General features: G+C 38.9%; 2 protein-coding genes across 2 annotated transcripts; both read right to left on the bottom strand.

Moving 5' to 3' along the window:
- Nucleotides 1–23,809: 23,809 nt before the first annotated feature.
- Nucleotides 23,810–91,256, bottom strand: LOC121506051 (transmembrane protein FAM155A-like). The gene is made up of 3 exons (XM_041781549.1): nucleotides 90,117–91,256; nucleotides 37,627–37,798; nucleotides 23,810–28,720 (listed from the first exon to the last, which is right to left on the bottom strand). The coding sequence occupies exons 1-3, from the start codon at nucleotides 90,786–90,788 to the stop codon at nucleotides 28,422–28,424; spliced, it is 1,143 nt and encodes a 380-aa protein (XP_041637483.1). The 5' UTR covers nucleotides 90,789–91,256; the 3' UTR covers nucleotides 23,810–28,421.
- Nucleotides 91,257–96,751: 5,495 nt separating this feature from the next.
- lig4 (ligase IV, DNA, ATP-dependent) lies at nucleotides 96,752–105,694 on the bottom strand. The gene is made up of 3 exons (XM_041782279.1): nucleotides 105,604–105,694; nucleotides 101,314–103,384; nucleotides 96,752–98,717 (listed from the first exon to the last, which is right to left on the bottom strand). Exons 2-3 carry the CDS (start codon nucleotides 103,374–103,376, stop codon nucleotides 98,048–98,050), a joined length of 2,733 nt encoding a protein of 910 aa, XP_041638213.1. The 5' UTR covers nucleotides 103,377–103,384; nucleotides 105,604–105,694; the 3' UTR covers nucleotides 96,752–98,047.
- Nucleotides 105,695–144,179: the final 38,485 nt, after the last annotated feature.

The following is a 144,179-nucleotide window of genomic DNA, read 5'->3' as shown; positions in this document are numbered from 1 at the left end:
TGCTTTTTACCACTTTCTTGTTGTTTTTTTGCCACTTTTGGACAGTTTTTGCCTTTGTTAACCCATTTGTGCAACCCCACTAACTTTTTAAACATTATGTCTGCCTTTTTGCCACTTTTAACCCATTTTTGCCACCTATACCTTTTTTCTTGCCCATTAACCCCTTTTTCCACTTGTAACCAGTAGCTAATTTGTCCCCATTTTTACCTTTTTTATTCACATTTCACTCATTCTGCCACATTTCAGCCACATTGCCACTTTTTTTTTTTTTTAACCCTTTACACCTTTATTTGTGTGATGTATGACACCTACATTAATTTTATTCTGTGTCTTTCCCATCTTAAGATCCCCACTAGAGCTTTTAATATGTTGGTTTAGTATTAAAGATAAAAACACTTCTCTAAGAAAATAAAAGACTGTCGCATTAGAAAATAATTTAAAGCAAACCTTTGTGTCTTTCTTTGGTTTAACCTAACATCCACCCTTGATGAAAATGAAATTAAATGCAACCCTTTAAAATCACCAGAACAAAAGAAGTACGTGTTATTAACTCCATCACCCAAACAATCTCTTTCCTGACCTTTCTGATGCACGTCTTACTGAGCGTCTTGATTGTGATTATGCTCTTCCTCTTCTTCTTAATGCACAAGTAGATATTAGATGATGATAATATCAGCCCTAATTAAATAAAATGGCAAAGAGCTTAATTATTCATCTGCAGTAATGTTACGGTGTCCTATAGATCAGACTGATTCAAAGCAATAGATTTGTGTTGGTAACTTCAGCTGTTGTCTGTATAAGTAGAGTAGATAAAGAATGGCTGTCTTTGTGTCTCTGGTAAACCATGTTGACCTTAGGTAGGTAAATAGGCGGGAAAATCTTGTTGACCATTGTTGGTGTTCTGCTGTAATCTTATTAATGTTCATGTAATGGAAAATAGACAAATTGCATGTATTCAAATAAGTGGGAAAACAGAAAAGAGCGAGCTACAGTATGATAAAAGGTCAGTGAGATCAACTGTACATTTGTGCCAAATTTAACAAAAAATTCTCAATGTGTTCTTGAACTGTTAGATTCAAAAGAATCAGAGGTCACGATGACTATAACCTTATACTACTCAATTGTGATAAAGTCATCCTTGAATCAGAGTGGACATTTGGGCAATGTTTGAAGAACTTTGACCTCAGGGTTAGGGTAAGAGGGTTAGGGTGTTAGAGGGTTGAAGGGCTGGGCTTAGAGGATTAGGGTTAGGGTAGGGTTAGGGCTAAGTTAGCTGTAATCTCCGATACAAAGCATTTGGGAAGGGCAGGACTTCTCAGAAGGTGACTGGACAAATGTTGCCTCTGTCACATTCATCACCATCCAATCAGCAACAAGACAAATGAAGTAATCGACATGCATAGCTGTAGCAATAACTTCAGTTATACAAGCTGGTGCTGCTGTAGTGTTCAGCAGAGCCAATCAGTGACGTAAAATTCATACCCAAGCCCATTTAGATACACGCAAAAACATCTGCTAAGATAAGCTTTCAGTGTGGCTTTTTGCTCTTGCTTTGATAAATAAGTGTGGTCCAGTTCTGATTAAACTGTCGCTATACTAAAGCTATGTCTGAGCTAATGGCTACCAGCTTACAGTGCAACTCAACCTGCCCTGCAATGATTGCAAACTCATGCCAAAGCAGGATGGCAAAAGAGCGAACACTTTCTGTGTAGCTCTTTGGTCTTTTGTTCAAACAGAAATGTGGCCCAGTTCTGATAAAATTGCCGCTATACTAAAACTAAATCTGAGCTAATCACTCCAACCTGGGTCTTTAAACCTGCAACGGCAATTTATTTTGCATCAGAAAAGAATATCTGTTTGGTTTTTGAACATTTTAGAGCCAGTTTAATATTTGCAGTAGGCTTTGAAGGCTGCTAAATGCTAACTGAAGTTTTAGGGTGAAAAAGTACGAAGGACAGTATCGTCAGCATAGAGGTGGAAGTTGCAGTTGTGTAATGAGGCTGTAATGTCATTGATATGTTTGGTAAATAGCAGTGGCCCAAGAACTGATCCCTGGGGGACACCCTTTGAGAAGTGATCTGGACATTTCCCTATCAGAAAGATCATTTTTAAACCACTCACAGCTGTTACTATTCAAGCATATCTTGTGAAGTTGTTTTACAAGTAGAGTGGTCCACTGTCTCAAAGGCTTTTAATAAATCAGCAAAAAGTGCTGCAGTTTATTGTATTATCATGACCAAGACAACTGAAGAGGCAGATATTGTGCTGTGATTTGGCCAGAATCCAGACTGAAATTGATTTGATATGGAATGAGTGCAGGGGGATGATTTAAGTTGCTTTGATGGCGATGGACTCAAGTTTTTTTGTAAGACATGATCATTACTCAGGGTTAAATTGCATCCACCCTTGTGACATGAGATAATGCAGGCAGTCTTCCAAACTAACAAAATGATGTCAGAGATGATGCCTGGGTTGAAAATACGGGTTATGCATTTATTTATGAGGTGTGCTGAGAGTTTCAGAGCAAGTGATTCCAGTTTGTCAATACCAGAGGCTTGTCTTATGTCATTATGGCATAAAAGACATAAAAGACTGGTGGTCTTCAGCACTTATCCTAGAGGAGCATGAACTATCATCTAGATGAATAGGAGCACCTCAGCTAAGGCTATCAAACTGATGACCATCTGACGTCATTATTTTCAAAGAGGTGGATTTGACTGTTTTCTAGAATTTGCTGTGATTGTAAGAGGGGCGGATGAAGGATCTAAGATAATAGTCTGACTTTGCCTTCTGACAGCACTTATTTCTGAATTGTTTAAAGGAACGCCAGTAATGGGGGTCTTTAGTGTGCCTCGCCATGGTAAATGCTTTGTTTCTTGCATAAGAAAGTTCTGCTAAAAACCAGGGAGGTACGACTATAATAAAAAGCCCTTTGATATTACTGGGTGCTGAGGTGATTCAGCCTAACATCTCCATTAAAGATAATTACTTCATGGGCACATTAATAGTTCAGCCAGTTTTTCAAGGGTTTTTCATGGAGCAGAAGGAGGTCTAAAGACCCCAATTACAACAACTAAAGAATTAGGTCCTTCAACATTTTTTAGGAAATAAACTTAACATTTGACCTCCAAAATCTCAGCAGTTCATTCCTGAGTTAGAGTGAACATTTGAGCGAAGTTTGAGTAAAATCACTCGAGGCATTCTTGAGATATCTCAATCAAAAGTAAGGGATGAGCATGAGTCCCATAGGCATTGACCTTTTACATTTGACCCCCAAATGTTGGTAGTTAATTGATGAGTCAAAGTGGAAATTTGAACAAAGATCAAGTAAAACCCATCTAAAAAATTCTTGGGATTCTGCATTTAAAAGCAAGAGATGAACATGAGTCCACTGGACCGTGGCCTTGAACATTTCACCTCCAAAATCCAATTAAAAAACTCTGGCATCAGAGTGGACATTTGTGCTAAGACTTTGAAAATCCATTGAAGAATTCTTGAGATACTGAAAAGATAGGGATTAACTTGAGTCCCTCTGACCATGCCCTTAAGCATTTTACCTCCAAATTCTTTTTAAATTATTCTTACATCAGAATGGACATTTGAGCAAAGTTTGAGCAAAATCACCCAAGTCATTCTTGAGTTATCCCAATCAAAACAAAGGGATCGACATGGGCAAAATCTCATCAGTTTACAGTGGACATTTGAGCAACGTTTCATCAAAATCAATCAAGACATTCTAGAGACATCCCAGTCAAAATTAAGGGATGAACATGAGTCCAACTTCACTTTGAGCTTTTACGTGTTAGTCCAAATCTACGTAGTTAATTCATGATTCAGAGTGGACATTTGAATAAAGTTCAAGGAGATCTCAGACATGGTCTGCTCAGATTGAAAGAATATTGTGAGTCCTGCCCTGACCATGAATGCATAAAGAGAGGGAATTAAACAATATGGTAAGTGTGCATTAAAGTGAAACTTTCCTGTGACATTTCATTGCCATCAGCTATTAAAAGCGGAAGTATAAAGGCACAGTGGTATGAATGATTCATGCGGCGATCCACTTCAGAATTGCAGCGGTAAGAAGTGTCAAGAAGCTAGAGGAGAAGATTTGCAAAGACTGATATCTGCTAAATGTCTGTTGCTGCCGAGAGCGTCTCACAAGCCATCTGGCTATTGCAGATTCTTGGAAACTATGAAAAAGAGATGACTTTATGTCCCCTCTGCATTGCTCATATCACATAGAGTCAATTTATTGGAGATTCAGCAAGGCCGGCTCGCCAGATTTCATTACCATCAGTTCTTTTATAACTGCCATGAAATGAAAAATATCCAGACAATCATACTGAACAAAAACCAGAATGAAAATCCTTCTGTGCCCTTTCAATCTAAGCCTGTATTTCCTGTTATTCCTGCCTTGAAGTCCCTAGAACTTTTGACACTCATTGCATTCAAAAGTTTAAAAAGACAGACAAGGAAGCACTACTCTGACTAGAAAATGTTTGTAATATGATACCCTGCAATGTATGGTATTGAGGAAAACATCCAGCTACATCAATCTGACACCTGTGTGAACATGCACAGAAAAATAGCACATCATCTTCAGCATTTTTCTCGACATGACCTCTACCTACCAAGAGACTGCCTATAACTGCATTATATCTAACAGGAACAGTGATAGCTCAAGGCTACTGCATCATATACTATATTGGATGTGAACAGTATGCCAACACATGTGAGTATGTGTTTATCTTACCAGAGTTAATGGCGTCATTGTTTTCAAAAATGCCAATACAATTTTCTCAATTCTACACAAGTACATAGCCGAGATTTACACGTTAGCAAAGAAAACCTTGGTTAATCTAAACAGATGCATGCTCTCCTGCATCCATACATCTCTGTGAATTGTTATAGGTTCTGCAGTCATACAGATCACAATGCACTTTTCAGTTGATGTCTTTCTTGCGGGCACAGAATATGCCAAATCACAGTATCATCTGTATTCAACTTAACATTTTATCTAAGCTGATCCTCGGCATATTAGCATTAGCTTTACAGTCATAAGCTCATCACTCTGCACAGTGCTGCTCAAACACTCTGCACTGTTTGATGAGCTAATTGTATAGCTAACACACATTGCTTGATATCAACATGATAGCTTGTTGACTTTGGCTTTAGCTCAAAGAATTGCTTTACTACTATACAGCCATGCATGCACTAGCATGGCTCTGTTTTCTGAGCTAATTTGAGCTCTTATGAAACATATGAAGAAACTCCTGAGGATGGCCTGATCAAGGCAGATTTACACATGTGCCATATTCCTTCCATTTCTTGATGATGGATTCAACTGAACTCTAGGGGATGTTAAGTACCTACTGATTCCCTGACTTATACTTCCCAAAAACCTTTTCTCAGAGTTGCTTGGCATCTTCTCTTGTCTTCATGGTGTAATGGTAGCAATGAATACTGATGAACCAGTGACTGGACCTTTCAGACCCAGGTGTCTTCATGTTACAACCACTTGAGACACTTAGTCTCAAGCTCAGTCAAACACAATCTAACTTTTCTCTTCATTACTTCAAGTGTTCTTTTGTCTTCGCGGTGCAATGGTAGCCATAAATAATGATACAGGTGTCTTTATGCTACAATCACTTGAGACACTTAGTCTCCAGCTTAGTCATACAAAATTTCCCTTTTCTTTGAGTTACTTGGAGTGTTGTTTTATCTTCATGGTGTAATGGTAGCCATGAATACTAGTTAACCAGGAACTGAACCTTGCAATCACAGGTGTCTTAATGCTACAATCACTTAAGACACCAAGTCAACTGAACACTAGGGGATTTTCAGTACCTACTGATAGGGGTGGGCAATATGGAAAAAAAATCATATCACGTTTTTTTATGGCCAGATAACGATCTCGATTTTATCACGATTTTTTTCATCAAATTTCTAAGACAAATTTGCAAGTTAGTGACCAGAAAAAAAACCTTTTCTCTGATTTTTATCTTCTTCTTCTGCACCATCCTGTTGGCCAATACATTATATGTATGTGTGTGTGTGTGTGTGTGTGTGTGTTTGTGTTTAGAGGTGTTATCTCACAATATATTAAATGTACAAACATTTATTTTCCTGCATTCTGATCTCATCTGTCTTCTGGAACCAATTTCTAAATTTTCTGCACCACTTTAGAATTATTATGTGTGTCTTCGTCTATGTTTTAAAATCTACTTTGTTGTTTATTAAGCACATTTTGACACTTTGATTTGCATTTTAAAGTATATGGTCTTTAAAAAGAATTCCAGCAGCTGAAGCTTTAAACAAGTAGCCTGTTCATACAGTATGCAATTTAACATCACATTTACTTCAGCCTTGTTTACAGACTGCCAAATACAGGAAATATAAATATGACACAAATTTGAAGAATTTTTGAGACATGTTTATGCAGTTAAGTAGTGACTGTATGTTGTTTTAATGCAAGTTTGATTTAAAAAAGGTCGTGTATACGTTGGTTTACTGCTCTGAATAAGGCGGTGATGAGCAGTGACAATGAAGGAGAGAAGAGGAGGAAAGGCAGGATTACGTGCTGCAGCAGTATGAATGTAGGCCAAAGAAATGTGTGTAAATCAATGATTTTACTGTTTAAAACACTTTCTAATAATGATCCATGTCTGGACCTCGCGGACGTCACTGCCTCCCTCCGTAAAAAGACACTGATGTTATGACGTTTCACCCGTGACTACGTTATCCTGACCTTTACTTGCCAGGTGGAGAGGCTTGTAAATAACTCAAAAAATAATACGGTAATTGAAAGCAAAACAATTTCAGCTGTAACAGTTACATAGGCTTCCTGCCTCAGACACACTTTACCCCGCTGAACCACGGTGTTTCATCTCTCTCACCTGTTTGAACCTTGGCAGACCGGATGACGCTGTCTTTAGAGCTCATCAAAAAATTATGATAAGCTTTGTTCAGATTGTGCAAAGAAATTTTTTTTTTTTTTTTGCACACTGATGGTTCAGAAAACCAAGACAAAGCTTCATATAAGAGTTAGAAATCATCATGAGAACTAAATCTTAAGTTTCACATTCACTTTTTGCATCAGGCTTCGCTGCATTGGGGAGCAGAAGGGGAGTGGGGAGGGAGCAAAGAGCGAGAAGTAGTAGAGCTGATCCTACAAAAAAACAGATTAAGCAGATCGCCAGTACATTTTATTTCTTCATGATCTGAGATCGTCTTATCGTGCACCCCTACCTACCCATTCTCTGGCTTAACCTTTTCAATAACCTTTTGTGAGAGTTGCTTGAAGTGTTCTTTTGTCTTCATGGTGAAATGGTAGCCATGAATACTGATCAACCAGAGACTGGACCTTCCAGACACAGGTGTCTTTATGCTACAATCACTTGGGACACTTAGTATTAAACTTAGTCAAACAAAATTTCCCTTTTCTCTGAGTTTCTTTGAGTGTTCTTTGTCTTCATGGTGTAATGGTAGCCATGAATACTGATTAACCAATGATTGGACCTTTCAGACCCAGGTGTCTTTATGCTACAATCACTTTAGACACTTAGTCTCAAGCTTTGTCAAACAAAATTTACAATTTCTCTGAGTTTCTTGGAGTGTTCTTTTGTCTTCATGGTGTAATGATAGCCATGAATACTGATTAACTAGTGATTGGACCTTCCAGACACAGGTTTCTTTATGCTACAATCACTTGAGACACTAAATCACAAGCTCAGTCATACAAAATGTACCTTTTCTCTGAGTTGCCTGGAGTGTTCTTTTGTCTGCATGGTGTAATGGTAGCCAGGAATACTGGATATCCTTCCAGACACACTGCACTCAGGTTCCCATTTCAGTAATTGTGAGACTACTAGCACCAGTTGGCTGGACTTCTGTTGAATTAGATTGGTCACTTTGAAGGGTTTTTAACTCACATTTTACACAGCGTCCCAACTTTTTTGGAATTGGGGTTTGTATGTTTATCCAAGCATGAAAACAAGCCAAATCTCGTATGTGCTTCAAACACAGTGGCACACATGAGAAAACCCATATAGCAGCATGAAAATTTAATGTGTTTCTCTGCCTCTATATCGAAACCGGCACAGCTCCAGGAGCTCGTTCGACAGAGCACACAAGACTGATGGGAAGTGACGTGTGTCCAGAGGGCACAATGTGAGACTGTGGAGTCACCGGACTGCGGTATGGTGCACGTTTGTGTGGGTTAAAGTTTGTGTAGCACCTTCCTCCTGCTGCACCTCCCTTTAGACAAAAAGAATCATGTAAACACATTCTTCTTCTTCACCCTCATGTCAAACTGACTAACTCCTCTGTGCGCCGTGTACAGTAGTAACCCCAGCTGTTCTGCCTCAAGCTGCAGCAGCAACAAATGCACCCTGTCATGTCGGGAGTTTCCCGTCACCCTTCCAGCTCGCTGCTGCTGCCTCGGGGCCTTTGATGCGGACGAGCCAGGCTTCGCTTGGATGGTAAGCCGGGCGATTTAAGCTGAGGTGTCAACTCAGGCAAGATGCCAGTTTGTTCAATAAATAAACCGACTAGAGAGGGAAGTGGGCAGCAAGACGACAAGATGTGGGAAGGATGCTGGCAACACCAATTAATTTAGAGCTTGTGACAGCTAGAGCTCAGGCTGGCCTTTTTGATGTTGTTTGGTGGCAGATTGTTTCATTTAAAGACAAATGCTGTTTGCATGCATGTGCATCCTTTGTATGTTACTGAGGACAAAGACAAAGAAGGAAGAATAATGGCATGTTTTTGCCTGTTCTCTTTTTCAGCCTCATGTTTTTCTGCCTGAATACAGAGGCCATCAGCATTGTTGTATTCAGAACTGAAGATGAAAGCTACAAGTGTTCATTCGGCATTTTAGACTTGTGTAAGTAACGGGCTGGTACAGACCCCTTTTCTGATGTGCTTTCTCCATTTTTGAAGTACTCTGCAGCATTTCCTCTAAATGGCAGGTGAAGTTCAAAGATTCTGTGTTTATACCTCCTAGCTTGTGATAGCTGAGGCTGGAGGCGTTACGTTTTCCTGTTGTCCGTCTATTCATCTTGGCTGTTCCTCTGAACACAATGATTTAAGACTGCTGGGTAACTGGTTAACATCATTGGGCCTCATGCTCATAACTACATTATGAAAGCAGGATCCCAAAAACATACAGAGAAATTTTGTAAGACTAAGCTTGAGACTAAATGTCTCAAGTGATTGTAGCATAAAGACACCTGTGTCCGGTAGATCCATTTGCTGGCTAATCAGTATTCCTGGCTACCATTTCACCATGCAGACAAGAGAACACTCCAGGAAATTGAGAAAAGGTCAACTTTGTTTGACAAAGCTTGAGACTAAATGTCTCAAGTGATTGTAGCATAAAGCCATCTGTGCCTGGTAGGTCCAGTCACAAGCTAATTAGTATTCCTGGCTACCATTTCAACATGAAGACAAAAAGAACACTCCAAGCAACTCAGAGAAAAGGTCAACTTTGTTTGACTAAGCTTAATACTAAGTGTCCCAAGTGATTGTAGCATAAAGACACCTGTGTCTGGAGGGTCCAGTCTCTGGCAAATCAGTATTCATGGCTACCATTTCACCATGAAGACAAGAGAACACCCAAAGAAACTCAGATAAAAGGTTGTTGAAAAGTATCAAAAAAGGAGGGATCATAGCACATGGATAAATCTGAAGGAGTTACAAGTTCCAACATCTTTCCACATCCCACACCTTAGACCAACTAAATCTGGACTGGAGTTCACCAAAAGGCATGCGGGAGACTCCATAGTCAAGTGGAAGAAAGTTTTTGCTGTGTTGTAACGGTGCTTTTGGGCCATCAGACAAGATGCTGTGTTTGGTGGACATATCCCCACTGTGAAGCACAGTGATGGCAGCATCATGCTTTGGAGGTGCTCCTCAGGAGCGCGCCCTAGAAGGCTTGTGAACGTAGATGGTAAAATGAATGAAAGGAAATTCCTGGAGGACAATCTTATTTCAATAAGGAGAGACTAGTGGTGGTGGTGTTGGCTGATGAAATCATCTGAGGCTGATGAAATCAGCGTTGATGGACTTGTGGACTTGGAGGTGAGGGGTCGCTCAGAACCACACCATGATAGAACTGGTGGAGGAGAAAGCCACACTTAAATTGGACAGCAGTGATCTGATATTCTAATAGTAAGGGAGTGGAGCATGATTATTAGATAGATGTGATATGAACATCTAACTATGCTGTGATGCTGCACAGATATCTATCCTGAACTGAGGGTGGACTGATTAGGTATTGGAGGTGAAAGGTCATTGCTGTTGGGCCTCCTTCTAATCCCTTGCTTGGGATTTTTTCAAATCTCTATGTTCTTGACCCATCACTATACTTTCCCTCACACAGGCATACTAGGCAGTAGTCCCCCTAAACGTTATACATTTTGCACAAATGTAATAGTGGTTGCCTACCGTATAAATCCCTGCAAATGTCACTTTGTTTACAGTAGGTAACTCCTTTTACATTTGTGGGATCATTACATTTAAAGCTGCAGATTTGTATTACATTTGTAGGTGTAATTGCAAGCAGGCGCTACATGTACTGACAGTACAGTCCTTGTTGTACTGGATGGGGTCAGTACCTTTGGAGAAACTGGTAAGGGAATCCAGATTTCATAGTATACAATGGAAAAAAGAAGCTCCCACGTACTTCCTGAGAGCTTATGCGGTACTTAAGCTAATAAAGAAAGACAAAATAGATGTGGGCGGCTGTAGAAATCTGCAGCTTGGATCCATTACAGTACATTTAAAGGTGGTTAGCTTTCCAATTGTTAAAAGAAAACAGTGAAAGTAATCAACATGAGTCCAATCATTATTACAACAGGAAATAATTTGTGAAGAATTAGCGGTGATAATCATGTTTAAATGGAATAAAGACTCTAATGTTAGCATTAGCCTCTCATTGATTCACTTGACATTGGTAGCACTGACAGACATAAGGCTGATCAGTCAAGCAGTTGGAGGCTGGAGCTCAGGAACTCCTAGGAGGATAAATGGTTAGTAACCTAACTGGTACATTAAGATTCCCAGTTAGTTGCATGCAGTAATATGATATGAATGCATTAAAACAGACAGAGACCCTTAACTAGGGGCTGTTCCAGGCCTCACCCAGCCAGGACTATAATCTCTATCAAAAGGCTAAGACTTAAGCCTACTCCTAAAAGTTTAAACAGTGTCTGCTTTCAGACTAAATCCACAGACTCAACTGTTTGATGATATCTTTCAAATCACCATGCTAATATTTATGTTTAACTTTAACTAAGCTTGTTTTGAAACAGGCAGTGGTGAGACATGTGAGCTGCTCGTGTTTACCTTGTATAAACCATACAAAGTTCGCAACAAGCTAACAACTGTCAATGGGTTCAAGACAGCTTAAGATCAAGTTATATCTAAAAATGTAGTCATAGCAATTTTTTGTTCGCCATGAAACGGGAAGTAGAGGCATGTGAGCTGCTTGTGTTCACCTTATATGTACCTAAAGTACAAATAAGGTATACACAAGCACCTCACATGCCTCTACTTCCTGTTTCATGGGAAACAAAAAATGTACCTTAAAGTACAATTCCATGTTAGCAACCAGCTAACAGCTTTTAGACGGTAAAAATCCGCAGACTTTAAAAAAAAGTTAATTATTCCCCACAAATGAAATGTGAACATGAGAACTAAATGTCTGGGTTGATTTTTGTTGTAGCCTTTTTAACAACTGTCAATAGCGTTTTAGTCACAGCCTACATAGCTACGTAGCTATGTAATTCATGTTACTACATAAGCCAATCTAGCTTAGTCAACTTTAGCAACATAGTATTTACAGACATGGCTAAAGCTAATGTAACTACATAATTAACATTACTACGCTAGCCAATGTAGCTAAGTTAGCTTAAGCAACATAGTCTTTACAGACATGGCTAAAGCTAATGTAACTACATAATAACATTCGACACAAGCCAATGTAGCCAAGTTAGTTTTAGCAACATAGTATTTACAGACATGGCTAAAGCTAACGTAACTACATAATTAACATTACTATGCTAGCCAATGTAGCCAAGTTAGCTTTAGCAATATAGTCTTTACAGACATGGCTAAAGCTAACACAACTACATAATTAACATTACTACACTAGCCAATGTAGCAAAGTTAGCTTAGCTAACTATGGCTAAAGCTAGCATAGCTCTTTAGCTTTGTAATAACGTTACTAAGATAGTTTTAGCAATATAAGCTTTACAGATGTAGATAAAACTAACAAAGCTATGTAAAGAGCTTTATCTATGTAACTTACACAGACATGGCTAAAGCTAGCATAGCTATTTAGCTATGCTAAATAGCTACATGACTCTACATGTAGTCATGTTACTACATGACTCAATGTAGCTAAGCTAGCTTTAACAACATACTATTTACAGACATTGCTAAAACCAACATAGCTAGGTAATTAACATTACTACGTAAGCCAATGTAACTAAGTAAGCTTTAGCAACATAATTTTTACAGACATGGCTAAAGCTACCTTAGCTATGTAGCTACATAATTAACGTTACTACATAAGTCAATGTAACTAAGTAAGCTTTAGCAACATAATTTTTATGGACATTGCTAAAGCTAATGTACCTAAGTATCTATGTGATTAACGTTACTGCATAAGCCAGTGTAGCTAAGTTAGATTTAGAAACATAATCTTTAAAGGCATGGCTAAAGCTAGCATAGCTATTAAGCTTTGTAATAACGTTGCTATGTTAGCTTTAGAAATATAAGCTTTACAGATGTAGATAAAGCTAACATAGCTTTGTAAAGAGCACTGATTTGTAGATTACGTTGCCACTTTTTGAGCTTGGCTTTAGCTACATAACTATGTTTGCCACTTTAACGAAATTATCTATGTGGCTTTCACAGCTGTGTTAGCATGTCTTCCTCAAGCGTTTTTCCTGTAAGCAGACTGTTTACTCTGCTTTATTGAATGTTTTGTAATCAGGTTTTAAAGGTCAGGTTTTTTAACTTCTGGTATCCTGATACCTTATCCCTTACCCTCACCTTAAACAGAAATTTTATTCAATTTAATTCTAAAGCCTTAGCATTTATTTCTATTCTGAAAGAGATGATCTCATATAACAGTCTGAGAGTGGCTGTCAGAGATGTGCAGCTAAAGCTAACAAAGCTATGTAGGTGCATATTGCTAGGCTATATTAAGCTAACGTAGCTAATGTAGTGACATATCCATGTTAGCTATAGTAGCTTTAACTAGGTTTGCTAAAGCTATGCTGGCAAGCACTAGCTATGCCAGCTTTAGCTAAAGCTGGCATAGCTACATTAGGGTTTCTATTTTAGCTTTAGCTAAGTTGCCTAAGCTAATGTGACTTAATCGAGCGACTGTTTGCAAACTTCTGTTGAATTTTTTTAGATGTTTTTCTTACTTTGTGGTGGTGAAAGCGTGTACATTAATTGTATTTTTTGTCAATTAACTTGTCTTAGCAAATATATAGCATTATTATAGTGGCTGTATTAGGTGAATGGTGTGTTTCTGTGGTTTAATAATTTATGTGATTGGTTTGCTATTTTTTTTGATGAGCCTTTTCAAACATTTTAACTGTGAAGGTTGTCACTTTGTTTCTAAATGTACTTCTAATATATAAAGGCTGCTTCTTTGCTCAGGACACTGAGGAAGACGATGTGTGGCAGAGCGTGTGACATGATTTGAATGCTGCAAGCTCAAGAAAAACCTCCTAAAGGAGACAGTATCTGAGAGATATCAGTTTGTGGGTGCCAAAGTTTTCAGTGACAGCAGGAAGTCACACCCAGAATTCCCACAAGTTATCACTGGAATAAAGACGAGAACATAGATGTTTTAAAAATTGGTGGTCAGAAATAGTGAGGTGAGCCTTATCTATGCTAATAGATTCATGAGGTGTTCTTTAAACTGTATTTCCATTTGGGTATCAAATCTGAAAATTGAGATGAAATGAGGGGATGTTGTGCATTTAGATTGCTGTAAATGAGCAGTCCCATTTGGCCAGGCTTGGTTAAGATTCAGCAGATGACTTTAGATTAATTTCTTACCATCTGCAAGATTATAAACGCCTTAATTTGCTGTTTCAGTTTCCGCTGAGATTCTTAAAAAATACAGAAAATTACTGGCTGTCTGCAAACCTTCCAAGTCTGAATACTCTTCACATAAATCAGGTCTCTTTTTTAGCATGTGGAATTGAAGGAATTTTAATACCAATCACTCACATCGCCACTGATCCTGTGATTGTCTGATCGTTCAAATCTCTGACAACCTCACTAAGGACTGTAATTCCTGGTTCATTTCCACCCTCCGGCCAATTTAACTGAATATACCAAGACATTCTAATGGCATCAATGGACATCAGTACCCAGGAGGGAGCTAAGGACATGGTTTTGATTTTCTTGATTTCTGACTATAACAGGATCTCAGATTTTTTTTTTTTTAAATCTCCCTTCTCCTCAGCCCTCTGGTATAAACGTCTGACAGCCTGTACAGTAAAAAAGAGCCCATGAGATGTTGAAATGTCAGGTCAGTTGACACGTGGTTCAGAGGATAAAAAGAAGGGGAGAATGAGTGGGAGATGTTTGAGCTCTGCTGCAGGAGAGGCTGAATGAAATGGCAATGGCAGAGAGGGAAGAATGCACTCAAATCACTCCGAAAGGACTATTTCACAAACGTGAAAATACCTTTAAAGATGAATGAAGAGGTTTTGCTGTAAAAATGCAAACGGGTGCATGAGAGGGGACTGAAAAGGGGGGTATAACTCTCCAGCAGGGGTTGTCAAAGTGTGAGAGTGAGCCTCCCCTTAAAGAGAAAAACCATGCTGTGCCCCCTCTATGTGGCAGATGAAGGGTGCACTTTAGAAAGTAATCACTGCAGATCATCCTCCACTGTCAGCCTTACCACTTTCTTTTGATTTTTGTCTCATCGCTGGAAGATTTCCCCAAAAGTCTTGGGGATCAGCAGGATGTTTTTGGTAAATGTGAGACGAGCCTTTGTGTTCTTTTTGGTCAGCACTGGTTGGCGCCTTGGATCTCTCCATGGAAGCCATTTTTGCCCAGTCTCTTCCTTATTGTTGAATCATTAAACACTAGCCTTAAGGTTCTTTTGGGACCTCCTGGATGAGTCATTGACGCACTCTTGGAGTTACCTTGCTAGGCTGGACACTCCTGGTAAGGTCCACCACTGTTCAAAGTTTTCCCCATTTGTGGATAATGGCTCCAACCATGGTTTGCTTGATTCTCAAATCCTTAGAAATGGCTTTGTAGCCTTGTCCAGACTCATAGGTTTCAATGACTTTGTTTCTCATGTGTTCTCTTTAGATGGCGCCATGTTTGAGATCTTTTAGCCTCAGGTTCTATTTAAGTGATTTCCTGATTCAACAGGTCTGGCAGTAATGAGGCCTGGGTTTGGCTTGTGAGATTTCACATAGGGACAGGTAGGCTACCAAACTTAGCTGCTTAGTCTTTATCAGGCCTGACCACAGATTTGGCTGGGACCCTCACAAACCCAAACAATGCTCCCTTCCCAGTCATGTTTGATAGACAATCAATGCATGTGCGCTTTATCACTAGCATACTAGCATTGGTGCATCCTGCCATACAGTTACCTCGTTTAGGAACTAAAACGTGTCAGGCTGTTTTTGGATTCCAATATTGAGAATGTTTCTTTGGGACACTTTTCAACCATTTTTCCCCACCCAAGTTTGCCCCCATGGTTTGCCTCTTTCTTTCACTTTCAGTTTTACCCATCAGTTTCTCCACTTTAATTGGAATTTTGCCACATTTTAGTCCAAATGCACATTTTCTGCCCATTTCGTCCACTCTTCAGCTATTTTGCCACCTCTGAATCCTTTCCATCTTTTTTTTTCAGCCTTTTTTGCCACTTCCCACCTATGTTGCCTCTGCTGACTCATTATTGCCACCCCTTTCCACCATTTTTACTCCCATTTTTGCCCTTTAAACTGCATTTCACCATTTGATATGCCAATTTTTGTCAGTTTAACCCATCTCTGCCACTTTCCACCTGTCTTTCGGCCTCTGTTAAACCAAATTTTCCCACTTTTTAATCCAATTTCACTACCTTTTCCACCTATTTCTGCCACTTTTAAACCATCATTGCCACTGTTACCCCTATCTACCACTTTTTCCCTATCGTTTGCCACTTTTGTCTAATTTTTTTGTCTAAAAATCCCATTTTACCACCTTTTCTGCCTATTTTGGCCATTTTTAACCAATAGTAGCCACGTTTGACCCATTTTAATTCTGTTTTTAGGAAAAAAGGATTTACATTTTTAACATGCTGTGCACTACAGCACAAATGAATAGAAATAATATTTGTTGCTTTGATTAGAGTGGGTATTTTTCAACTAAAATAAATGCATATCACAGCTTAACTTTACAATGGACCATGATTTTGCTGACGTCCATTTTGTCTGGTTCCAGAAAGCTCTCCCCCTTTATCCCCCTTGAGGGTGGCCTTGACTTCATTATGACACCTGAGTTTATAGGTGCCTCCTTGCAAATGAGCCAAGTAGCATCATCAGGACCAATCCTGAAAAATCTCAGCTTTAAATATTAGTGGTCATATTTCCTCTTTTTCTGCTCTGTCTAGAATCTGTCCCCTCTCTCTATTAGTTCCCAAAAATCGACCCATTTCACCCCACACATCACAGCAGTGAGCCACGTAATTACTTTTTGCCGATCTATATATGTGCTCTCAAGTCCTCTGGCGCCCCCAACTGGGGGGCTCAGTACATAAACCTGCATGCCCTGTACTACACCACTGCTCTCCATCGCAAAAAAATATTTAAGTCAAGAAAAGTGTCAATGAGTGTAGCTCCCGCCTCTTTCTCCTCCAGTGATGCTGATTAGTCCTTTTAATCTCTGACTGGAGACAAGCGTACAAGCTTAAGGCTTTGTAAGATTGATCTGCCCGATTGCAGACATGGAATCTGACCAATCCATCAGCTCAGCAAGGTTGTTTGGTGCCTTCTTACTTCTTACCCATGCAAGTGCCTATGAAAAATAGGCAAAGTAATTCAAATTAAACAAAATACGTAAAATAAAATAATATAATATGAAGTGTTGAATAAAGCGTTCTTTGTCTTCATGGTGTTATAGTAGCCATGAATACTGATTAACCAGTGACTGGACATTCCAGACACTGGTGTCTTTATACTACAGTCACTTGAGACACATACACTGAACTCGGGTGATCCAGTTTCACTAATTGTGAGACTACTAGCACAACTGGCTGGACCAAAAAAAAAAGCCAAATTATATTTACAATGATTGAGTTATAAAATCCAAAAAAGGGTAAAATATGCAAGGGTTTTATAGGCTATATACATAGTTGTCCAAAACAAACAAACAACAACAAAAAAAAGACAAAAAAAATTAATATCCCAACAGAAAAGGCCTACTTAGTCCACCATACTACTCAAATTCCTACTGTCATCTCTATAGTGAAATTTATGACACCCGTAATAAATGACATTCATTTTTTTTTATCTTGTTTGTATCCAAAGAAGGGGAATAAAGCCTGCAAAAGCAAAGCTGGCCCATGAGTGGGTCCCATTTAGAATCCTGCATTCATTTTACCCTCTACCTTTACTAGTCATACAGAGCCGGCTGCTGAGAGGCGTCCCCACTGCATGATGCTGCCACCACTGTGCTTCACAGTGGGGATGGTGTGTTTGTGGTGAAGTGCAGAGTTTCTGGTCAACCAAACATCTTGTCTCATCATTAAACATTACCAGTGGTCTCTTATTTAACATTATTGACATTACTTTGTTAAAATCTCCCTTCACTCTGACATTAAGAGGTTTTTTTTTAATACATATATTTTGTAAAAAAAAAAAAAAAAAAAAAAAAAAAAATATATATATATATATATATATATATATATATATATATATATATATATTGACCATGATTGATTTATAAAATAAATAAAAGGATAAAACATCCAGGGGGGAATATTTTTTATAGGCACTGTAAATGCTGCAAAAACTGATCAGACCAGGACGTGGAGTTAAATGTAAGCCAGGGAGCTAGAGCTAATGCTACTGACCAAACGTACATGTTCATCATTAACATAAAATGACTTCTAAGGAAGGCCCTTTTACAGTCTGAACAGAAGTGCTCATTCTTTGATCAGACTTGGTTATATGGTGCCACCTTGTGGCTAAAGCAGGGCATTGCAGCCATCTGAGATGATGGAAATGGACACTAGCATTATTTATGCTGCACTTTTTAAATGAAGGTGCTGCAGTGATGTGTGTGGGGGTAGGGGGGCAGTTGCCCCCCCTTGTGGCCAAATTGTTAGGGTTAGGGTAGGGGAGGCGAAATGCGTGCTGAAGTGCTTTCTTTGGATCCAAAACGCGTGCTAAAGTGCCCTCCTTGGAGCCAAAATGTGTGCTAAAGTGCCCTCCTTGGAGCCAAAACGTGTGCTAAAGTGCCCTCCTGGTTGGCAAAACACACTAAACTGCCCCCTTGGCTGGTTAAAACATGATAAACTGCGCACTACGGTGGCAAAAGGGCAATTTTGAATATCTTCATTAGCAAAACACACTAAACTGCCCTCTTGGGTGAAAAAAAAACACTTCATTGCACTCTTGTCTGGTTAAAACATGATAAACTGCCCTCTTGGGTGGTAAAAACACATGCTTAAGTGCTCTCCCGGTTGGCAAAACACAACTGCTGTCATGAATGAAGAGAACACACTCAACTCCAGAAGACCAGTAGGACTAAGAAATACTATGAAACATTGCTGTTGCAATGACTTTTATGTTGGGCCCTTTTGTGATCTATATCGAGCCAGAACTATATCTCACAGAACCACTTCGGATTATCTGGTGCAAATATGGTGTTAAAATGCACTAGAATACAGAAAATGGCATCTACTTAATTGAAAATGTTCTGGGTGAAGACCCCCAGACCCCCTAAGGATTTATTTATTTATTTCTGTGTGTTCTTCACAGTCCAACGTTGAATCTACAGTTTGTGGATGCTGATCCTAACTACAAACTAACTTGAGTAGTCTGTCTAGTTAGTCTGTTTTAAGGCTATATAATGTGCCATTTGTATAACATATAAACATGTCTAAAGTGCCCTCGAAAACATGCAAAACTTAGTGCCCTCTTCAGTGGCGAGAACGCGCTGTATGTGCCCTTTTTTGTCTTTTCGCCCCTGCCCTTGAGAAAGTTTGTGCACGCCACTGCGGTGCTGTTAGAGTAACTCTTATGACCTGCCAAGGTTCTACAGATGTTGATAAATTAGGTTTGAAATGTCATCGGTTTGATGCACCAAATGGCAACATTTCTGTTCAATATAGTAGGAATCAATGGCCATTAATATGATATCAAACTGTCCAAAAGGTCCTTGAAATTGGCCTGATAGGTGTCTTCCAAATTTATCAAATTGTGAATTTCATTTAAATGCTGCCTATCTTTCAAGTCAGTTTTTCTGTAATAAGGTTCAACACTGATGATACGGTTATTTATTTGTCAGTTTCTAAAGACACAAAGTCAATATCTCTAGAATACTTTCATGTCATATTGGTATAACGACGCATTAGGAGGAAATTTTAGGTCACTACCACACACTTTCAACAGAAAACCTCCCTGAAAATCATTAATCTAAAATAATCGTGGCAAATGTAAAACAGCAAAACACGACTTGAAGACTTGGGCATATTTATCATTGGATTACAACATAAAAAAAATACAAGTTGTATTAGTGTCCAAGTACTCTGCCTACCTGGAGAGTAATTACAGTATTTACAGGCTGATGATAAAGGAGAAATGACTTCTAGGGCTCTGAAGGACTGAATTTGGTTTCACACTTACCATTCAGTGAGAAACTGAGCTGACTTGATGGAAAGCAAACAGTAAATGGGAGATTAGCTGAGTGGATAAAGTGTGATATACAGTAGCTGTGGTTCATCACTGTGGCCTAAATCCTGGAATATAGTCCTCTGCTGCCCTCTGCTGGTTCAAAATAAGAAAATGAAATACACAAGCTCACCTTGAAGTTACTTTTTCATTTCTTAAGACCAATAAAGTGATCAGTATGAAGAAAACTAAGTGAACATAAATATATTTTAACATATGAATTAATGTCAGTGAAACTGAAATTTTGTTTTTATTCTCATTTATCTGTGCTCAGTATCCCATAATGACAGAATAAAACAGATTTTTATATTTTTCTGTAGTTATAAAAAATGTTATACAGTATCATATTGACATAAATATTCAGATCATTTTCAGCAACACTTTAAATTTAGCTCAGCTCCCTCCTTTGTCTCTGGATCTTTGCTGAGATGTTTCTACACCTTGATTGGAGTCCACCTGTGTTATATGAAACTGATTGGAAATCATCAGAAAAGGCCTGAGGACGCAGCATATTCACACCCAATTACATGGCAGTCCCAGAAATATGTGGCTTATAATCAATCGCCCTCTTGTGGCTCGCTGCAGTATAGGCATTTAGCTGTGTAAATAGGGACTGAGTTCACTGCTAAAGGCTAAGGAGTTTCCAAAAGTTCTATTCTGTAAACCCCAAAATCATGATGTCAGAGATCACTGGCCCCCACTTATCCTTGAGGGGGAAAAAGCACATGATGTTGCACAAAGCATCATGTATAAAACTTGAATTATAGGTAGTTTGTTTAACCTTTACTTAAATTTTAGCATTAATATCACTTGTTAACCACGTTTTCAATTTCCATGTGTCAAAATGTGTGTTAGTGTGTGTAAGTACATGTTAGTACATGTGTTAATACATGTGTTGGTACCTGTGTTAGTACGTGTGTTTATATATGTGTTAGTACATGTGTTGGTACATGTGTTGGTACATGTGTTAGTATGTGTGTTAGCACATGTGTTAGTATGTGTGTTGGTACATGTAATGGTACATGTGTTAGTATGTGTTTTACTACATGTGTTAGTATGTGTTAGTATGTGTGTTAGTCCATGTGTTAGTACATGTGTTAGTATGTGTGTTGGTACATGTGTTTGTACATGTGTTAGTATGTGTGTTAGTACATGTGTTAGTATGTGTGCTAGTATGTAAGTTAGTACATGTGTTGGTATGTGTGTTAGTATATTTGTTAATATGTGTGTTTGTACATGTGTTGGTATGTGTGTTAGTATATTTGTTAATATGTGTGTTTGTACATGTGTTAGTACCTGTGTTAGTACCTGTGTTAGTATGTGTGTTAGTACGTGTGTTAGTATGTGTGTTGGTACCTATGTTGATACATGTGTTAGTATGTGTGGTAGTACATGTGTTAGTATGTGTGTTGGTACATGTGTTGGTACATGTGTTAGTATGTGTGTTGGTACCTGTGCTGATACATGTGTTAGTATGTGTGTTAGTACATGTGTTCAATGTGTGTTAGTACATGTGTTGGTACATGAGTTAGTATGTGTATTGGTACCTGTGTTAGTATGTGTGTTGGTATCTGTGTTAGTGCATGTGTTAGTATGTGTGTTAGTACATGTGTTGATACATGTGTTAGTATGTGTGTTAGTACATGTGTTAGTATGTGTGTTGGTACATGTGTTAGTATGTGTGTTGGTACCTGTGTTGATACATGTGTTAGTATGTGTGTTAGTACATGTGTTAGTATGTGTGTTAGTACATGTGTTGGTACATGAGTTAGTATGTGTGTTGGTACCTGTGTTAGTATGTGTGTTGGTACCTGTGTTGATACATGTGTTGTTATGTGTGTTAGTACATGTGTTAGTATGTGTGTGAATACATGTGCTGGTACATGAGTTAATATGTGTGTTAGTATGTGTGGTGGTAAATGTGTGTTAGTATGTGTGTTGGTACCTGTGTTAGTATGTGTGTTGGTACCTGTGTTGGTACATGTGTTAGTATGTGTGTTGTACTTGTGTTGATACATGTGTTAGTATGTGTGTTGGTACCTATGTTAGTACATGTGTTAGTATGTGTGTTGGTACATGTGTTAGTATGTTTGTTATTACATGTGTTAGTATATGTGTTGGTACATGTGTTAGTATGTGTGTTGATACATGTGTTAGTATGTTTTTTATTACATGTGTTAGTATATGTGTTGGTACATGTGATAGTATGTGTGTTGGTACCTATGTTAGTACATGTGTTAGTATGTGTGTTGGTACCTATGTTAGTACATGTGTTAGTATGTGTGTTGATACATGTGTTAGTATGTTTGTTATTACATGTGTTAGTATATGTGTTGGTACATGTGTTAGTATGTGTGTTGGTACCTATGTTAGTACATGTGTTAGTATGTGTGTTGGTACATGTGTTAGTATGTGTGTTGGGACCTGTGTTAGTACATGTGTTAGTATATGTGGTGGTAAATATGTTAGTATGTGTGTTAGTACCTATGTTAGTACAAGTATTAGTATGTGTGTTGGTACATGTGTTAGTATGTGTGTTAGTACATGTGTTAGTATGTTTGTTAGTACATGTGTTAGTATGTGTAATGGTTCATGTGTTGGTATATGTGTTGGTTCATGTGTTAGTATGTGTGTAAACAGATGTGTTAGAATGTGTGTTTGTACATGTCTTCATATATATGTTAGTACATGTGTTTGTATGTGTGTTAGTACGCGTTAGTATGTGTCTTAGTACATGTGTTAGAATGTTTGTTAGTACATGTTTTGGTAGGTGTGTTGGTTCATGTGTTAGTATGTGTTTTATAATGTGTGTTGGTTTATATGTTGGTTTTATGTGTTAGTCTGTGTGTTATTATGTGTGTTGGTACATGTGTTGGTACACGTGTTAGCATATGTATTAGTACATGTGTTGGTAAATGTGTCAGTATGTTTTTTGGTACATGAGTAATATATGTATTGGTACATGTGTTAGTATGTGTGTTACCATGTAATAGTACATTTTTTGTTTGTTAATAGATGTTTGTACATGTGTTAGTACATGTTTTAGCATGTGTGTTTTCAGATGTTTTAGCATGTGTCAGTATGCGTATTTGTACACGTTATTTGTTTGCTAGTACATGTGTTAGTAAACATGTTTGTCTTTGTGAACATGGGATGCTACATGTGTAAGTAAATGTTACATCATATGTATATAGTTCATGTGTTGGTATGTGAGTGAACACGTATTTTTGTCCGTGTAGCACCTACATTAGTGTGTGTGTGATTGTGTGTGAATGTGTATGTATGGACACATGTATGTTTGTGTCATGATAATGTATGGATGGACAAATACGGGTATTTCTTTATCTGTGGACATCATCTGTCATGATTTTTGGGTTTAGTATTAATCCCATATGACACACAGAGAAATGACCACAAACACCAGTAATGTTTAACATAATTTATATTTATTTTCTTTTGAACAAAATGTTAATAAATGTATTTGTTTTACGTCCAAAAAAGATCATGACTCGTGGGACGCATTTTATAAATAATTTCATCCAAGTCTTTTGTAGAAAAAAAAGAAAGTAAATTAGCAAACTAAAGCATCTCTAGTATGACAATATGACAACTTTATCATAATTTTTTCTCTATATTTGAACCCTTTTCTCAATTCAAGCATCATTTTTTTGTATATTTTTCTCAAAGACCTCTTCATCTCATCTTTTTAACATCCAACTTAGTCCTACTCATCAACTCACACCACTGCTTTAGACAACAGAAAATGCGGCAAAAATCTCAAAAAACAGACAAAAACCAAGGTGGCCAACAGAAAACACAGTGAGATTCCAAACAGTGGGGGGGGGGGGGGGGGGGGGTGGGCCCGGGAAAATAGGGGGAAAGGGGGAAGGCGTGGGTGGTGGGCGGCCATTTTGGGATTCCACATCCTCAGGACATATTTACAACAGAAAGGACAAGGGGGCATTGTTGGCGGTGGTGACGGTGGTCGGGGAAGGGAAGGCGGAAGTTTGTTTGTGGTGGGGTTCATCTGCATAGATCCACAGGACTCAGATCGTGAACAGCTAGAGATCGAAGGGGACGGAGCACAAAGTGTGAGCCTGTTACATCCGCTGCTGTCTTCAAGGGAATGTAGTTTTTGTCATCACAGTTTGCCAAGGAAAACAAAGCAACAAAACGACACGGCACGAGAATATCAAGCAAAAGGGATCAGGGTGTAAACTGAGAGGAGAGATTTTGGGCTAAAGTCTGAGGCAAATGTTGACTTGACTTTCCACGGGACATCCCATTCCTGTAATGAGTGTGTAAAGAGCAAACTGATGGTTGCTATGCCATGTGAAGCGAGGTAAGGTCAAGATTTGGGAGTGCACTGAAACAAAGAGGTGAATTTAGAACTCCTCTATGTCTTTAACTGATAATTAAATCAGCACGTAAGACAAAATTGTTCCATTAAAGAGGTTTAACTAAAATTGCTGGCATGTCATTGTTGCTAAAAATCTATTCATGTCCAATATTAGCTAAAAAGGGGAGTCTGAAATCTTCCTACTTCCTATATGACTGTTTCTTGTTTCAACGTGCACTTTCCTTGCAGCAGCCATGCAAAAAATACGAATAAAAAAAGAACAAAACTGGATGGATCAGCCCTTGAAAACTCCTCACACTCCTCGCACGCTGACGCTAACACAGCCCTTTGCTAGTCTGTGAAAGATAGCAGTTGATCAGCTCGCCTAAGGGTATTTAAGAGTCGACAGATTGATTGATTGATTGGTCTGCTGGTCACTCGCTCCAATTCCAAGATGCAGAAAAAGGCCAGTGCAGATGCCACAAAGTGGGACACTCACGCTGGCTTTCCTTTTTTTTTTTCTATATTGCTCCATTGCCTGAATCTGCCTCATTGGGTGTACACAGCAGAGAGGCACTCAAAGATCTGGGACCTCATTTATCAAACAAGTGTAGAACAAGTTGTCAATGTGTGGGAATGAACTCTTGGTAAAAGAACGAAAAGTCGTCCACCCATCCGTCACCCATTGAGAGCTAATTTACAAAGGATCACAACAGAAAAAGTGGGACTAAATCTGGTTTATTTCCTGCATTAGCAATATTTACGGTTGCCCTTTTCCTCTGTTGTTTTGTAAACCTTGAGTTTCTAAACACAGGGTATTTGGGTATCCAGATACCTGATTTTTTAAGTCCTTTATCATTTCATCTTGTTTGATCAATAACTTAAAAGATAATTAAGAACATCCAAACAACTGCTAATGTTTTAGCCATCTGCTTGATCATGTTTCCATTACCTCGAGAGGGGCTAAAGGCTAATTAGTTATCAGCTAAAGCTTATTATTAATTCTCTCATACTTTCACTGAACTCACTAACTAGCTTTGAATTATGCTTGCTTATGTAATGTTAGCTAAAAGGTGGGCAAGTAGAAGCATGAACTATTGTCACATTAGCTTCAAAGTGACCAAAGGCTAATGCAAAAGTTGGCGCTGTTATCACATTAGCTTTGGAATTAGCTGTCATCTAGTAAAGACAGAAGACAAGTTGTTTAACAGATATTTTTGATGCCATATCCATCCAGACAAACGCTAGAGTGGCTAAAGGCTAACAGAACCGTTAGCTCTGTTACATAAATAGGTATTAAAGAGCCTAAGTCATAGCTTACTCGTAACCTAGGAATTAACTTTCTAGCTTATGAAATGTTTTGCTAAAAAGCTATTATATAGTTTTAGCCAAATGGTCAGAAAATAAGTGGTTTAACAGAAACATTTTGACACGGTATCCATACAACCACTATTGCCCCTGCTCAGTAATAATAGCATCAGCTTGAAAGTGACTAAAGGCTAACAAAACAGTTAACTCTGTTACTTAATTTGGTATGAAAAAACTTCAGTCATAGCTTACCAGCTAGTAAGGAGGTTAACTTCCTAGCTGGTGAATGTTAGCTAAAAATGATAGTGTAATATCATTAGCTGTCTAGTTTTAGCTAACTGGTAAGCAAATCAACAAAATAATATGAACATCAGCCTGAAAGTGGCTAAAGGCTAACACAACAGTAGGCTCTGATACCTAGTCATGAATTAAGAGGCTTAGTTATAGCTAACTAGGAATCAGCTAACATTCCATAAGCTAGGAAGTTAAGAAAATGGTCAAGGGATAGGATTAGTTGTTGTCCATTTTTGGCTGACTGGTTAGCAAAAAAGTTGTTTTACAAAGGACTTTGATGCCATAGTCATCTAGACAACTGCTAAAGTGGCTTAAGGCTAACACAACAGTTAGTTCTGCTCATAATTATGTTTTAAAGAGTCAAAGTCATCGGTTACTGTCAAGCTAGAAATTAACTTCCTAAATTATAGAATGTTAGCTTAAAACGGGGTGATTAGTAGTATTAGCTGTTGTCTAGTTTTAGCCAAATGGTTTTAGCCAAGTTGTTTAACAGAACAATTTTGGATGCAGTATCTGTCCATACAATCAGGATTGTTAGCATTTAGCCCCCTACGCAATAATATTACCATCAGCTTGAAAGATGCTAAAGGCCAACACAACAGTTAGCTCTTCTGCTAAATTAGGTATGAAAATGTGTGATGAATAGCATTAGCTGTTGTCTAGTTTTAGCTAACTGTTAGCAATTAAGTTGTTAAACAGAGATTTTGACGCCATATCCATCCAGACAACCACTAATGTTAGCATTTAGCCACCTGTTTTCTGTCACATTAGCTTAAAAGTTTAATAAGGATGATAAAGAAGTTAGCTCTGCTACTTAATTAGGTATGAAAAAGTTAAAGCCATAGCTTGCAAGTTAACAAGCTTATGTAATACACGTTAGTTAGAAAGTGGTAGACTAATAACATTAGTTGTTGCTGGATCAAGCTAATTGACTAGCTTAGCTTAGTTAAATTTTTCCACAGAGAATCTGAACTTTCCCCTCCAGATTTGCAATATCAACAGTCTTGTTAACTGCTTGCCTTTGAATGTCTGTGGCATGCATGTTGGTGGCTAGCTAGAAGCATTGGCTAGCCAGCTAACACTACATTGAAATTTCTCCTTTTGTGCCTAAAGCCCCACGTTTTATCAGAGTTTCTGCTGATGCCCACAAAAGGATGCCAATAGCCAATGCAAGAGAAATGATCAAAGCCTGAAGAAATGTTTGGAAATGTTGAAGTGTCGTCCTACTTACACGGATAGGCTACCAAGGACATACAGGCTAACAGATGCTAACTTTGTGTACTGCTTCCACTAAGCCACCAACAGATCCAATCATATCACTGCGATTTGATAAGAATCTATCTTGCTACCTAGTTGCAGATAACACTAAAGATAGCCCTCAGGAGGTTTAGTTTAGCTCTTATGCTAGCTTGGTTCACAGTATAGTTAATTTAAGTCCAAATTCCTGCGGGTGAGGCTTAGCTTCTACTGTTGAGAGATTCTCAAGCACCGATATCAAGTTCACACATGGCTGATAAGTGAGGTCCCTGGTGTTTTGGCATCATGCATTTGTTCTCTAATGTCCCTGGGTTGTCCCTGCAGTCTCGCATACGACTACTCTAAATACTTCAACGTTCAGACGAGCCACCGGGCTGCCTATCTGCAACACCGACACTACCGTATGAGGTAAACTGAACGATTTAGAAACTAGAGAACACCACTTCCCATCTAGGAGCTCACCGGCTCCTGTAACACCTCGCAGTCATGAGCCGAACCTTCACGACGTTCGCCACTTCGTCGCTCCTAACTTGCTCAATGGCCCAACAAGTTAGAAGAGAAAGCGAGCCAGTCTCAGAGCACTTAAGGTCCTAAAATGTGTAGGCATGTACCATCGAAAAGGGGTTGAAAATAAGTCCTAGTGGGACAAAATACAAGCATAACATTAGAATATTGAAGAACCACATACATTTTGTTTTCAGAGAAACAAGACCCACATGAATGATGATGGATCAGCTGGTCCTGGCAGGCCCTCAAGCAACACATACAAGGTAGAAAGAAGATGCCTCAAAGGTGATGGAGAGCAGGAAGTGGAACACATTTGATATGTCAAAACATTCTGGCACCTGAAATAAATGCAGCAAAAATCTAAAGGTAATGATGAGTGAGAGTGCACACTTCATCAATGTCCGTTTTTTTTCCTCTGCCATCCATACACACCAAAAAACGTCAGGGGAGGGTAGGAAAGGAGGGAAGGAAAGGAGGGACGGAAGAGAAGGGGAGGAGGGACAATATGCTTGAAAAACATTTGGATGGAATAGAAACAATGAGCAGGTTTCAAGTGGCAAGAGGTCAGTTCTTTAGGGGGGTGGTTCTCAAACATCTCGGTTTGGCTGATGTCCAATCCCAGCACCCTTAGCTCCAGTTAAAACCCTCCCACTTCCTGTGGTTGTTGGTTCAAAGAGGCATTTCCTGCATGTCTCGCCAGATGTGTCCCTGGCAGCCATGACATTGTAAAAGCCATAATCCTCCGGAGCGACATCACTCTTTACAAGCACCAGATTCGACCCCAAGGTTCACTCCTCGTTAGAAGCGCTCTCCTCAGGCGAGAAAATGGCAGCCACGCCCACCAACGTGGAATTATGGGAGGCTGAAATGATGATGACAGTGTGTAGGAGGACAAGGGCCAGCAGGCAGATCTTCAGTCGCCCACTGCACAGTCTCGGGGTGGCAGCTGAGGTGACTGAGGCCCCCTCGGGCTGGCAGGAAGATGCAGTCCTTTTTAGTGTCTCGCCTGAAGGGTTGTCCATTTTGGAGTCCCATCGGACGTCGCAGCACTTCGCCTCACTGTCTGATGGATGTTCTCCCAGGAGTCCTGAGGAAGACATGACAAAGGGGAAAAATTCAGTGCCTTCCCAGTTAGACAGAACACATCTTTTTTTTTTAGATCCTTAGCAAAAGATTAGAAAGTCACAAACCAAAACACCACAAAACTGGAAATGATTTACCCATTTTCAAAAGATATAGAAACAAACCTATAGCTAAACCCCTTCAGAGATATCTTCCTACTATAATTGAAGAGCTGTCTGTCTTGATTTGCAAACCTCCCTGTTGCTCCATTCGTCATTCATACCTCTCAGAAAACTTCTTGGGTATACTGGTGCAAAACTGGAACGATGACAAAATCATAAATATGTATACATTTTCTATAAAATCCACAATTACAGTGCTGTTTTTTTGCTTTTTAGCTCTGCTGCCAGGTTCATGTTACTGGTACAGGAGTAGACAAATAGTGAGTTCGCAGCTTTGTTAGCCTTTGTTTGATAGCTAATCTGAATGAAAACAGGCTTTGTAACCTGCTTGGTTTATTTTGGTGCACTTTGTGTCATATTTCAGTGCTTTAGAGATTGTAAACGCTAGCCGTTAGCCCGTGATGCTACGAAAGCCAGAAATGCTAACGGCTAGCAGCAGAGACAGCAGTGCCAGAAAACCTTAAAGTTAGCCACCGACTTTTTTTACATAAATTATAGTGTAAGTAAGCCATCTTAAGTCAAATAACGATGTGGATAAGATGATTTGTTTTGATAAAATGTAATACATAAGCAAATTATTTAACTTACTGTCATATCCATGATGCAATATCGTTAGCCTCATAGCATAATTGACAAGTACTGTTACAGAATATAAAAAAAAAAAATCTGTTATTTTCTTTCTTTTTCCTGAAATCCTTAGAATATGACTTAGGCAATTATGCTATGAGGCTAACCATATGTTAAGTGTATATTAAAGCAGTGGTTTTCAAACTTTTTTTGCACAAGGCACACCTAGGGTTAAGCCAAAATCTCAAAGCACACCTTGTTTAAATCGATACAAAATAGACTTTTTAAATAATGTTACTGTCAATCTGTCTATTACGGGAGATGATAAAGGGTAAAAATTGGTTAAAGTGATAAAAAAAAAACATGGTAAATTGAGGCAAAAGTGGGCAAAAATTGGCAAAAAGGTGGCATAAATGGGTTGAAATGTCAGAAAGGTGGCAAAATAAATCACACATGGCAGAAAAGTGGCCAAAAAAAAGTTTCTAAACGGTGTTAAATGTTAAATGTGATTGAAAAAAATGGCCAAACAATAGCACAGTTGGGCAAAAAATGGTAAAAAGGTAGCAAAAATTGGTTAAATGTGGCAAAAAGTTCCAAAAAGTGGCAAAAATGTGTCAAAATTAGTAAAAAGAAGTGGCAAGAATGCTTTAAAAAAAGCAGCAGCAAAATTGTTTAAGCTGTCAAAAATAAGTAGAAATATTGTTTAACTTGGTCTAAAATAGCATGAATTAATAATTTCAACACCTATTTCAACACAATAATAGCTTGCCATGCTTTTAGCTCTTAATAGGCTAACTGTTTGCCAGGATGCTAGCATCAATGCTACTGATCCAACACACACACACTGATATCATCAATATATCACAATGGGGGTTTTCAGGGGTCCACCCAGATCTGTGGGCAGGCCTGGTTACAGTTCTTGCCATAAAGTTGTGTTGTATGTTATTGTACAAATTCCCACGGCACACCTAGACTTGCCTTTAGGCACGCTTGTGTGCCTTGCCACACCATTTGAGAACCACTTGATTAGATTAGTGGTTCCCAACCACAAAAATGGACATATTGTTGTCAAAATGAAACATAAATAGTTTTCATCATTTAAAGCCAAACACAATAGCCCAAACCACAAGTGTTGGCAAAAATCCTTAGTATGAATCATTCATATGGGTAGTTTGAGTGATCCTAATTTTAACAACCTCAGAACACACAGGCCACCGTGTGGCCCCTAAAATCTCTGGCGCCCCCCTAAGGAGGTCCTGGACCTCAGGTTAGGAACCAAGGGATTAGCTTGTTTATCAAAATCAAATTAATGTGAGCTCCTTTTAAGGTAGTAGTATTGACAACAATGTTGAACTTCATAAAAACTCGATCATTTGTCTCATGCTGTTTCTGTGTTCCACAGATCTGTGAGGAGTTCCTCTGTGCCACTACCAAGGATTTTTGGGGGCCTTTACAGACGCTTTAGATGAGCGCTCCCATTGACTGCTTAAACTGTGTCAAGCTATGGAAGGAGCCATTGGACAAGAAACAGACAGCCTACACTAACAGGTCAGATACACATATTAATCACTGAATTTACAAAGACAGTGCTACTTTTTAAAAACTTTTATACCAGCTTAATATAATATAATAATTATAAAATTGACTTTATCTTTAAGTGTGGTTTTACTGGTTCTCTACAGTTTGGAGAAACTTTTCCTGAAATGCCTGGTGAATACAGTGTAGTGCTTTTCCCATGACTTATAAGTGAAATATAAATGTCATGCTTATGCTCAGTATCAGTAATTGGACTGAATTTTTTTCTCATTCTGTTTTTAAAGGACAGATCCTGATGAAAAGCTGACCAAAGGTGTCAGGTTTGGATCCTCGTTGGTTCAGTGGATGATGTGGACAGACACTGTTGTGGTTAAGGATGCCTCACAGATCTACTTTGTAATTTTGAAAAGTTCAATGCATACAGGAGCTACTTTCCTGAACTTTACCACCTCTTTTTGTTGCATAACCCCTGCATGTCACAAGACACCAGGGGGGACATGGCCCCCCCCCGGCCCCTGCTTGATCCAGGTACCGGCTGCAGTGGGGTCTGAACCCTAGCCTCTTCTGCATTGGGTGCTTGTGAGTGTGCAGAACTAGTCCACTGCACCACTGGTACCTTTCACACTAGGGGATTTTCTCCTGGTGCATTTATCATCTTCATTTGGGATTTTGGCCTTTAAAATTCACAACCTCTTCCCCAAGAATTCCACTCGTTTTTCTTTCTCATTTTGAATTCAAGTTTTCACCAAGCCATGGGAAGACTTGAACCAGCAACCTCCTGATAATGAGACAGCCTGCTCTCTCCCAAGGCCACAGAGAAAGACAGTTACTGAAGTCTTCCAGAGGTTTTTACATTCTCCCTGTAGACTCAAATCTTGAAAACTGACTAAGCCATGGTAAGATTTGAACCCACAATCTCAGAAGTCCCAAGCAATCCTTTATCTCACTAGCCTACAGAGACAGACACATGTAATGGTCTTCCAGGGGTTTCCACTTCTGTATTTAGGGTCAAAGCTTGAAAATTGACTGATTTGAACCTGCAACCTTCAGACAGACCTCTATCTCCTCAGCACCACATAGACAAACACCTCCTAAAGCTTTTCCTTCTTTCTTTAGACTCAGTTCTTAAAAACATGACCAAGCCAAAGTAAGATTTGAACCTAGACCCTCCAGTTTCCTTGTTAGTCCTGGATCCCTCTAGGCTACAGAAAGAGTTACAGGTGTAAGTCTGTCTGAGGTTTTCATTACTTTGTTTTGACACCGGACTTCAAAATGAACCAACCCTGCCTGAATTAGGTTCAAACCAGGAACATTTGGATTGCCAGTCAGTTTTCTATCCCCTTCAGCAATTGGATTAGGCACTAGCTCAGGTTTCTCCAAAGCTTTCAGTGTTTTATTTGGGTGTTGGACTTTCAAACTCACCAGTAGTGAATAAGAATCAGTCACACAACCTGCAGACTGCCAGGTAGACTTTTTTCACCACTGAGCTGAGCCAGGAGGCCAGGTCCCCCCACCCATTGAGATTGGGTACCAACCCATGGTAGCAGGACAGCTCATCATGAGGACACCTAACCTGAGTGAGAGAAGATTGTGTCGTCGCTAAAGCCTTTTGACTTATTATTATATATACACCGCATTCCAAATTATAATGCAAGTGATATTTTTCTCTGATTTTCCTAAATAGTCGATGCAAATGACAGAATAATTTTCAAGTCATCAACTGTTAGAGCATAATTCAGACTTTACTGAACAAACCTCCCAATGAAAACCATTTTTTTTAAATAAAAAAAAAAACTCAAAACGCACTGTTCCAAATTATCATTCACAACAGAGTTTCAAAACATTTTATAGGTTATAAAGAACAAGTTACAAGTTAACATACGACCCCTTCTTTGATATCACCTTCACAGTTCTTACATCCATTGAACTTGTGAGTTTTTGGAGAGTATCTGCTGCATGAGTTTCTCTCCTTTTATGCCCATAGCAGCCAATGACACAGAGGTATTCTGTGCAGCATGAGATTGTGAATTGTCATGCATGAAGGTAATCTTTCTACGGAAGGCATCGTTCTTCTTTTTGTGCCATGGAAGAAAGTGGTCAGTCATAAACTGTGTATACTTTGCCGAGGTCATGTTCACACCTTCAGGGACCCTAAGGGGCCTACCAGCTCTCTCCCCATGATTCCGGCCCAAGACATGACTCCACCCCCTCCTTGCTGACATCACAGCCTTGTTGGGACATGGTGGCCATTCACCAACCATCCGCTACTCCTCCATCTGGACCATCCAGGGTTGCACTGCACTCATCAGTAAACAAGACTGTTTAAAAATGAGTCTTTATGTATTTCTGGGCCCACTGCAACCGTTTCTGCTTATGAGCATTGGTTAGGGGTGGCTGAATAGTAGGTTTATACACGACTGCAAGCCTCTGGAGGATCCTACACCTTGAGGTTGGTGGGACTCCAGAGGCACCAGCAGCTTCAAATACCTGTTTGCTGCTTTGTAATGGCATTTTAGCAGCTGCTGATAAATTTGTCTGGCAGAAACTTTCCTCATTATTCCTTCATCTGCACAAACCTGTTTGTGAATCAACCACAAATTTCTTCACAGTACGATGATCACACTTAAGTTTTCCTGAAATATCTAATGTTTTCATGCCTTGTCCAAGGCACTATTTGAGGCTTTTCGGCAGCAAAGATATTGAAACCTGTGGCCTGCTTAATAATGTGGAACATCCTTGTTTTCCTTTATTTGGGCTCACCTGGCAAACTAATTATCACAGGTGTCTGAGACTGATTTCAGTGATCCAGAGAGCCCTAAGACACAATACCATCCATGAGTTTGATTGAAAAACAAAAAATTGTATGTTTATGACACTAAAACTCAATTTGCATAACAATTTGGAACACAGTGTAGAAGGAAGGTCACTATGATCAATGTTATAGTCTTCCTGGCTACCATTACACCATGAAGACAAAAGAACACTCCAAGCATCTCAGAGTAAAGCTCAATGAAAACTCATAAAGTTGCTGGCGTTTCGTTCTCCATAATAGGAAGAAGAAGGAAGAATCCACTGAGGCTGAAGCACTGGAGACTGCTCACCCAGGACTGAGACTAAGCAACATCAACGGCCAACAGTCCAGAGCTAGAAAAAATCAAAATACCATTTTGATACCCGTTTTTTACATTAATACATCAGTGAGAAATCAGTGCTGAACGACACATAATATACATCTCATCTAATTGTAGTAACCCTGCCTCCTCCATGTTAACAGATGGGACACTGGGTAAACTTTAGCACTTAATAACATGTCGTGATAGTGAATTATAGCACACTGATTTGTGTCAAGGTGTTCACTGATGTTAGAAGAAAGAAATAAGATTGAATATTCTTTGGGTGAGGGGGTATGCAAGTTACAGGTGAAATAAAGAAAGGAAAAAGCGAGCAGATTTAAGATCCTATCCTAGTGAAAGGGATGGCAAAATCCAGGAAAATGCTGAACAATAAGGTGTACTTATTTTCAGAATCCATCATTAAAACACAGCGGCCATTTTCCTCCAACACAATGCTGAGAGTGGAAAGCTCCAATGTTGGCATAATGCTGCAAAAACATGAGCCGTCCAAGAACACATTGTCATCATTTGCTTCATTTCGGTTTGTCTGCAATAAAGATGAGTGATATATAAAGAAGATTCTGTGATTAAATTAAGAAAAGGTTGTGGTGAAGTTTAAACCTCATCTAATTTGAATGGAGCCCTCTCCTTGCAGGACAGTGAGGGTCATCTCATCAACATTCGGGACATCCTACCGCCTCAGCTGTAGATCAAGACCACTTGACCTCCGTTTGCAGCTCTAATCACGACGCCGAGGACCAGACACGGTGACCCCCAGCTGAACTCGAATTAAAGTCCAGGACCACACAGAGGGTGACGCACCGCTGCAGCAGATGATGACTCTGGAAGTCTGAACTCGCCGGGTGTAAAAGGAGCCGCAGTCGTCCGCACAGTGAGAGCTGGACTGCTGAGGGAAAAGCTCACTAAGTTTTCACCAAATTAAAGCAGAAGGAGAGAGGAACTCAAGGGCAGATAAGGGCCTAGCTGATTGGACATGGGCAAACTTATATTAAGGCTAAAAACGCATACAAGATTGAGAACAACTGGTGTGTGTTTATGTCCACATGAATATCTTATTTTAAGATTATCTAAATATAAAGAAGCACCTAGATAATTGAATCTTGACCTTAAAGACAGTCAAATTTTTGATGGCATGTTTTAGGACATTAAAGTTTCCCACAGCAGAAGACTAAACAATACGTGGCTAAACAAAGCATGAACAGATTGCCTCAGATTCATTCTGCCCCCACACACCCACGCTGCACCTGCAAAGGTGTTGGAACTTCTTCTACCTGTGTGGTTTGCACGAGGATAAACTATTCTTCCAAGGAAGGAAAGGTTTAAGTTTTTCTTTTCACCATCATGTTCAAGCTTAGAATCTGAGATCACGCACTCTACATATGGAAATCTATTGAAAACCTATTTTAAATTTCACAATGGAGAAAGTCTTAAATGCTGTTAAACTAAGTGAGAATAGTAAATCAATGTTCCTGGCTACCATGACACCATGAAGAAAAAAGAACACTCCAAGCAACTCAGAGATTAGACTCATTAGATCTGGAGGAGTTCGCAGAAAGGTATGTGTTTCATAGACACCACCGCACCATTCCCACTGTGAAGCATGGTGGTGGCAGCATCATGCTGTGGGGATGCTTCCCGGCAGCCGGCCCTGGAAGGCTTGTAAAAGGTAGAGTAAATCAATATTCCCACCGATTCCTTGCATTTATTATTACCACTTGGTATCTGAATGGCCAAAACAAATGTTAATGCAAGGTATAAACACACCTCAGCTTGGAGCTCATCCTGAGTAAGGCTCAATCCTCTGGGAGAACATTTTGAGGACAGATGAGACCAAGGTAGGGCTTTTTGAAAAAGCACGTCCTTCTACTGTTTACAGAAAACAGAATGAGGCCTACAAAGAAAAGAACACAGTACCTACAGTCAAACATTGTGGAGGTACAAAGATGTTTTGGGTTTGTTTTGCTGCCTCTGGCACTAGGTGCCTTGACTGTGTGCAAGAATTCAAGAAATCTGGAGATTATCAAAAGATTTTGGGCCACAATGTAGGGCCTAGTGTCAGAAAGCTGGGTCTGCGTCAGAGGTCATGGGTGTTCCAGCAGGACAACGACCCCAAACATACCTCAAAAAGCACCAAGAAATAGTTGGAGACAAAGTGCTTGAGAGTTCTGAAGTAGCCAGCAATGAGTCAAGATCCAAATCCCATTGAACACCTATGGAGAGATCTCAAAACTGCTGTTGCAAGAAGGCACCCTTCAAATCCAAGAGATCTGAAGCGGTTTGCAAAAGAAGAGTGGTCCAAAATTCCAGTTGAAAGGTGTAAGAAGCTTGTTGATATTTATAGAAAGTGATTGGTTTCAGTTATTTTTTCCCAAGGGTGTGCAACCAAATATTAAGTTGAAGGTGGCAACAATTTCGTCCGGCCAATTTTTTGAGTTTTGTGTAAAATTATTTCAATTTTGGCTTTTATCTTCTGCTTTTTTGTGTTGCACATACAGGAAATAAACATGTGTATACCAAAAACATTTCTAATTGCAACAATTTCTGGGAGAAATTGTGTATTTTCTGGAAAATTCCAGGGGTGCCACTACTTTCGTCCATGACTGGATAAGTCAGAATGGCAGAAAACTTCTGCTGATGCTGAGAAACTTTTCTTGTAAGCAATACTTAATATCTTCGTGTGAGCTTTCAAAACTTTCTCATAAATGTGGTACAGTTTCTGGCACCCTTAGAAATCATTTTATTGGTTCTGACACTTAATTTCTTCCTGTTTTCTGCTCATGTCTCCAAATAAGCTCCCTACCTTTCTGACCAGGTCAAAAAGTGGAAATGAAGAAGCTTTTAAAAGCAGAATTTCTTCTTTTTTGATTACATGGCTGCACAATAAATCATACATTGCTAAAAATAAGACACCCCTGCTCTTCATTCAGTAAATGATATTAAAGATAATATTCCCACCCTTTTTCTTGGTGCTCTCTCTACACCTTTAATTTTGAAGAGTCTCTTAGCTCATAAAGCATCATTGACATGACAGAAGTCATCACAGGTCCATTTGATCTCCTCTGTTGCAGCCAAACTAAGCAAAGCACCGGTGTTTATGCAGGGTGTTTCTGCTGATGCTCAGCTCTTACAGGTTTGTTTGTTGTTTGCTGGCATCCAGCCTGCGTCTGCTCCTCCGAGGCAGAGTCCTTGGTGAGTACTACTGTATAAACTGCAGTAAATATTGAGAGACAGGCCAAATTCAATTTATCAATGCATTGTTAAAATGTCCTTGTCTGAGCTCGGTTATGCCTCCCCATGCCACTAGGTGTCATCAGAAAGCCTTCAGATACACTTCTGTGTTTTCCTGCAGGGATGCTGTCCAGTAAATATGGAGACAGAGTGAATTAATGCTGAGCATTAAACTGGGGGCTTTTCTTGGAGGCAGAAGAGAATACAAGGCCACAAAACCGCCCACTCATGCTCCAAGTTCACGTTGTCGTTGTAAACAAGCGGCAGACAGGGGAGGTGTTTACCTGTGCAGATGAAGCTGGGGCTGCCGCCGTGGATCAGGTCGTCGTTGTCGGGCAGGATGAACGGACAGCTCTGCTGGACCTCCAGGCAGTACTGGTGGCACGGTACCCTCTTCTTACAGGAATGCGGGGTGGTGGGGAAATACTGAGCACACAGCCAGGGCTTGTAGGCTGTCTGAGGAGGAGGAAACAGATGAAGAGGAGACATTAATAAACAGGACACTTGTTTTTCAAAGCTTTTTCTAAATCGAACATATACATTAATAAAAGCTCCTGAGATAATAGCCAAGGCTAGTCTGCAGGCAGGGACTTGTGCAGAGCAAACTTAAGAAAACACAGTGCAGTGATTTTTTTTTTTCTATTAAAGAGACATGAATTATAAGGAGATTCAAAATAACTTTCCCAATAATGAGGCTCAAAGGGATATAGACAGTATAGTTAAAGATTATTTTCCTTATTAATTGGTGATTTTTAACTCACATAATCTATGTTTCATTGAATACTGACTAACAATGTTATTCCCAAATGTCATCATCATCATCCAATATATTAAATAATTCCATTACTCAACATTTTGCTTGAAAATCACTCCATGTTTTGAAATCCTCCTCTCCACACTCTGCAGCTAAAGCCTTTCATGATTGAGTTTGGTGTGCTCCTGCACTCACGGCAATGCAATCGAAAATCAAGTGGCACAAATGCTTTTATTTTATCCAATTTCTGTCATTTTCCCAGTTGAAATCAAGTAATACACAATGCACAAACCTAAGTGCATAAGGAGACAGATGGTGACACGCAAAGCTTAGTGAAACAAAATGAACCCAAAGCAAACAGCAGCTTGTATTCATGCTCGTTTTTTTTTTTGCTCCTTCTTCTTGTGTATTTTGTTCCTTCAAACTGGGATTAACACCAGAAAAGTCAGCAGTCCGCTGAGGAGGTAAACAGATTTGCTCAGAACCCCTCCTGCTGTCAAAATCATTAACAACCTGGTGGGATGAAAGGTTACCAGAAATTTGGGTGTCAAACAGCCAACATGTGAGCCGTTGTGAATTAAGCCAAAGGGGCTGGGTTAAGTAAGGCTGTGCTCTTAGATTACCTTTAAAAAAACATGGCAGCCAAATGAAGGAGGACGACACAAACTTTCTACTCTAGGAGGCCCTTCTAATGATGCTGGTAGTAGAAATTTAAATCTCAGTAGAGGTGAGTTTTTATTTGGCTGACAGTTAAAACGAAGAAATCTCTCCATCTGGTTACAAAGAAATTTGAACTGAAACATTTTCCAAAGGATTCTTTTTTTACAAATTCTAACAACTAAAACAGTACACAGACAATGCAAACCTTCACCTGATTTAAACATGTTCAAAGCATTATATTATCCATAGAAACAAGAGTGTTGTTTAAATGATATTAGAAAAAAACAGCACAAAAACCATAGACTAGAAATCTTTCAAACAAACCAAACATCTACTACAATGTTTGCTAACAAAAACACAGCATACATGCTAGTGTTTAGTCAGTTGCTTTTAGCCTTGTTAACAGCGTATCACTCAAATATATGCCTACTAACAAAATGCTAATGAGCCACCATTGAAAAGCTGCTAACAAACCAGTTTTACCATGCTAACACATCAAACAAGCCAGGTGCCCGTGTTCTCAAATGGTGTGCCGTGGCACACGTCTGACTTTACATAAGTACTACAACTATGCAACAACTAAAGAGACTATAACCAATGTCCTTACTGCATGCAAACATTACACATTGCATTGCATCATATAGCATTGCATGCTCACTGTCCATCTGTTATCTGTTAAATATGCAAATGTAAATTTACATGTAAAAAATATGATATCTCATGCTTTTACTTAGAAAATTGGAGGTATGGTGCCTCTAACAGCTGTGAGCCACATAGTTTTGTCTACATGTTAGCACAAGTCATAAAAATTCATAAATGGGTATGGAGAATATCCATGCAACACACTCCTCTTTGTGAGAAAAGCTAACAAGTCTTGGGAGTGAGAAAAATGGAAGAAAATTAAGAATATCCTCTGGTGGGACACTCCTGGTGTCTTGTCATCCTATGTGTAACCTCTTCCCTTGTTACTTGTCCATCTTAATAGGAGCGACAGAGAGAAAATAGGAACAGGGTAACTGGGGAACTGCAGTGCATCACTTGCATAGTGTCAGGATGCTACAAAAGGAAACTCTGTAACCAAACCGATGTAGCTGGCACTAGCTCACATTGCATGCGGTTGGGACTGGGACATGTTGCTACTTGCTACACATGCTAAAGAGGCTATTTTGCAAGGACATTAATATGGTGTGCTTTGAGATGTCAGCTTGCTTTTTGGTGTACCTTGGGCAAAAAAAGTTTAAAAACCATTGGACTAAACTATATTAGCAGAGTGCAGCTGTGCCTATAAAGTACAATGCTAGTTAGCCATTTTTATTTATTAGCCACTTTAGCTATACTGTTAATGTTGCTAGATAGCCAGTTTTAGACAAGCCAGGTGTGCATGTTAAAAATCATATTGACTAAACATCAGCATATTTGCTACACTTAAATATGATATATTAATCTAGCATGTTAGCATGCTAATATAGCATGCTACCATGCTAAATAAATCAGGTAAACATGAAAAAGACTAAACATTTGCATGTTAGCTATGTTGTATGTAGCAAAACAAGAAAGCTAGCTTTAGACCTCTAAACTAAATATTTTATTCAAAGTTTTGTGATCTATTAAAGTTCTTTATTCTTTCAAGTTTTTTTTTTTTTTTACCCAAATGGTATCTCTTTTTTAATTTATTTATTTTTTTTTTTAGAATTTAATCAAATGTTTCCAATACATTAGCAAGAAAAATTGTAAAAATTGTGAAAAATTGTACCTACTAAACATTAGCATGTTTGCTATACTGGAAATGCATCCATAAATCAGTTTACTTTATAGTGGACTAGTTGAATAGCCAGTATTAGCATGCTTACATGTCAAACAAATCAGGTAAAGATCAAAAAAAAAAAAAAAAAAAAACACAATAAACATCAGCATGTTAGCCATGTTGTATGTAGTGAAACAAGAAAGCTAGCTAAATGCTTCTAAATTAAATGATTTTTTCCCCCACAGTTTTGTAATCCATTACAGTTCTTTCATTTTTGCCCCTAACACAATCTTTTTAAAATAATTTAATCAAATGTTTCTGATAATAAGCAGAGTGCAGTGCAGTCATAGATAGCCAGTTTTACCATGCTAACACATCAAGCAAGCCAGGTGTGCATGTAAAAATTCATACAAACTAAACATTAGCACGCTTGCAATACTTTAAAAAATGAATCTTTTTTTTCACGGTGGACTGGTTAAATAGCCAATATTAGCATGCTAGCATGCTGAACAAATCAGGTAAACATTAACAGAGACATACTAACCATTAGCAAGTTAGCTATGTTGTGTATAGCGAAACAAAAAAGCTAGCATAATACTTCTGAATTAATTTTTCAACTCGTTTGTGATTATTGTTTTTTTTTTTTAACCCCTAAAAGAATCTTAATTTATCCAAATTTTCCTGATATATAAGCAGAGTGCAGCTCTTACAAATATGCCTACAAAGTAGTATACCAACACATCAAACAAGCCAGGTATGCATGTTAAAATCAAACTGTCTAAACATTAACATGCTTGTTATACTTAAAAAGAATGTATAAATAGTTTTCTTTTTCATAGTGGGCTGGTTGAACCACCAATATTAGCATGCTAACATGCCAAACAAATCAGGTAAACATAAAAAAGAAGCACACTAAATATTAGCATGTTAGCTATGTTGTATATAGCAAAAAAAAAAAAAAAAAAAGCAATTTTAACACTTTTAAATTCTGATATGAGTATTTCTGCTAAACTTTAAAATGTATTAGTTTTATTCATAGTAGACTGGTTGAATAGCAAAGAACAAGAAAACTAACATAACAATTCTAAATTTATTTGTTTTTTCTTTTTTTTTTTTCAGTTTTGTGATCCATCACAGTTCTTAGTTTTTACCCCTAACAGTGTCTTGAACAATTGAACTAATTTTTAAAGCTAACATATTCAAGCCATACATTTGAATATGTAAGACACTGTTTTGTAATTAGGTTTGTGATGTCCTATTAAGCTAAAAGCTTGAAGGCCACTTCTTCAAGTAAGTTAATATTTTAACGAGTCTGTATGGTTTTTAAGAAGTGTGCCTACCTAGTTTGGCATATTAGCATACCAGTGCTATGCTAGCTTTCCTATTTTTTGAAAATTACATAAAATTTTGAAAAAAAGAGTCTACAGCCATGCAAGTAGCACTTCGAGGCTGTTTGCTAATAGCAGCATAACAGCTAGCATGTTGTTGTTTAATCAGTATGATTTTTTAAACATTTACCTAGCTTGTTTTACATGTTAGCACGCTAGTATTGGCTAATCAGCAAATAGCACTACAGGTAAACTGCTATTTAATGTGTTTTTGAAGCATTTTAGGTTACATACATGTACATGCTCAGCTAGTTTTGCATACTAGCATGTCTAAACAGCAACTTATACAGTACTTGGGGAAAACTGCTATTATTTCATTTTTTTCAAGCACAACTAAAATGCTAATGTTTAGTCAGATATATATTTTTGTAACATGTTTAGCTGCTTACTTTAGCTTATTAGCATGCTAGTACTGGCTTATCAGCAACCAGTTCAGTGTAGGAAGAACTTATTTATGTTTTTGGCAGTCATAGCTAACATGCTAGTGGTTTTACTGTGGTTTTATTGTTTTTAACTTTTATTTTACAGCACTTTGGTCAACTTTTGTTTTCAAATAAACTTTATAAATAAATGTGGATTATATTGGTATTTGTGTTGAACATATTCAGCTTCCTAGTTTGCCATGTTAGCATGCTACAAGAGGCATCCCCACTGTATCATAAATGGACCTGCCAATTATCAAATATGGCTTTTTACCATTACATTCATTGGTCACGTCTCAGTACAAAAAAAAAGAACAAATTAAAGCCAAACACCTTTGTATTTTTGTACTTTAGTTTGATGTGACCACCTTATAAACAGCTCTTTAAAGCTAAAGACCAGTATAGCTATCGACTTCAAATGTTTGTGAACATATAATCACATTTCCTCTCATGTTAGCAAGGCTAAAGTAGCAGGTTCACATGACTTTTACCCACATGGCATGCACACGTTACTTTCTTTCACATACTTGGAATGTCCTGTGTACAGCAAAGCCCTGCCTCAGCATGTGCAACTCACACAAGCTTACTCTATTGTCAACCTCAGCATCTTGGACTGCTAATGTCACAGCAGCTGATATTGTGTCTCCTGGAACCGGATGGCAACACATACGTCACCTATTGTCTCACAGAAGTCAGTTAGGCACGCAAGGGGAAGGTCTGTCCCTAAATAATGGAAGGAATGTGCTGCTGCGAAGCAACAAAAGCTTTTTATAGAGTCATCTGATAACCTGGCACATTCTACAACTACTGCCACGAATCAGACAAAACAAACCATTAGCAGCAATCAGGTAATTATCAAGATGTAGTATTATTAAATATTCAGCTTCAGGAGAAACATGCTTTGTTTAAAGCTTGAAGAATGTAGTTTCAAATCCTTATTTTTTATGAGATAAATATCAGAAAAAGTAAGCAACAACAAAGCAACATGGCAGCTGTCTAAATTGATGTATGATTGGTGCACTGGACTACATGACATCAATTCACTCCAGCCCAGCTTCATAATTGTATTTAAATTAGTTTGCAATTAAGCATTTAGCCTGACTTGGTGGAAATGGGTTTTTAGAGTTAACCAGAATTGCGGTCATGATTTGATTAGGACAGATTCTGGATTCAAACTGATTCTTGATTCACCACATATTCCTTAATGTTAACAAAGAGTGGGTTATTTCAAATAAAGCAGCTTTTACCCTAGTTTTTGTAGCATTTTTATCAGCTAATTACAAAAAAAAGGCTCATCTGTTGCAGACCTCTACAATGGGAAAACCTCAATCATGGGGTGGGAGGTGACGCCCATTATCCACGCCAGAACTGGAGTGACGTCATGAATTATCTGTATTTTCTGCTCGCTGTCAGAGGTTATGGTAGGTGGCTATTTTTCACAACAGCATAATTTTACAAAGAAAAATAAAAATTTTACAGAATGGGGTAAATTTTAATTTAACACACCACAAAGAAAGGAAAGTCCAAAGATGGTTAGGGTTAGGCACCTGAACCCTAAAAGTTATGGTTAAGGAAAGAGAGGGAGGGTAAAATTAAAAATGACACACCATGAACAAAGAAAAACCCAAAGAGGGTTAGGATTAGGCCACCGAGCCCTAAAGATTAGGGTAAGGGGGATAAAATTAAAAATAACACCACAAACTACGGAAAACCCCAAAAGGGGTAGGGTTAGAACCCCAACCCTAAAAGTTAGGGTAAGAGGGATAAATTCTAAATTAACACACTACAAACTATGGAAAAACCCAATGAGGGTTATTGTCAGGCCACCAAGCCCTAAAGGTTAGGGTTAGGTTAAAGGGGATAAAAATAAAAAATAAAAAAAAAAACACACTACGATCTAAGGAAAATCCAAAAAGAGTTAGGGTTAGGCACCCGAACCCTAAAGGTTAGGGTTCTGGCGAAGGAGAGGGGACAAAATCAAAAATAACAGACCACAATCTAAGGAAAAACCCAAAGAGGGTTAGGGTTAGGGTAAGGGGTTGGAGGATAAATAAAAAAAATAACACCACAAACTAAGAAAAAAACCAACAAGGGTTATTAAGGCCCTGTCCACACGGAGATGAAAGCAATATATTGCCATTTCGTTTTGATTTTTTTTTCCGTAAAGACAGGATTGTTTCAGGAAATATCAGCGTAAGGACAGAACCACTGAAAACGCTGCCATGCATATGCCAAGTCTGTACGTGGCATTGTGACGTTGCCGCGGAAATGCACCAAAAGAGAGAAGAAGATTACAGAAAACTGACACAAACTTTCTTCTAGTTGGCCTTCTGGTTGTTCTCTGCGTTGGATTTAAGAACCTCTGGTGTGTGCGTTTTGTGGTGGTGGTAAAAGAGCATCAGATTTTGCTGTAAAAGCCATAACAAGGTCAGTAGCTTCAGCAGCACAAACACAACCCTGTAATCTGCCATTGTTGATTTGGCCGGACCTGCGCAGGCATCTTAAGAGAGCTACGATATGTGACATAATCGTTTCAAGAAAGATAAATTTGGCCGTCCACACGGAAACAAAACAGTAGTCGTTTACAGGTTTGTACACTCTGGGACCTGTTTTCAAAACGTATTGTTTACAGTCACCCAAAACGCTGTTTCTGTGTGGATGAAATGCCGATACAACAAAAAAAATGTGCGTATACTCCTGAATTCATCTCCGTGTGGACGGGGCCTAAAACTCTTTCCGCCCAATGGTTGAGGTTGCCCCTTCGTAGAGGCCAGGAATAGATGAGCCCAAAACGCCCCTCCATAGAGGTCTACAGCCAGAAGCCTCTCGAAGTTCGACAACTTTCTGCTGTAAATCTCATTTGATTTCAGGCATTGAAAATACCTCAACAAGAGTGGTTGATCTTTATGCTGATGATGGTCTTCTTGGCCTTTTTAGCCCATACAGAGTGATCAATGTCTGTTTCAAACCTGTTAAAAATTCCACACAGGAGCTTTAAAGTACTAAAAGTAGAATTAATCATTGAAAAAAGCTCTTTAATTTTACATATTCGACTTGTTGCCAAAGCTTAGTTTAGCATTTGGAATTAGAGCCACCTACAGAAACTTCACAGGCAGAAATCCCAATGAGAAAGTGGAGAACACATCCAGTTAATTATCCCCTGTGTTATTTAACCACAGAGGAGCATGTACGCCTCGGACGTGGGAGAGTTGCTCGTCACTGAGGTTTTAAAGTGTCGTACATGTTCGGTTAAATCACACCCAGAATAATCTGCCCCCTCTATAACATACCCAACCAAATGCTGAGAAATAACATGAGGGGGTCTGATTTGTTTCCTGCTTAAACCAACATACAAAGATAACAAACAGTGCACAGGCAATTATAATAATTATAATAATCTGATTATGGTGATGAGACTGATAATGATGAGAACAGCATGGACCAGAATCAAATATATTCCAGACACGTATGATGTCATGATGGCACGGTTTGTATGTGGAGTTTAGTGCGACTTAAAGGGTTACATCCTTATACCTGGCTTCCTGGAAATACACTCATCCTTCAAATATAAAAAAGGTCAACACTGTGTGGTTTTAGAGCCTTGATGGGAGATCTGTCTCCATTTCAATCCAGGCTATGCCACAAGGTAAAAAGAATGCAGCTGTCTCATAACAAACAGGTTCATTTACTCCTCTGTGTATGTTAGGATGGATCACTTTGTTGGTTTAATTCCAAGGCAGAGTCCTGTAGGGCTCTCCAGGCTCAAAGCCAGGATAAAACCCATCAGATCATTGATTACATGTAAGAATTTGAGGTGTTCTGTGCTCCTGATTTGTGATTTTCAGCGTGGTGGCTTCCCTTCTGCGCGAATGGCTGCGATGATTTAGCATAAATTCCTGCCAGCGGTGAGATAATCTGTCTAGGGATGCTGCGCCTATCAAAAGAGAACCAAAACAATACGATCGCAGTCAGACAGGAAATCTGGGTCCTCCTGAAGATGTACTGTATGCAGGCAGTTGCCAAGGTAACGGCTTTTTCTGCTTTTCATTAGAGCTCAATGGGTACTGCCCCGCTCTCTGTTGTGTTGTGTGCAAACGTTTTTAAGCGTGCACCCTTGCTCTGTGTTTGTGTCGATCCGTGCGCGCGTGCGCTCAGCGTGAAAAGGGAAGCGTATGAGAGCAAATCGAGTTAGTCAGGAAGCAGGTCTGGAGTCTGATTTGATCAGTCTAATGTGTGATCAGTGTGAATGGGAACCTGGCACTCAAAAAGCCTCTGTCGCCATGCAGCTTAAGTCAGCTTCAAACAATAGTGAGGCTCAGAAACAAGCTGGCAACCACACTGCATTTCACCCTCCTTTAAGTGATTCATCTGGGAACAAGAAAGATCAAATCACAGATAAGTTGTGCTTTTAGACATTTACATTAACATGGAGCTGAGTGGCTTTTTCTCCTACTGCTTACATGCACATCTTTTGAAGCCTAAAAATAACATTTGAAAATTAAGATTCAAACGCTGACGCTTTGGCAGATAAGTGTCAGCAGTGCTGGCATCTGAATTTCACCACAGTGATTACTATTATATAAGACGCAGTCTGTAGAGCAAGTGATGGACTGCTTCTTATTTTTCTGTAGCATGCAGTCCTCATAGTCCGGGCCCACAGCAGCCAGAACAACCTGTTCATCATGCTAAAGGGAAAATGACTCCTTTTGTGCAGTAGGTATTGTGCTTCTTTGAAAGTGTTAATTAACATCAAACCTTGGTATTGTTTTGCTAAGAAACACAAAAAACCCAGACCTTGCTCCAAAGTCTAACCTGGAATTAAGAAGGCACATCAGGTGGAGTTTTTTTTAACTTTTAAAGTGAAACTGAAATTAGATTTTTCCTCATTTTTGCTTTAAGAAACATGAACAATACTTCAGTCAGGAACCATCCCTGACTAGAAACCCCTATATGGATAGATACACATATGACAATGCATATCTTAATAGAATAAAATTAGTTCAGAAGCAATTAATACATAGAATCTGAATATGAGGGTACAACAAGCTTTGGGCTATAAAGGAGGAGGCTGGGGTGGAGGAGGGTAAGCTTTGCAAGCAGCAGCAGCATACCGTACATGGTATATCGTACATGGTGTAATGGTAACAATAGCATTTGCCGCTTTGCAACATGCAAAATTTGAAATACTAGCAAGCTAGCTGGCACTGCTACTTATAAAGTGGAAGTCAGCTAGCCCTGCTTTGTAATGTTAACTCTAAGTCCCACTGTGTACCGTTAGCAGCTCTGGCATCTATCACCTAACATTTTTGAGTGCAAGTTATGCTAGTAGCAACCTAGCTGTCCTACCCTTGAGTGTGAAGAAGCATCAGGGAGTTTAAGCTAGCTTTATGCTATAAAGGAAGAGGCTGGGGTGGAGGAGGGTTAGCTTTGCAAGCAGCAGCAGCATTAATACAAGCAAGGATTTGTGAGAAGTACGTCATATTTAAATACACTGCTGTGTTGAGAGAAAGAGCTGTAATTGGCTGTGGGAGATAGGATCAGCTAGCTGGTACTGCAACATGTAAAAAAAGGAAGTTAGCTAGCCCTGCTTTGTAATGTTAGCTTTGAGCCCCACGGTTATGCTAGCAACCTAGCTATCCTACACTAAGTGCACAGAAGAGGCATTGGGGAGCTTAAGCTAGCTTTGTGATGTTAGCACGGACTCCAGTTGGACACTGTTAGCATTTAAGGCATTCAAGTTTTCGTAGCACGAAATATTTTTGTATGCCAGTCATGCTAGTGCTACGCAAGCTAACCTAGCTTTGGTTAGCAGAGATGGAAAGTAACTGATTACATTTACTCAAATTACTGCAATTGAGTAGTTCTTTTGGTACTTGTACTCTTTTGGGTACATTTTGAAAGCATTACTTTTACTTCTACTTTAGTTTTAACCAGAGTAACATTTCGTTTACTTGAGTACTACTGTTGTACTTTTTCCACCTCTGTTGACTACACAAAGAGAGAATGATTCCACATCACAACCCAAAACAGCAATAACTAGAAAGGCCATCTGAGGCGGCAGACCCATGCCTAAGCAGCACCACCGAGGAACTCACGCAACCATTGATTACTATGGTGTTCAAAATTTCGAAGTCCGAGAAAAACCGAATGGGTGTGGGGATCATCACCAAAATGTAACCGCTTCTTCTGTGTCACTATCCCAATATTCCCTAAAAGTTTGGTGACGATCCGACTTTCCGTTCTGGAGTTCTCTTGTACACATACAAACAAACAAAGACACGGAACCCTTTACATAAGCCCCTGCTGATTTCATTGGCGTGGGTAACTACAGTGTTGATATTGCTTGGTTAAACATTTCATAGTTGGTTTTTACTCAATTCTGAGCTAACTGGTCTTCTGTGTTGGAGTTATTTGACAGTGTTGATCCACCAGGGTTAGTTCAACCCCATAAAGAGTCAGTTGACTAAGCTCCACCCACTGCAATTTCAAATCCAGGGGGATCTGTTGGCAGAGTTCCATATTATTCCATGGGGCAGAGTGTTGGGATGTTGCCTGTTGCACAGTAATCCCTGCTGGGGTTGTTTTTGATGTGAGACACATTTGCACCCTGAGTGAAGTTATCAACTGGGTTAGAGGGCATGCCTGTGGCTTTAAGTGTTTCTAAAGGACAAATAATGCTTATTTTTTATGTCTTACTAGAAGGTTTACTTTTGACTTTGTTTTTACCAGAGGAGACTAGAGCCCTACCAATGTGATTTTTTGGGGACAGCCATCTGTCCACCAAGAAAAACATGATTATTAATTTACAAACAAACAATTCTGATTAATTAAAAATCTGTTCACGTCTATGTTTTAGCTTTTGTTTCTTCCTGTCACAGAGAATCATCTACTGGTTGGGTAGAAAGATAGCATCTTGTGCTTTCCAGGGGGTGGGAGGTGAGGGGGTGGTTCTGCCTGTGCGCTGTCATGCTGTCATCAATCAATCTGAATGGGAAAAACATTCACAAATCAAATAGTGGACCGAGCACGTCCCCACGGGAAGTGTGTGTGGCTGTTTCATAATGTACTGATGTTGTGAGCAGCAGGTAGCGGGCTGCAATACAACTAAAAGGATGAAAAGCATTACGGAGCTATTCTGGTGCTGGATGTAATAGAAATTAGCAACCGCAGAGAGAGAAATCTCATGTTTATGATGTAATCAGATGACCCTCCTTTAATACAACAGAGAATGCGCTCTGCTTGGCCCCATGGGGATGCACAGAAAAGCTCAGATGGATAATATGTCCCACTGTGACTTCCCTCTTGTAAAAGCGGGTCATTTTTGGTCATTCCAGCAGTATCCAGCAGCTCAGGCCGTCTCAGGCTGACAGCTCCTGTAAATCTGACATGCTAAGCAGGCGCTTCCCTCCATTCCGCTTCTCCCCGGCGCAGGGCTTCCCCTCACCGTTCCCGATTCACATGCCTGTCATCTGACACAGAGCAGGCTGTGGGAGAGCTCGCCTGCAGACAAGAGGAACCACTGAGCTGGAGAGAAATGTACGCCGTTCATTCAGGAGCAGAAAAACAACACCATAAGGAAATGCCAAACTGAATTTATTCCTATACAACAGCTGCAGAATAAAATCAAAGAATACTTATCATCAACCAGATCTTTTCTAATCTGTTTTTAAACAGGAGTTCATCAAAAACTATTTTACACAGCTGCCTCTAAAATTTAGTAAAAGATTCTGTATGGTTTAACCCCTAAGGATGCATTTAATAAACAGGATCCACCTTCATTCAACACTAAGCAATGCACATGTGTCATTATCAGAATCAGAATCTGCTTTCTTGGCCTAGTATGCTCATGCAACAAGGAGTTTGACTCCAGTTAGCTTTGCTCTCAAAAATAAAAAATTCTAGATAATTAAGATTTAAATATGTAAAAGCTCTTGTTGGGTATTTTTCTAGTATATGCAAGTCCTTGTGCATTGATTGCATAGTTGCAAAATGAGCAAAGGGTGCAAGGACGCTGACTAGACATAATCAGAAGTATAAAGTATCCAAGGATGTGGGCAGATTTACATGAGGGAGATAAGATCATTTAAGAAGGCTGATTAATGCATTGTGCTGATGAAGACAGGCATTTTACCACAGTGAGCTTTCTTACAGCATTTGTAGTGAAAAGACTGATTACTTGCAGAATCTGAGTACAGTACATAGATTTAATCAGTAATTAATGCGGTAAAGAGAGAAAATTATTAATTAGTATGGTAAGCAGATTAGCAAATGTATGTATGAGGAGAAGCATTTTACCGCAGAGAGTCTCCGTACAGCATTTGAGTAGCAGTGCATAGATCATTTACTTGCAGCACTTGAGTACGGTAGAAAGGAATAAATTAAGTTAGTATTAAGTACAGTCAAAAGATGAATCAGTGCAAATATGCACATGAAGTGAGGCATTTTACGACAGTGAGCCTTCTTTCAGCATTTGAGTCACAGTGAATAGATTTACTTGCAGGTCTTGAGTAAAGAGATAAGATTAAATTAGTAATTAGTACAGGTAATAGATTACTTAGTGCAAAAAGGTGTTTTAAGTGAGAAATTTTACCACGGAGAGCCTTCTTTCAGCAGTTGAGTTAAAGTGAATAGGTTAATTACTTACAGCACCCGAGTAAAGAGATCAAATTAGTAATTAGTGCAGTAAATTGCTTACATTTTAGTTAGTAAGGTTAGTAGATTAATTAGTGCATACATGCATATGAAGTGAGCCATTTTACTGCAATGAGCCATCTTACAGCATTTGTGCTACAGTCGAAAGATTTTTTATTTGCAGCATCTGAGTACAATTAATAGATTACATTTTTAAATATGTTGGTAAAAAGATTTAATTATTAACCAGTATGGCATGTAGGTTATTTCATGCAAATATGCAGATGAGGTGAGGCATTTTACTGCAGAGAGCCTTCTTAAAGCATTTGAGTAACAGTGAATAGATTAAATTAGTAATCACCACAGTAAATAGCTTAAATTTTAATTAGTAAGGTAAATAGATTACTTAGTGCAATATGCAGATGAGGCGAGGCATTTTGCCGCAGAGAGACTTCTTACAGCATTTAAGTAACAGTGAATAGATTTACTTAGAGTAACTGAGTAAAAAGATCAGATTAAATTAGTAATTAGTGCAGTCATATAGAGAGCAAATACACATATTTTGTGACAAATTTTACTGCAGAGAGCCTTCTTACAGCAGCTGAGTTAGAGTGAATAGATTATTTGCTTGTAGCTGTTTAGTAAAGTACAGAGATTAAATTAAAGTACAGTGAATAGATTAATGAGTGCACATGTGCATGTGAAAATGAGGCATTTTACCACAGAGAGCCTTTTTACAGCATTTGAGTTAAATTGCAATAACATAAGATTAAGGGAAATTAGGTACAGGAATAATATATTTGCTGCTATTTGGTCTAAGTTTCACCTCTTATCATTCTTTATCTTAATCTTTGTCCATTTAAATTCCTTGTTGGGCAAGCATACTTGGTCAATAAAGCTGATTCTGATTCTAATTCTGATTTTATTCTTCACTTAAACAGTTAGCATATTGTATTGTACAACATATCTTCACACAAGTTGTCTAATTTCTCTCCCAGGCAAGGAGTACATATTATCTTGTTTCTTTGCATGTTTTGTTCTATGATTTTTTTTCTGTATCTGAGGTTTCTGTTGTTTATATGAAAAGGATATATTAAACTTACAATTTGGTCATTATTCTAACATAATATTTTATATTTATTCCCATAGACACATATGAGGCAAGTAAACCATTGCTAGACACCACAGTACTTATAGGCAACTCTAATTTGCCAAGACCATCCGTGAGTGGGCCTTTAATAGTTCAGAAAACTCAACTGAAATCCACAGAACCAGTACATGCAAAATACATGAATGATATACGTTTGAATTATTGCCTTAAACATGAGCACTAATGCTCACTAACTACTACTCAATCCAAGAAATTACAGTTTTATGGCTTTGCACCTGTTTTCACTGTTTTTATTGGCCACTCAGTCGGAGCACAAGAAGCAGTAAACATTAAACTTACACTCTATCTCCCTGTAAAACTTTTATGGCATATGGGGAAGCAATCATTTTCCTGTTTACACATCCAGTAGACGAAGAGCAATATTAGAATTCTATAGGAGTCCTGAACCTGCCACTTAAAAATAAAAGTCATATTAATATCAATTACATTCCCTCTACTTTTAATTTCCCCTCTCATAAAAAACAGCAGGCAATTAGCTCATAAATGTTTTATTATGATTTCTAGCTAACCTTTATGGCCTACTGAGCATATTTGACAAACAGTAAAAGTCTAAATAGCAGCCTTTGGTTGTCTATTTGCTCATCTTTCAGTCTTCATGCTAAGCTAAGAGGAACAGCTGTAGCCTTTAGCTTCAGATATATTCTATTAACATAAGGTGTAACATGCAGTGAGTGACAGAAGAGGATTGATGGCTTGTTTTAACTTTACACTAAAGCTTGGCTAAACATTTTATATATTCTTTCTGTGTTAAAGCTAACAAAAGAAGTAAGTTTGATTATATTTTGTCTCTGGTTAAACATATTTGGCTGTTGGTTTAAGAATATCTTCATTTGGTAACCTCAAATGTTGACATGGCATCTCATTTGTCTAGGTCCAGAGAGCACACCATGCTAGCTAGTCCTCCCTACTTAAGGCTTTATGCTATGCTAAGCTAGGCTAAGCTATATGATACAGTTGTACGGATATATCCTTCAAATAAGCGGCGTAATGTACTCTCATTGTGCCTCAGAACAGTTTCTCAACAATAAAGCTATGTTTACAGGTCGCAGATTAGTCTTGCCTGGATGCTAAACTCAACATGCTAGCATTAGCTTGATATTTCAACCACAGAAATGTGAATTGTATGGATCTTCTTCATGTTAAAAGAAGAATAAGATGATTAAACTTCCAAGTTTTGAGGAAAAGAAAAAAGAACTAGTTGACTTTAAAAACAGTAGTTCAACAGTTCTTTCTTTACTTAATGCTAAATAAGCTAACTTTATGCTAAAGCTAGTTTCACATTTAGCCCCAAGACATGTTAGCGGTATGGATCGTCTTAAAAAATAAACTATTAAATTTCCATGTCTGTGGAATACTTCAAGAAGGATTTTTTACCTTTCAGAACTAGATCATCAGTCCTCTTACCTCATTTCTTAAAGCTAAATAAGCTAACTACATGCTAATTCACTAGCTTAGACCCCAGACATGTAAGTGGTTCAGATCTTACCCCACTTAAGAAAAGCCATAAAGAGAAAAGCACATTTTGTTTAATTCTATTAAAGAGCTAGTTTTAGACTTTCTAGATTTTTCTTCTTGCTGACAAAGTTAGCCACTGCTATGCTAGCACATGCTTTACATTTAGCAAGGAGACGTAAGTGGTGTTCATCTTGTCTCTTCCATGCTTTTAAAGGCCTTAGAGGAGGAAAGCAGGAAATCTGACATTACAATAAAGCTAGGTAAAGAGTTTCTGGATTCTTCTTCTCAATAATTAAGTCAGCCATACAAATGCTAGCACTAGCTTCACATTTAGCCTACAGAAATGTGAGTGGTGTGGATCTTCCTTTCATAGGTAGAGGAAAAAAAAGATTTTTTAAATTTGGAAAAAGTCTAAGTTAGAAGTAACCAGATTATTCTTGTCTTGAAGATTAAAACTAGCTAACAGCATACTTGCACTAGATTTATATTTAGCCAAAGGAGATTAATTGTGAAGATCTTCTAATTTATTCTGTTTATAAAAAATCCTTTCAAGAGAAAAGACATTTCTCGACCTCAAACTAACTCTAGGTAAACAGTCATGTTTATTTTTGTTTTGGTGCTGAATAAGCTATGCTAGCACTAGCTTCGTATTCAGCCTACAGATGCGTGAGTAGTTTGCAAATTCTTAACTCTTCTATTGTTTAAAAAACAAATTCTTTCAAAGAGTAAAAAAAACCAACATTACATTAAGCTAGGATATTGTTCCACTTGTTCCTTTGTGTCTTGATGTTAAATAAGCTAAGTGTATACTAGCGCTAGCTTAGCCCCCTAGAAATATAAGTGGTATTAATCTTCTCATTTATTTCATGTTTAAAGGAAAAAAAGCTTTAGAAAATGAAGAATATTTTACTTTACAATGCTGTAGCTCAATGTAGTCGTCAAAGTTGAAAGTTAGTGAATTCTTTATGTCTTGAAGGCAATGTCAGCCAACCAGATGCTAGCAATAGCATTAAATTTAGTCTACAGATATGTGAGTGATGTGGATCTGCTTTTGTATTTTATGTTAAGAAGATTCTTTAAGTGTTTTTTTTTTTGTATGTTTTTATTTTTTTCATTTTTACTTCCCAGTCAAGCTAGGTCAACAGTTATATTTTAATACTAAATGAGCTAACTGCATGCTAGCACCAGCTTTCATAGTTAGCCTACAGACAAAAAATGTCACAAATATAGCCTTAAAATAGGAAAAGAGGGCTTTTGATTTTATAAAGAACCTAGGTTAACAGGTTTTGGTTTCTTTGGTCTTGATACTATAAGCTAAGTGCATGCTAGCACTAGCTTGGCCCCTGGACATGTGTCGGTATTAATCCTTTATCTATTTCATATTCAGAAAAAAAATAAACAAATAATGATAATAATGAACAGCTTCCAGGACAAAAAAATTATATACTTTGACTTTCCAATGTTGTAGCTCACTTTAGTGGTCAAAGTTGAAAGTTAGTGGATTTTTCATGGTTTGAAGACAATGTTAGCATGCTAGCATTACCTCTATATTTAGTCTACAGGCACGCGAGTAGTGTTGACCTTCTTTTGTGATTTCTGTTCAGAAAAATTCTTGATTTTTTAAATTGTATTTAAATAAAGCCATAATGATGAATATTGTATATTTGTGTGGAAGCAAACCACAGTTAACAGATGTCTGATTTAGCCAACAAGTCTCTTCTGATCTGCTCTGTCTTATAGTTAACTGTACTCCTGTTGGTTTACGCTCCCAGGTGAGTAAAAAAAAAAGAGTATCAACACTTTTTCATCTCAGCAGAAAGGTGTTGACACACGAGCACAGACACACACAGCCGCTGTAAAGTGGAATGACAGAGACGGCTATAAAAAGCGTATGAGTCAGCTGCAGAGTGAGATCCCGGTTAGAAGCTGAATGACACAGATCATTACCACTAACACAAATCATGACTGGGGTACAAGTGGAAGCGACTCTCACACTATACTGGCTATTTCCAGATGTGTTTCTTGGATTTTGTTATTATTTTGGCAGTTTAATTGTACTGAGCCTGCAGAATACTGAACCAGGTGGCTGCAAATGAGATCTCAGATTGGGTGACTTTAAAGGTAGAATTAAGTTGTGGTGGTGACGTCTTTTTGCGACACCAGGGGGTCTGAAATTGAAAGATTATTTTGTAACTACATGCACAATTTATGTGAAGCACCCTCAATCCTAACAAAATGTTGTTGACGGGACTTTGATGCACTCACAACTCAAATCTCAGCGGAGGCCTCAGGTCAATGACGCAATCCTCGCATAATCCAGCAGGACAGGGATGCATACTGGTGTCTGTCTTCCTGCATTGATGTCCATACTTATTACATCCCATTCCCTGGTGATGTAACGGATCCAGGCGCGGTGTGTGCACGTCTGGAAAATGACGCTTGGAGGCAGAGCATTCTCATCAAATTAGATGGTTTGCAATTTCAGTGCAACCCTTGTTTGTACGTGTCATCCTCTACCAGGGAGTACTCTCTTAAGAAAACAGAGAGCCGCGGCGAAGGACCACAGATTTGACTGAGCTTAGAAACGGGAGCTGGTGTCAGCTTCTTTTCTGTTTGACATCCTGGAAAGGAATGGCCTGAGGGTTCGCAACTGGAGGGGGATCTCAGCCCAAGTGTACTGAGGGGAACGACGTCTCAGAAACAGCCAGGCTCACTGACACACCACAACTAGGATCAGCAGGGTTTTTAAACCGCAGTACAATGCTAGAAAAATCACACATCACTGATACCATGCAACAAAAATACAGGTCATGGACAATCATTATTGGGTCATTTCTAATTTTAAATAAAAAAATGCTGCAATGCCTGCACAGATTTAAAATACAAAAATATTCTGGCAACACTTTGTACTTTTTTTAGGGTTGGACAATTGATCTTATTGCAATCATGATGTTAGACTGTGCAACTGCATGATTGCAATATGGGTTGCAATTACTTTTATATTAAGTAGTCCCTAAAAGGTTTACAAAAATGCCTGCAGAAAGACCTTCAAGTTTGAAATAGTGCTGCGCTGCTGTGGACGAAGCTTAACCTCCTCCACCCCAGCTACCTCCCTTATAGTTTAAAGCTGGTTTCACCTTCATTCAGATTCACGCTACTATGGATTAGCTGCTTTTAACTAATTTTATTGTACTCAGTACTCATTGTCATAAATGTATCTACCCATATGGGGTTTCTAGCCATGTGCTCCCTGGAAAGTCAAACCCAGGGAGCAAAGCCTTCTCTACCAAGTAAAACTGTGTATCAACTTGGAAGTAAAATGAATCTATATAGGACGAATGAACCAATCAAGTAGACTTGTAACACCATCTATGGATCATATAGTAATCACAATCAAAATATTTTCCAGTATAATCGCACATTATTACCATGTATCACCACATTTTTTTCAAAATGATCAAACATGGTATCCAAAACTATCAAATGGTAACAAAAAAAAAAAAAACAACATCTTTTCAATGTAAGGCTGGGTAGACGTCAAACTGGGGTCAGGGCCCTTAGGGAGGTGTCAAAAATCTCAGGGGGGGCACAAGGCTTTGTCTGCTCTGAGGTAGTCCAATTAGATTAGTCATATATTAACGAAAAACATGGCAATTACTTACATGTGTATGGCCTATTTTCTCAGATAAGAACCACTGCTTTAGAGTACCTTTAAAGGGGGCCAAGCCATGGAATAGTGCCGTCTAGGATGCTCTTCCAACAGAAAAAAAAGCATGATAATTGCACTCTGCAGCATTGGCTCCCAACCTGGTCCAAGACCTCCTTATGGGGGAGCCTTTGTCTGCTCTGAGGTAGTCAGAATTAATATATTAACTAAGAACATGGCTAAACATGATCTAAATAGTATATACAGACATCTTTGGTATAATAAACGTGCAGGCCTGTTTTCTTAAGGTTTTGTTGATAAAACAATCAAAATTGGTGTTTTTGACAGCAATTGATCACTTTATACTTGAGTGGGTCTTGGGGGAGCCTTGGCTTTTCCTAGACATAAGTTTGGGGGATTTGGTATCGTTTTGTTTTTTTCTGATATCAAATTGATACTTTTGAGAGAAAAAGTGTGTTGAAAGTTGGCAGGAGAATTAAAGTCGACTGCATCAGGCTGGCTGGGATTTCATAATCAAGTATTGATATCTTTGTTGTAATTCGGTCCGGTAGGTATCGGATGTGTTAGTGCTGGTACCATGTCAGTTCAATACTCATGCCTAGGCTCCAGAGAAAAAAAGTTGGGAACCACTGGTTCAAACCATTTCCATCTTCATAAGTTTTACCTCAACAAAGCTCCCTAAAAGAGATCAGAATCAATGCTTAACTGAGCTGGTAGAAATCCAAAGCGACATTCTCCACATCAATGCTAGAGCAGTCTTTTACTTTGAAAAGCATAAAGCCGTTGTGCAACTAGACTCTATTTATCTTACCGGTGATATATCCTAAAGATGTGAATACAGATATCTGCTATAACGGGGTAAATTTGACTCCACTTTTGTCATTTTTCAGCCTGTTTTAGCCTACCTAACACAGCTAGTTGAGCCTTCTATTCTCAAGATTCTTGGCACATGTGACACACGTCAGGCACGAGATGTATCATGAGATGGGACGTTCATACAGGTAGCCTAGAAGCCCTGACGTCTTAACATGCACACCGAAATACAATACAAGACATGACACAGCTGTTGCGCAGGTGTCACGCACCCACTTGGAAAAAAAACATCATGGCAGCAACACAAGTGCCTTGATAATGGTTCGTGTAAGACGACTGTTAGGGAGTATCGCAAATCTCTTTGAGATCTCATGTCAGGACAATCGCCACTGTGAAATCATGAATGATGGATCAGGAAACGGCACCCCACTGGAGCTAAAGTGGCATTTAAGAAGATGAAAGCACAGCAACAGCTGTAAAAGCATCAACATAAATAAAATTTAGCAAGCATTATCAAGTTTAATGCCATTTTTTTGTTTTGTTTTTTGTTCCATTAGTCATTTTGCAGCATTGCCGTACGCTTCAACCCTCTTTCATTTAAACTATCCATGTCCTGTATTGTTTATGCAAAGCCATTCCTGTATTTACATTCTGTAATTAACCTTCCCTGTAGTAGTTTCCATTGTTTGTGGCGAGGTTTGCCACTTTGAAACACACTAGGGATTCGCTGGGAATGATGTTGCATGCAATCTGCATAATTTCCTTTGGGATGAACTTGTGAGTTTGGGCTGTGTAAATAAACTTGACTTGCTTCACCTAAGAAAGTGAGGCTGTTAGTGTGACGCTCATGCAAACTGAGGGCTTACTACCATAATAAATGTCCAAATCAGTGTTTTAATTATACAGTTTTCAATGTCTGTAGAAGTGATTCTGAGAAGTTTTGATAGGCCGATTAAAAGCAAATGCCGATTAAATGTTTATGTTTAACTGGTGGTAAGACCATTTTCTCAACAAGAGACTGGCAACTTTCAGGAATCTGCATCTTGCCCAAATTACAATGGAGGTTCAAGTTAGACAGTGTTGAAACTAACATCTCCTACAACCACTGGCTCATTTGGCAAATGTCAGAAGCTAACGGGGTCCCTTTTCAAACCGAAACCTTGGTAACCAATTCTAGCACTCCCCTCTTCTTAGGTGACGAAGAATTCCCAACCCTACACTACCCAAGCAGCAGCATTGTTGACCCTGAAACACCTTAAAAACATAAAACCACTCATACATGTATGTAAACATCACCAGAGCTAAATTCTAGCTAAGATGCTGCTGTTTTTAGCTATTTAAATAGTCGTCCCTGGTGCTCGATGAGGGTCCAAGTGCCTAAAAGTAACAAGATTAATACCTCCTTTTTTCTGCAGTTGCCAGTTGATGGAAACGTGTTAAATTGAAGAGATGGAGAATAAAATGTGCAGTGCTGTAGCTCCACGTGGTGGTCAACGTTAGCCGACACTGTCGTGATATTTTTGTCCCCAAGACCTCCGTGCTGGTAAGGTGACTTATAAGCTATGAATACCAACTTCACCTCATTTTCCTCTGTAGTTGCTTGCATGGTATAGAACAGTGGTTCTCAACTGGTGGGTCGGGACCCAAAAGTGGGTTGTGAAGGTGTTCCTGGAAATAAAATTAGATCAAAAGTGTCAATAAAACTCTTTCAAAACAACCTTTTTTTGCCTCTCATCTATGCTTTGGAATGTTTTACATTTTTGATGTTCAAACAGGGATATTTTTAATTAGATGAACCTGATTGGTCAAAAAAAATTAGAGATTTAGGTCGCAACTTTCTATTGGGAAGTTGATGGTGGGGCCCAGGGCTTGACCAGCTGAGAACCACTGGTATAGAACAGTGGTTTTCAATCGTATTTTCGCCCAAGGCACACACATCAAGCCAAAATTTCAAGGCACATCAAAAACAAACATACAAAACTGCCTCTAACATGTTACAGTAAATCAAGTGTATAGCGCTAGTTCAGGCATGCCATGCTTGGAGTCAAGCGCTGCCATATATAGGAGATCAGCTGATCTCACACAAGCCCTCAGCTGACTGCCAGCTGATTCATTCAAAGCCAGCTATTGGTAAATCCTGCTTATGCTGAGATGTTTAAACTGCTCTTGCTTGGCTACGCTTTGCTGCTCCCTCTTCAACTTTTTTACAACCCTCCTCCACCCCAGCTCCTCCTTTATTATACCTCTGACTTAATCAGTGTCATTCTGTTGTCATTCATACCTGCTCTGCTCTGTTATTTTTGCTGCTTCTCTCCCTGCCCAAGGCTTTTATTGTAGGCACAGGAAAGGCAGGAACATGTGCTGTTCCCGCTTGATGCTTTCGAGGGCAATAGAAAACAATTTATAACCACACATCATGTGGTACCAGTGTACCTTACCGCACCATTTGAGAGCCACTGGTATAGAACACTGCTGTACAATGCACCCAACATTAAGCTAGCTGTTGTTTATAAGGCCTGGCTTCTTGTAGTTATTTCAAGTTTTGATGTTGTAACATTAGCGTCAGTGCTCTCTATGAATGTGGCCATCAGACACAGCGCTATGTATGGCGGACACCAAACACACCATTCCAACTGTGAAGCACAGTGCTGGCAGCATCATGCTGTGGGGACGCTTCTTGGGAGCCAACCCTGAAAGGCTTGTAAAGTGTCCTGAAATGGCTTTTGTGCAGACTTTGAAACGTTTAAGGATGCCCGTGATTAGACGGCTAAACAGTTCAAGTCGCATCACTGTTAAACAAATCTTTGATTTTTTTTTTTTTTTAAGCAGTTCAGGCCCACAGTCCCAATCACATTCCTCCTCAATAGTTACCCAGCTGCCAGGCACTAGTAGCCCCTTTATCTGTCCTTAATGACTACTGCCTTTCTGCCACAGTGCTTTAAAATCCAGTGTAAACAACAGTGAACGGATAGCACTGATAGCATCTCATACAAACAGTGTTGTTTAGCTCTATTTTGATCAAGAAAACTGTGATAAAGTTGCCTAAAGCCTGAGAATCAAAGCAGTAAGTAGTGATATTCAGCACTGAGATGTGGTTGAAGGCTGGTTGTGCTAGCACCGCTAACATTAGCCACATTCTGTAAACCAACTTTATTAAAGTGTTTGCTTAATTTATTTTCTTGACATTAGACAAAATGAGCAAAATGAGCTAAATGAGCTAAGCAAGCTAAATTAGTTAAACGAGCTAAAAGAAGTTGTAATTTTTAAAGAATTATCCACCTAGATACATTCCTAGAAACATAAATCTAACATTCATTTATGCTAAAGTACTAACTTGCTGCACATCTTCTCTCAAAATGTTTGCTAGTGAAATTTAGTTTCAAATCCCAGTTTTTAACGCTGATCTGATCTCTTTTATTTGTCCAAGCTGCCATGAATAAGTGTTGATAATACAAAGGCACAAAACAGCGACTCTAGCCCTTAGCAACAAGCTAATTTCAAAGAAGGAAGCACTCAAGGAAAATAATACATGGTGGAAAGCAGTAAACAAAAGGACTGATTAGTTAACAATCATATTGATTGGCCTCCACTAATTATGCTGCTGGTACAGTACTTATACAAGTATTCAACCTCTTTTATTGATTTTATAAATCAATCATTGTCAATATAATTTGGCTTTTTTGAAAAAAGGTCCAGTCACAGGTTAATCAGTATTCCTGGCTACCATTACACCATGAAGACAAAAGAACACTCCGAGCAACTCAGAGAAAATGTTACTGAAAAGTACAAGTCTTCTGCTGCTGCTCTTAAGTGAAGCTTTGTTTTGCATTGTGCAGCACAATATTGCATGACCTGGGAATAAAAGCTAAACAGATTAAGATCCTGAAAATCCTCTCTCTGTTGTCCTGATTTGTTGTCTGTTACAGCTTTATTCATAAAGGTTTGTTTTGATCCCCACACAGAGTGAAGCGGCACATTTGCATCCTGACATGTTAGCGATCCATCAATAGTATCGACAGGTTTCCGGGGGCTTCCAGAAACCCTGAACATTCTTACTGGAAATGCCCTGTTGAGCACACAGCATTATGGGGCGCCGGGGTATTGAGGTCTGACTGACCGGACTGAATCCACCTATCAGGACACGCAGCCAAAGACGGCATCTGTTTCCCTGAACCATGTTTTGTAGATCAGTTCTGAGAAAACATGGTCATGAATGTGTATGGCTGGATTTGCTTTCAGCCCAGTTTAGCATGCGGGCGCAGACATGAATGGTTTACCAAACAGGTAGATCTAGGAATTATCTTTCAATCTGCTGTGATAAAAATAAACGATATGGATGCAATGTTTTTGTGAGTTTTGGTTTCATGTTTAGTGGATTAAGCCGTGCTCTGGTCGCAGGATCCTGCTTGGCTCAGTTCCAGCTCTGCGGCTCTCTTTTTCAAAGGTTTAAAGAATTCATTTTCGGCTCAAAGCTCTGGGAGGTTGCTGTATAGGTCAGGGTGGCTCTGCTTTCTCTATTGATGCAGAGGCTGCTGACTGCAGGAGGCCCGACCTAAGCTTAGGACATATTGACTGAACCCCCCTCCCCCCGAGATGTCGCTCCACGATAAAACTAAGCCGCATAAATGCTGAGTGTGGACTTTTACACAAAAATCCAAAACAAACTGAAGTTAGCTCGGCTGTGCTGCTCATGTTACACTTTCCTGAGTGGAAAGAACAGCAGTCATACCAGTGACCATCAGATTTAGCGTATGTTAACAGATTTTCACTCCCAATGCCTTCATTAGCTCAGACAGCTTCAATATTCTGTATCCAGGTAGCACCTTAGTGTCAGATTTGCATCTTCAGGGGTTTGCCATCAAATAAGAAACATGTAAATAGGATCAGAATTTCAAAATAAAGCAGAGACATTATTGTTAATAAATGAAAACATCCAATCCTGGGACGGGCCCGTTCCACAGAATTGGCCTGGCCCCTCACAAACCCAGAGAATGGCCCCCAGCGGTGAATTACTGATGACATCAATGTGTGTAGGATCATTAGCATTGGTGTTAGCATCCTGGCTAACAGTTACAGCATGTTGGAGCTGAAAAGTGTGTCAAATTTACTATTGGGTATTATTCATTTGTGCTATTTTATAACCCATTTTATCCCTGTTTTCCATCAGTTATTAGTTTTTTGCCCATTTCTGCAACATCGTGTTGCAACTTATTACCTCCGCCAAGGAGGTTATGTGATCTGGTGGGTTTGTTAGTTTGTTAGCAACATAACTCAAAAAGTTGAGGATGGATTTCGATGAAATTTTCAGGAAATGTCAGAAATGGCACAAGAACTGATTAGCTTTTGGGACTGATCCGGATCACCGTCTGGATTCAGGAATTTTTTTGAAGGATTCTGTACTATTGGGAGAGAGGGCAAATGGTGGAGGTCTGCGCTAATACCACTTTACACCAGGAGATGGCGGATATGAGTAACTTCAATCCCAGCAGCGTTTGTGGGTGTGTTTCTATTCAAAGTTTTGGAGTTTATAGAGTTTGAAAGACGCACGCCCGGTCGAGGAGACGAGTCGGAGCGTAACAGAGAGAAAGACAGCGAATTGTAGCAATACTCACAATGCTGGGAGGACTAGAGGAATATTCACAATCTGCCATGACTTCCAGTCGTCCAGTGAGACCATGGGTGAGACTGTCAGTGCATCTGTTGGCACCAGCAGGCAATACTTCCACCATGACAGTCCAACCGTAGCCAAGCCAATGCTTTGCCTCACCATGTGTCCACCCCACCAGAGAGGGAGTAATCAGCAATTGATGTGGTGGGGGGCACATGGGGACGGATCCAGGAATTTGAAGGATTCTTCACTATTGGGCTAACGGCGGAAGTCTGCGCTCTCCGAATGCTTTTCTAGTTGGACCTTTGGTCATTTCTTCCCCATTTTTGTCTTTTTTTTTGGTCACTCTGTACGGCTTTATGCTTATTTTTATCACTTGTCCCCACCTTTTCCAGCCAGTTTGACAACTATTTTCCAACTTTTGCCCATATTTGCAATTTTTTGCTTCCATTTTGTATATTCTTGCAAAATATTTTAGCAGCTTTTGCCTATATTTAAGGTGCCATTCATCATTTATTCCCACCTTTGCGTGTTTTTAGCAGCTTTTCTTCCATTTTGCCTATTTCAACTGCCTTTTGCCATTTCTTTTTGCAGCTTTCCTCCCATTTTACTAATTTATGCCCCTTTTTGCCCATTTCTGCAACCTTTTTTTTTGTAGCTTTTTGCCTATTTAAGCCAACTCACTTCTCATTTCCCACTTCACTCAAGTTTTTTTTACTTTTTTACCACTTTCCCCCATTCCTTCACTTATCACCAATTTCTGCAACATCTTTTTTGCAACTTTTTACCTATTTCAGATGCTTTTTGTCATCTCTTGTCCATTTTTGTCCATTTTTGCCACTCTTTACTGCTTTTCACAGATTTTGACCACTTTTTGACAATTTCTGCAACATAATTTTTTAGCTTTTTAAATGTTTCAGCACCCTTTTATCATTTTGGCCTATTTATTTTACCTTTTATGCCCTTTTTTTTGCCAATTTATGTCCATCTTTGCCACTTTTAAAGGATTTTTGCCACTTACCAAATTTTTCCAACTTTTTTGTAATTTTCAACCAGTCTTTTCACTTTTGCGGATTTCTGCAACACCTTTTGCCTATTTTAGCCACCTTTTTTCATTTCTTTCCCATTTTTGTCTATCTTTTGCCAGCTTTTCCCAATTTTTGATTCTTTTTGTCAAAATATACATCTTTTTGAAACTTTTTACCTTATGCCACCTTTTGTCATTTTTGCAGAATATTGTTGTTTTTCTTCCATTTAACCCATTTATGACACTTTTGACACCTTACCTCATTTTTATGAACCTGACATGCCAGATGGATTTGTTTCACACATCCATCTGGAAAACCACTCATAGACAGCGTTTGGGAAAAGACAGAGCCTTTGAAAAAAAAAACTGGGAGTGTGACTGGATGAACGTTCTGTCTGTTACATCTTTACGGGCCAATCAGAGCAACAAAACACGTGACGCAGCAGCCAGCGAGCTGCGCCCCTACCAAAGGAGCGAACTCCATTAGAGCTGCATAACGTGAACCGTGGCGACTGTAGACATGTCAGTACACGACTTTGTCGTTTTCGAAAAGAAAACAATTCACTGCTGTTCTTTGTTCTTATTTTAATGAAGAAATGTCATCAAGTTCCAATAAAACTGGTGCTTTAGCAGCATCCACGCTAATGTCTTCTGCCATAACAGCACCGGTCTGTTGTTGCTGCTTGCTTACATCACGACTCTGCAGCACCTGAAAGCACTGCCCCTCATCACTGATTGGTCCTGTCACTTTCTAACCAGGCCCAAACTATTCAGATGGGAGCTTTACCAGATGGATTTGCCAGTGAGAAACACAGAAACAGGCGTATCCATCTGCTTTGCAAGGTTAAATTTTTACCACTTTTTACACAATTTTGCAACATATTTTCTGTAGCTTTTTGACTATTTCAGCCACCTTTTGTAATTTTTGCAGCTTTTCTCCCTTTAAGCCACTTCATGGCCAATTTTTGCCCATCTTTGCTACTTTTAACCCATTTCTGCCACCACTTTTTGCCACCTTTTTACTACTTTCCCCCATTCTTTCCATCTTTACCCTTTTTTGCAACATCTATTTGCAACTTTTGCCTATTTCTGACACCTTTTTTCATTTATTGACCATTTTTGCCACGTTGAACCCATTTTACCTCTTCTTTTGGCCACTTTCTCCCATTCCTGCCACTTTTGCCCATCTCTGCAACATTGTTTGTAACCATTTGGCCATCTTTGCAACCTTTTTGCCCTTTTCTGCAACTTCTTTTTTTGCAACTTCTAACCCATTTTTGTCTTTTTTCACCCAATATTAGTTTAACAGCTATTTTATTTTCAATCTCTGTCCTTAGATGTAATGCCTTTTAGTTTTAGCCGCATTTTTAGTCATTCTACACTTAGTAGTTTTAGTCTAGTTTTAGTCGACAATAACTCAAAAACATTTTAGCCTAATTTTAGTCCATGCATTTATTCCCTTTTCTAATCTAGCACCAAATCATGGTAGTGTGTTCCATGCACCCTGCCAGGACTTAAAGTAAGCATCCATTTCAGTCAGAAAAAGATCTATTCTTGGGTCGTCTTAGTCATGTGAACAAAGTGGTTGACGAACATTTTTTGTTTTAGTTGACGAAATTAACACGGTTTTTACAATTACTCTATTATTTACCAAAAAATGTTGTTTTTTCTGCTGTAACATCTGTGCACATTATGGCCTAGCTTTGAAGTCTGGCATTTGATGAGAGAGGTCACTATTAAGATTAGAAAAATAAATATTGTATATCCCAGCCTAACGTATAGATCATGGTTTTGCTGACCTCCATGGGCCCCCAGTTTGGCTGGGCCCCAGAAAGCTCCCTCCATTTATGGGCGGCCCTGTGTAGGGAGGGAGAAATGACCTTCAGCTTCAGCATCTCCTGTCATCACCTGCCTGTTTGTTTCCACGAAGCAATCGTTTTCAAATGAGACTTAAATTTTTTTCCCCCCCTTTCTTCATGTGAAATGTTGGAGAAAAATCAAAGCAGTCGGTTACTTCCTGCCAAGAAGAAAGAAAACTTTCCTGTCATCTTTCCTGTCAGCTCTGCCATAAATAACAGACTACAAACACAGTGACTATAGATACTCAGAGTAGATGTGTAAAAATGCATGCATGTGGTTAGTTTGTTTTTTCATTTATTTTGAGTAAAATTCTATTTAAATGAATAAATACAGAAGTGTGCGCAGAAACATAACATAAGGAGGCAATGACGTCACTTATGATCCCTTTGAAGGTAAATGACAGTCATTATCAGCCGAGGGTTAGCAGTAAAAGCTGTGAGAACAAGACGAGGAATGAGCGACCTGAGGAGGGGGAGCACTTAGCATATAGATTTATTAGCCTGACACACAGGGCTAATGTGAGAGGTCGCTGTGTGAGTGATGGAGGGCAGATAACTGTGGTGGATGTCCTTATGTAACACCATCAGAGTGAACTCAACCACTCCCCGACAACGGCACTGCCATCGACTTTCATACAGGAAACAAGAAGAAGGTACAAGACAGCCACAGAGTTGGTATGCTAGCAGCTCTGTGAGGCTGCAGGTAAACACAAAAGTAACATCCTCGTGTTTGTTAGAGGTACGTTCAGGACTGACTGGTACAGACAGGACTATGCCTCCTTTTTATAAGATTTAAGATGAGAAAATTGTTTTTTAAATGACAACAATGTCCTCTATGAACATTTATGATTAGGACTGAACCTAGAGTGGCAACCCAAGTATCAATAAAAAGATAAACAGAGCCTTTAAAACATATTTACCTCCTTTAAAGTGACCAACCAGGTTCAACAGAGGCCCAGCCAACTGGTCTCACTATTAGTGAATCAAAAGCACCTCAGTGCAGTGAATGTGTCTTATTGATGGTAGAATAAAGATTCCTGTGTCCGGACGGTCCAGTCACTCGTTAGTCAGTATTCCTGGCTACCATTACACCATGAAGACAAAAGAACACGCCAAGCAACTCAGAAAAAAAGGTTACAGAGAAGTTGAAGTCAACGATGGATACAAAAATATTTCCATTCCATTTACTGATGATATTTTTTCTTTTCGTTAGTATATTCAACTTGTTAGAGCTAGATAGCATCCTAGCCTGGCATGCTAGCTTGCTAACTTTCTTCAATAAGCCATGAAAGCAAAGAGAGACTGGGTTAAATTCTGTGCATAACAAGTTTTTTTAAAATCATTCATTTACTAACAGCAACGTTTTTCTTCTTTTAGTAGTTGATATATATCTAACTTGTTGGTGCTAGATAGCATCTTAGCCTAGCATGCTAACTTTCTTCTATAAGCTGTGAAAGCAAAGGAGGCTTTGGGTAGTTTGCTTGTTTTTCAAGTTTTTTTTATATCCCTTTACTATTGATAACTGCTATTTTTCTTTTAGTAATATATATATATATATATATATATATACACACACACACACACACACACACATATATATATATAGCTTGTGAAAGCTAGACAGGATCATAAATTGGTATGCTAGCTCACTAACTATTCCTATAAGCTGTGAAATCACAGGTGGCTTGGGGCAGTTTCTTTGTTTTCCAAGTTTTTTTTTCCAGTCAATTTACTAATGATACCTGTTTTTTTTTTTTCAAACATGTTAAACTTATTAGAGCTAGATAGCATCATGGCCTGGTGTGCTAGCTTGCTTACTTTTTCCTATAAGCTGTGAAGCAAACGGGGCTTGGTGTAGTTACTTTTTAAGTGTTTTTTTTTTATCCATTTACTTGTGAAATCGTTCTTTTCTTTTAGTAGTTAATATATTTATCTTGTTAGAGCTAGATAGCATCCTAGCCTGGTATGCTAGCTTGCTAACTTTCTCCTATAAGCTGTAAAAACAAAGGAGGATTTGGGTAATTTCTTTGTTCTTTTTTTTTTAGTTTTTAATTCATCTACTATTCATAGCTGTTTTTCCTTTTAGTAGTGTATTTAGCTTGACAAATTTAGATAGCATCATAGACCGGTATGCTAGCTTGCTAACTTTCTCCTGTAAGCTGTGAAAGCAAAGATAACTTTGGGTATTATCGCTGTATTGCAAGTTTTTTCCAATTAATAATGTTATTATTCTTTTCTTTTAGTAGTTTATATCTTTAAAAGTGTGTAAAGAGGGCTTGGAGTTATTTCATTTTTCTTTTTAATTGTTTTTTATCCATTTACTAGTAAAATAGTTCCTTTCTTTTAGTAGTTAATATATTTATCTTGTTAAAGTTAGATAGCATCCTAGCCTAGCAAGCTAACTTTCTCCATTAAGCTGTAAAACTAAGGAGGCGTGGGGTAATTTCTTTGTTTTTCAGTTTTTTATTCAATAACCATTGGTAATTGTTAATTTCTTTTTGGTATTTAGTATATCTAACTTGTTAGAGCTAGATAGCATCTTAACTGTGCATGCTAACTTGCTAGAGTTCACCAAAACGTCCTTAAAAGAAAAGCGGGGCAGAGTGAAAATTAATCAAAATTTAAGGGGTTTTATTGTTTGTTTGTTTTTTTTGTTTTTTTTCCACATTCAGACATGTATGATATCCATAGACACGTGGGTGTAATGGGTCGAATGGGTCTTTCCTTACATAAAACTTTTTTGAAAACAAATGTTTGCCTACCAAGACATGATAGAGAAAAAACTCTTTGATACCTTCCCCTGATCCTTAACAAAGTTGTTAGAAATTGTGCCAACAGTCAAGCTAACCTCGCAGCTAACAGCAGAGAGATAAACCCATAACAAGGCATCTGCTCTGTAGAGCTCTGGCACATTGAAACAGATTTCTACTAACTAAAGCTATCCAGGAGAATGTGATTAATATACAAGGACAAAATTGAAGTTAAACCGCCAAGAGGCCTCCCATTCCGCCCACAAGCCCCTGCTATGATACATCCCCCACTCCTCTTCCATCCCCCCATCTCCGTAGTCAACATCTTGGCCTTGAAAGCCAAACTCCTCGAGTCACTGAGACAACTTTTCCGCTCTCTCTGCGGCGTATCGGGCTGCTTTTAAGAGTCAAACATGAGAAATTAGATTCAGATAACGTGTTCTAACACAGCTTAACACTGCTGAGGAGACGGGGCCCCTCGGGGTGACGGCGATGCAGCTCCTCAGAACGCAGTAGAGCGGCTCTCCACTCAGGTGGCCACTTGGCAGATCAGATGTGAGGATTTGGAGGGGAGGTCAGGAAGGAGCAGCATCAGGACTGTGGGTGGACCAGGTGGCTCAGACAATTGCTCAATATCCTCTGTCTCTTCAACTAAACTGAGCAGCTTTCTCAGACTGATCACTGCTGAACACAAAAACACTAAAGGCTCCAAAGAATTTTAATATATTTTACAAATTATTCCCAACCTTTCAGTTCTGTATCCTCTCTGTGAGACAATTATATGACAAGGGTTAAAAATGTGGCAAAGAAAATGTAAACATGGAGTAAACAATACACAACCACTGACGCTGACTGCAATTGCTGAGGCCCTGAAATGCCAAAGGTGTCCTCCACACATGTCATTTGACTATCAATACATGCACATGGGATCAGTAGCATTAGGGCTAGCCATCCACCTAAAACCAACCACCTGGGACTGACTTTGATCAACTTTGGAGCTGACTGAAATAGCTCAGGACACTTATTTATATTTGGTAATGTGGTTGCTCTGATCCCCCTGCCCTTCCATAAGCCTACAAGGAAAGCCTGAGGCAGGGAGAGAAGCAGCAAAAACCCAGAGCAGAGCAGGCATCAATGACAACAGCGCTACACTGATTAAGTCAGATATAGCAGAGAGGAGGAGCTGGGGTGGAGGAGGGTTGCAAAGAGCAGCTTGCAGAGGGAGCAGCCAAGCATAGCCAGACAAGAGCAGTTTAAATATGGAAGCATAATAAGCCAATAGCATGCTTGGAGCTGGCCGCCAGCTGATAAGTGCTTGCGGAGATCAGATTATCTAAAATATATGGCAGCGCTCAACTCCATGGCCTGAAAGTAATACTGGGTATTTAAGTTAAAAGATAATTTAGGAATGACACACATTGGTAAAACTTGAGTAGGCCATCTGAGTACATTTGCTGGAGCTAACTGGAAAAAAAAGCAGTCATTAGACCAATCTTTAAAACGGTGACCCTGATTTGGTTAGCAACTGCCACCCTATATCTGTTATACTTGAGAAAGTTGTGGCGGAGCAGGTTATTGACCATTTTGAGACCAGTCAACTCCTTTTTGGCTGCAGACCAAAATATTTAACAGAAACCATAAAAATATCAAAAGTATACAGCTATCTCCTGACAGTGGTAGTGTTGTTAGGGTAGTGTTTCCCAACCTAAAAATGTCCAAGTTATTGTCATTTAATTTTTCTAAACACACAGTTTATTGGTTTAAACAACACAATGGGTGTCCCCCAAGGGTCAATTCTCAGTCCTTTGCTTTTTAATCCATCTATAAATAATCTACCCAAAACTGGTCCAGAGGTTGGCATTCAGCTTTATGCTGATGACGCAGTCGTATATCATTAGCCTCATAGCATAACTGCCTAAGTCATAGTTTAAGGTTTTCAGAAAAATAAGGCACAATGAGTCAGCAGCGTTAGGAGAGTAGAGTAAAGCAGATACACAATTTGGCCAAAAAATGGATTACTTAGGCAATTATGCTACAAGGCTAACGCTATGCTCTTCCTACAAACTTTGAAGCACATCAGGTTCATGCTCTGTATATCAAGTCAAATATCGAGTGAAACACTCAAAAGGTGATATTTAAGTACCTTTCTGCAATGCACTGCTGATGAATACTGTCAAAAAAAAACAAACTAACTAAAAATTACCTACATGGAAATGTACCAATCCAATCTCTACCACCCAAGTAAAGTGTAATTCAGTGGGAAACGCTGCCTTGGCTACCTCTGTGGGCCCCTCCATCACACTGCCCCCCTCCCCTTTTGCCCTCTTCGGGGCATCCTTGCATTGACTCACAGTTCACGATACTTTAACACGATACATAGCTCAGGATACAATCATATCACTATTTAGTGGTGATGCTGAGCATCCACACTATTGACCATTTTGTTTATCATTAATCTTCCGCGCCAGCTATCTCCTCCTTCATACTTTGTTGTATCGACACCCTTTAAACTTTTCAGTTTCTTCGTCATTCTACTGCTATGACTTTTTTTCTCATTTCTAACTTTAATAAATTTTAAAATACGGCTATTTTCATGCTATTTTCAGCTATTTCTGTGCTTTTTCAGCCATTGAATGCAATTTTTTAGCTAATTTCAGGTCAAAATCAGCTATTTTTATGCTATTTTCAGCTATTTTAAGGCTACTTTCAGCTATTTTTAGGCTATTTTCAGTTATTTTTATCCTTTTCTGAGCTATTGAATGCCATTTTCAGCTTTTTTTTTGCCATTTCATGCTATGTTTATGCTATTTTTAGCTATTTTTTTGCTTTTGCCTATTCTCAGCAGTTCTTCCACAATTCAGCTCTCAGCATCCCCACACAATTTCAGCTGAAATTGCAATTTTGATCTAGTTTCTAATGATTTTTGAAGACATAAGAATGATGTCAAAATGCAAACAAATATTCTTAATTTAGCAAAATTAAAGGCAGATGTGCATTGTTTTGGAAAATCAATGTTCATTTTTGTATGAGCTCTAAATCATATCGCAAGATAACATCCTTAAAGGCATGATCCGGGTGAAGTAACTGCTGAAAAAATGTTTTTCTTCCCTCTCAGAGTTTAACACATTAAAAAGTTGAATTGTTCCTACATTGTTAACAGTATCATGAATGCCTCTTATGAGGCTTAAAATGTGTTTTCTACAAACAGCTATCCAATGTCTGCTCAAATCTGTCCAAGAGCGCCGGCTGTCAGCCGAACAGCCAATTAATCACTTAATTACAGCCGGTTACTTTTTCCTATTGTTGACTTAAAACAATGGTGTTTTTAGTGTGTGATAACAAAGCTCAGACAATACCACGAGATGCATCTCAGGGGCATTACAGCCTGTTACATAACTAACGGCTGGAAACAAGGAAACATCAGCGCAGTGAAACCTGTCACAGATGCAGATAGAGAGGGTAGAACAAGGCCTTGGAACCCCTGGACCTCCTAGCTTGATACCTTTTCCCACTACTCCATGTGTCTGTGGAGAGCCCTGACTGCAAACAGGAAAAGACAGATTGCTAGTTAACTATTATGTAATTACAGAGAAACAATTCCAGCTGCACTGTATTAAACTTAAAATCCTAGGTATAAAGCCAAGTTCAGCCCAAAGGTTGAACATTTTGCAAGGTTTGCAGGGGACGCTCTCTTTTTAACCAAGATAGTCAAGTCACCATTAGCTGGTTTTAGAAGGTAAGGCATGTCATATGTTTTAACAGCCAATCAGAGCCTCAGAGCACCACCAGTGCTCCTAGTAATGAAGTCTTGGTTGTTAGTCTTTGCTTTGCTTATTTGAGACAACATCAATCCCTCTAAGCAACAAAGACGCTCTGGAGATAACTGGCAGAAGCTGACAACGATGGGATATCATCCGGCTAAACAAAGCAAGAACTGATGTAAGCATCCTGGGTATTTGGGATGCCATACACTGTACATCACCACAAACACACCATCCCCACTGTGAAGCTTGGTGGCAGCATCATGCTGTGGGGATGCTTCTCGGCAGCCAGCCCTGGAAGGCTTGAAAAGGTAGAGGGTAAAATGAATGTGGTGAAATAGCCCAGATCCTACTGTACAACACGTTTCATGTAGTTACAAAACAGGCACAAAAAGTGGAAGTGAAAACTGAAGCTCAGAGTTGTTGCTATCATGAAAATGATAGCATCGTCACCTCCAGTTGCAGACGTGTAAACTGACAGGCTTTCAGAACATTGCAGAGCGGCCTGTTGCAAGCAGTTGCAAGATTCAGCTCCTATCTTTGGTCTGAACTTGGCTTCCCACAAATTTGACCGCTGTTCTTGCAAAGCATCATCATCAAATCAGAACCAATACCTAAAGATTCACCTCATTCTTTTGCTGTGGAGCTTCCTTTTTCAGTTGGGTTGCAATTATGTGATCATTATTCTTTCATTAGTTAAAAACTTGAGAGAGATGGCAGAAGCTCGCTCAGCCAGTAGATGGCAGCCAAGAAATTAGGCTGTTTGGTATGACTTAAGCAAAAGAAGACATAGAAATGGAAAATATATGAAATATTAAATAGCCCCAAGACATTATTTTTACCACTTATAACGTGTGAAATTCAAATGTGAGGGGCTTAAAAAAAACACAGGTTATTTCCAAACAATCTCTTATTTTTAGGGCCTATAACTTTCAAATTTTGGGTATTAAAACATGATGTTTATAATTGATTTTTTAAGTAAGAAAGTTCAAATATATGCCCCATAGAGCAGCATTGTTGTCAGAAATACTCCACTGAGCTACAGTGTAGCATCAGGAGATATGTGCTTTATATTGAACACAAACTGTTGTTTATTTTGACTCCATCCAGCACGTGCCGCCATGCTGCCAGCAATACTAACTAGAGTGTGGATTAATGGGGATTAGTCCGTGACTGAAAATAGTCCCACACAAATGCACCACTGATTCCTTGTTGAATAATGGCAGCAAAAATCTACAATGATCAGCTATTTAAAGAACCCCTTCAGCCCTTTCAAATTGGTGGGACTGTACAATTTTTTCAGTGGGTCCAAATTGATTAAAATTCACCCAAAAGTTCAACTGGCCAAAGATATTTCGCACCAGCAGTCAAGCAGGCAGAGTCATTAAAGCACAATAACCTTCATGGTCATGGAAACAAAAAAGGAAGTGTCAGTTTACCTGGAAAAGATGTGCTGCTTGTTTTTTGACCTCAAAAGTATCTGCTAAACCTTTTAAAAAGCCATGACAACAGATCAGTTGAAAAGAAGTAAATGACAAATTACTATGAAAAATTCCAAAATATTAGCTGAAAGCTGTTACTGTTGTATTTATTCCAGCCCCAGTTAAACTTTAACTCTGGTTAGAGTTATGAAGAGCTGACAAAACTAAACAGAAAGAAGCTATTTATCTTGCTAGCCTTTTTCATTTCTATGTAAGAGTTATTTAGAGTAGGCTTTAGCCCAAAATGCTACATTATAAAAAGGAGCAGCTAAAGAGACAGGAGAGCTTTAATACTTTACATTTTCTCCCATAACAAGCTGCTTACAACTATAAGCTAGCTAGCAAGGTAGCTAGCTAAACAGCTCAGAGAGTTTCAGGTAAATGAAGATATCTTTACAAAAAATAGACAACAACTAGCGAGTTTTCTTTTATCCATAAGTTTCTTACACCGCTTAAACAAAAAAGTCCTGACAAAACAGAAAGAAGCTTAGGGAGCTATTGTTGTAAATTAGCACCAGTTTGTCCCTGACTTGCTAGCTTTCAGGCTAAAACATTGGCTAGAAAGGAGAACAAATAGCAAGTATTCTTCATGCCACAATTATCTAGTACTGCTTAAATAACACACTGCCAATACTACCAAAAAAAAGCTCACACAGGTTTTTGTTTGGCTAGCAAAAGCAGGTCCCTGCTACTAGCTTGAAGGCTACTGTGTTGGTGAAAACGAACTAGTGGAAAGTGATCTTCTTGCCACAAGCTTCTTACATTTCCTAAACAACACACTGCTGGCAATACAAAGAAGCTTATACAGCTCTTTTCTCTTCTGTAGCATCAGCATGTTCTTGCCTTGCTAGCTTGAGTGCTACCACATTGGCTACAAAGTACAACAACTAGCGAGCATTCTTCAAGCCACAAGGACCTTGCACTACCTTAACCATACACCGCTAACAATACAAAGAAACCCAAGTAGCTTTTTTTTTTTTGGCTAGCACTAGCATGTTCCTGTCTTGCTAGCTTGAAGGCTACGCAGTATTCTACAAAGTACAAAAACTAGCAAGTGATCTTCATGCCAAAAACATCCTGCCCAAACAACACACTGCTGACAATACAATGAAGCTCATTCAGCTTTTTTGTTTGGCTAGCACCTGTCTTGCTAGCTTGCAGGCTGCCATGTTAGCCATAATAGATAACAACTCAAATATTTCTCATACCACAAGCATTTTACAATGCCTCAACAACACAATGCTAAAAATATAAATAAGCTTATACAGCTGTGATTGGCTAGCACTAGCATGTTCTTGCCTTGCTAGCTTGAAGGCTACCCGGTTGTTTAGGGTTGTCAAAAACATAGGGAATTTTAAAAATGAAAATAGCTATTTATTTTTTCAATTAAATAAAACATGTAAGGTAGAATAATTGGCTGCATAAATATTCACTCCCTTGAAATGACTAACCAGTTCAACAGAGTTCCAGCCAATTGGTGCTAGTTATCTCACATTTAGTGAGGATGCTGGCAGCATCATGCCGTGGGGATGCTTCTCAGCGGCCAGCCCTGGAAGGCTTGTAAAGGTAGAGGGTAAAATGAATTCGGCAAAATATAGAAGAATCCTGGAGGACAATCTTATTCAGTCTGTAAGAGAACTACAGCTTGGGAGAAGATTTATTTTCCAGCAAGAATACGACCTAAAGCATACTGCGAAAGCTACACAGAAAGTTCACTATGCGGCCTGAAAGAGCTTGAGCAGTTTTGCAAAGAAGAATGGAGTAAAACTGTAGATGTGCAAGCCTGTTTGAAACCTATCCACACAGACTCGGTGCTGTGATTGCAGCCAAAGGTGAATCTATTTAGTTTTTAGACAGTGCATAGGTGGTGTTTTTTAAAAATATGCTAAAAATCTTAAGCAGTTATGTATATTTTACGTTCATTGTGTGGGATAATAAATCCAATACTGCTGTCCTTTTTTGGGAAAGTAGTAGTGTTTGGCAAAGCTTCACACAGTGCTGTTATAAAAAAAAAAAAAAAAAATCATGCCCAGTGAATGACAATTCATTTACGGGGACAAACATCATCCTCAATCATCCTAATGGGCCGCACAGAGCTTAACAGAGACTCAAATGTAACCTTTTACCTAGTCTACATGCAGACCTGGTTTGGGGAAAAAGAAAAAGCTTTTAAAAAAGGACACTTGGAGGGAGAGGGGTACCTTACCGAGGACTGACAGGGGAGTGAGATAATCCTGTTAGTGCCAAGTGGAGGTGGAATTCTGATGTGATCATCTTGAGGCAGCATAAAGGATATTTGAGGTACTGGGTCATCAGTTTTCTTTTGGACAGTGCTAGTATCTCTGCAGAAGAGCACAAAACCTCCACTCTGGTCCTGCTTTTTTCCTGCATTAGTTAAATACTTAAACAGCACACAGCAGCTGAGAAATGCATTCAGGCTGTCCCTGTAAAGATAATCCATTCAAATACCTATGCAGACAATAGGACTGTTAGACTAATTGATGTCATGCCCATAAATGAATGGAGGTATTAGGCTGACCCTTAGGTGTTTCGCAGAAAAAAATAACATCCTGCTTGCAACATCTTCATCTTTTTCACAATTACAAATGGATGTTTTTACTATATTAAATTCTAGTTGTTTCAGTTTTTTTTTTAAACAGGAGAACAGCTTGGATGTGATGCATCTCTAGGGAGGCAGGAGGTTTTTAGGATGAAATTTTTAAATATCTGTGTGTTCTTAAGGGCAACTTATTTTAATTCTCACACAATCAGAGCTGAAGAAGAACACTGCGATCATTTTACTAGTCATTGTAAGTAGGGCTGGGCAATTAATCGCAAATGAGATTAAATCACAATATGGACCGCTGCAGTTTTCAAATCGCAGAAGGTGCAATATTTCTTTAACCTGAAATTTGTGACAAAATAACAGTTAAAAAGTTTTTTTTTTTGCAGCAGCAGAGACACTATGCATTACATATCATGCAATAATTTTAGAGGCATATTTTTAAAATAGTGTACAAAAAAAATCAGATTTTCTTCATTTTTGTATGTTTTTCTTGTTAAATATCAGAATTAGATAAAAATCATCACTCCCTGTAATACAACAGTTAGTATTCAATTTGCAAAATGAGTCAAAATCATCACAATTAAAGATTTTTTCAAAATTCTCCAGCCATAGTTTAATCTAACATTGTGTTGGTTATAGTATAGAATGAATTATTGCTTGGTTTATGGGTTTTTTTTTTTTTTTTGAAAATGCATGATATGGGGAACTTAAGAAACAATCGCATATTAAATCGCAATCGCAATATTGGGTAAAAAAATCGCAATTAGATTATTTTACCAAATTGTTCAGCACTAATTGTAAGTGGTATAGTTCTATAATGTGAATTTTGAATTCAAAGGGAGGTCTGTAAAGTCTATGACAATTTCAATTAAAAAACTAGGGCTGTCAAGATTAATCTAGTTAATCACAATTACTCAAGGTCACCAATTGGTCCAATCATCGCGATTAATTGCATGCTTTATTTCCCCCCTTCACACTCTTTAGTTAAGGCACGTCAGTGTCTCCCTCCTGTCACAGTGATGTAAAATAAGCCGCTTCTTAATGTCTCATTTTACTTTAAAAAAACGACATACTTGTGCTGTTATTTCCTTTTCAGTCCATAAGTTCCTTTTTTTGTGGTTGAATTCATGTTAAAATCTTTGACCCATATATAAGAGCAGGTGCAACACAGGAAGTTGATTACCCTTAGCTTAAGGTAGTCGTAAAATCAAAACTGACACAAAAACCGTTTAAAGTGCAATAAAAAAGGTGCAATTAATTGCAATTAACTACCAAAATTCTGAGATTAATTGTGATTCAAACTTGTAATCTTTTGACGCCCTTGAAAAACTGCAATGAGCACGCTGTTTTAAAGTTGGACCAGAACACTCGGACTGCACTTTAGCACCAAATGCTAGCACCAATGTTAGCATGCTATGCTAGCATGACAGATATGCCTGCCAAGGTCACAATCTGAGCTGGATACTCCTTCTCCTCTACAGTCTGAAGGAAATGGAGTTTATGGTTTCCAAAAAGGAATTTGAAGTTTTGATTAATGTGACCACAGAACAGTTTTCCATTTTGCCTCAGTCCATTTTAACTGAGCTTTGGCGTGTTCACATGTGGCTTCTTCTGTGCATGATACAGCTTTGACTTGGATTTGTGGACTGTGTTGACAAACGGTGATTTCTGGAAGTATGCTTTTCATACCCAGTCATGTGACTGACCTGTTGCCAATTAACCTTTTACACACCGCTTATTTGGAATTGATGTTGTGTAACTGATTCCTGTGCATGCAGTATATCAAAGAAGTGACTGGTCCTGGGGTTAAATGAGGCCTTTCAACTGGGTAACCCACATTAACCCCCTTCTTCATGGCGCGGTTCCCCTCCCTCCTCCACCTGTGTTGCTATCTTGTGATCCAATATGCTCTGAGTACATCAGTTCACTGTTAAAAACAATATGGAAGTGCTGCTGTGCACTGCAGCAGCTGGCTTCCTCTTCTCTCTCTCCTCTCTGTCTCATTAGCATGCAGCTCACGCATCTGCCCATTCATAAAAGGGCTGTCTTGGAGTGGGCCAGTTCTTCTTGAAGGGACAAAACCCTCTCCAAGGTCAGCGTTCACAACGCTGGAAGAAGACACAATGGCGGAAATCCCACACGGGCACTTCCGTTTGCACCTTTTTCTTGCAAGTTAGATGAGTGAACAATGCAACGCGCTGCAATAATCTGTTGTTCATTAATGCACAAGAGCACACACACAGTGTTTTGGGTAATATGAATAATGGATAAAAGGCTAACAAAGGCAGCAATTTAAAAAGCATGATCACAGGATATTCATGCAGATGAGATAAAACACACTGAGGCTGTAAAAATGATAGATTTGAGGAAGAGAGTGTCAGTTTTGTGCTATTTCTATCACATCAGCTGGCTTCATGGATGTACAAAAAAAAACACCCTGATACACAAGCACTGGATCTGACTGTCTACTCTCACTTCTACCAATAAAAGGAGTCAGATAGCATCCTTCCAATGTCAAAGATTTAAACCATCAATGTAAAATCTGCTCGCCTGTTTGTGCCTTACAAGAAAAAAAAAACATATGAACACCACTGTACACTATTCAAAACATTATGATTCCAATTTTTTTGTCAATTTAGTTTCTATGAATCCTCATTTTACCTCATTGCCACATTTTGACTAAATTTTCTTCAAAACACTGTGTTATGAACCACCAGGCCAAATTTCAGACAAGAAAAACATCTCTAAGTTTATAAAATTAAGCATCGAAGTCCTGGGCGTCAAAGGGAGTAAGATGTGCTCTGGGATGCAGTGGGCGTGTCAATTGAATGAGCCACGCCCACTCATGAGAAATTATCACATTTTCTGAGTTATGTAAAGTTAAGTCTCATAATTACAAGACATCTTTGTTGCTGCTCATAACACTCCTTTTCCTGATCTTGCTCTTCAAAACAAAAGTCCATAATGATTCACATTGGAGGCTTTTATTGTGACAGCCTTGGCAGGAATAGAATGTGTCTATCAATGGACACTTTGCTAAACTTTAACACTGCAGCGCTGACCAACATGAATTATTGAACCGTTGCTGCTTTGAGTGAGACAAAGCCACAGTCTGCTTTTAATCATCCAGGACTAAAAACAAGTGAAATCTAGATTCAAACACACCTTCAGCAGGTAAGATGTTTGCTTCTGCTGCATCTGGTTCAAGTGAAACATAGACAAGCACTCCAAAAATTAGCCTGCCCCCTCACCTTACAGCAAACTCTGATCAGAGCGCAGCTCCCTGGCAGAAGTTGGGGATTAAATTTACTGTTTTCTGGCACAAATATCCCTTTTTTGATGCTTCTGATGACCCGTAGGCCACCGTAGATGATAGATTTGGGAAATTTATCTCTCAGTGAACAAAAACGCAGCATGTAGCTGGCTGTTATCTTTCAATAAAAGTAGTGACATCAGCTAACAACAGACTGTATTGAAATGAACGGCTCTTTGTTTTTATATCGTTGTAGCATTAAGGGGGCGGGGTAATTCTACAAAAGGACTGGTGACATGGTGGGGGACTATATTTGCCCTGCTAAAATTAAGCCAAGCCAGGGAGGAGCTGAACAACTTTCTAACAGTCTAAATCCATAATTCAGTCACACATAGATCTCAGAGTTTTCACATGTTTACAGCAGCCTTATTCCAACATATTTGGTGAGTTAATACACACATTTCATATGGAATTCACTCTACTTTTGGCACTAGTATGAGTGACGTTAACACTAATAGCTTGTCTTTAGTCCAACATGGTTAAAAGATCCAGGCTGTGGCTGTCTCTCTCTCTCTTTCAAACAGTGCGCTACTCCCAATGCAATGCTAAAGTTCAGCAAAGTGTCCCAAGATAGATGCGTTCAGTTTCAGCCAAATTCATAAATTCAATTAAAGTCCCCTCTTCTCACGTTGATAAAAGCCTTTTATTTGAAGGAGCCATATCAGGAAATTAAGTGTACTCAGCAGAAACTTAGCAACTTAAACATGTCATATAAACTAAAGATGTTCCAGTACCATTTTTTCCTTCCCCAGAACCAGAGTGATGGGTATCGGCTAATACAGAGTACTGATCCGATATGGTGTAAACTTCCTGGACTGACTGTGCGGAGGAAAACTGGCACATTATTTTAGTAAACTCAGAACACGGCTCAACAATAGAATAGCAATGTACAGTCCCTGTGACACTTAAAGTTGTTTTGCTTGTTAACTATTGTGAGTTTTACTGCTTAATTTTAAATTACAATACACAGAGGGCCACATAACAGGCTTTCAATCCATCTTTCTTCCTATTATGTTCTATTCAGGCCGTCTAAGCATGCGTAGTTTGACACAACATGATTTCATGACAGAACAGCCTGCCACTGGTTGGCAGCCGTTCGTCAGCATCAAGCTAAAAATCTGATCAAAGATGTTGATTATTGGATCTACCGGTATAGATGTAATCTTTAAGGTCCCTGAAAAGCCACCCGAGTCCCAGGCTTGGTTAAGACACTGCTGTAAGGGCTACAAAGGCATGGACAGCGTCAGTGGGATGGCACAACGGCTAGCTTAAAGAGGAAAAACAAATTAAACGACCCTAATATATGGTCCAAAAGTTATTTAACCTTTAATAACCCATGTCCTTTAAGACTAAGCCAGTCTGGAAGAGTTTTAACAAATACATACAGAGAATGATGAATGTTGTGATAATGAAGCTCAAGTTTATATACTTTGATGGTTTATCTATGAAATTTGATCAGGTGGGAATAACAGTCTTCTGTTATACAACAAACCTAAGGTACCAAAAAAATTTAAAGCCATTTTTGAGTGAAAATGTTTCCTTCCTACTGAAAAAAAGAATCTAATCTCTTTACTGTGATGACAGTGCTACCTGACTTCTCCTTATGTCTTTGGAAAAGCGATAGCTCTGATGCTAATTCTGGCCCAAAGAAGCTAGGAGGAAGAATCTAAACAGCCAGTGCTAACGGGGGTATCACACAGCAAGTCTTAAAACTAATTTCTCCTGGTTTTATGTGTGTTTCTACCACTTCTCCTCCATCTTATAATTGTTGTGATGTTCCTGTCTCAATTACGCTGATGACAGACTTCATCCTGGGTTTGAAAGCAGATGAACTTGTTACACATTGTGAACATTATGGTGGGATTTTGTTGAAAGACAGATTTGTTGTTCCAAATGAGGAGCTCAAGCCTCTTCCAAACCCTAAAACGCATTTCTCTCACGAGGCTCCATCTGTGTTTAGATTCTGTTTCAGGCCCCCCATCTGACAGCCGATATCCTCGTGGTTACACTTCATTTACTGCAGGATTGCATAACTGTCATTATTGTAGGAAACCAAGATAACAGATGAAGAGAGAGAGTGCAACTTGTCTTCCTAAATTGCATCTAAAAACATAAACATTCCTGAGTCTGACGCCACAATCAAACAGGTCCAGATTGAAACGTGATGTCTTCACCGAGCTCGGTCGCTGCCCTATTTCGGTTTTCGGAGGAGCTGCCCACTATCAAATGAAGGACGAGTGAACGCGAAGGGGCTCGGCGCAAATCAATAGGGATCAACCTCTTGGTATTGCTGCCACCCGTCCCTCCAGCTCAAAAAGAGCTCAGATCAATGCAGATGTGTGCGGTCGACAAGGATCTAAAGAGGGAGCACGCTGTGGACGCTGTCCTCCTTTCCACTCGCACACAACACCAGCTAAGATTAGACATTCAATTGGACCTGGAGGGTGGGGGGAGGAGACAGATTTGTGCACAGACTCATCAGTGATTGTGTTTTGAAATGATTTTGCATCACAGCAAAGAGAAGACGCAGGGTTGGCAGTCGTCATCCTCACGGTAGAGGTCATAGAGGGTCAAAGAAAAAGACAGAAGAATCACAGGAAGTGGATAATTTTAGAGATGTTAGTCATGGGACAATGTCGCACAACCCTGTGCTTCTGATTTATAATTCTTGTCAAGTTTCAGCGTTGTGTTTGGAGATGTTCCATGCTGTGATAATGTCAGCTGGGAACGCTGATGTTTTCTGCTGTGAAAGATCAAAAATGAAGAGCCATCAAAGTCATCATTTCTGGTGGGGAACCCCAACAAAGTACAGGTTCTGTTTACATGGGCTGGGTGATGCAGTCCTAGGGACCCATCGGCCCTGAAAACAGTCCATGTAGTGAGCCATACTGACGAACAATCAAGGCTGCATTTTGAACGCCTGACCGCCTCCTGACAGAAAGTTTGAAGTTGACCGATCGAAAGGGCGTTCTGCAAAAGTCACAAATGCAAACAAACCAAATGGCAGTTAGTGAGATGTGACTATGAGACAGAGGAAAAGTTTGCCAAGCACTGGCGACATTTCTGCCCTTAGAAAAAGAGATAAGCTAGCAAGAGAAAGAAGCCACTTCAGCAAATAGTGCTAGTGAGAAACAGTCGTTAGCATTAGCATCAAGCTAGAGAAGTCATCCTTTTCATAAGGTTAGCTTGGGTGTAATTCAGCCTACTTGATTGGCCACCAATATGCCAAACGTTATTAAAGTCTGAACCGATTATCTCTGATTGGTGATTGGGTGTAGACCTTTATGAAATAAAACCTTGCCCCTTTGCAGCATGCCTGCTTAAAACTACTAAGAGAGGCAAGAGAAAACATTGTCAGGAACTGTTTTACTATTTTCACCATGAGGAATATTCAAAGTACCAGCTGTCAAAATTTTTGTCACCATGTGTTTTAAAGTTCAAGTTTTTGGTTGATTAAGGGTACAAAATTTAGAGATTTGCCCTGAAAAGCCTACACTGACCTATAAGAGAGCCTAGGGGAATGATGTGCCATTCATTTTTTTTCAGGCTATTTTGGCTGTTTTGAATGAATATAGCAGCTTTGCCAGAGGATATTCATTTTAAAAATCATTTAGAATTGTAGTCTCACTCCCTTAAATTGGCTTAAAATGGCTAAGATAAACAAAAAACAATACATTTGTTCCTAAGGACCAAAAATGTCCCGTTGAAAACCCTTGAAAAAGCCTTTTTTATTTTTTACTTTTACCATTTTCTGAAAGCTACTGACATGATAATCAAATAACTTTTGAAATGTATTTTATGGATCTTTTTTTGTTGATACAAAAATCTGTGGAGTTCTGTAAATATACTAGCCTTTAAAGGGTTAAATCCCAAAAATATAGTTAATATTTGATATGTATATTTCAGGCTGAAATTGTTCTAATAGGCTGACTTGTTTGAATAGAAAAAAATGATATATATTATTTTTACAGCTGATTTTAGGAAGTGTGAGGTTTCTTTTAAATCTGACACTGCAAAAAAAAAAGAAAAAAAAAAGAAAAACCATCAAAATCAATGTTGCTGCCAATCACTGACCACTTTAAAAGAGCTTTACACCATTATTTTAAGCCCGTGTTTATAAAAAAAAAGAAAAGATGGTTATTAGTTAAACCCACTTGTAAATCTTCCGTTGTCTAATTGCAACACAAATTTAACCAATTAACCGCGCACATCCCTAGATTTTACTTGAGGAAAACTTGGCTTTTCAAGAGTATATTTAGTGTGTTGTTAAGACGCTGAGTGTTTCACTGGAATTTTACCTCAGGAACAAGTCTTGTTTTTATTTTCTGTGAAAAAAGATTAGTTGAGTCTACCTTTTTCACCTATTCTTGGCTATGTTGATGTATTGTAGATGAACGCCTCTGCTCAGGGTCTTCATATGTTGGACGGTGTGTATTCAGGAGCTCTGACATTTATTGTTGGAAACGGGCAAATCCATCCGCCTTGCAAGGTTAAAATTATTCCAGAAGGCTTCATAAAAGGCTAACAAGGAAGGCCACTTTTAACAGCTTTTCTCCCTCATCTTGCTATATTTATATGTGAAAGCAAGGGTTTATGGAGATGGCTGGAGTTCAACAACCCATCTCTACAATCATCTTTTGTCCTTGGTTTGATCTAGAGCCCTCTGGCATTTCAAAGAGTTGGAACCAGGGCTAGACTGGTAATCTGACACATCAGACATTTGCCCGGTGGGACAAGACACTTTGGGTCCAGTATGTTTTATTTATTTATTTTCTTATAAATGCTAACTTTTATTGAATTTTGCTTGGGTAAGGATATTGTCACTTTTTTAAAGGAGGGACTCAGATTGAATACACATCATTTTATTTGCATGGCATTTACTTCTCCACTTTTTGACAGATTATTTCAATAATTTGGTAAATCTTAAAAGAAAGTACGGTTTAGTTATGTCATATTTGACATGGGGTAAAGAGCCAGTTTGCACCAAGAAATGCCAGGGCAAGATTTTTTTCCAGTCCAGCACTGGTTGGACCTTTTAGAAAAATGACATCTATTTCAGAGTACAGGTGTTTAGGAGAGGAACGACCATCTGAAATTGCAAGAAAACTCTAAGAGACTGTCTTTACTGCAGAAATATGTTGGTAACACTTTGGTACCAAACACTGTCAATATATTTGTGCAACTTAATGTGTTGGAGCTTACTTGCAAGTTTTGATAGTTGGAACAAAAATACTTTGTAAAATTGGTTTTATTTTTGTTCCTATAAAAACTAAATTGTTTAACTTTTTCTAGTATTATAACAAAGTTTAAAAAACAAATCAGAGAACCCTATTCAACAGATTTAAGGAGGTGATTTAACCAGCATAAAAATAATCATATAGGCCTTTAAAGGCTATAAAATAGACTTGGAGGGTTGTCTGTTTCTTTTACAGGGCATTTACTGTATACCACAATAAATTTGATGATCCTACTTGGCTACTGTAGCTGTTTGGAGGAAAAGGCAGACAAATATGTGAGCTACACCATGACAAAAATGAAATTAATGCCATTAATCTGTTGGTAAACAGGTAGGAAGCCCTGCATTAGATATAGTGATTACAGTGCGGACACAAGGAGCTTTTTTTTGCTGAGTCTTCTCTCAGAGAAGTCAGTTTGCTTCATTGTCTCCCATGAAGCTACTCCCGAGTTTGACATTTTGTTTCACGCTCTGAACCACTGCTTTCAAGTCAACCTTAGCGCCTCAACCCAGGGTTTAAATGTTTCGAGCCCGGCCCCGCTGTCAAGATGAATGGAGGGGGGGTTTTTCGTCCAGTCAGATGATGGAGATTCCCATCGTGAGGAGCCGCGTCCGCCGTGTGATGTTTCACCTTGGGCCACGGGAATCAAAGCACCACCTGCGGACAACCTGAGCCACTCCTGCACAACAAACGCTAGTCTCCATGTCAAACAACCCCCCTTGAAATGTCACACATCTTCCTCCAGCTGTGGGAAAACCAACACCTGAATGTTGAAACAGCCTGTTTTAATGTTTTCACTCTTGCCACCACGTCGAATGCTGTAATCGTACCATATTTACACATAAATCCGTCTTAGCCGGCTTGTAACCGGCACTTCCAGGCTTCCCCAAGGCAGGTAGCCATTAACTCAACAAGAATGTGACATTATTGTCTGAGTCACACTGCACTCTCTGTACCCCCGCCGACCACATATACAAGACTAGAGCAAACCTATAATCAAGGAAGTGATAGAGACGGGTCATTCTTAAAGGAATTAGCAGCTTGACTAAATTACTGTTTTCTCTTCAAGTGCCAAGAGGTTAGCTCTGAGAACGGGTAAATGTCTGCCTGAGACTGGCAGCTGTTAACACATGAATGTGCTGGGCTTCAGTTAAGCAGAGAAAAAAGAATGTAAAGAGAAGGGCCAAGGCTGCTTCGACTGATATGGATGCGAGTGTGCTTCAATGGTGGAACTGTAAGGCTTGGCCAGACTCTGGCATGGCCATTTCTACCACCTTTCATTTCCTGTATGAATGTTTTTATTTACTCAAGCTGCCAGGGGACCAACCTTGAGGAAAGGCTTGCAGGTTGCTGCCATCATGCTTTATCCATAGACAAGAAAAGTCCTTGGGATGCACAGGAAGTGTTCAGAGAATCAGGATGTAAAGCTGCCAACAAAAACTACTTCAAAGCATTTGTTCAGCATTTCTTGTGTTTGTATTAAAGGCATTTTGTGCTCTCTACCTGCCTCTTCTATCCTCTCCATTCTCTCTCTGTTCAACTGTCTTTCAGGCTCATTCTCCATCACTCTTTCTATTACGTCGGCTACCTACCAACAAGTCTGGTTCTGCTCAAGGTTTCTGGCTATCAAAAGGATGCTTCTTATTATCCTCTGTGGCTGTCGACTGCTTGTGAAAAGGACTATTTCCTTTAAGGTGGCAACGGACGACTGCGGAGCAGTGATTCTGGTTCTGCTCAAAGTTTCTGCCACTTCAACTGATGTTTTATATTTCTATAACATCATGGCAGATGGCTGTCCACTAATGATTCTAGTTGAGCTCAAAGATTAACCACATGTAAAAGACAAGGTTCAGCAGATTGGCTTGGGGTCTGCTTGAAGTTTCTACCTGTTAAAGGGATTTTTTTTCTGATTAGAATGTGACAGACTGCTGTAGACCACGGGTTCTGGTTCTGCTTGGGGTTTCTACCTATAGAGGATGTTGTTTTCTAGTTGTTGTGGCAGATGGATGATCATGAATAATTCTAGTTCTGCTTGTGGTTTCCGCCTCTTAAGAAGTATATCAAGTCATGGCAGATAGCTGTCACCCATTGATTCTGGTTCTGCTCCAGGTTTCTGCCTCTTTAAAGGTAGCATTTTCCTATCAAGTTGCAGCAGATGACTGTGGTTCTGCTCCAGGTTTCTGCCTGTTTAAATTATGTTTTTCCTATCAGGTTGCAGCAGATGGCTGTCCACCAATGATTCGGTTGCTGTTCAAGGTTTCTGCCTCTTTAAAGGTAGCTTTTTCCTATCAGGATGCAGCAGGTGGCTTTCAACAAATGCTTCAGGTTTCTGCCTGTGAAAAACACTGCTTCTTTCTTACAGATGGTGGCAAGCGACCAAACATAAATAACTTAGGTTCTGCTCAGGATTTCTGCCTGTCAAACGGATGTTTTTCAATCAGGCTGCAGCAGATGGCTATCCACTAGTGATGCTGTTCATGCTCAAGGTTCCTGCCTGTGAAAATGGTTGATTTTTAAGCTAACATTGCACTAGATGGCTTTAAAGAAATGCGTCGGTTCTGCTCGAGGTTTCTGCTCAAGGTTTTCCCCTAACAGGTTGCAGCAGATGGCTGGCCACCACTACTTCTCATTCTGTTTGAGGTTTCTGCCCAATAAGAGGATGTTTTCCTATCAGGTAGTAGGAGATGGCTGTCCACTAGTGAAACAGGCTCTGCTTGAGATTTCTGCCTCTTAAAAAGTTGCTTTTTCCAATAAAGTTGCAGCAGATGCTTCTGGTTCTGCTCCAGGTTTCTACCTGTAAAAAACAATGCCTTTGTGTTACAGATGGTATCAAGGGACCGAAATAATTATTTAGGTACTGCTCAGGATTTCTGCCCATCAAAAGGATGTTTTTTACTATCAGGCTGCAGCAGATAAAAAGGTCCAGTTCTGCCTGAGGTCTCTGCCCACCAAAAGGACATCTTCTCCCATCACACCATGCATGATGCTGCACATATGATTCTGGTTCTGCTCAAGGTTTCTGCCTTTTAACAGGATGCATTTTTTTCAATAAGGTTGCAGCAGATACTTGTCCACCAGTGGTTTTGGTTTTGCTGGAAGCTTCTGCCCAATAAAATAAACTTTTTACTTGCAATGGTTGTTCTGTTGTGAATCAATACATACAAATAGTAAGAGCTGCATCTGCTGTATTCTTGCTGTATTCTTGCTGTATTAAGTAAGTGATTTGTTGTTAAATTATTGGCCTGTTTCTCCGCTGGTTGTAGCAAGTGGCTATTGTTTCCCTTCACAAGACATTTGGTAAACTAGTTCAACAACTTCTGGGGAAAAAAAATAGTCTTTGACAAGCTTCTGCTGTGCTTGACGAAGAGTGCAAATCTGTGGCTTGAATATAAACACTTCTCTATTAGCAGAATAAGAGCCTGTGTATGATAAGAGTAGCAATATGAGCTCGACAATAGCATGAATGATGGGATTATTTTTCCTTAAAATAAGGCTATGCTAGCATTGAGACATTCAACAGCATAGAGGGTATGAAAGAGAGTGAATCACTGTTTGATAAATACACGAGAATGGGGCTTCAAATTTAAGCTAGCTCTGCAAACTAGGCCCTATTTACATGAATGCTGCTCTACGTAAGTGCATATAGTTTGTATAAGGAGGCAGATGGCCTTATTAGATACGCGTTTTGACGCCTATGCGTGTGTCTCAGCCCCTGGTTGGGTGAATGGAGGCCATCTGGGATTGGCCAGGGCTTCTGTGAATGGAGCCGGGGAGCGCCATTCAGCACCGCGGACAGCTCCGCGCGCTGCTGTGGAGCTGTCCGCTGCTGTGGTGCTGAAAGCTGCTTTCTCCTTCCCCCCCCACACACACAACAGCCTACTTTGACCCACCTTGCTCAGTTTAGAAGCGGGTAAACAGTGACACGAGTAGGGAGGGGGGAAACGAGGCCTGTATGTAGGTGAAGGCCTGCCAAAGAGCAAACACATGTAGCCTTCCGCCACATTAGGCAGGGAAACCACCTCTTGACTTTAATGAAACGCTCTCGATATTAAGTGGGCGGCCATGATGAACACCTGGCGGACTGCGACAGCACATACACAGCACAGGCTCCTGGAGTTGTTTGCATATGGCAGCAGCCTCCTTCCTGCTCATTAAAAACGTGCTGTAAAAGCTAAAGCGATTTTAACAGCGCGAGGCGGGTCTTCAATGTCAAAGAAAATAGGGCCTGTGCACATTAGCATGGGGCCTGAACACAATAAGGAGATGAATGAACATGAGGCCTGAAGCCGGGAGTCTCCTTGAATCTGTCACAAGTCTCCATGGCGACAGGAGGAGGAGGAGGACCAAAAACTGGCATCTATCCGGGCCCAAATCAACAGATGGCCACCACATCACCCCCCACCTCCAAACACTCCAGCACCACCACAACCCCCGCCCCTTTCCTCTCCTTTTTTTTTATCAACCTACCTTGCACTGCTCCATGCACGTCCTCACTGAATAAGCCCCCGGCTCATATTTCTGAGTAAGGAGCTCAAAGTCCTCGTATTTCTCCTGGGCGTGCTGGTCGTAGCGCTGGTACGCCTGGACGCACTCGCTGCATCTGTTGGTGTCATCGGTGAGCAATTCGAGGCTGCAGTTCAAATTGTCCGGACTTGTCGACCCGTAGAACAAATCCAGCAGAGAGTAGGAGTTACAAAAGGAAAGGTACAAATCGCTCATATTTACAGCCCGCGTCCCCTCTTTGTCGGAAAGGCCCTCGCACAAGTCGTCGGCATTCGCGAGAGTAAAGCAGTCTTTAGATAAACTATCCTGGTGGCAAGTTTCAAGCCGCCACAAATGTTTGGTAGAGTTTCCTATAAAAATAGCTGGGTTTCCTCTGAGGCTGCTGTGTGCTGAGTGGGTCTGGGGTGACAGGAGGTGGGAGGGTGCGAACTTGACCCGGGTCCGGGCCTCGGCGCAGAACCACAGGTGATCAGAGAGGAGGATGGTTAAGAACAAGAGGGATGCCAAGGACAGTCGCCATCTCTGCGCCCTCTCTGAGTCGGTGAATGGCTTTTGGTTGTCGCGGGGGGGCTCTAGCCAGATTTGGAAGCCGTCGTCATCTTCTTGCTGCCAACACGTCCCAGCACCCCTGGTCATATTTTGGGAACCGGCCGACTCCACCGTGGGGGCTCCTCTGCCGCAACAGTCATTGACGTGGGGGTCCGCTTCGCGTTTTCCTCCCCTCAAGTGTCAGGTGGTGGGTTGTCCCGGCTTGCCTTTGCGTTCAGCGGTAATTCCCATCAAAATGAGCGTGGGCCGGGTGGCAAATTAGACGCTGGCGACCACGGGCCGCATCCTCCATGGCTGACCGGTGAAGCCGCTGTCCTCCCCGTCCGCCCTGAGCTCCTCCGCCGCCGCGCCGCTCCGCTCCTCTGCGTAGCCTCGACTCCCGTTTTTAGAAACACTCACCGACGCGTTTACGTTTTCCCCGGCCTCGGTCGTACAGGGACAAGGGCGCTATCTTCTTCCAACATGGCGAAGCAGTCTGTCTTTGTGTCGGCGGATGGGCCTGCAGCCTGTTACAGACCTCTTTTTCTTTTTCAAGCCCTCACCGTCTTCATCTCGCTGCCGTTGTCAAGTTGCCGCCATGTTCGCCAAGAGACGGTGTGTGTTTGCAGGAAGCTGCGTCAAGTTAGCGAGAAATAGTAGCTGCATTTCCGGTTAGTTCATTCAAAATAAAGGTTATTAGTCGACTTCAGTATGAAGGCTCATTTCCTTTAGAAAAAATTAAATAAAAGAACAAAAATAAGACCATAAGCATTCATGATAAAACACATAAGTCATCATTAAAAAATAAAACGTAGAAATTATAAACTAAAAATAGTATAATCATGAAAAGTGAAAATTTTGACATTTTCAATCATAGTAATTAAATGCAAAGAAGAAAACATATGGAATAGAGAAGAATTTATTTAAAAATAAGCTATAGTTTTAAATAAGAGATCAAAATTATAAGCTAAAGGTAGAAATTATCTAATAGTTGAAATGATAATAATAATAATAATAATAATGATAATAATAATAGTTGAAATGGGACAAGACAAGATTTAACTATGGAATAAAAGGAGATTTTTCTGAGAAAGACGGTTGAAATTATGTGCAAAAAGTGCAAAAATGTGATTTAAATGTCAACTAACATTTTTAAAAAGTCAAATTATGTGTTGACAGTTTTAAAATCAGCAGGATATGGTAAAAAAAAAAATTGGTGTTAAATTCTGAGATAAAACAGTAAAAATAAAGACTAAAAAAACAAAATAATGACAAAAAAAAAATTTGGTGATAAACCACATGTTAAAGGCACGTTTTTAAAAAGCAATCATTAAATCATGCATTAATCATCATCAGTCAGTCAAAAATCATTAGAATTATGAATTATTGAGTCACAATTATGACCCAAAAAAAGAGAAAAACTGTCAAAAATATCAGAAAAAATGAGAGGAAAAAAATTGGATGTCAAAATTATTTGATAAAACAATCAAAATTTGCAAGATAAAAAGAAAAATAATGATATAAAAACACAAAATTGTGGGATGAATCACACATCAATGGCACCAAAAACGAAAAAAGAAAAAAAAAACTATGTAAAAAGTCATAATTTAGAAATAAAAGTTTATTACTTGATAAAACTGTCAAAATTGCAATAAAAAAAGAAAAATAATGGCATAAAAGGACATCATGAGATAACGACATGGAAAAAATCTGAATTATGTGATTTAAAGTCATAATTTAAAAATTCAAAACACACAACCTGACTTTTAAATCTTTTTCATGACGTTAAGCATTACTTTTTATATTTTCACAAGTCTTCAAAATGGGTTAAAGAGTTGTCACTCCTTTCAAAAATAAAATCTTTTAAAATTGAAAAAACATTTCCTCTATTTTTACGTATTTAACTTTCTCATGTGCCCTTTTATGTACTCTGTTTGAATTGTTTCTCTACTGTTACCTGGGTCTTCGTCATTCGTTCATGGTTTTTAGCGCCTACCATTAATCAAAGAGAAGAAAAGGATGTTATACTTCACAATGATGTAATTCACAAATGTGCATAGCTGGCGCAACAATGAAACGTTTCTTGTTTTATTTTGAAGGCTACATCAACAAACCCTGTACATCACGCCCTTACTCGCGCTGTCTCGACAACACAGCTCCAGCTCTGACGTTATGCGCGCGCACCGCAGTTACCGCATCTCTCAGCGCTGAAGTACGTCAAGTCTCCCGGAAAACGCGAACATTTCACCGGAAATGGTGTAAATTTGACTTCGAAATAAAACCTTTATCTTTAGTCTTTGATAATACGCATTTTCTTAACATGGGACTCTAAAGTTAAAACTAGCTAGCAAGAAAAAACCCCACTACAAGTAAAACACGAAGCTGCGTGAAATGTATAAATCAATTAAACAAGCTGACCAGAAAACAAAACTGTGATCTTAGTTTTATTTTTTCTATTTCCCCTTGGAGCTGTTTTGGTGGCTTACATTGTGGTTAGCTTAACGCTCTGCTATTCAGACAGGTTGGCATTCACCTGGTTTCATACTCAGGCTGGAGGAGTGAAAGAAAAGGAGCCTGCGTCCTCTTTAATGGGAGTTTTACACATTCAAGCTGTTTAGACTCAAGTTTAGTTTATGACATATAAGCCTGTGATATGTTATAACATCAGGATGAACAAGAAAAACCACTCTAGGATAAAAACAAACAAAATGATCAACATTATTTGATAGAGGTATCATCACCATTCACAAACAACAGTGAAAACAACTTAAAAAGATGTGAAGTTTATTTTGAAGGATAACCTCATTCAAGAACGATTCTAAGATATATTGTTGACAATCGGGGCGATCGTTTAAGGTGCAGCTGTCCTTTTTGATGAAAGTGAAATATGTTGGTGATCCTGTAATGCTTTGCAAAAAGCTTGTGGTGCAATTTAGACAGGCTACTTTTAACAGCTTTTCCCCCTTGTGTAAAAATTTCCAAAAAAGCGATATCCTGTTTTTTTTTTTTTTAATAAAATGTTGACAGAGATCTCGGCAGTTGGTGCTAGTAGTTTCACAATTAGTGAAACGGGGATCACCTGAGTGCAGCGAATGTGCACTGCTTAATCGATATTCATGGCTACCATTACACCATGAAGAAAAAGAACACTCCATGCAACTCAGAGAAAAGGTTACTGAAAAGTATAAGTCAGAGGATGGATAGAAAAAAATCCAACCACTGAAAATCTGTCAAATAGTTGAATCCAACACCAAAAAATGGGAGGAGTGTGGCACATGTGTAAATCTGCCTCGATCAGGACGTCCTCACAAACTGGGGGAGCGTGCAAGTGAGAGAGGCCACCAAGACACCTATGGCTACTCTGAAGGTTTTTGGTCCATTTTGGCCATCAGACAACACGCAAAACTCAGAACATCACACAATCCCTACTGTGAAGCATGGTGGTGGCAGCATCATGCTGTGGGGTTACTTCTTAGCAGCTGGCAGCAAAATATAGTAAAATCCTGGAGGACAATCTTATTCAATCTCCCCTAACACCATCAGTTTTACCAGTTTAATCCATAAATGCTCATAGTCTTTCCACTCATGAGTCAGAACCTGGTGTAGCAGTGTTTGGGATTACTTTGTTAAAGGTGGCTTTACTAATTGCTACAGCCATGAACCTCTGTGTGGTCTCATTTACTCCAGCTGAGAGCATGCGGACGCTGGTTGTCCAGCCTATGCTTCCAAACCATTTGTTTGTCGTGTCCAGTGGGCTCAGCCTTTCTTCCAGTGGCTAAAGCCAAACCAATTAGGGCATTCATCTCATTAGCAGACGGTATTTCAGCAATGCTATCCTTTAGCAGCTATTTCACAATGCTGTTTTCACGTTGAGATCTTATGGACTAAAATTCTTTTCAGAGGACCAGCAGTACTCTTCAGACCTCAGCTTCTGTGCAGCAACACAAAACATCACACAAAAGCCGCACTGGAATAAGCAACAGTTGAGCACCTCTAATTAAAGCCTGTCAGTCAAACACTCACCCAACAACACCTGGAAATAGTGCAGAGTGGGCGGAGGCTAGCAGAATGCTTATTGAAGCACAATGTTTTTATTTTAAAGCTAATAGAGATCAGTTTGAACCTTACTTATCATTTTTGTCTGTTTGATTAAGAAGTCATACATTAGCTAAAATAGAGCCTACATTTCCGTGGTTGCTTTTGAATTGATTTGTTCAACGATGATGTGGAAATTGAGACAAATCAAGATGTAAAAGAGGTGAGTTATTCATGATCAGAACCAGGTACCTCATCACTTTTTCTTTAAAATGTATTCATGCGGCATTTACACACAACAATGCCCAGGACGCCACAGGCAGCTACCTGCACCCTAGAGGCGATGGTAATGAAGGTTATAACATATCAATGAGTCCCAAGGCACATTAGTGACATTTCTGATGACAGGAAAACACGGAGACATCTTTGTCAGAGGGCCTTGAGCTGATCCTGTTTTAACGCCCCTCCTGTGGCGTTCGCCGGCCTCTCTCTTTTTCTGCCAAAACACGGTGAGGGTACGAGGCAAAGGACAGCACAAATGCTCCATTTGAGTGACATCAAGTTTTCTTTAAAACTTCTCTAATGCTCCTTGTGTTTTCAAACATTTCAAGACATTCTTAGGAGTTGTACTTAACCCTAAAAAGATCCTAGGGACATTTTCTGCCATTCAGTTTTTTCTCAAGCCATTTTGGCCGTGCTGAATGAATGAATATAGTCCAAACTTGCCTGAGAATATTCATTGTTTAAAAAATTAAATTGCAGTCTCAGTTCTTTAAGTTAGCCTGAAATGGCTGAACTACACAAAAAAACCAACACATTTGTTCTTAAGGACAAAAAGGTCCCATTGAAAACCACTGAAATGACATTTTTGATTCCACATTCATCAAATGCGATCCTTTATGTGAAGATTTCATTTTGTACTACTATCTTTCAATTCTTTATACTTTTCACCCTTGCCCACCAGATGGCGTTACTTTCCCATTCGAAGCATGCCGCAAAATTTACATTTTTGACTGTTTTATGCAACGACGCCTTACTGCTGAAATGATCAAATACTCCTTAAATTGTATTTCATGAAAATATTTTTTATTTTATTTTGCTGTTGTCGTTTTTATCATTAAGAGACATAACAGTAGAGTTGTGCATACATACTGGCCTGTAAAGGATTAAAATCCCAAAATTATAGTTTATATTTGATATGTATATTTCAGGCTGAAAAGACTGACATCTTTGAAGTGGGAAAAATTAATAAATAAAATTTTTTACAATTTTTTTACTATATTTATTATTTTACTGCTGATTTTAGTAAGTTGATGTTTTTCTTTTCCTTTAATCTGATGCTGCAAAAAAAAAAAAAAAAAAAAATTAAAAATGTATCAGAATCAGTGTCGGGGCCATCTTCATCCCATCTCAGGGCCTAACAATAATAATAAGCAAATAGTCCTTGAAATGTATTTTATGGAAGTTATTTTTTTTAATAGAAAATAATAACGGCCTTTGAAGGGTTAAAATCACCTTAAATAATCAATATTTAATATGTATATTTAAGACTGAAATAGTTTTAAAATATTCATGTTTAAAATGGAAAAAAATAGAATATTTTTACAGCAGGTTTTGTTATCCTTAGGACTACAAGTGTGAGGTTTTTGTAATCTTACACTGTAGAAAAAAAAATGATGTATCAAAATCAATGTTCCGGCAAATCATTTATGGATTTTTTTTAAACTGTGGAGTTAAGAAAACATACCGGCCTTTGGAGAAAATAATTAATATTTCATATGTGTATTTCAGGCTGAGGTAGTTTTAATAGATTGACTTGTTAAAAGTGGGAAAAAAATACCACAACATACATATATTCATATAAATATATTTTCATATGTATATCTTTTACAGCAGTTTTTAGGAAGTGGACACTTTTTTTCCTTAGGGACAAATGTTTCATGATATTAAAAGGCTTTTAAAGGGTTAAAATGTAAATTTAAAACACATCAAAAACAACATCAAAGAGGTTAAAAATGGGCACACTGAAGATCAAAGGCAATTTCTCTGCCACCAAGTTTATCAAAACAAATTCGGCACTCCAAACACAACAGTTTTTAAACATTTTGAAACATTTATAAGTTTTGCTGAAAATGTAAATAATAGACATCAAAGCACAAAGGCCCACATCAAAAAGTGGATCAGAAATCTACAAGTTAGGGGCCAGGATAGCATGTATGACGCTGGCCCAGGTTTGGATCTGGCCTCTCCTTTCACCCTCAGTCAGTGAATTTTACAGCCAAACTATTTATATTTTGAATTGAGGAGTCCAAAGCCAAGAAACATCTCTCTATATAATTTATATATGTATATGGCAGCATCATGCTGTGGGGATGCTTCTAGGCAGCTTGCCCTGAAGGCTTGTAAAGTTTAACTTAATGTAAATTTAATACAATCAAAGCAAGGGATAAAGAATCAACACTAGATTTCTAGTTGTCTTTTCATAACAAACTCGACACTCCAGACACAACAGCTGTTTCTTTAAAACATTTCAAGATATTTATTAGAATTGTATTTAAAATGTCAATAAAATACATCAAAGACCCAGATCAAAGAGGATCAAAGACCAAATAATTGTTTTTTCATGACTTCAACATTTTTTTTTGTAAATTTAATGCATTTAAAACCTCTCCCTCCAAAAGTAGCATTTTCCTCTTTTTTGGTAGTGTTTACGTCTTTCTATCATGCTTTTGAAAACAGATTTAACCTTTCAAACACTACATTTGTTCCAGTGTTTTAAAACATTTCAGGATATTTATTAGAGTTCACTTAAAAATGTAAATTAAACCGACAACAAAAAATAAAGGCACACATCCCCTTGACTTAATAATAGCTTTTTCCCTCATGACCTCACCTCAAACACCAATTTGATTAATTTATCCCCCAAAATATTTCAAATCCTCAAAATATCCAATATCAATAAAATGTCACAATAACATTTAGTTGCATAAAAATAATTCTTCCACCAAATAGAGCATTAAAACAGATTTGTTGACAAGTTTCAGAGCATGTAATTAGGAAAACATGGAGTATGAACTCCTAAAATTGAATATCAACTTTTGCCTTCTATTCTTTCCATCAAATCCATTTAAAACTTTTAACAAGCATACCTGATCATTTAACAAGAACTGAAAATATAAAACTCCCTGTAAAGTTAGGCGTAATGCTGAATTCCAGTGCTTTACAGAATGTGTAATTTCCTACTTTTAAAATGGCTCATTCTGGACTTATTCAAAATAGGATTATTGTTTTCAGTGTTGACTTTAAAGCTGTGTAGATCGACAGGAAAGTCTTCAGACTAAGTAGTCAGTGTCATTCATCAGATACCCCGCTTTGATAGAATCTGTTATCCATGAGTCTCGCACAATCTTAAACTTCTTCCTGAAGCAGCGCCTCAAAGTCCTGAAATCCAGAAGTCTTGTTTCTTCTGCGATAATGACATGGGACACTCCTTCCTCCAGCCTCCGCACCACCTTCCCTCCATGGTAGCGGAACTCTAGCGCCCTGATGTCCAAACAGGTAGCAGGTAAAGCGGTTTTAGGGTCTCCTATGTCGCCATAGCAGTCCATGTAAACCTCGAAGGGTCTGAACAAGCTTGTTGGGAGGTCCTCCCAGCCGTACCTTTGCTCCACTTGGCCCGCGTTCACCGCAACCGATGATTCCGCGCCACTCATCCGGCTGAACACCTCCCGCAGCTGTTGCTCATCTGTCGCCACGAAGTAGCTGTCGCCGTAGCTGTCGTACTCTTTGGCAAAGTGCTCTCTGGTGGAGGGGGACATGTGGATCATGTGGCGGGGCTGCCATGGGACCACTTCCTTCTGGTCGAGGCACTCCAGCAGCCAGGCGGCCCAGACGATGTCATGTTGGTCGGAGGAAATCAGGTTCTTCACGCGCATGTTCTCCACCCCAGCAATCACGCAGTAGGTATCCCGTCCTGGGTTTTGGACCACGATACCTCCGCACCTGGTGAGAAAACAGCATTAGTTACATTTTTATTATTAGAGGCTTTAAAGAGAATCAACCCTCTCAGACCTAATTTTCAACCATTGCGTCTCACCTGAACTCTTTGTCTTAAAAAGCTTGTAGAACATCAACCCTGTGGTTCATCCCTCAGTAAATTATGCTGGTTTACTGGTCTTCACTTGACTGTTTCATCTTACAGCTTTCAATGTCCTATTAAGCCTCAGGTTGTGTGAAATTGTGGCAAAAACATCTCTAGGAATCATGCCCAAAGTATCTTTAAGCTCACTGTTTTGGTTTACTGATCGCTGCTTAACTGTTTTATTTCACAACTGATGCCAAAGTCTTCTTCAGCTGGAGCAGGCACGTATTTGTAGCTAAAACATCTCTGGGAAACATGCCCATCACCAAACAGCAAGAGAAATTACAACCCTAAGTAGCTGGAGAGTCCCAAATTTACAGGTGCATCTAAAAAAAATTAGAATATCATGAAAAAGCTTTTTCTTTTTCATGAGGCCCAGTAGTGTGTATTAGACCACCAACCGATACAGGAATTGCATTGGTAATTACCAAAATCATTTTTTTATGTTTCTGCAATGGTTAATACATCAGTATTTACAAACTCTTTTACCAAAATGATACTTTTAATGCTAAAATATAACTTTTATTGTTATCCATGGATTTTCAAATTTACAGTTTTATCTGTTTTACAAAAATAAACATTAAAGCACTTTTTTTCTTTATTAGGATGTCAAATTATAGTTATTTACTGTCATTCCTGGACAGAAACATCTGTTTTAGTGGTTGAATTTTATGTTTGATTAATTTCTGACTTTTTGGGTACAAAAAGGTGAATCGTTCCTGTTCAAAATGGTAAAACGTAGTGAGGTCACTGAAAATGAAAGAGTCCGTATAGTCAATCATCCAGACTGGTGCTTCGAAAATATACCAAGGAAGAGGCAGGAAACGAAAGTCAACTGAGGCAGATGTCAGACACCTCAGGATCTGAAGTACTAGAGACAGAGGGAAGACCACTGCTGATCTTCAGGCAGAGATTAGAGCTTCTAGATCAGAGTCTGAGAAAGTCCCCAGTCCACCAAAAGCACGTGACTGACAGAACAAGGCTTAAAGGGAAGAAAAGCTGCTAAAAAGCCATTACTGAGGCCTGCAAACATCCAGAAGTGCCTCAGATTTGCCAGGGAGCACAAACACTGGACTGTTGATGACTGGAAAAAGGTACTCTGGACGGACGAGTCCAAGTTTGAACTCTTCGGTCAGCATTGTTGTGTTTATGTCTGCAGAAAACCTGGAGAACGTTTTGATGCCAGATGGACCCACACTGAAACAAGCTGGAGATTCCTTTATGGTATGGGATTCCAGTCTTGGGCAAATGATTGAAAACTGACAGTATCATGAACAAGAACGTCTACCGCAACATCTTAGTGCATCATGGAATCCTCTCTTGACTGAATCTGATTTATCGTGAGTTCATAAACCAACAAGACAACGGCCCCAAGCATACTTCAAAGCTGAGACAGCAGAGACTACTGGACCAAGAGAAAAGAATCTGAAGTTCTGGAACTGATGGACTGGCCAAGTCAAAGTCCGGATCTATTCAATAAATTTGGGGTTTTGTAGATTCAAAGATTGATTCCACAAAAGTTTAATCTAAAGCAAGTCCGTGGGAACAGCTAGAAACTATTTGGAACTTCATAACAAAAGGGACTATGGCAGCTGTTATCAAGGCCAGAGAAGGCCATACAAAATATGACGTGTTTTGGTTATTTTATGTGAAAAGGGATGACTTTCATTTTTTTATTTGCCAAATAAATAACATTTTTAGTTTTAGACAAGTTCCTCTGCCCTAACACCTCATCTTAGACATTAATCTTACTGTTTTGGTTGATTGATGTGTGCTTAACTGTTTTGATTTATTTCACAACTACCACCTAAGTCTTTTTCTGCTGGACCAGGCATGTATTTGTAGCAAAAACACCTCTGGGAAGCATGCCTAGTACAAAACAGCTACAGAAAACACTTAGTGGCTACAGAGTCCTAAATCTATGTTTATAGATTCAAAATTTCAAAATAGATAATTTATGCCGATTCCGCGTAAATTAGGGAAAGTTGGAAACAGCGGCTAGGCAGCAGCTGCACAGCTGCAAGCTGCTTGAGTTGACAAATCTACCCTTTAACCTCATCTTAACATCTTTGAGTTCACTGTTTTGCTTTACTGATGTGTGCTTAACTGTTTTGATTTATTTCTCAACTATTTCCCATGTCCTTCTCAGCTGGAACAGGTATGTATTTGTAGCAAAAACATCTCTGGGAAGCATGCCCAGCACTAAACAGCTACAGATAACTGAATATTTAGCAGCTAAACCGTGCCATATTTGCAAAGGAGTTGGTGGAGACTACTTCTAAAAAAAGGGAATATTTGAGTGGCATTTATCAGATGATATAAACAACACATACTAATCTATGTTGCTCTGTTCTTACTGGATTGCACAGAGACACCACAGTGGCCATATCAACTTAAAAGATGTTGTTTACACTGCCCTCAAGTGGCCATTCAGTGTTCTAAGTTGACAGTAGTTACCTTGCAACACCCTTTTCCAGCTCAGCCTTTGGGTGATCTTCAGTGCCATTCAGGATACAGAACTCCACATCCTCAAACATATCTGTCTCTTTGGTGACCCCAGAGAGATCCTGAGGCTTAAAATGGTCTATGATCCCAACCACTTTTTTGGGTTTGGCAGGCGCTTTGCGCTTCTTCTTCTGCGGTTCGTCATCATTGATTTGAAGGTGCCTCGAGGCGAGTTTCCCCGATGCCTTACTCCGGAACTGATCCAGCTCTGCCAGAGTCATGCACTGGTGCCACTCCTTGTCGTCGCGGATCTTCTCGATCCTTGGGAAACGCAGAGTGCAGTTGGTTTTATACATGTCGCTTCCGACTATTTCTGCCGCCTTTACCTGGATGATGACTGAGTTGCAGGGTTCAATGTAAACTTCTGGTTTCTCTGTTCCACACAAGATGGATGCTGGTGGATCATTCTTGCGGTAGACCTTCCAGTTCTTGGCAAGCTTCAAACCAAGATCGTACAGTTCCTTCATAGTGTAGCCGGAACCGATTCGGCAGAGAGTGTGGAAAACCGAGGGTTTCTCACCAGGCTTTGGAGCTTCAGCGACAGCACAAAGGAAATGGGACATCATACCACCTCGCCTTCCTTTCCCCCAGTAGCCACCAACGATCAACAGGTCGAGCTCGTCCATCAAGCCATCCACGTACTCCGGCTTTATCTTCAGCCATCCTTCTCCACGTTTGTCTGGTTTGTAGATGGACAAAGGATCCTTCACCATGATCCCTTCTTCTCTGTTGTCAATAGCTTCATTGAGTGCATTCACCACTTCCTGCATGGTTCTGGCATCAGTCTTTGGTACAAGGTGTATCCTTCCTTTGACTGGGGTGAAGACTGTCTGCAGGATCTCGTAGCGTTTCTTTAGGGTTTCCTTGCCAAACTTCTGGCCGTTGACTAACAAGACATCGAAAACGCAGAAGCATGTTTGCAACTCAGAGTCGTCCATGAGTCTCTTGATGTCGAATTTGCTTCCTTTCTGCATGAAGGTCTCAGCAGTTGGGTTGTACGCCATCATCTCGCCATCGAGGATACAGCTGACAATGTTGCTTTTAAAAATGTTGTGGATGTAAGGTGTCAAAGAACCCTCCAAGGGAGATCCTCCAAACTGCTGAGTGTACTCGAAGGCGTTCCGGCTGAAGTACTTGTACACGTCCCCGTCTTTGTGAAGTTGAATGCGCTCCCCGTCCAGTTTGGTTTCAATGTAAAAAGGACTGTTTCCCATCTGTTTCTCGACATTGCGTATGTTTGCGACAGCTGCCAACATAGGCTTGAATGCAGAGAAGAGTCCGATTGAGACTTCGCTCAATGAGACAGAGGGGTTGTGGAGCTGTTGGCACACCTTGTTCAAGTCAGTATTGACATTGTAGAGGTCATTTGCATCCGGATGGAAGACTTGAAGTACAGTTTCTTTGCTGATCCCAAGCTTCATGTCCTTCAGAATCATCCTGATGAGCCACTTTTGCTCAAGGGCAGAACTCTGGGTGATAAGGTGCAGGAGACTCTTCTTTACAAGGTCTTTCTTCTTGCTGGCATTGTTGATGGCGACTGAGTCTAGAAAGTCATTGACTTCTTTTATGCTAAGGTTTCCCTGGCTAGTGCATCGTTTCTTTAGTACAAAGTACGCCATGCCGGCAAAATCTCCGGCTTCTCCTTGGGATGTGGTAGGAGCACGATAGTTCAAAAGTTTATTCGCTTCTGGCCCATTCTTTGGGAGGCCTAAAACATCAATGTAGAGCTTAGCCAACATGCTCTCTTTGATGCCGTAGGCCATACGCTCTCGTTCAAATGGAGGGACGATGAGACGCATCGCTGGGTAGAACGAGTCTGTTGTTTTGGGGTTGTCTTTATGGTGGGCAGCATGAAACTTCCTCCATGACTCCATGAAATCTCCAAGGATTTTGGATTTCTCTGGACGGAGTTTAGACTTCTGGATTTTCTCTAAAGTGGTGCAAAGGTGGAGAAAAGGAACCTGAGCTGCAATGGAAGACTGACCTGCAGCATCAGTTGTGGAAGTTCCTTCCATGGTGAAATCTGTAAGAATGCCAAATACACAAATGATCAAATTAGTGGTAACAATGAAATATGCAACACATTATAGCTGGTCTTTCCAGTGAATGAAGGAGTTTTATAGGGATGGTAGTTCATTAATTCAGTGAGAAGATAATCAGCAGTGAATTTTATAATAAATTAATCTTAGAGGTTTTTTTTTGGTAAAATTGTAGAAAATATTTGACTGTTTTATGCAACTCTATTAGTACCACAGTACTACTTTTGTAATGAAGGTCTTGTCTAACACTGAAACCTATTTTTCCATCACCTCAGGAACATCTCCAGACTCTGACCATCACTTCCAGACCCTGTGGCAGAAACTATCATTCACGCATCATAACCTCCCACCTTGACTCCTGTAATGGAGTCCTGCCTGGGGTACCCAGCAAAACCCTGGACAGGCTCCAGTATGTCTAAACTCTCCTGCCAGAGTTCTCACCCACACCAGACCCTGGCAGCACATCACTCCAGTCCTTAAAAAGCGCTTAAAATGTAAGGAGTGATTATGAACAAAGAAAAAGACCTCAGCTGATGTAGGATTGTTGGTTCAGCCTAAAACTACACAAACTTAAGTGTTTGTACAGCCAGTATTTACAGCTGATGGAGCCAGATTCTTGTGGCAATAAATATCAGCAGAAGTTTTCATTTCTGGCAATACAGATAATTCAATATAATATCAATACTTGCTGATACTTGTATCATGGCAATGATATTGTGCATCCCTAATCAATTAGTTTCTGTGCCAATACCAAGTCATACTTATATTTATAAAACATTGTCAGTACTGTACTCACTGACAGGACATGTCAAAGTCACTTACATCACCTTTGCGACCCATTCTGATTCTCAGTTTGAGCTTTAGCAGATCATCTTCACCATGTCTACATGCCTAAATGCATATACTGATACCATATGATTGACTAATTAAGTATTTGGGTTAATGAGCAGGTGTACCTAATGAAATGGTCAGTAAGCGGAGGTTGCTTTCAGCATATTCTGCCAACTAAGCTGCATTTACTGTTATAAATAATAAGCTTCATCTTAAAATTTGTCAACTCAAGACAACCAAAATCATGCTAAATAATTAGTGGGAGATTCTTATTTATCTCTGCAAGCTATTTTATGATAGACCACCGACTTCTTTATAAGGGTAAGTGATCTTATGTCACTAATGGCTTCCTTAAATAACAACAGCCTTGAAATCTAGCTACACTGGTGATGTATCATTTGTGAATGAGCCAGTACAAAGAGCCGACTCTTTTACATGAACAATAAGATCCGGATCCCATTTGAGAGCGGTTTTAAATTTCTATTGTTATGATTCTTTTTGTCATTATCATATATTTTGTGTGTTTGTATGTTATTTAAATTATTAGAAGCCATGATCTTTTTCCAATGCTGCTCTAGCACAAAGCTTGATGGTGTAACATCATTCAATATCAGGTGAGCGGACTTCACCTGATTCACAGTGAATTTTATGAGACAATATAGACTGACAAGTAATTACATGTTATTTTCATTAATTAAGAAAATAAACTTAATTGGAGTAAAATACCAGTACAAATACCAATCATAAGTCATGATCTTTCTCAATTTGGCAGGTTAAATGAAGCCAAACAGGTACCCAAATAAGGAGTTGAAAGAGTCGACTCTTTATGGTGAGCCGAGCCAAATGACGCAGATCACTAAAAAGAGGCGGAATTCCCACGTCTAAACTGCACGGCTTGAACAGACAGGACGCGGGCATGCCTAAACATGTTGCTATGTCAATATTAAACATTACATAAAAATGTGTATAAAAAAGCATTTTGTAGTGACTTTTTCATTTTAAACACTTATCTGAATGATAGGATATTGAAATGACATTAAAAAACAGTAAAACTCTGGCCAACTACAAGTTTTGAATTTCAAAATAAAAGTATCTGCTGTCACAGGCTTGCCTCGACATATTCGTCCCATTTAATCGGAAGCGTTTTACATGTAAACTAGACTACATCACATTAAAGTTCATGGTTTAAACATTAACCTAAAAAGAAATTCTGCTGATAAAAAACAAAACTCGAGCGAACGCATTTTAAATTTTTGCGACTTCATTTTGAAAAGTCACTATCAAAGTCGAAAAGGTAATGATCCATTTCCGTTTTAAAGAGCTATACCAATAAACGTTAAAACTCGGTTAAATAAACAACATTTACGTTTACCTTTCTCCTGTAATCCTCAAAAGTGAAGCTTTCTCAATGAGACAGTTCTCACTGAGCTACATGTTGAACACTTCCGCATCACCAGTGTGGGGCTACACGTAAGACGGTCCTACGGAAACAATTGAGGATCTTTTTGTTCCCCAAGACGTTGACTTGATTTGAAATAATTAAAAATTGAATAAATCAACTGTAATCTAGTTCAGCTCACATTTCAGTATTGAAATCATAATTTAACTATATTTTACATGAAAATTCTTACTTGGAATACGATTTATTTAAGCGTTTCCTGTTCATGTATTTTTTTTTTTTTTTTTTTTTAGCTTTGGGCTAAGTTTTAAAGATTTTAATGCAAATAGACATACTTTTAAAATTAGCGTCAGATTAAAACATAACTTCAGCGTTGTTATTTGTTTAAAAATGTATGAATTCTCTGAAGACTTTTTATTTAGCCCATTTTCTCACCAGCAGAGGGCGACAGTGCTGCTCAGTTTGAGAGGTTGTTTACCAGGACAGGCCTGGAGCCAGTCAGTAATAAAGTGGTTGTAGGACAAAAGACAGGAATGCAATTTGTTTACAGGAAAAAGGTGATTTATCACATGCTTATATAAAGCTAGTATGAATCATAGTCCACTGGTAGCAGGGAGTATTACCAATAAAACCCACTAGATTAATGATTTACTAACATTTTAACAATAACAGTGATTGACACATAAGCATTATCACCATTAGATAATTTTGAACATGTTTCTGCTTATTACAAAAACTTAAGTCAGTAAGATAAACCAAATTAAATTCTATTTCTGGTTCTGGGACCTTGTCAGTGTGAAGTGTCCTATCTATGCATGAATTCCCCTCATGATTTTGCTGGAAGCAGTATTTTATGGTCATCATAATATAGGATTAACAATGCAACCTGATGTACAAATAGAGGCCTATTTGATCCCAAAGTACAAGTCTTTGCAGTGCGCTGACATGCAATGCAGCTTGTTAAGGTCACAACAATATTTTATTGCCTGCTCATGTTTGTGTTAGAGTGTCAATCAACTTTTAACCTTGTACTTTGTTTTCAACACAAACTTGTTTTGACATTAGCGGTAGCTGGTCTTCTTCCAAGTACATGCCATTACTTTTAAAGTGATGCGATTTATCATTCCACTGACATCTTGTTCATGATCAGAAGCATTTGAAGTTCACATCAGCCCACATACTTTGAATACTGAGCCCCAGTCTTAATAAATTTGCCATTGCATTCGTAAGTAGTTGTTTTGTGCAATCCATTAATGTGTGCTGTAAAGCCAATAGACCTGATCCTTGACCTTAGTGGGAGTAGAGATTTACCTACAGGGGTCAGGGGAGCTTTGACTGGTTATTTGAAAGCAGGAATGGACACAGCACACATATTAGATAGAATAATAATTAAAAGTGTCCTTTTTGAATCAACTTAAAGAGGCACTTTCCAGTGTTGGTGTGTTTTACACCACTCCATCATATGCTTGGCATTGGGCTTGGTGATGTGAGGCTTGCATGCAGTTCCTCAGCTGTGGAAACCGTGAAGCTCCTGCTGCACAGATTTTGTGTTTACATTAATGCTAGTTGAAGCTCAGAACTCTTCAGATATGGAATCTGCTTTGTGGCTGAGTTGCTGTTGTTCCGAAACTCTTCCACTTTCTATTGATACAACAGTTGACAGTGGAATATCCAGCAGGGATGAAATTTCTCGAACCAACTTATTGCAAAATTGGCATCCATCATAGTACCACACTTGAAGTCACTAAGCTCTTCAGAACAACTCATTTTTATTACAAATGTTTGCAAATGGAGGCAGCATGGCTAGGTGCTCAATCTTATACACCTGTGACAACAGGCCTGATTAACAACCTGAGTAAAATAATCAAAGGGGCTGGCCAAATACTTTTGTACATACAGTTAATCATAATGTATGGTATGGCATGGTATGGCATGGCATGGTATGGCATGGTAGGGTATGGCATGGTAAGGCATGGTATGTATGGTATGACATGGCATGGTATGGCATGGCATGGTATGTTATGGTTTGGTTTGGTATGGTATAATATGGCATGGCATGGTAATCTGTCAGCTGGCAGCATTTATAATTTACAATGCATGTTAAACATGTATTTTTAATTTCATTCTTGGTAAAAAAAAAAAAAATGATTTTTTTTTTTTCTGTGGAAATGTTTGGCTTCAGGTGTTCTGGCAGAGCAATTTTCCTCCTTGGGTTTTTCACTCCTCACTACACAGCATATTAGCATCAACCCCAGTAGCAGACAATGTGAGAGCCATAGTAATATTCTATAGTGATATTCCAAATATTCTAAAGAAAATACAAATATCTAAACCCAAATATATTATGTTGTTATGTGATCAGCTGATTAAATTTCACATTGAGTTGTTGAACAGGTGTACCTAATGATGTGGTCGGTGAGACTCTTGGTTAGATCTGGTGGATGAAAGCTGTGTGGAGTAGCAGAGATGTAAATAGATGTGAGCAGAAACATTACAATAAGGCATTTCTACGTCCTAGTTTTTGCACAGATATGGGTTTGGGCTTCTCGGGGATGCCTTTGAAAATGGAGCAAGCTTTTGATCTGGAAGAAAAAAACAACCTCTAGCTCCTCATTCATCATCACACCATATTTGGAGTTGTTTGTTATTTCCTGCTGCCAGCAGGGGGCGATCTGTGCCTGTGCTGTGGAGCTGGAGTACTCTGAGCCCTGAGTCACACGCCAGCCAGAGTTGTTTACCTGTCTGCTGCTGCTGCTGCTGCTGCTGCAGTGGGGGATTATGGGATATGTGTGTGGGGACGGAGGGAGGAGGAGGTCCCTTTTGGAGCTACTATGTGCTCCAGCAGTGAACCCGCTGTGTTTTCACCTCACACACAATGCGGTGCAGTGGAGAGGAAAGCTGGCTGACTGGCTGTTTACGCCATATGCCGGCGTGCAACGTGCATGCACCTGCGCCTTGTGTGGGAGTGGGTGATGCCGTGCAAGCTGCAGCAAGAAAGACACCCCCCCTACTCATCACCCCCACCTCCACCCACGCACGCTCTGCAGTAAACGGCCTGTCATGCAGCAGGCAGCGGGGTTACATAAGCCCTGCTGGATGTGCTGCTGCACTACAACGAGTAGCAAGCAAGACAGTAAACAACTGACGTCACTGCTTCCGTGGCATGCATCAGCTCGCATGGGAACTGAGAGTGGGGCTGGGCAACATATCAACATTTTAAGATGTGCTCATATATTTTCAAATGAGATACAGGGTGGGACAGTTTCACTTATATGAATAAAGCTTATGCTGATGTTGATTCTGACAGAAATATGCCAGGTCTAATGCTCGCACTCACAGTAGTATGCTTATTGAATACAAATGTTTGCCTAGTTTCTGATCTACCTCTGTGTTCATCTGGTTTAATTTAGAAGCATTTAAATCATCAGTAAAAACCAAAAGATGCTAGACTAAAGATATTAGGTTATTTATTGTTCTTAGTTATCAAAAATTACAAGTTCACACCTGTACAATGTCTAACCGCACAAAAACATTGACAACAATTGTGGGTGGAACTGAAAAGGATATCATATTGTTTTGTATCGTATCATCTCACCTCATATTATATTTTCACACTCTGGTTTTGACAAACCATTTCACAATGCTTCATATCATATAATATTAAATCATGTTGAGTTGTGGTGTGTAGTTTTGGATGTTATATCTTATCACATTGTATTGTACTATATCATGACAGAGTATTTTAACTGATCTTACTTTAGCCTATCTTGTTTTATCTTACCAAATAGGATCATATCCAGCAGTAACGTATTGTATCATACAGGCATTGTGATGCATCTCATAAATATCATTTCTGCACACACTGGTTTTGCCAAACCATGTCATAATGCTTCATATTGTATGGTATCTGATGATGTCATGTCTCACTGTTACCTAGTTTTTTTTTGTTTTTTTTTTGAAAAATGTTTTTATTACGTTTTGTAGCATAATCCACAATAAATGTACAAACATTATATTGTAAATTGTTTTCCTTTTTACATTAACAAACATTCTAACAAAAGAAAACATTCAACACCCACCCTCTTTCAACATAACATTAGATACTCTCTTTCAAATACCAGTTTGCAAGCAAAGAAATAAAAATATCTGTACTTGCATACACACATACATATTTGCCTTATATAAACCATAACATAAATCCTGCTCCATTCTCTCCGGGAAATTTCACCTTGATTCTCCAGCTATCCTACTCTCAGTCTCCTTCCTGCAGAAACTCTCCTATATCCCCGTTTTTCATAAATTTCTCAAATGGTTTCCATATTTCATTATAAATCTCAAGCTTATTTTTCAGGATATATGTTATTCTCTCCATTGACATACAATTTACCATACTTTTAATCCAAGCACCTAAAGTTGGTGCAGCGGTTTTCTTCCAATTGATAGCAATCATTCGTTTTGCCTGAAGTATAGAAAAGTCTACAAACCTACATTCTTTTCCCTTTAACTTGAGATTTGATGGATATAGATGCAACAGTATCATTTTAGGTTCTAATGGAATATTTACAGATAAAATGATCTTTATTTTATCTATGACTTCCCTCAAAAATGTTTGGATTTCCACACAATCCCAAATGCAATGTATAAATGTTCCTTGGAAATCTCTGCATTTGAAACAGGTATCAGGTATATTATTATTATATTTATGTAACTTAACAGGAGTTATATAAGTCTGCATTAGCCAATTATATTGAAGAATTTTTAAATTGGTATTGGCAGTTTTTGTTTGAGCTTTTTCACATATCTTGTTCCATTCAGTATTTGTAATGTTCACTGTTACCTAGTTAGTTACCTTATCGTACTGTATATTGTATCAAATTACATATCATATTGTATCATATCATTTCATATCATTTCACATTGAACAGTACCATATCGCATCATATATGATGGAATGAAATCATAATGTATTGTATCTTATATTGTTTTGCTTCCTACTGTATCGTGTTGCTTTATATTGTTTATATTGTTATATATATGTATATATATCTTATATCTATAAGATACATATATCTATATGTATCTTATTGTGTCATATTGTCTTGTATCTATTCATATCATATTTCCTTGTACCAAATGACCTCATATTGTAATGTCAGTATCACATTACTTTGTATCGAACCCTGTCCTATCATATCATATCATATGGTATCTTATAGTACAGTATCATGCATCGAATCATGTTGTATTAAATCGAATCAAATTGTATCGCATCATATTGTATTGTATCATATCACATTACATCATATCCAATAGTATTGTATTGAACCAAAATATCGCATCATCATGTAAGGTATATCGTATTGCATCAAATTGTATCGTATTGTATCGTATCACATTGTATTAAATCAAATCGAATTGTATTGCATCGTATCGTATTGTATCATATCGCTTCATAACATATCATATCACATCATACTGTATCATATAGTATTACATCGTATCATATCCCATCTCATCGCCTCGTTTCATATCATATTGAACCGTATCATCATATTGTATTGAAGTGAATAGTATTATATTGTAATGTATCATATTGTATTGCATCAAATTGCATCGTATTTTATTGTATCGTATCCTATTGTATTGTATTGTATCACAATGAATCGTATTGTATTGTTTCATATTGTTTCGTATTAGATAGATAGATTTTATTTCAGACTCAGGGTCCATACACACAAACACAAGACAGGGGGTTAAAAAACACAATTAAAAACAAACCTAAAAAGTCTAGCAGCCAGTTTTCAAAAGGCACTTATACCAGTGCTTCCAAAGCTGAGATGTGCAGCGTGTGGCACTGTATGCAATATTCGCCATTACCATAACAAATACATTTTCAGAATCATTTAACCGACAGATAAACCTATACATTAAATTTCTTAGTACAGCTTGAAGAGTGTTTACACGGGCAGTCACAAACATTTCACTGGCACTGGTTCCTCTAGGCATTTTTAACAATATTCTCAACGCATCATTATAAGCCACTTGTAGTCTCTGAGGGCTAGCTTTTTTATACTTCGTCCACAGATGTGCAGTGTACAGAGGTGTGCAAAACGCTTTGAACAGAGTCAGTTTCACCCCATCAGTGCAGCCCCCAAATTTACGTGACAATACATTAGCTTGTACATACAACATGCGACACTGGCGATGAATATCTTCGTCATCTGTCAGCTGATCTGTGATCACATGACCAAGATATTTTACTTCACTGCAGGTATTCAGAGTGTTATCTGCCAGTTTAAAATCAGGAAAAACCACATGTTTATCTTCCTTGGTTCTACAGATCATAATAACACTTTTTGTATCGTTGTACTTTATGTCATGTTGTTCCCCGTACGTATTGTATCATACTGTATCACTTTATATCTTAAATCATATGATACCGCATCAATTCATATGTAATGTTTTATCATGTTGTATCAAAACCTATTGTCTCATATCATATCATGGACCATATCTTACCATATCATATTGTATTATCATATTTTTGTATTGTATCATATTACATCCCATTATTTTGCTTCCTACTGTATCGTGTGTCTTTGTATCGTACAGCATCATTTCTAATGTATCTATGATTATTTTGTCTATTTATATTGTATCACCTTGTACCTCATAGCTTTATATTGTATCTCTTTGTATCATATTGCTTTGAATAGTATCCTGTCATATTGAATTGTATCAAATTGTTTCATTTTGTATCTTATTCTACAAATGATGTCTCTGTGTAATGGTTGTAGCTTATGTTACCTAATCTTATATTATTGTATTAAATCACACCACATAGTATCTACTGGTATTGTTTCATATCTTATATAAGGTAACCTTATCTAATCTTATTTTATATTATCATATTGCATTGTGTTGTATCACATAGCATCGCATTTTAGTTTTATAGTCCGATTAGATCACTGTTTAATTGTGTATGCTAAGATGTCATATCATATATTATCAAAAATTGCATCCTTTTGCCAGTTCCAGTCACTCTTTCAAAAATTTCTGTGTGCAATTTTGCCAGTGTTCTCTTTGCTTTAAAATATGACCAAAGATAGTACAATTCTGCACGTTCTGATCCCACTGATCATTAAAATATTGTTTATTGAATTCAACACACTGATAAACGTATATATAATTAGATTTTTACTAGAATCACAACAGCATTTATAATGAAAATATTGGGATAATTATTTTTATTTCTTAACAGAAAAATTGTGAAGAGATGGTCCATATTGTGCATTATCATTCACGTAAAAAACACTGAGAATAGAGTTTGGTCCATATTACCCAGCCCTAACATTGAGGGTGAGGATGATGATGATGAGGAGGAAGGTGGATGTTTGTAGTGTTTGACATCCTGGCACGGCGGAACAGAGGGATGGAGGGAGAACTGGGCAGAGTAACGGAGCTAATACCCCCCCTCCTGAGCTGACATGGCCGATGATGAAGCGGTGCGTCAGCCTCCTCATTCAGTCTGACTCGCTGGTGATGTGTGGCGGCACAGACAGTCGTAAACACTTCCTGTCCCCTGCTGGTTGCTGACACAGTGACAAATGTGTGTGCCAGAAGAGTTCCCATTGATTATTCGCTCTGGTTGTATAATATTTCATAAAGGACACTGCTGCTGTGAATCTCAATAAAAGCCAAAATGGATTTTTTCATATTAGATAACACAGAAGAGATGGAAGTAACAAGGATTAGGTTAGTAAAAAGGATTTTAAAGGGGCACTCCATGGATTTTACATGTCTACTAGACATAGGAGGAAAAAAAACAGCGGAAACATTATTTTTTACATATGCTGTGTTCCGTGGCTCTGGAGGGAGCCTTTTAGAGTCTGAGCGTGACCTAAATGATGCCAAAGTGAAGTCATCAGGGTTATGTAATTAGAATTCATCGTTTTAACAGAGAGTGAGCAACAAACTCTGGACTGGATGTTTAAAAGATGCTTGAATGGGCAAGCAGGGTCTAACGTAAGGATTCTACTGAGGGGCATTATGGGAAATTTAGGCTCATGTATCTTTACCCAATGCACTAAGAAGAGATAAACACTCACATCTACGGGCAATTTAGAGTCATACCATACCATAGTTACTCTCCTGTTTATACCCAGAGGGATAAAATTAAGTGTTCTTATAGGTTTTCTTATTTTATACAGTCATGTGCAGAAGTTTTAGACCTGAGGGGCACTGGGGATTCGAAATGGGACCTGATATGCCACAACCCGCGGCTTGACCTTGGCTCAGCAGCCAAGGTCAAGCTCGATGGCATATCTTTTTTCCAGAACTTTTTCACTCCTGGTGATTCGCCTGAAGACCGCTGGCGGTTTCCAGGCCCTTGGGACATACAGAGCACGACCAGGCGACCCTACAACCTGCCCGGACATTACCCTATTACTGGTGGTTCTCAACTGATGGGTCAGGGCCCAAAAGTAGGTCACGAAGCCCTTTCCAGTGAGTCACGGATGTGTGCCTGGGAAAAAAATTGTGCAAATTGTCTGAGACACTATAAAACATGCATGTTTTTTGTCCTGTTTCATTGTTTTGTTACACCTTTTGTACTGTCATAGGTCCAAGCTCTACTATTTCTTATTGAATATATCTTATTGACCAAAAAAAATCTCCAAGATTTGGGTCACAATTCTCCTTGAGGAGTTGATGGTGGGTCCTGGGACTCAACTAGTAGAGAACCACTGCCCTAGGTCATGTTTACTCGCCACATCCAGCCCTTTTTCCACCTTAAGGTGTTGACTTTGTCATTTTTTCAACAGGTTGTTCTTTAACAGTGTCAAATGTTTAAAAAGATGTGAGTGAAAATTGCCATTTTGTGGAAAATATTAGAAATTACAAATTCAACAAAAAAACTAAAACTAAAAATACTTAAATATTGGATTGCATGTTTTATGTTCTGATTGTTTTAGGATAAAACAAATCATATTGTAATGGGAGTTAATGATGTCAATTTTGGCTTTAAAGGGATACTTAAACATTTTGGCAAATTCGCCCATTGCCATAATTCCTGTAGTCTTAGTAATAGGTCTGTTTCCTTTAGTTGTCGGTGCAAGCTGTTTCTAGATCTGGGGGGACCGTTAAACCAGCTGCACCGCTAACGCTACATTAGCAGACAGAATTTTTGCTTTCCCTCATCAAACTCATCAAAAACACAATCCAACAACTCCAAAACGCTCTCGTGGACAAGTTGTGACCTGCACATTCACCACGCTATGAAATAATAACATATAATTATGTAACATTACAACACATGAAGCAAATACTTGGAACTATTTCTTGAGTGAACCACTGGGTGGAGTGACACAGCGCAGCAGCCATGTCTGGAGTGTAGTTCCGGCTTTGCGTTTAACTTAAAAACATCTCCGTCTCGTAATGTTCCATGATTATTTCATAGTGTGGTGAATGTGCAGGTAATTTTGTTATGGAAGGCACTGTTCTTCTTTTTGTACCATGGAAGAAAATGCTCAATCAGAAACTCTATATACTTTGCCGAGGTCATGTTCACACCTTCAGGGATCCTAAAGAAGTCTACCAGCTCTCTCCCCATGAATCTGGCCTAACTCCTTGCTGATGTCGCAGCCCGTTTCTGCTTGTGAGCGTTGGTTAGGGGTGGCTGAATAGTAGGTTTATGCACGACTGCAAGTCTATAAAACAAGCTGATATGTCAGTGTGCTGTTACCCTTTTTGTCTGACACCTACCCCGTGGCAGGGGCAAAATAATGATGTGAAATTACCGGTATAGAGATGATAAATCTTGTTGCATATTGCCTTGTTTGCTTTTGTAGGTCATTTAAAGATATCAGCATCCCTTTCAGTAGATTTCATTGATAGCCAAAAATATCTCACAGGAGCTTTAAGTTGTAAGATAATTGAGTATTGGGTCACTTCCATGTAATGTGATGGTATTCCATAACACTGTATGTCTAACAGAGTATAGCAGCTGCAATAATAGAGCTCAAATGTGATGTTTCGAAACTGAGTATAGAATATTACATTATTATTGTCAATATTTACTTCTTTAATGTTATTAGCATGAGAATTTCCCCTCTGGCAGTCAATAACGTTCCCTCATCTTTGTTTTCTTGATGAAGCATGTGATATATTTCTGGTATGAGTCGATGTAGCACACCAGCTGCTTATTGAAGCCCGAAGGCTAAAGCTGACACACATTAAGAACGAAAACACCTACAATGAGCACATGAGAATGTGTTTTCAGAACAGTGTGTACCTGCTTGTATGCCACTTAATTTGTTCCCTGCAGTTGTTTGATAAACAGAGTCCCAAAAAAAGACTTTGTTCGTATGCCAAAGCCGCTTTTGATACGTGGCAGCCTCAAGGCATGATTGAACTCCTCGTAATCTTGCAGAAATGTCTGTCAGGCGAGGCGAGGACAGGGAGTTCCTGCTCACCTAAATTGACAAAAGCAAAATATTGTGCGAGGCTTTCGGCAGCCGAGGCGAGCCAGACAGTACCAGCTGACCTTGAACTAAAATTAGATCAGCCTCACACATCACTGCCATCCCACACGGCGATTTGCCCTCTTTTTTTTACCTGTTTAATAGCCGTCTGTCCCTTTCCCCCCTTCACTCTCTGCTGTAACAGGCTGTGTCATAACGGCTCCTGTTCTGTTGTTATGAAATTGAATTTCCCATAAATCCCTGACCTCTGTTTTCATCAGACAGACCGGACTGCCAGCTGATCTAAGCACAAGTCTTGCCCGGTTACATCATGTGGCATAATAGCAGACGGGCGGAGAGGTGGCAATAGCAGCACTTTAGTGACCGCTATGACTCGGCCGCCCATGCATCACTTAGGAGAGGCAAAGGAGGTCAAGGTTAAAGCTAGTAAAACCAACAGAGCGGTGCATTGAAGCTGTTTGTTTGCTCTCACTGACGCTCGTGTCACCACGTCGAGTTAAACGACATTAGCTCAGATTAGGAGGAGCTCAGGAGCCAGTCAGCTAATTAAAAGGAAAGTCAAAAACACACTGTTTGGGTTTCCTACCAGCATGGTGCACTTGGGTGTGAACGGAGGTGTGGGCTTAACGCCACACTCTCTTAGCGAAGCTCCTTTCCTCTGACACCTAAGCCTGTCTAGATTGGCTGATGTCCATTTTTCTGGTGTTTAATCTAAGTTACGCTTTGGCGCCCTTTCATCATGCCATCATGACTTGTTTGTCTAAGTCTTGAGCTGAAAGATCACCTGCTGGTTTTGTTTTTGTCTCACTTTTTAGAGGAGATTTGTAGTTTTGGATGAAAATAAACATTTCCTTGTGGTATGGTGTGCCTCTGGAGTCCTTACTTGGGCCTCTTATATTTCTTCATATTCTTGTCTTTGGCCTTACTTTTGGAACAGAGCCACGCTCATCAGTGTCATTTCTCCCTCACTGGCTGAAACTATAAAGGGGCGGGACTTATGAAGGCAGCATTGTCAACAACAATGCCAGGGTAGGATCTGACTTTTCTCATCTTTCAAGGAGAAAGTTTACAGGTCTACAGCTGCTGCTAACGCCAGGAAACAATTACTTTACAATGTTTTTTAATATATATATTATCTTTGTGATACTTGGTGATAATTCCTTGAAAACATTAAGCATACAGAGCTATTTTGACACAACATTATGGACCCTGGGTCACCGCCTTCCTCTGAATATGTGGAATAAGACATAACCATGTGCGAGGGAGCTCTAACTCAGTGGATAACTTCACTCATGGTGCAAATGTGTCTAAACATATGGAGCGATTTAAAAAAAACATAATGGATAGTCCAGAGGAAAGCAGAAAGGTCACTAGTAGTCATTTATTTACTGGAAGAGGAGTAAAGTCATAAATGGGAGCTCTAACTCAGTGGATAACTTCACTCAGGGTGCAAATGTGTTTAAACCAGGGGTGTCAAACTCAATCACAGCAGGGGCTGGATTCTGGATTCAGGACTAACCTGAGGGCCTAACAGGGTCGCCTTTTTAACCATAAACTGTCAACCTTGTTTAATCGGTAATAAAATATGAAAAAAAACAAAAAAAAACTTACCACTAATGATAAATGATTTTGACATTTAAAAAGTTCAAATGAAATGTTTGAAGGCTCACAATCTGAGAAAAGTAAATTTATTAGTTAAAAAAGTCAAAACATGAAACTGAAGTTTAAAAAAAATAATGTTTTTTAATGGCAAATATATAAGAAAGAAGTCAAAACCATGAGTTTAAAAGGTCAAAATATGAAATAAAATTTGTAATTATGATACTAAAAGTCAAAATATGATTCACAATTTTCAGTTGTGAGTGTAAAAGGTCAAACTATGGGATTATGAAGTCAAAGTTTGGAGTGGAAAATATGAGGTAAACTACAAAATAATTGGTTAAAAAGGTCAAAATATCTCTTAAAAATTACAATCATGAAACCTACAGCTCAAAATATGATATGAGAAGTCAAAATGATGAGTTGAAATGCTCAAAGTATGAAAATAAAAGTCAAAATTCTTGATTTGAGTCCTAATTGTGAGATGCTAAATTGAAAATGTGAAATTAAAACACAAATTAATTTCTTTTTCCTACACTGCTGACTTCTTATCTAAATATTCTTACTCCTTACTTCTTCAGATTTTATGACTTAACAAGGATATCTTAAATCATAAAGGACAAGTTCACATTTTTGTACTTACGGTAAATCTGGAGACTGATGGGCCAGTTATATCAGAAGTATGACATCATCTTGCGGGCCGGATTTGGCCCCCAGACCTTGAGTTTGACACTTGTGGTCTTAACATACAGAACTTTAAAAAACAGAATTATGGATAATACAGAGGAAAGCAGAAGTTTACTCATGGTGCAAATGTGTCTTACATCAAAAACAAGAACATCCACATTAAAAATGGCCAAAAAATCCCCAACAGGGATCACTGTACAACAGGAAATATCTTAACACAACTAAACACATAAAACACATTTAAAGACTCCACCTAGGGGCATGATGGGAAACTGTGCTGAAACATCCCCCAGATCTGAAATAGAGTGTAGTCAGCAGAGGTGCAATGGAGATCCTAACAGGAGCTTTAAAATAAGCATTTGAAATCTGAAAGTCTTCTTTGATTTTACATGTCAAATAGAGGGAACTACATGAAATTAAGCTGGGTTCATGACTACATTAAACACTTGAAGGAGCTTTAACACAGCTAAAAATCTTTACCACAAGCCTATAGTCAGTATACTACATGCATTTGCATTTAGAACTGTGTTAAAGGTTACTTTTAAGCACCTAGGTTTGAAAGCTGAAACATGAATGAGTCATTGTTGAACCAGTAAACTCATCGTCATTTACAAACTAGCCACACCTGTCTTCTAGGTAAACATGAAGTGTTACTGTAAATGTTGTTATCCTAATGGGCGGTCGGCATGCAGCTTAAGCATCTGTTTGACTGGTTACAGGATGTAATGGATCATCAGTTGAAATGTATCTCTTTGGAAAATTATGTAAAGTAAATACAACTGTTTAAACGAATGAGAAATTACATGCAAATTAAAATAAAGAACATCAAGAGATTTTTAATATATTTAATGGTTTGACTCTTGAAAAACATTTATTTGAAGTAAAACTTGGCATGATAAAGAATTTTATACTCAGTGTTTGGAGGAAATCATGTTCACAATTAAGTGATGAACATCAGGCTCATCACCTTGACCTTTGACCCACGACATCCAAAATCGGATCTGTTAATCTTTGAATCAAAGTGGATATTTGTGCCAAGTTGGAAGGCAAAGCTCTCTAAATGTGGTTTCACCATTAGACAAATGTCAAAAGGGGATCTGCATACGGGGGGCGTTCTGGGCTCCAGCTCATGGAGCCATTTCAGTTGGACTTAAACATTCAAATGTGTTTTAAAAGGCGTCCCACATCAATCTTAGGACCAGCATCCTTCACTGTAAAGGTAGAGACCTGTCTGTCTGCTCCACTTTTAGAGAGCTGGCCTCTACTTTCACATACTGTCAGAGCTTCCAGTGAGGATGCTAACAGGTGTTACGGTTTAAAGAGTGACCGTGTTAGTTGATTGCCTATAGCTGCTTGCTTTAGTTCCACCAGAAGTATTCACAAATGCTTTTCACGCAAATGCTGTTCATTTATTCATTACTGCTGAGTTCAGTCATTAGTTGTATGTTATGTCACTGCTCAACCCTCACAGGTTTAAAAGACTCCAGAAATTCTGTTCCAGTGTTCCAACCAATCATCTCATTACAAGCCTGAATGACACGCTCCTGTTGCAGATCAGCAGTAAATTGTTCCTTCTGCTTTCTCTCCCAGGCTTTGCAGATAAAATCTGCCACAAAAATGTTCCTTTTGCTGAAAACAACTTGTTTTTCATCATCATCAAACCAGAAAAAATCAACATCAATGGAGGGCATTTTCCTGAACAGCACACCCCTGAAGTCATCATAGAAAACAGGTAATGAATCTCAGTCTCAGTTTCCCTGAACTCACAAACAAACATTATAACGTCATGACTAGTTTATCAGATTGTTCTTTTAAAAAACAAAAAAAAACCTTCACAAACTAAAATTAAACAGTCCTAGGGATGATCATCATGCGCATCTCAGTTTTGCCATTTTTTTTGCCAAATTTCTGGCATTTTTTCCTGTTTTCTCCCTGTTTTTCGCCCTTATCTGCCTTTCTTAACCCATTTTTGCTGCTTGTATCTCATTTTTGCCACTCCGTAACCCCTTTTTCATTGCTGCTTCCAAATTTTACCATTAGTTGCTTATCTAATGTAGCCCCCTATTTCTGCCATTTTATGCCACTTTTGGCCAATTTTTGCCAATTTTCTGCCTGTTTTCCCCCTTTTTTGCCTTTCTAAACCCATTTTTGCTGCTTGTATCTCATTTCTGCATCCTTATACCCATTTTTTCCACTCTGAGTCACCACTTATTCCCCCAATTTCTTTTGGCCACTCAACCATTTTTTGCCACTTGTCACCATTTTCCACACATTTTAGCCCTTTTTTTCCTTTCTTAACCCATTTTTGCCACCTGTATCTCATTTTTGCGTCTTTGAACCCATTTTTACCACTCTGTAACCCCTTTTCATTGCTGCTTCTGCCCATTTTTTCCACCCATCTTTTAACAGATTTTTGCCACTTGCTGCCCATATTTTGCACTTTTATGTTAATTTTCTATCTTATTCTATTACTTCAGTCTCTCATTTTTGCCACTTTTTGCTAAATTTTTGGCAATTTTTCACCATTTTCTCCCTGTTTTTCACTCTTATCTGCCTTTCTTGACCCATTTTTGCTGCTTGTATCTCATTTTTGCAAATCTGTAACCCCTTTTCATAGTTGATTCTGCCCATTTTTTCCAAAATTTTCAATAGTTGACTCATTATTGCATCTTTTAACCAATTTTTGCCACTATTGCCTATCTACCTTAGCCCCTATTTCTGTCATTTTATGCCACTTTTGGCCACATTTTTGCCAAATTTTCACAATTTTCTGTCTGTTTTCCCCCTTTCCTGCATTTCTTAACCCACTTTTGCTGCTTGCATGTCAATTTTGCATCCATATACCCATTTTTTTCCACTCTGTAACCAGAAGTCATCACTTTTTCCCCTTTTATTTATTTATTTATTGGCCACTCAACCAATTTTTTTTTGCCACTTTTCACCATTTTCCACCTGTTTTAATCCCTTTTCCCCTTCTTAACCCATTTTTGCAGCTTGTTTCTCATTTTTGCCACTCTGTAACCATTTTTCATCACTTATTCCCCCAGTTTTTTGGCTACTTTTAACCCATTTTTCACCATTTTCTGTGGTTTAGTCAGTTTGCCCATTGCTACAAAAAAGAGATGATTCTTTTTTAAGAAAAGAGGTTCAGATTTTTAAAAAGGCTATATCCTACTGCAGCATAAATGAATAAAATTAGTTTTTTGTTGCATTGATAAGAGCATTCATTATCCAGGTTGAAAATAAATCAAATATGATTATCACAGATTAACTTTACAGTAGACGGTGATTTTGCTGACATCCATGGGCCCCTTGGTTGGCGGGGCCTCTAGATTCTGGTGAATCAATGAAGACATGGTTGCTATATTTATTTTTTAATGGTGAACGTATGTTTCTAAATGTGATGCCCTGTCTCCTTGTTCTTAAATTTAGGTTAACACCAATTCTTATTGAGATTAAATGATGCTAATCCTTTGAGAAATTTGCATTTCATGCAATTAGCACAAATTAAACTTGATACGGTGAATCTGGGGCAGAGGCATTCAGAAGAGGTTGGTTTCTTGGAGTCTGGCACAAATAAGACGGGGTCACAAGAGTGTGGGGGGCTAAAAAGTGCAAACTGCTTATTTTTGCCCTTGGACCTCCAAGCGAGTTAATCCAGGCGTGCTTTTGACCCTTTAAGCTTGTTCTTGAGCTGATCTGTGCAGTATTTCTGCAGGTACTTTTAGGGGAGAGGGTCAGAAAAGGCATGAATGTAATTAATCCCCATTTGCATCCTCTTTAAGATTTTTTTTCCTACATTTTCTTACATTTAAAAGACATTTGAGACCAAATGATTGTGCTGTAGTGTTGGAATTTTTACTGCCAGGCTCCGTTTCCAGTAAGGTAATTATCAATCACCCTATATTCTCTACACCGATTGCTGTAATCTCCTGCAGAGTAATTTTCCAAGCTGAACTCAATGACTGATAATGGCTCTGTTCCTGATGGGTCGCTTACTGTAACCATGTCACATCAGAAGCTGAGCGCATACAGCATCAGCCAACACAACATCTTATGCAACATTGTGCTATCGCGGCGCTGCTTTAAGATACAGAGCTCTCCTCAAAAACAACTTATTATATAACATTCAAATTAATGACGAGGCAATGTGCAGGGGGAGTGTGACATCTTAGTGGACTCAAGTATGAATCATACAGGGGGACTGTGCCCAGGTAAGCTGAGAGGTTTCATAGTTTTAGAGGTCATTTACCTTTATTTATCTTGTTTATGTCAGAGAAACAAGCATGCAACCCCTCCTTCATTTCACCACAAAAGTGTCCATTCTGATCTTTTATGCCCCTGTTAGCTTTATCGACAGGCTGAGATTGATTTATCTGACACAGCGATTGAGGTGCCTTCAAGGCCCACTGATAAATCACAAACACGGCCTCCTTTATGTTGTTTACTCCTCAGCCTTACTGGCATGTTTGCTGTTTTTCCTCAGGGCCAGGACTTTGGCCCTCGGTGCGCCGTGCCAATCTGAGACACTTGGCACGCTCCTTAATCCAATAAGCAACCGAATCCACTACAATCTGGTCATTTGTAAACAAACATTTACTCATAGCCTCTTTCTGGTCAATCTGTCTGTGTGGTCTGGAGCAGCATGGTCTGAATGTCTGTGCTTATCTGGTTTAAGGAGGCGAAAGACGGGGAGATGCGGCTTTAGCCATAAGTCCATATCTAAGACTTTTTACAGCAGTCCTGTTTGAACACTCAGGTTTAGCCTAAGAAGCTAACGACAAAGCTAGCACCTTTACTAGCATCTTTATTTGAACCTATATATGTATATATATATATATATACATATATATATATATATATATGTATATATATATATATATATATATGTATATGCATCTTCCATGATAGAAAAGCTTGAGGGGCATATTAAAACTACTTCAGCTTGAAATTAACATAACAAATATTAACAATATTTTTCAGATTTGAACCCTTTAAAGGCCAATTTGTTTAAGCAACTTCAGTGTTTTTAATAGAACAAAAAAAAAAAAAAAAAAGATTTTGATTGTTTGAATTGGAAAAAGTAGCACCATCCACTTGACAAAATATGAAATTAAAAACTGAAAGCTAGTGGTCCAAAACAAAATCTTAACATAAAGGAATGCATTAGTTTATGTTAAGATAAATGAGGAACCAAAAATGTCATTTCAGTGGTTTTCAATGGGACATTTTTGGTCCTTAAGAACAAATGTGTCAGTTTTTGTGTAGCTTAGCCATTTTAAGCTAAGTTAAAGGTCACATATTTTACCCTTTTAAAACAAGTTTATATTGGACTAAGAGCTCCTCAAAACATGCCTGAGAAGTTTGTTCCTGAAAAAACACTCCAGCATGGGATTTTTGTATGTCTAAAAAACCCTTTGTTTAAATGTTACGGAGCTGTCAGACTCCGCCCCTGAGTCCGCCCCTTTCAGGAAATGGATGGGGCTTAACCCTTTGATGTGCAACATGGGTCAACATGGGATGAGTTTCTTTCATTTATATCTTTGGAAAACATTAATTTCATCATTCAGTCCTCCAGGTATTCCTCAATTAACTTGTTTTTAATCATAAAACATCCTTATTTGATTTTCCACTTTCTTACTTTTTGAGTTAAACCACTGTTTTCATCACTACCCCTCTAACGCGCAACATGGGTCAAAAATGACCCATATCTATTTCCTGTTATTTCATGTAAATGGCAGAGAGTTTCTATGATATTTCTTAAAAAATGTATCAGTAACTATTCCAATTATGCAGTAAATATCTTGTTTTTGAAATGTACAAATCATCATTTTTATTTTCCCTTCCTTACTCTATGAACAATCAGACCTTTTGTATTTCTACATCAAGTTTACACACACGGGTCAGAAATGACCCGCACACATAGAAGTACTTTGTGGGATACTGTAATGTGTTTCAGACACTTCACAGCTCAACACAGCTGCACATCTGGTAGATGTATTTGTTTTTTGTTGTTGTTTACAATTATTACAACCTTACCTCTGAAAAAAATAAAATGACATTTCTGAAAGATTACTGTAAATAATGTGATAATTTTAGGTTACCTTAGGAGAGAGAATACATTCCTTGTCAGAGAGTGACAGTTATAACGATTAGCTAGCTAGCTTGCTAGCTGTTGACATAGATAATCCATTTTATTTATGCTTTATTTTCTTTTCTTATTTAGTTGATAACCTTTGTAGTTAGCATTGCTAGGCTGCTTAGAAAAGTAGCTAGCTATGATATTTTAGCCAAACAGTGAGCTAATCCATAGTTAGCTCATTCTTATTTAGTTTCTAACATTTGCAGTTAGCTATCTACTTAGCTAAGTTTAGTGCTAGACAGTTTAGAAAAGTACTGTAGTTAGCTAAGCTATTTTAGCTGATCAGTGCGTTAATCTATCTTAGTCAGTGGTTAGCTAAGCTATTTTAGCTGATCAGTGCGCTAATCTTTCTTAGTCAGTGGTTAGCTAAACTATTTCAAACAGTTAATCTACCATACTCAAGCATTTAGCTAAGCTATCTTAGACAAGTCATCAAATAAAACTATATAGCAGCCCGGCAGCAGACCCCCTCTGTCAGAATGACTGGCAGTCCTCAAGAATGCCGGCCATTTAGAACAACTACCACACATTTGCTTAACATTATTTTGCTGTATTAACAACAGCAAACATCGCATAAATCTGATATTCTGTTATACATTGATACATACAAGTCTGCGCTGAATTGGACTGAGGTCACATTTTTATTTCCAGACCTGACCCAAAACTGAGACAGTAGAAACCAAGCCAACAGTAAACCTGAGTAATTATTACCCTGTTATTACAGACACATGATTAGACCCTAGAACTGACTGCACAAAGTCTTTCTCTTATTTTTCTTTGCGTAGGTGGTTTAAAGTATCAAAATCAAGACTGCGCACTTTTCCTTACACACACAGTCAGTTACACAATATACGCTCATGTTAAACTCATAAACAACAACAGTTAGCTTCACATTAGGAGCTGGGCAAAGAGCTTGTAATGCCACATATGAAGAGGCGCATGGAGGGCACGCTGAAACTCCATAAGCATGTCATCGAGGCAATGGGAAGATGTGGGTTAAAAAAAGACAAGACAGCCACCACTGCACAAAAAGACTGTGATCCTTTGTGAGGCATGCAAAAATTAGGATGGTAGTTTGTGCTTTACTGAAATGCTGTGTTTAGTTGAACACAGACAAAACACAATTCAGCAGTTTTCTGTTATAAAACAAAAGTACAGTTCAGTTCAGTTGCCACTTTATTTATCTGTGTATGTGTGACAAAATTACAAATAAACATGTTGCAAATATTGATTACAAAAGTGTTTGGCCCCACTTACTGCTAAGGAAATAATACAAGATCAAATCATTCAATTATAAATCACACGTGGAAGGATGGGTCATTTTTGAACCATGTGTGTAAACTTGACGTTGTAATATAAAAACTGGTTCTTTTCATAGCATAAAGAGGAAACAATATAAAATAATGATATGTGGTAATCAAAAAGCATATTGAAAGAATATTTGTCGCAATTTATCTTTAAAATTAATTTATTTCAAAAGATGGAACAAAGATAAACTCAGCCAGCACTAAATAGCCAGGGAAATGAATGCAGGTCATTTTTGACCCATGTTGTGCATTAGAGGGTTAATGTGTTGCTCTCCTGATGCTCCTCTCAGCAAGCCAGGAGAGGAGGATCAGAAGAGGAGGGCGGAGCTTTCATCCAAGCAGGGAGGGCCAACCGAACCTTGGGGCAGGGCTAACTCCCCACATGACATCATGAGGGGAAAATCTGAGAACGGCTTGATTAAGCTCACATTTTCTGAAAGGTGGAGAAAGAGAGGAGAGGGAATGGATTTTTCTGGATGCATTAGTTCATATTGAGATAAATGTGGGATCAAAAATATCATTTTCAATGGTTTCCATTGGGACCTTTTTTGTCCTTAAGAACAAATGTGTTGGTTTTTGTGGAGTTCAGCCATTTTGGCTTAAACATGCCCGGAAAGTTTGTTTCAGCCCTTCTCAGAATGAATTCTTTCTGTGTCTGTGGCTTTAAATTGTGCTGAGGATCAGAAGAGGGGGGCGGAGCTTTCATCCAAGCAGGGAGGGCCAACCAAACCTGGCCCAACCCCCCACATGACATCATGAAGGGAAAATCTGAGAACGGCTTGTTTCAGCAACATTTTCTGAAAGATGGAGAAAGAGACGAGGTGGAATGGATTTTTCTGATTCTTGGGGGGATTGTGGACACACCAGGGGCACAAATTTCTGTTAGAAAAGCCTGAAAAGGTGTATCTTGCATAATATGTGACCTTTAAGAAACAGACCTCAATTCTTAAAAAAAAATCAATGAATGACTTCTGGCAAATTTGAGCCATATTCATTCAACACAGGCAAAATGGATTGAAAAGAAATAAATAAATAAAAAACTGAATGGCACAAAATGTCCCCAGAATCTCCTAAAGGTTAAAAATCACTGATTCTCATTTTTGAATGACTGATAATACATTTCTTCTGTTACTGTCCTTATAGCCACTGTCTGACCTAATAAAGCAAACATTTCAGTCCACGAGTTTTGGCGTTTTTGTAAAGAAAACAACTCACTGCTGTTCTTTGTTCTTCTTTCTACGAAGAAATGTCATCAAGTTCTGATTTAACTGGCGCTCTTGTTGCTGCTTGCATACGTCACGACTCCGCCACGCCCAAAAAGTACTTGCTGCTGATTGGTCCTGTCACTTTCTAACGTGGCCCAAATGCTTCAGACAGGAGCTTTGCAAGATGGATTCGCCGGTGAGAAACACGGAAACGGGTGTATCCATCTGCTTTGCAAGGTTAGCACCTGCCCACAATGAAACAAAACTATCAGAAACCGGTTTGCTGACTGTGGTATTACTGTGTTTGACTGGCCAGCCAACTGGTCTGACCTGAACCCAGTAGAGAATCTCTGTGGGAAATACCAAGAGGAAGACAAGACTCAACAATCCGGATGAGCTGAAGGCTTCTATCAGAGCAACTTGGGCTTTATAACAACTCAGCAGTGCCACGGACTGATCGCCTCCATGCCAAGGAAGCAGTAACACAATGGATTGACTTTTTTGTCCAGGCTGCTTTGATGTTTTAGGAGTTTTGTCATGTACTTGAGGTATCAATAAAATTGCAATGTAGATATTTTAGATTTAAATAAAGTTTGAATTTGATAAATGACTGATTTTGTTGTTCTTTGAGAATACTGGCGACTACAGTGAGCTTGGTTCTCCTGGGCCGAAGCCAGATTAGCTGTTCGGATAACAATAAGCCATGTGAAACCTTCCCTGCTCTCACTTTCTCCTTTGTGGGACATCAACAAGCGGACTTTGAAAGTCCCCTTACACATGCAGGCGTGTCTCATTTAGTTGTGTAAGCATGAGGCGTGAAATGAAAGGTCACGCTGTGTTTACAACACACTCGCCTTTAATACAAAGATAATCTCCTGGCTATTTTTGTTTGTCGGACACCTGGCTGCAGCCTGTCCCATCAACTCAAAGAAATGTTAAGTTGCTGCTGGTTTAAAGGCTGGTTTTGATGTTGCATGTTTGCAAACAGCATATGCAGCGTGGGATATTTTGGCTGATTTGGTCGTATAAGGTTTTGGGTGCAACATCTTTGCGTGCAGCCGCTCTACATTAAGCCCCTCTGAATGTGTGTCTCCAACTCTGTCCTGTTCTGTAAGCTTTAGCCTCGTGGCTGGCATGTTTGACGGATGATTTACTTGGCTGCTGCGCACGCAAACATGCTCCCGGTGCGACCTCAGTTTGTTGGTGGGTGTTGTGCTGCTGACTAAGATTCCTATAGGCACTAACCCAGTCCCACTAATAGGATTGGGCAAGGTTTCAAACTCCTGCAGACAGCTGCCGGTGAAAAGTTCATATAGGACGTATAGGAAACAGTTAAACCACAGAATAATGCGTCTGTTTGTACGTGCTGCAACAAAACCCCAAAGTTATTCCAGATAACAGGAAGTAGGTGCCTCTGCAGTGTTTCACCTCATGTTCATATGTGCACACCAGCTCAAAGCTTGCAACATCACATCGCTGTATGTGAATGAATCCTGCTAATTATCTTGCTCAAATAAGACATTGTGTAATGTACTTTTCAAGTGGAATGCAGCATACAAAGCAAAAAGATTGCAACATATCGTTTTCAGCGGTTAAGTACACGTTTCTCACACATGTGCCCTCAGACAGACGTCTATCTAGACTTTCCATACTCTGATATGTTTATGTGGAAACATTACAAGCCATGGCTCATTGATATCCACCGTGGTGAGTAATCCAGGGTGTTTATGAGCAGTCTGACCCAGTCCCACACCACGATGAGGTCACAGACGAGAAGCACCGGGGCAGAAAACAATTCAACGGGTTCCATGAATGGAAATCTCCGGAAAGATATATTGACTTCATCTGCATGTCAATAAGACACAAATATATGACGGGAACACGTCAGGGGTATTTTTAGCCGTCATGAGGGGGGAAATCTGTGTAACGATCTGATGCTACAGTAGCATAAACTGCCAGGTCTGGATTTTAAATGGAAAGGCTTTGTAGTCTGAGCAGTATTGACACCTCAAATCAGTGAGCACTGGCTATGTTGGTGAGGCCACACATGAGGGGGGATAAAGGGAGAGAGCGTTATGGGGCCCAGCCAAACTGGGGCCCAAAAATGTGTTAGAAATGGAACTGGAAGGGGCGCGGGTGGTCTAGTGGTTTAAGGCGGCCTGGGTTCAGATCTGGCCTGAGGCCATTAACCACATGTCTCTCCTCCGCTCTCGTCCCTGTTTTCAACTCTATCCACTGTCCTCATCTGTCAAATAAAGGCACAAAGATGTCCAAAATAAATCTTTAAAAAAAGAAGAAGTGGAACTGGAAGCAAAAGTTTAGCTTAAAGTGGCTAAAGGGGGAGTAAAAATGGTGAAAAGCAGTTGAAAAGCTGCAAAAATGGGTTTAAGTGGCAAAATTTGGTGGAAATAAGTGGTCAAAAGTGGGTTAAGGAGAGGCAAAACTGGTTTAAATTGCCAAAATAATAGGTTTATAGTGGCAAAAAAGTGATAAAGTAGCAAAAACAGCTACATAAAGGAAAAGAAACAGGCAAAGATGTGTCAAAAGTGGAAAAGAATTGTTTAAAGTGGCTTAAACTGCACTAATGGGCTATAATAATAGCGAAAAGCAGAATAAAGTAGCAAAAAGCAGTTTTAAGAGGTAAAAAGGGCTAAACATAGCAAAAATTGGAGGAAATACATTGTGAAAAGTGGTCAAAAAATGGCAAACAAATGGTTTAAAGTGGAAAATTATGTTAAAAGTGTCCAAAAAGGATAAAGAAATGCAAATATGGGCTTAGAAAGGAAAAATAGAGGCAAAAAATGTAAAATGTAAAAAGTGGTAAAAAAAAAAAAAGAAAAAAAGAAGTGACAGAAATGGGTTAGAAGTGGCAAAAATAAGGGTCAAAAATGGCCAAAGTAGCAAAAATGAGCTAGAAGTGGCCATATTTTGTAGAAATAAGTGGTGAAAAGTGGTAAAGGAGTGGCAAAAAATTGTGGGAATAATTAGTAAAGTGGTCAAATAATGGCAGACAATTAGTTAAAAGTGTAAAAAAAAAAAAGTTAAAAGTGGCAAGAAAAGGACAAAGCAGTAAATATGAGTAAAGAAAGGTGAACAAAGTTGCAAAATTTGGCGGTAAAAATTGTGAAAATGGTAAAGTGGCAAAAATGGGCTAAAAGTGGCAAAATGGGTAGTAGAAGTGGTGAAAAGCAGTTAAAAAGAGGAAAAATTTGGTTAAAAGTGGCAAAGTAGACAAATTGGCTAAAAGTGGCAAAAATTAGTTTCACGTTGAAACAAATGTGGCAAAATATGCAGGAACAGTGAGGAAAAAAGGTTAAAAAGTGTCACAAATTATTAATTTGAACATCAGAACCCAACTATAACTTGTATTTGCCTAGTGATAATTTTTTAAAGTAATTCTTCAAAATATTGTGGCAATTCTCTGGTAATTAGGTGATACTTTGCCCTAACCATAACCCCTTTTTAGTCTGGATTTATTCTCCATCACCGAAACAGAACTTAACTTGTTCTTCATAGTTGATGTGACCAAAGATTTACTTTTAACCAGTCTTAGTCCCAGTCGTATTTTACTTAGTCGAAGTTTAAGCCAGCAAAATGAACAGCACTGCCTCTTCCCACACAGTTTATAAAACATCTGAGGATTCCAGCAGAGAAAGAGAGTAGATATATGTTCACAGCCTGCATTTATCTGACGTTGAGCTCACAGAAGATTAATCAACCAGAGAAGTTGATTAAGCTTGAAGGTGGAAAGTTTTCACTTTGTTGTTGTTGTTGTTGTTTTTTTTTGTTTTTGTTTTTTTTATCGTTTCTGATGTTGTGGGAATGCTTCCATAAATAACTAACTTAAATGGCTCATAACTTAAATCATAACAATTTTTTCTCTCCAACAACATATTTTACCTAGTGCCCTATGTGTTGAGAGGCACAATGAAAGGAGAAAAGTTTAAAGAAAGGATATTTCTTGCAATATGAGAATGGCTAAAAATAAGCCAACATTTCCAAATACTGTCAGACCATATTCTGTGGGTTCCAACACTGGCAAAGCTTAGGGTGTTAGCCAATTTAGCAATCAATTTTTGTTTGTCTCATCAAAGTGAGAATGACACTGCAGCTACAGGAGTCATTATAAGAGGCACAAATCTGAGCTCAGACTCATTGTTACAGCCATTCACCAGGACAAAGTGAGATAGAGCTAAATGTTTTTTCTACTCTGTTAGTGTCTGGGTTTTCAGCATGTTGAAGCTAATTGAGCCGTTATCTTTGTTGTAGGGTCGTAAAAGCCAAGTTATTGGCCATAAAAGTGCATGACCAGGACACTGTAAGCTTCAATGGGCCTTACCACTCATCTGCTCGGTCTATGTGTGTGTTTAAAGCATAGAAGTGTGTATACAGGGTGATGTTTCCTTATTGGAGCCCAGTCTGAATGCTACAGCAGAAAGGTCATATCATTTAGCTGTTTGTCTCCTTATGAGTCAGTGCGGACATCCGTAAGTGTCTCTCAAACTGTGGCCCAGGTAACAGAGAAACATGTACTTTCTGATAGATTAAGCCTTACATAACTCCACATTCCACTCAGCAGGTAAACAAGCGCCAGGGCTAAGGTTGAAAAACAAGGGTGGCACCGGCTCAAGTAGGGACTCAGACACCCACATGCATTCTGTCATCAAAATCTGCATGGGTCATGAAGCTCGGTTATCATCTAGAACTGTAAGCATGCATTTGCTAGCCATGTAATTGCCAGTGGAGTTTAGTGACAGTCTCCATAAGAGGTCGAGGAATGCTGGGAGATGTTTGGAAGACTGAATAATGCTGCTAACAAAAAAATCCTTAAAAGGGCTTCCTTTAGTGGGAAATCCTGAGTCATATTTGGAAGTATTTCTGCAATTGATAACACATTTCTGGAATAAAATAGGTTTTTTTTATGATCATGTTTCCTCTCTTGTGTTATACAACACTTGTGTTTAAAAAATCTACTGTCATACTGTGCCTATTAAATCTATTCAACCCCGTGGACACTGCAGTTTTACTCCATTCTTCTTTGCTAAACTGCTCACGTTAAAAATAAATCTTCCAAGCAGTAGTTCTCTTGCAGACTGAACAAGATTGTCCTCCAGGATTTTCCTATATTTTGCCACACTCATTTTGCCCTCTACCTTCACAAGCCATCCAGGGCCAGCTGCTGAGAAGTATCCCCACTACATGATGCTGCCACCCCTGTGCTTCACAGTGGGCTGTTGTGATTGTATCCATGAAACACATACCTTTCTGCGAACTCTAGTCCTGTAATAATCAATTTCATTGATCTTAACTCTGAGTTGCTTGGAGTGTTCTTTTGTATTCATGGTGTAATGGTAGCCAGGAGTACTGAATTGCCTTCTAGGGCTGACTCCCTGGAAGCATCCCCACAGCATGATGCTGCAACCACCATGCTTCACAGTGAGGATGTGTTTGTGGCGATGTGCAGTCCTGTCTGAGTGAGAGTGCAACCTTGTTTTTGTTTTCTTGTTGAGATTTTGGAGTGTTCTTTTGTTTCCATGGTGTAATGGTAGCCATGACTGGTCCTCCCAGACACAGGGGTGTTCAGACTTCTGACCAGGATTGATGTATAAAACCAATAAAAGGGTGACACATCCAAGAGGGTGAATGCTTTTTATAAGGGTGCCTGTTGGCGAAGCTAGCAAGTGAGTGCATACTTGTTTTTATATTTTTGTCGAGATTTTGGAGTGTTCTTTTGTTTTCATGGTGTAATGGTAGCCAGGAATTCTAATAAACCAGTAAATGGACATTCCAGGCACAGGTGTCTTTATACTACCAACCAGGATTGATTTATAAAAAATATAAAAGGGTAAAATATCCAAGAGGCTGAATACTTTTTATAGGTATTGTGTGTCATCCATGTTTTGTTGGCTAAGCTAGCAGTAAGGTAGCATGACTGCCTACATACTCAAATGCTTCTGTTAGCTGGGAGTGGATGATATATATTTTCCTGTGACGTTGCATTTAGTATGAATGGAGACTGTGGGGAGATGTGTTTAGATGGTTTTCCTCATTTGGCAATGTGGTGAGTACTAAATGTTTGGAGCAACCTTCATCAAATTCAGGGTTTAAGAAAGAATTTCAAAAATGCAAATAGAGCCTGCAGTCTTACAGTAGTGAGCATGAAATAATTCTTCTCTCCATTCATTCATAAGACAACACAGTCACGCTAATGGAAAGATAAGGTAAGATTACTTTATTGTACCCTGAGGCATAAAAAGTTGGCACAGACACAGACCCAGGGCTGCAGCTGTTGAAGGAAGCGCGGCTTAAAGAGACAGAGACAGACGGGGTAACATTACGAGACTACATGCTGATTACATTCATGTTAAATACTCTGATGGTCTTAAAGCAGACATCCACATTTAAGCATTAACCAGAGTGTTAAAGCCTTAACACATGCTGACACAAATCACTTTGCTCTATTGAACCTCACAGCTGAGAATAGGCTCAGAGGCAGTCATGGAGCATCAAAGCTGGTTGTTACAAATGCAGGACCCTCACTAATAGACTTACAGATATGAGATTAGAGATGAGAAAACAAGATTTGAACTCCGGAAACTCAAGGAAGCTGTGGTACAGCATGTCTCTGAGGGAAATCATTATACATTCTTTAAATGCATTTATTTCATTTTAGAGTGAATTTGAATATTCTGAGTGCAGAGGCCTTGTTGCATTTTTGATTTTACAACCCTCATGAAAATAAATATCTTAAAAGAAAAGCACTGGGTGCCAGTTTAGCTCAGTGGGCAGAGCAGGTGCCCACATACAGAGGCTGCAGAGGCTACAGTCCTCAATGCACTGGTCACAGGATTTTCTCTCTCCTATCACAAATAAAGACAGAACACCCAAAAAATAATCTTTAAAAATAATAGAAAAGCATGTTTGTATTAATATCATTACTGTGTTTGTCTCTTAGAAGGTGGTAGGTAATGCAGATTATTATACAGACATGTAGCAGTCAAATAAAATTAAAATGTGCTTTTAGCATAATAATAGGCCCTCTCTGTCTACGTTGACCTGACTTATTATTCCTTAAAATGTGCTGCTTACAAAAAAGAGAGGTATGAAATTTTTTTTTTCACAGCATAGCGTTCTAAAAAAACTATTGCTATGTTAAAGTTAGTTATCTATGATAAATAAAGTCAAATGAAGATCAATCGAAGAACTCGGGGCCAGCTTGGGTTGGATTTAAACTCACACAAGCTAGTTGTTATATGGTGCAAATTTTCAAAAAGTTAAGCTGATGTGTACGGCATCAATTTTGTTGCTATGGTATGCCATGCTATGCCATGCTTTGGGATGTGATGTTATGTTTTGTTATGCTATGCTATGCTATGCTATACTATGCTATGTGATGTTATGCAATGCTATGTTATGCTATGTTATGTGATGTGATGTTATGTTTTTTTAATGCTATGCTATGCTATGCTATGTGATTTGATGTTATGCTATGCTATGCTAGGCTACGTTATGTGATGTGATGTGATGTTATGCATTATTATGCTGCTACATTAGGTTAAGCTATGCTATGTCATGTTATGCTATGCTATACTATGTAATTTATGCTATGTTATGTTATGCTATGTTATTCTATGTTACATAATTTTATGCTATGCTATGCTATGCTATGTTATAATATGTTATGCTATGTTGTTCTATGTTACTTTATGCTATGCAATGCTATGCTATGGTATTTTATGTCACGTTATGTTATGCTATGCTATGTAATTTATGCTATGCTATGTTATGTTGTGCTATGCTATGCTATGCTATGTTATGCTATGTTATGTTATGCTATGCTATGTTATGCTATGCTATGTTATGCTATGCTATGTTATGCTATGCTATGTTATGCTATGTTATGTTATGCTATGCTTTGCGATTTGATGTGATGCCACGTGATGCAATTCGTCACGCTATGCTATGCTTTGTTATGCCCTGCCATGTCATGTTATGTTGTGATTTGATGTCATGTGATGTGCTGTCATGTAATGTTATGTTACATTGTTTTACATTAGATTAAGTTTAGTTGAGTTACACTGCATTATGTTGTGTGGCACTGCATTAGGTTATGTTATGTTCACATTATGTTAAATCGTATCACATTACATTACATTATACTACGTTGTGTTAGCTAGTGGACGTATATAGTAAGCTCTAGAAAAGTTAGGTTGATATGTGGGCCATCAGGTTAGCATAATATGCTACGATACACTATGTAATGTTATGCTGTTATGTTTCATAATGTTATATGATGCTGAGATATGTTAGGTCACATTAGGTTAAGTATGGTTGAAAAGTTGCGTTGTGATAAGTTAAGTTACATCATATGATGTTGCGATGCATTAAGTCATACTATATTAAGTTTACGTTACAGCACTTTACATAATGTTATTTAGCTATTTGTCATACATAGCGAGCTCTACAAAAGTTAAGTTGATATGTGAGACATCAAGTTGGTAGAAACCAATTCAAAACAACACTTTGATCAGTTATACTTCATTTTCCAGTGGAAACCAGTGCAAAGAGCTGCTTCATGTTATTTAATGTTACATTAGGTTGTATGACATGAGCTGCATGGAATGAGTTTCCATGGTCGAGCATCTGCATGCAAGCATATGACTACGTGCACTGCCAAGCATTGGATGGAGTGGTGTCAAGCACATCTACACTGGACTGTGGACTTCTCTGTTTGACTGTCAGATGGGTGACTCTGGGTTTGGTGGATGCTGGGAGAACGTCACCTGCCTGACTGCACTGTGCCAACTGTGTAGTTTGGAGAAGGGAGAATGGTATGGGGCTGTTTTTCAGGGTTAGGGATAGGCCCCATATCTCCAGTGAAGGCCGATCTTAATGCTTCAGCGTACCAAGACATTCTGGACAATGCTATGCTTCCAACTATAATAGCTTTTTTACATAAATAACTGAGATTTGAGGGTTGCTGTATTTTAAAAATGTATGCATGAAGCAACAAACTGCAGATTTTTGTAAATAACGGTAATGTCTGAGTGTAGCAGTTTCTATAGGCGCAGCACTACCAGTAGTTCTACTGAAAACATGCAAGCAGAATTTGCATATTTCATGCATCTGCTATCAAAATGAGGTATGTAAACAATGCACCAGTGTGTATCTGTGTTTGAGTGTGAGTTTTATAGCTTTTAGGTCAGCAACAGTATCATCCCAAATCCAGTGAGTCAGATTGGTTGTGTGCTGAGGGCCGCCCGCCCTCGATGTTAAACTGCCATGCTCCGCATTATAGGCTTAAGCTAATGCCTCATTAGCATCAGTGTCTCACTGACTCGGCTCTTAAACAGCCTCCTCCACCACCACCACCACAGAGGACCTGTTAGCATCACTGCCAACCGCGCAGGGCTGGAAGAAACTAAATCATGTTATGCATGAGAGAAAAGCGTATAAAATGTGGGCCAAATTGGAAAAACAGCCGTATTCTACATTCACACTCAGATAAATAAGGACAATAATAGTAAACCAATTAGGGAGTGATGTTAACAAATATCACAACTATGCTCCCGTAACCATGCTTTTTAGACTGGATGTGCCGGTTAAGGGTGTGTTCATGTCAAGCATGTTTAGTGTGGTTTGGTCAAATTCCTGTGTGTTTCCTTCATGTGAGAAAGCTGCATGAACAGCAGCATCAGGAGCTACATTTCTGCAAGCAGCTGTTTGAAAACAGCAACTTTTATATGTTAATGTGATTTTTGCAGCCTTTTTATCAACACACACTAGTTGTTTAGTACAAAAATGCCTCTAAAGTACTTGTTTGCGGCCCTTTAAGTTTGTTTACTATCAGGCAGCAAAGGTCAGATACACAGATGGAAACATGGATAAGCTTACAGGGTTTATGTGCATGACTGCATTTGTGCATCAAAGTCACCATGACTCTTAATCTTGCCTTGCGTGTATTGCTTTTTGATTGTGACTGAGAACGCCATGCTTAAAACTCTGATGTCATGCAGGGGCTATGTTTTCCTGACACGTGTGGATTAAGTGTCAGAGTGTGTGATGGGTGTTTTTAAATTTTATGCTGCTTTTCCATGAATTTAAAGGGATTTGCATAATTACAGGAAATGAAGCAGGAAGCCTGCTTTTCATGAAAAATAATGGTACTTATCCTCTTTGAGCTACGTCAGAGACAGAGTGAGCTGGTATTTCCTCAAAACTGATGGACTGACATGACATTTGGGGCCATTTGGGTCAATGAGATGAAATGAATGGTAATTTTTTTTCTTCTTTACTTTTTCAGTGATTCATAATTCACAGGAACATATTCCTGACTTTAACCTCTGTGCAATTTAGCAACCATTAGCGCTAACATTGGTCGATGACTTTTCATTGAGTGAAATATTGGCAATTTCCAAAACTTAGCCATGTTGAATGAAGCTTGCTTTCCTGCTTTCATCTCCTCCATCATCTTCATCTTGCTCTCCGTCCCTGCTTTCCTCTCCTCCATCATCTTCATCTTGCTCTCTGTCCCTGCTTTCATCTCCTCCATCATACTCATCTTGCTCTCTGTCCCTGCTTTCTTCTTTTCCATCATCCTTATATTGCTCTCTGTCCCTGCTTTCTTCTTTTCCATCATCCTTATATTGCTCTCTGTCCCTGCTTTCTTCTTTTCCATCATCCTTATATTGCTCTCTGTCCCTGCTTTCTTCTTTTCCATCATCCTTATATTGCTCTCTGTCCCTGCTTTCTTCTTTTCCATCATCCTTATATTGCTCCCTGTCCCTGCTTTCCTCTCCTCCATCATCCTCCTCTTGCTCTCTGTCCCTGCTTTCATCTCCTCCATCATCCTCATCTTGCTCCCTGTCCCTGCTTTCTTTTTCTCCTTCAAATGTTTTCTCCTTGAGTCTGACTGTGTATTATTGCAAAGACTGAAGAAAATCCTCTGAAGCCTTTTTGGAGATATCATGTTTACAGAAATGGCCTTTCAGACAGATGGACAACCTGAAAAAATAACACTTCCAGCCTTGGCTATCACCAGTGTAGAGAAAATCTGTGTCTTACAGCTGCTATTTACTCTCCAAATACTGAAGCTGCTGAAACACCCTGAACCTTTGAATAAGCTAACAAACAAGAAATATTGTATAAGTCCAGGAACAAACTGCCCTAGATTAGCTTGGGATAAATGTGAGTCATGAAGAAAAACATCACCACATGATAAATTAAGAAGCTCCAATGCATATGAATGCGTTGTTAAAACAATAGCATCAAAATGTATTAATCTTTCATTTGGTGTCTGCAGGGAATTAAATAGCCATCAGGATTCCTTTTCAGCAACTTGTGGTTGTTAGATTGCCTGGAACACATCATCAGCATCTAAAGGTTGTGCAAACTCCATGCTTGCAAAGCAGGGTAAAGGTGACAGTACTGTTGTCATATGGCGGATTTGCATATTAGCTATGAGTCAGTATTTCATTGGTTTGCTATGTTCAGCCTGGGGCCTGCAGCGAGTCACGTAGGCCGGCATGCATGAACCAGAGACCCTGGCCTGTGTTTCTCATCAAATGCACATAAACATAAAATAGACTGACATCCAATTTCAAATGAGCTGATACCTCTGGTGACAGTCCTGAGTAATGTCCTTAACTTTAAAGCTCAGTCAGTGTAGGATAAAAGCAGCTGATCGGGGATAAAAACAGGGAGAGAATGCACGCTGTAGCAGAAATACTCAGGAACCCCCGAACTGTAGATTCTTAACTGGGGGGTAAGGTCCCTGAAAGGGCCACAAAGCCTGGACAAAAACTGTGCTATCAAGACTAGAAGCACAGAAGCCCTTGGCAGACATGCATTCATGTATTTTATTTCAATCCATTTTCTTGAGATCTTTGATTAATTATGTGATCATATATGGAGGCCCAAAGCAGCCATACATCAGTATATCTTTATCACTCCATCTTTTTGTTAAATGAGTATATTTTGGTTGTTTTCTTGAGATCCTGACTTATTTATCTCATGATGTATGGAGGCCCTGAGCAGCCATTTATCAACATATTTTTTAAACTCCATTTTACTGTAATAACTAGACAATTTCAGTTGTTATCTTGAGATTTCAACTTATTTAGCTAATGGTGTACAGAGGACCAAAGCAGCCATACATCCAATTATTTTATTTTATACAATTTTGATATGAGAACAATAAAATTGTGTCTAATTTATTGAGCTTTGGACATTTTTACGTCTCAATGTATGGAGGCCCCTAGCAGCCATACATGCATAAACTGATGTTATTCCATTTTACCACCAGTAATGATTAAAATTTGGACATTTTCTTTGGATCTCAACCTATTTATGTGATGATGTATGGAAGCCCTAAGCAGATGTACGCCAGTATATCTTTTTTAAATCATTTTTGCAATGATAAGTCGATTTTGTGTGTTTTACACAGCCTTTGACTTTTAGAAATTCATGTTGTATGGAGGCCCCAAGCAGCCATGCAGTTACATGCCTATGTCACTTCATTTTCCCTACAACAATAATTAAAATCTAGTCATTGTCTTCAAATCTCAACCTGTTTAACTAAAAATGCATGGAAGCTAAGTGGATGTGGTTGTTGTCTTGAGATTGGGACTTCTCAACTTATGATGTACGGAGGCCTTGAGCAGTCATTCATTGCTATATTTTTTTATACTCCATTTTAATGTAATAACAAGAAAATTCTGCTTCTTTTCTTGAGAGTTTGACTTATTTAGCCAAATAGTGTACAGGGGCTGGACATCCATATATTTTATTTCACACAATTCTTACATGGTAATAATAAAATTTGGGCTGTTGTCTTGAGCTCTGGACTCTTTTATGTCATAATGTATGGGGGCCCTTAGCAGCCAAACTGCCATTATCTTATGTTATTTTGTTTTACTTACTATAAAGAATAAAATCTGGTCATTTCCTTTGGATCTCAACCTAATTATCTTATGATGTACGGAGGCCCTGAGCAGCCATGCATCAAAGTATTTTGTTTTTATCCCATTTTACGGTAAAATCAAGAAAATTCAGGTTCCTTTCTTGAGATTTTGACTTATTTTGTCAATGGTGTACGGAGGCCCTAAGCAGCTAAACATCCATATATTTTGTTTTACACAATTTCGACATGACAACAATAACATTTTGGCTGTTTTTTTGAGCTCTGGACTTATTAATGTCCTAATGTATGGGGCCCTTAGCAGCCATATATCCATAAACTACCTACAATAATGATAACATTTTTGTAATCATTTTCTTTAGATCTCAACCTATTTATCTGATGATGTATGGAAGCCTTAAGGGTGTACATCCATATATTTCATCTTAAGCAGTGATAACAGGGAGCTTCATTTGTTTTGTTGAGCTTTTGGCTTTTTTAAATTCATGATGTATGGAGGCCCTGAGCAGCCATGCATTCATATTCTTATGTTACTCCATTTGATTAAAATTTGGTAATTTTCTTCAAATCTTAACCTATTTATCTCGATATGTATGGAAGCCCTAAGTGGGTACATGTCCATATATTTCATTTGAATCAATTTTGTGATGTTATCAAGTTGGTTTGGTATGTTTTCTTGTGATCTGGACTTTTTTATCCTACGATGTAAGGAGGCCCTGAACAGCCATTCATCAACATATTTTGTTCTACCCCATTTTACTGTGATGACAAGAAAATTTTGTCTTTTCTTTTGAGATCATTATTTATTTATCACATGTTGTATGGAGGCCCTAAGCTGCCATTCATTCATAATTTATACCCCATTTCTCTATAATAATGAGAAAAATCGGGTTGTTTTTCTTGAGGTCTCACCCCATTACTGCATTATCTTTGATCAAAAAGCACCTATGATAATGTGCAAGTGAGTCTGGGAGGTTGGGAACTGCAATGCATTGTGGGGTGGATAACCAGTGTGCTCCCATTCAATACTGGCTACTTTAGTGCACATAAGGGAATTAAATTTCAGTCATTTTCACTTAAATTGTTTCTCTCTTTCAAGGTCACAAAGTCAGATAATTTCAGCCAACTTTAACGCACAATGCAGTCCAGCAGGTAAAACAGCAGCTCGTCAGAGGCACAAAAATATGCGCTGACTTATGTTTGTCTCTTTTACAACAGTGTTTTCCCAGAGAATTTCCTTTTTGCAAAAACATGTTTACAAGCTGTGAAAGTGAGTCGGCTGATAAGGCAGCATGTGGACCAGCAGGCTGGAGTCTTCCAATCCACTGCCAGCGTGGTAAACAGCAGCAGGAGTGTTTGTGAGCAGTGGGCGGGACCGGAGCTCCACATGCTGTTCAAACACGTGGAGTGTGAATGTCACGGACCGAGAGATACAGAGCTGCAGAGACTTGAGGTTTCCATTGACACTCACATGCATGTACAAGCTCCCACACATATAAAAACGTGCTGTTTTTACTCTCTTCACCCCTCTTTTTAGAGACATGGAAACTTTTCCTGGCACAGGAGCAAGAATGCTAAATCAATATGAAAAATTTCCCGTCTTCAATGCTGAGCCAGGCATCCAGATCTTTCTTGCCTCGAGGCAGCTTTTTGTCTTAGCAAGCATGTAGCAGTGATGGCTGATAAAAGCCGAAAAGGTTCATAGAAAAAGCATCAGGGCTTGTTGACCTGTTGAACTCACAGAGTGCTGCTGTTGCCTCAGGAAAGACCAAATGAGAGTGCAGACCAATTTTCTGGGCACATCCGGTTTTGTTTTCCGAAACCTCCCCTTCAGTGTGTCTTTTATGGCTTCTTATAATGTCTTTCTTCATATTTTCAGTGTATTTTCATTCAACAACCTTGAGTAAAAGTGGAATTGAATAGTCATCTGTCAAATTCATCCTTGAAGGCCTGCCTATTTGTGCCAGCTCAGAGTGATCAGATCAAGACTGAAATAGCAAAACACCATATCAATGGATTATATTAAAAATATGTATAAACATTTATGCTTCACAAAGGATAATTCCCTCTAACTCTGGTAATCCTCTTATTTTACTTTAGCCTTGCATACCATAAATGATCAGTCAGGACCACTTTGTCAAGAAACCCACATGACTGGCAGTTATAAATATAAAGTCAGATCTAGCATAAAGGAGGAGCTGGGGTGGAGGAAGGTTGGGAAAAGCAGCTTGCAGAGGAAACAGCAAAGAATACCCAAGCTATAGGAATTTAAATATGGCAGCATGAGTGTGATTAGCCAATAGGATGCTTAGAGCACAGGTGTCAAACTCAAGGCCCAGGGGCCAAATCCGGCCTGTGGAACAGTTAAATCGGGCCCACAAGATGATCTCATATTTCTGTTATAACTGGCCCACCAGTCTGAGGTCTGCAGATTTCCTCAAGTATAAAAATGTGATTTTATCCTTGATGATCTAAGATTCTTGTTAAGTCATAAAATCTGAAAAAGTAAGGACTAAAAATATTTAAATAAATAGTCAGGAATGTGGGAAAATTTCACATTTTCAATTTAGTATCTCACAATTAGGACTCAAACTTAGGATTTTGACTTTTAATTTCATACTTTGAGCTTTTTAATGCATAATTTTGACTTCTCATATGATGTTTTGAGCTTTAAGATCCATAATTCTAATTTTCAAGTGATATTTTGACCTTTTTAACCAATTATTTGTATTTTATCTCATATTTTCAACTCCAGATTTTGACTCCATAATGCCATAGTTTGACCTTTTAGACTCACAATTTATAATTTTGAATCATATTTTGACTTTTAATTTCATGATTGCAAATTTTATTTCATATTTTGACCTTTTAAACTCATGATTTTGACCTTCTTTCTAATATATTTGCCTTTAATAACACTATTTTTCAATTTCAATTTCATGTTTTGACCTTTTTGAACTAATAAGTTTACTTTTCTCAGATTTTGAGCCTTTAAACTGATCTTTTTAACTTTTGAAATGTAAAAACTGTTAATCATCAGTGCTAAGTTTTTAAAAATATTTTATTACTGGTGAAATAAGGTTGACGGTTTATGGTTATAAAGGTGTCCCTGTTAGGCCCTCAGGTTAGTCCTGAATCCGGAATCCCCCTGCTGTGATTGAGTTTGACACCCCTGGCTTAGAGTGATCAGCTGGCTGTCAGCTGATGACGGCTTGCGTGAGATCAGCTGATCTCAAATATATGTCAGCCCCAGACTCCATGGCCTGCCTGGAAAATGCCACATGCTTGATATTTCTGATTTTGAGTGAAATGTCTGAACTTCTATTAGATAAACTGTATAGGCATCAATAACAACAGAATGACATTGACTAATTCAGATATAGCATAAAGGAGGAGCTGGGGTGGAGGAGGGTTGCAAAAAGCAGCTTGCAGAGGAGGCAGGAAAGCATAGCCAGACTAGAGCAGTTTAAATATGACAGCATAAGTGCGATTAGCCAATAGCGTTCTTAGAGTGATCAACTGGCTGTCAGCTGATCTCAAATAAATGGCAGCATCGGACTCCTGCCTGAACTACCTGATCAATCTTACGTAAGGCCCTCATATTCTTCTCTTGATTATGATTGGCATATCTTAAGAATGCTTTGAGGGATTGTCTTTGAATTTTGCACAGATGTCCACTCCGATTTAAGGTTGAACAGATTCGATTTTGGAGGTGTTTGAACAAAGGTTAAGGTCATCGGAACTAATCTCCATTCCTTGCCTGTAAATGGTACAACTTAAGAAAACTTTAAGGATGTCTGTTAAATTTTGCAGAAATGTCCACGCTGACTCAAGGATGATCTTTTGAGATTTTAAGGTCTAAGTTAAAGATTGATCTCATTAGATCTCGGCAGTCAAAGATCAACTTAAAGGGCCCTAATATTCTTCCCTTGATTGTGACTGGCATGTCTCAAGAATGCTTTAAAGAATATCCTTCAGACTTTTGCATAATTGTCCACTCTGACTTAAGAATGACACATTTTAGAAAGCCAAAGGATCATGTTGTGTTTGCACACTGTGGCAATAGTTGGCATCAGTTTGTGGTCAATTAACATCAGAAAGTTCTGGACTATCTGGACGCCTTCTCTTACGTTTTCATAGGTCTGCTGCAGACGACCAGTAGTCTGATAGTGCCAAGTTAATGGGATGAGGTTTCCTGACCTGGCCAGA

This window comes from Cheilinus undulatus, linkage group 24, assembly GCF_018320785.1.
Source record: "Cheilinus undulatus linkage group 24, ASM1832078v1, whole genome shotgun sequence".
NCBI lineage: Eukaryota > Metazoa > Chordata > Actinopteri > Labriformes > Labridae > Cheilinus > Cheilinus undulatus.
This window is presented reverse-complemented; position numbering and strand designations above follow the sequence as displayed.

Coding starts and splice junctions, on each gene's coding strand:
- LOC121506051 (XM_041781549.1), bottom strand. CDS start 90,788: ATGACCAGGGGTGCTGGGACGTGTTGGCAGCAAGAAGATGACGACGGC. Junction 37,799..90,116: donor CGTGCATGGAGCAGTGCAAG/GTAGGTTGATAA, acceptor CCTCCTCCTCAG/ACAGCCTACAAGCCCTGGCT. Junction 28,721..37,626: donor CCCCAGCTTCATCTGCACAG/GTAAACACCTCC, acceptor TGTCTTCCTCAG/GACTCCTGGGAGAACATCCA.
- lig4 (XM_041782279.1), bottom strand. CDS start 103,376: ATGGAAGGAACTTCCACAACTGATGCTGCAGGTCAGTCTTCCATTGCA. Junction 98,718..101,313: donor CTGGAAAAGGGTGTTGCAAG/GTAACTACTGTC, acceptor TTTTCTCACCAG/GTGCGGAGGTATCGTGGTCC.